This window comes from Crotalus tigris, unplaced genomic scaffold (assembly GCF_016545835.1).
Source record: "Crotalus tigris isolate CLP2741 ecotype Arizona unplaced genomic scaffold, ASM1654583v1 scf7180000018137.345827, whole genome shotgun sequence".
In the NCBI taxonomy this organism is placed as follows: Eukaryota; Metazoa; Chordata; class Lepidosauria; order Squamata; family Viperidae; genus Crotalus; species Crotalus tigris.
Window position 1 is genome coordinate 9,332 of NW_024096843.1, and position 144,179 is coordinate 153,510.

Consider the following 144,179-nt stretch of genomic DNA (forward strand, 5'->3'; position numbering starts at 1 on the left):
TTTATAAAAAAAAACCTAGAGAGAGGTTTCATTGAGCCAGCCAAGCCTAAAGTGGCTGCCCCGGTCCTTTTTAGAGAGAAGAAGGATGGCTCCGTACGTTTATGCGTGGATTATAGGGCCCTGAATACAATCAGTGAAAGCAACCTATACCCCCTGCCCCTCATGAAAGACATGCTGTCACACCTATCGAAAGGGAAAATTTTTTCCAAACTAGACCTAAGGGAAGCTTACTATCGCGTGAGAATTAAGGAAGGGGACGAATGGAAGACTGCATTTAACTGCCCCATGGGGTGCTATCAATTCAAAGTCTTGCCATTTGGCTTACAAGGGGGCCCTGCAGTCTTTATGCAATTAATCAATGACGTTCTAAGGGAGCACCTGTTTAAGGGGGTCCTTGTTTACTTGGACGACATTCTTATCTTTACCGAAACAAAAGAAGAACACGTCAAACTTGTCAGAGCGGTTTTAAAGAAGCTGCGAGCCGCCCACCTATATGCCACACTCTCAAAATGCGAATTCCACCAGGAAAGGATAGACTACCTAGGCTATCGCATATCCCCACAGGGCATTGAAATGGACCCAGAGAAGGTCAAAGCAGTACTAAATTGGGCACCACCCCGCACAAGAAAGCAACTACACAGTTTCCTGGGCTTTGCAAACTTTTACCGCCAATTCATCCCCTCATTTGCCCAGATAGCCTTGCCCCTCACTAACTTACTAAAAATGAAGGGAGCATCCTCAGTAAAACCTAGCCAGCCACTAACATGGACAATGGAGTGCCAAGCAGCATTTGAGAGACTAAAGAGACTTTTTTCTGCCGAACCAATACTAAGGCACCCAGACATGGACAAGCCCTTCGTAATACAGGCAGATGCAAGTGATGTGGCAGTGGGGGCTGTGCTATTACAAGAAACTGATGATGCAGTATTGCAACCCTGTGCATATACATCTAAGAAACTCACGGAAACAGAACCGCGCTGGCCCGTATGGGAGAAGGAGGCTTATGGGATACGTTGGGCATTACTCACGTGGCGACAGTTCCTGTAAGGCAACAAAATCCCCTTCCAGGTATGGACTGATCACAAAAATTTAGAAGCCCTGAAAACTCCCAGGAAACTCAATCCCAAACAAGCCCGCTGGTCCCAGCATTTTCACCAATTCCAATGTAAGCTCAAACATTTACCAGGAAGAAAGAACTTCCTGGCAGATGCACTATCTCGCATGCCCCAATATAACAGCGCACGCACCACAGACTCTAGACCAATAATGGCAGAGTCACAACTGGCAGCGCCAGTAACCACAAGAACCCAAGCCAAAATAAAACCACAACTGGACAGCCAAACTGGGATTGAATTCAGAAAAAGTTTGGAAACAGATGAATGGTTCCAGAAAAACAAACATGTGTGCACAATGAGAAACGGGTTGCCTTGGGTAGGGGAAAAGTTATATATACCAACAACTCAAAGACTAACTTTCATGCACCTTTGCCATGACACAAAATCAGCAGGGCATTTTGGATTTGTAAAAACTTTACATTTAATTAAACGGCAATTTTGGTGGCCATCCCTGAAAAAGGACATTGAAAGTTATATAGCCAGTTGTCCAAAATGTGCCACGGCAAAGAGGTTGCAAGGGAAATTGCCAGGACTATTGCAAACAGTGGCAAGTCCCTCAGACCCCTGGAGAGAAATAGCCATGGATTTTATAGTGGAATTGCCAGAAAGCAATGGGAATACTGTGGTCTGGACGGTCACGGACTTGTTTTCAAAACAGGTGCACTTTATCCCTTGCCAAAAGATTCCCACTGCAAAAGCCTTAGCAAAACTTTTCATCCAACACATTTACAGATTGCATGGGGCACCCCAACGCATCATCTCTGACAGGGGTGTGCAATTTACGTCTGCATTTTGGAAGGAATTTTTATCCCTCTTAGGAACCACTCAGGGACTGACATCTAGCCACCACCCTCAAGGAAATGGGGGGACTGAAAAAATGAACTCCGTACTTAAGCAATATTTAAGATGTTTTCTTAGTTTCCAGCAGACCGAGTGGGCGGACTTACTCCCTTTTGCAGAAGTTGCCTAGAATAATGCAGTCCACTCCAGCACAGGTTACACTCCTTTTCAAATAGCCACCGGTCAAAGTTTCAACCCCATGCCAGAATTAACCCCACACGAACCAACGATCCCCCCTGAAAGAATGGATGGAGAAACTACAAAACACCTGGCCAATAGTCAGAAAAGCACTAGATGAAGCTAGGCAGGCATACAAAACACAAGCCGATAAAAAAAGGGTTGAGCCTACACCATTCATGATAGGAGAAATGGTGTACTTATCTACAAAATACCTAAAGTCCCTACAACTGTGAAAAAACTTGGACCAAAATATATAGGGCCTTTTCCAATTAAAAAAATCATAAACCCAGTAACAGTAGAATTAGAATTACCCCAAAATCTCAGGCAAATACACCCAATTTTTCATTGCAGCTTGCTGAAAAGAGAGTATCAGTCACCTCTACGGCCAAAAATCCCCCCCCCCACCACCTCCACTCATGGTGGAGGGTGAACAACACTTCGAAATAAAGGAAATCCGTGATTCTAGGAGATATCATGGAGCAACTCAGTACCTAGTTGCCTGGAAACACCTCCCTCCCTCACAAAACGAGTGGGTCCATAAACGTCATGTCAGAGCCCCGAAGCTATTGAAGAAGTTTCACACAGAGTATCCTAACAAGCCTGACTAAATTTTATACTTGTTTTGTTTTCTTTCAGGTAGATCTCTCTTATTTTTAAGAGGGGCCCGATGTCAGAATCCAATTATATTTCATCTTTAATTATCAAATATAGAAACTCCCAATTCTGCCTTCACTGGATTCTGCCATAAGAGGGAGAGAAGGGGGAGAACAAAGGGGCTTTACGGCCCTCACTTCCTTCAGTATACTTCTAAGGAGCTGAATGCTGAATGTGTGTTTATTGTAACCTCAAAGCGTTAGCACCAAAGAACCTTACCATAACAAAGAAGGGTATTTGCCTTTCATGTAGTTATCTGAAGTCTCCATCCAGACGGAAGAAAGAAAAAAGGGGGTGGAATTGTGATACCTGAACCTATCACTGGAAGGGGGGTTGATTGGGTGGGACTACTGGGGAACCCCTTAAAACCTTGAATGGGAGGGCTTGGACCCCAAGTCCTGTCTAGCACGCCTGCAACCACTTCTTCTTAATAAAGGATTCCTGTTGGAAGAATTATTCCAAGAGTTCTGTCTTCTTAAGATGCAAAGTGGGGTGGGTCCTTACAGCTATCTTTCTGCCACTGATACAACTATTTCTATACAGTATTTTTATTAAATTTATATGCCGCCTTTCTCACTATCAAGCGACTATAAAGACTATATATCTGCAGAGTTCTTACGTATCATATATTTACTTATGTTGCTTCCTTGTTACATTATATATGCATAAATTTAAATTTCTCTTTTCAGGATAAGATACTTGAAGAACTTGATAAGGAACATACCACTCATGACTCAATGTCAGATTCCGAAGAAGATGGAATTCGCATTGATACAGAAAAAGCTCTTGCTGAGAAAGAAAAGGTTATTTTTAATTTTTTAATAGACCCATATTTTTTCTTCTAATGCTCCCTAGGGAACAGGATATATTAACCTATATAAAAATGTGTATTCTAAATCTCTAATTGAGAAGATTTTTTTCTTTATATTATGCCTTTACCTGTGAGGTGGTTTGGGCTGAGAGAGAGTGACTAGCCCAAAATCACCTACCTGCCTTTCATGGTTAAGTTAGGACTTGAAGTCATAACCTCTCACTTTCTAGTCTGGTGCCTTAACCACTACACCAAACTAGTTCTCAAGTTTCAAGTTCTTATACTGTTCAGTTATATGAATTTTGAAACCAAGTCTGGATTTTAGTAAAACCAAAAATATGTCTTGCTGTTCCTTAGTTTTTCATAAATTTTTTATTCATATTATAATGTGATTGCCTGTGTCTACGGTTACATTAAGCGTCTTATTATTTTTTTCATAAGATTTCAAAATTGTCTATAATAAGTAGTGTTCTAAATCAAATTAAAGAGCTGTTTGGAAAAAAAATTAGAATATTTTACAATGCAGTAGTGACCATGATTTAATATCCCTATATATCTATGTCTTCTTTTTGTTTTTCTTCTACCATGGGTTTTGTAGATCCTGAAATTTATACACTTGAAATTCTAAAAAATATTCCTTCTTGAATCTATCTAAGTGATGATCAAAACTGGTTGATATGTTTTCATTGCCATCTGATCTATCTGTTAGAATAAAGCATGAAAACTAATATGCATTATTATGCATCTTAATGTTTAAAAAAGTAAGAATTGGAAGATGATAGATTGTGAAATATATTGGCCTTCTGTCTTTTTCCAATTTTGTATCTAGTCCTCTTTATTTTATCTTTAAAACAGTCTCATGAGTTAGGTTACAGTGAGAAAGTAATAGACCAAGCATCCTTAATGAGTGGTATTCTTCCTTTCATTTGTCTAGCTCTAGCACTTGAAAATAATTCTGTTGGTTAAAAAAATAGGCAAGCATTGTTTCAAAGACACCAGAAAAAGAGAGTAAGTGTTTGTAATATATTCATCTTACTGTTTATCACATTTGTTTTAATAGGGCAATACTTATTTTAAACAAGGAAAGTATGATGCTGCAATAGAATGCTATACAAAAGGAATGAATGCAGATCCTTACAATCCAGCTTTACCTACTAATAGGGCATCTGCCTTTTTTCGGCTGAAAAAGTAAGAGTTTGTTGACTTTCATCATATTTTACTTCAAATATAATTAATTGCAGAGGGTACTGAATTTTCACATATGTTTTATTGGGATACGTTTACCACAGAAATTTTGTCTTGCTAGTTTTAACCTTATAATTTTTTAAATTCTTTGAACATTTTAACTCTTTATAACAAAAAGCAAGATTGTTTTTCCTGTTGGAGGGCAGTGCAAAATAGAGTGCTATGTGAAGAATGCAGAATGTACTACAAGCAAAGAAAAAAAGCTTTTTAAAAAATATATGTGCTTTATGAAGAATTACCTCATTCCTGATGCATTTTTATTGCACATCAAATTTCACCTCAGTGATGCTCAGGGAAATGCATTTTAAAACTCCCATTTTAGTATTAAAACAATTCCATGAAGTGAGGTAGAGGTAGACCAAGTGATAATGATAGACCCCGTGAATTTAATGCCTGAATAGAGTTTGAACAATTTGTGCTTGCATTCTGTTTTCCTTTAATTTGGGCTCTGGACAAGAAAACCTCTCTATCAAACAGACAAAATCTGGAAAGTTCGCTCTAGGAAATCATTCTTCACTCTTGTTACTTTTGTGACACTGTTACTTGGAACAGTGCTAGATAAAAGAAGGGAATCAAATTTCTTTGTTTTCTGCTATTTATCAGGTTTCTTTCCATGCTATTTTTAGGTTTTGGAAAACAAGGATCTTTTGCTAATGTTGTGTTAATTTTGCTTGTTAACAGATCTTTTTAAATCCTTCACAATCTTTAGTGTATAACAGGTAGTCTTTGATTTATGATGATCATTGAATGGCAAAAAGATGCCCATTTGGGAGAATGGATTCGGATTTAAGACCACAAGGTTTGCTTAACAACTGCATAAAATGGTTGAAAAAGTTGGGTCTGGTCATGTGGTGTCTTGACTTACAACTACAATGACTTACAACCAGGATTCTGGTCCCAATTGTGGTCGCAAGTTAATGACTACCTATATACTGAAATATTGTCCATAAGTGTCACTTCTGCAACTAACACTGCTGTTTGATAAAGTAACTTCTGATTTTTCAAACTGACTTTGACATCTAGGATTCCACAAATTATGTAATGATCAGCATCTGATTGAAATGAAAAGTAATAAATTAAAAATTGGGAACCATGGGGGCCGCAGTTTACCCACGGGCCACAGAGAGCACTCCACGCCAGTTGATCTTGCTGCTGGTCATCTTTCTTTACTTTTACTTGTCACAGCATTACAGCCTGCCTAAAATATCACTAATTCCAATTTGTGTATTAATCAGGTTTAAAATGGTTAACCATAAACACAGATCATGTGAAATTCACCAAATTTCCTTAGATTTGCATAGTAGGTGAGGAATATGGCCAGAGCTAGCCTTTATTTCCCCACACATTCTCGGATTCTAAATTAATATTTTTGGAACCTGAAAAAAGGGTTAATATTTATTTTTTCTTTCCTAGTAGGAAAGAAAAATTCTTTCCTAGTAGACCCTAGACATACTTAGATATTATATCTTATGAATTTAGTCTAGAGGTTCATATAAACATCCTGTTTTCTCTTTTATTACCTAGTAACCTCATTTTATTTCAAATAAAGGAATTGATTACAAACTAAATTGAAGCACCAGCATCCTATCTGTGGTTGGCTGGTGCTCTCCTTCCCAAAATTGGACCGCCAATGTGAGAATTTTTTTTTTACACAGTCCTTCCAATGTACAGTAGTACACTATGTCTTTCAACAGCCTTGATAGCTTATGAAGTTAAGAATAGAAGTTTGTTTTAAGCTTTTCTCCAATTTTTCATTGATGGCTTTGAGAAATAATATGATGGATCTAGCTAAGGTCTAGCTAAGATAATGGATCTAAAACACCCAGGTCCAAATCCTCCTCTATGGTAACTTGCTAGATAACTTTCGTTCCATTGGGGGACCTTGGAAAGGTCCTTGCTCCCTGTAGGGGCAACGAGGGGACCTCCTGTTTGATCGTGGGAGGGTGGCAGCCCTTTCATTTTGATCCAGGAAAGCCCTCCAAACCAGCGGGGGAAAGACCGGCCATACCAATATGGTCAGTCACTAAGCTGCTGACAGCCAAAGTCAAAAGCATCACCAAGCAGCTTTAAAGCAATGTGGATGAAACTGGGTGAGACCTGATCCTCTCTTTAAGATTTTAAGTATTTTTTCCTGTAAAAACTGCCCAAGGTATTTTTCTCCCTGTGAGGAGAGATGGAAGGGAATTTTTACTCCACCCTCTAAGAAAAGTGGCAACTAAATACCCAGGGGAAACAGAGCAACTATAAGAACAATTTTAATCTAATTGGGTATATATTCTTTTGAAACTTGGGGACTAAAAGTGTTCCTTTTCTCATTGGAGACGTTTGTTTTTTATTTATTTTTTTAAAAAAAGACATGAAAAACCACCATATAAATTTTGGACTTAAAAAGCTTAAAATGGCATCGGTGACATCTTGTGGCAAAGTATGGTATTACAATTTGTTATTGCCTAAAAGAGACTTGGCTTGAAGCCCAGACTTCAGATAAAATTTCTTTGACCTTGACAGTTATCACCTGTGAAAAACTCAGCTGTAAAGAACGGACTTCTGGGCAGCATATCTGGCCTGCTTGAACTATGAATGTAAACTTTTACTGACTCTCAGAGCTATACTTGGGGAATTGCTTTCCTATTTCTTTATATGAGAAGCATATGTATTATACGAGATTATGGAACATCTTGGACTATAAACTCTTACTTGATAAACAATTTCTACTATAAAGACCACCTATAACATGTGAAATAGATGTCCCATACCCAGCTACAAAAGAAGAAAAACTATTTTTAATGTTTTAACGTTATAAAGTCTTCAACTTAACATACTATTAAGAGGATATGGATGAAGTTCAGGAAAAATTCTTTCCACGTTGAAATCAATACACAAAACCATCCTTTCAGCTTGTGACGAAATAAGAAGCAACATGAAGGAACAAGATGCCAGCTTAAATATACAAACCCAAATCTTGACTACAACCAAAGAACTAATAATGCAGAAAATAACAGGAAAATTGGAACAACTAAACACCAAGACAGAGGATCCAATTGACCAACAGACCCAGCCAATAGAAAAATCAGAAAAGGGAGTGACAACATTGAAACTGGAGAAGACTTTTTACAAAAATCAGAAGAGATTTGAGGAAAAGAAGAACAGACTGAATGGAAGATAAACATATCAGGACAATTGTGGGAAATTGGAGTAATAGGGAGGCGATCTAATGAATAAAAATGGGCTCATTCTTCCAAAAAAACTTCAACTAAATGGTCTTTCTTATTCCAAATAATATATATAATAATAGAGGGAGAACTATTTGATGAATCAAAGGCACTGACTTGGAAGGTTAGCTGGCAAAGGAAGAAAGACAGAGTAAGGCTGAAGAAAATAATGGCTTTGATTTATTATTATTATTTTTAATTTTTATTAAGTACAAAGAAAAAAAAGGATTAAAAACATTGAACATGGTAAATCGTCTTTGACTGACATCTCAGTCCATATTGTACATTAATTACATATAATATACCTATATACAACTATACATTTCTAGTCTCTATCTCAGTTTATCTCTTTACTGTGACCTCCAGTTTTTCCCTCCATCTATAAAATTTATTCCATATTCGATAAAATTCCATTTCTTCCTGATTTTTTAATCTTTTAGTTATCCTACAGTATCTAGTTCTGCGCAATACATAATTTTCTTTATTAGTGCTTCCCCACTCGGTACTTCCATTGCTTTCCACTTTTGAGCAAATAGTATCCTTGCTGCTGTGACCACATGGATAATTAAATATGTGTCCTCTTTATTTACATTTTTCTCTAGTATTCCTAATAGTAATGTCTCCGGTTTGTATTGAATGTTTTGCCCAGTCCCAGACCATACACCAGTACACCTGTGCTTCTCTACATGTCCACCATACATGAAAACAGGTGCCCTTTTCTTTTTTACATTTCCAACACATAGATGAATATCCGTTATACTTTTTGGCTAATCTGGCCGGAGGGAGATGCCATCTGTAAACCGTCTTATACAGATTTTCTTTATATGATGTCGCCACTGTGATTTTGTTATTTTGTTATTTTGTTATTCGCTCCCATCCTTGCTGCCATTGATCCATATTTATATTATATCCTACCTAGAGCTATTGCCCATGTCACCATTGTTTCTTTAACCTGCTCCTCATATAGCTTATGTTCAACAGGTGTTTATAAATATTCTTTATTTGTTTTTTTCTCCGGGCCTAGCAGTATTTTATCTAACCCCGTATCTTGTCTGTTAATTCCCCATTCTTGCTTATCCTTCATGTATCTTGCTTGTATCTGGAGATAAGACCACCACTCCATGTCTATTCCTTGTTGTTTTAGCTCTTGTTTTTGTTTTAAATAACCTTTTTCTGTCAAGATGTCTTTATATATAATAGCTTTGTCTATCCTGTACAAATTGGGGTATGTGACTGCCTCCAATGGCGATAGCCAGGCTGGGATCTTTGTGTAATATTGATGTTTAACTATATTCCAGCTTTTTATTAATTCTTGCCGAACCTTATGTCTTAAAAAAATATTGGTGGTTTCTGCTTTGCCCCATCCATATGTGAGCATGCCATCCCTGCTGGAGGTCATAACCCTCTGAATGTAAACATCTTTTATTTTCTAAGGTTATCCAGTCTCTAATCCATGTTAGGGCCGCTGCTTGGTAATATAGCTCCCAATCTGGGAAACCTAAACCTCCCCTCTCTTTGGCATCCTGTAGTGCCTTTAATTTTATTCTTGCCTTCTTACCAGACCACACAAATTCTAAGGTTAATTTATTCAGCTCCTTAAAAAATTTCTTGTCTAATTGAATTGGAATATTCTGAAACAGGAATATCATTTTAGCTAAGATGTTCATTTTCACTGCAGCAATTCTCCCGAGTAATGAGAGATGTAAATTTTTCCAGCGGTCTAAATCTACTTTTATATTCTTGACCAATTTGCCATAATTGTCTTCTTTAATTGATGAGCAGCGAGCTGAAATAACTATCCCTAACTATTTTAATTTGGAAACTACTTGTATATCTAATTTTGCCTCAAGGTTTCCTTTTTGTATGTTAGTCATGTTTTTTGTGATAATCTTTGTTTTGTTTCTATTTATTTTCAAACCTGCCAGATCCCCATACTCTTCCAATATTTCAAATAATTTCTGGCCTGATTGTTCTGGGTCTTCTAATATAAATGCTAAGTCGTCTGCATAAGCTTGAAGCTTGTATGTTTCTTTCTTGATCTTAAGTCCTTTAATCTGCTCTTCTTGTCTTACTACTCTAGCAAGAATTTCTAATGTATATATAAATAACAATGGCGAGAGAGGACATCCTTGTCTTGTGCCTTTCTGTATGTTGAATTTATCAGTGGCCTCTCCATTTATTATGATCTGGGCCTTTTGTTCAGAATATATTGCGGTTATCATGTTTAAAAAATTTTCCCCAACATCCATTGATTTTAGTTGTTGGATCATAAATTGCCAATTAACATTGTCAAAAGCCTTCTGTGCATCAAGGAACAGAAGTGCCACTTGACGATTGCTATGCGATTCATAAAATTCAAGGATGTCTAAAATTGTTCTTATATTCCGCTTAGTCTACCTGTTTGGTAAAAAGCCATTTCGATCCGAATGTATGAAATCAACTAGGTATTTTTTGAATCTCTCTGCCATTATTGAGGCAAAAATTTTATAATCAGAATTCAATAATGATATAGGTCTATAATTTTGTATCTGTGTTTTTTCCGCTTCTTCTTTTGGAATCAATATTATATTTGCCTCCGACCAGGACTTAGGTATTTTAGCATAGGTTAATACAGCGTTGAAAACTTCTAGTAGGTATTGATTGAGTGCACTTTGTTGTTCTTTATATAGTTCCGCAGGTATTCCATCTGGACCAGTCGCCTTATTGATCTTTTGTTTATTTATAGCCCTGATTATTTCAGCCATTCTTATTTCCTCATTTAACATAGATTTTATTTCCTCCGGAATCTTCGGTATGTCTACCTTCCCTAAGTATTCTATTATCCTTCTTACATTTCCCCCCTCATTTCTCTTATATAATTTTTCATAGTATCTTTGAGCTTTGATTTATTAGAGGGGATACTATATTACTAATTAGAGGGTTGAATATGGTGGAAATTAGATAACTTTTAGAAAATAAAGTAACATAATTGAATAGCTAAGATGTGTAACAAGACTATTAGACTTTGGTATGAAAAGGGAAAAAGGAAGAAGTTGAGATAAGGGAAACTTTGGTCACCTAACATAAAATATTTGGAAATCATAAATAACTTATGTTTTTTTCCCTCTCTTTTTTGAATATTGATGAGAAATTAAAGTTTATGTATAGGCTAAAAAGTATTGATAAATGTAACAAGAATGTTTTAGTTGAAAATAAGAATTCTGTTTGCTCAATATGAGATAACAGATATTACTAGAAAAAGAGAGGGAGTATTTTAGCTTCCAATATTAGACCTAAACTAAAAAAAAATACGTATATTACTGAATTATTAGTTAACCCAGACAACACATATAAATAGTTTTGACTTATTAGAAAGGATACTGTATTATTAATTAGATGGTTTAACATGGTGGAAAACAGATAACTTTTAGAGAACAGAATAAAACTATAATCAAATAGATAAGATGTGTATTTAGAATATTAGACTTTGTTATGAAAAGGGAAAAAAGGAAGTTGAGATAAGGGAAACTTTGGTCACCTAAATATAAAATACTTGGAAATCATAAATAACAAATGTTAATTTGAATATTGATGGGAAATTAAAGTTTGGGGAAAAAAAAAAATAACAGAACATTGATTGTGTATCAGGATTGAATGCAAGCACAATTAAGATATGCATAAGCTAAAAATTATTGATAATTGTAACAAAGATGTTTTTATTTAGTTGATAATAATAAGAACTGTATTAGCCTAATATGAGATAGTAGATATTAAGAGGAAAAGTGAGGAAATATCTGGTGCTGTTACATGAGATTTATAATAAATATTATGCTATTGAATTATTGATTAACCCAGTCATCATGTTACTTTTTAAATGCTCAATTGTAAAATGAGACAATTAATAAAATATTATAAAAAAAGAATTCGTATCTGGGCTTGTGCTTTTATTAATGTGTTTTTAATGAATAAGTATTTTAATAACTATACAATATCATTTCAGGTTTTCTGTGGCTGAATCTGATTGCAGTTTAGCCCTTGCCTTAAACAAAAATTACACAAAGGCTTATAGCAGAAGAGGGGCAGCTCGCTTTGTCTTGCAAAATTTTAAAGGTGCCAAAAAAGGTACATGTTGTGTATAATGCATTCCTTTTTTTGTTGTGTTATGCAAAGCTTTTGATTTATAGAGTATATATTGGAGATGATCAGTACTACTTTCCACACACTGTTGTTTCTCTAATCTCAGCATAGAAGAATTTGGCCAATAGGCAATGTTCTTACAGATTGCCTAAGAGTTTTTCTTGTGTTATTGTGGGAAATATCTGTGGTTTAAAAATTTAAATACTAATATAATATGCTTTGTCTGATTTTTGTAGAAGAGACAATAGGCCAGTGATGGCGAATCTTTTAGAGACCGAGTGCCCAAAAACCGGCCTGCCCCCGCTCTGCCCTCCCACAGGGCCATTCACCACAGATCGCCCAGGCAGCCTTGCAGTGCCATGGCGGCCACGCCCTCTGCCTGCACCCCGCAGCATCATCTGCATGTGATAGGGTGCTAGGGAGGAGTCTTGCCCCTGCTGCCCGGCTGCCATGTGCTTGGCTGCGCTGCTCCGCGTGGGCCGCGCCTTGGTAGAGCCTCTCCTCCAGGAAGGCTGCTGGTGAGGAAGGGGTTGCAGGGGGAGGCAGGGCAACAGTACGTGTGCCCACAGAGAGGGCTCCAAGTGCCACCTCTGGCATGCGTGTCATAGGTTCGCCACCATTGCAATAGGCTATGTTAATAAATGGATAACATAAAATGAATTGTGGCCATTTTCAATCAAAATTAAAACAAGTACATACAAGAGTTAGTTTCTAATACTGTAGAATATAACTATAATACTCTAGACCAGTGGTTCTTAACCTGGGCGATATTGCCCCCCAGGGGGCGATTTCATTTTTCAGGGGGGCGATGGAACGAAAAGGGGCGATGCGGGGGCAAAGGAACGAAAAGGGGGCAATATGAGGGCGATGGAGTGAGAAGTTTTGGGGACACTTTTGAGACTTTTTCGTACAGTGAATCATTGTATATCTGTCGTACAAAAACATCAGATTGCTCGCTATTAGTGGATTGAATTGTGTTTTCAAATGTTCCTCCAGCTAGCTTCAGTACAGAATGCTGTACATATGTGAATATGCATTGGCTTCGTTTTCAAATTTTTGTTGTGCTTTGTAAAACATTTTGTGTGTCTCTTTGTATTGTACTTTTTTAGCGTGCACTCCAGTTTGATATTGTATTTTCTTTGTGTCTTTTTAATTCTTTTTACAGTGTGCATGACTATATATACTTTCCTCGAATCTTAATTTAGTTTCAGAGTTTTCGTCTTGAAATTCTTAGTTCCTGCATTGCGGTTTGTTCTTGTGCCCTTTTTATATTTCTTTTTGAGTCTTAAATTTCACTTGTAATTCAATCATTAAATGTTACTATTTTTCTTTTCAGGCATTTCACTTTCTTGCAATTGAATTTTGTTTTCAGTGGTCGTTACATTTAAGTGTCTTGAACAAATAAGATAATAATGAAATACATGTATCACGAAGTTTGGGAATAAAGTGATGGGTAGCACCAAAATTTTTCACAGTTGAGATAAAGACTGGAAATAAATTATTTGCATCGATATGTCCTGCTGACAATTTTAAAGAAAACAAAAAAAAAATGTTTGCATAAATTGAAGAATTATTTCTTATGAGAGGTTATGTTGGAGGAGGGGGGCGATGACAACTTCCTCATTGGCTCAAGGGGGCGATTCGTTCAAAAAGGTTAAGAACCACTGCTCTAGACAAATAGAATGTATTTCGGGAGTGATTTAATTTATCTAGTTTATCCAGTTTATCTATGAACCATGTCATATTTTATATAAAGAGGCACTACTGGTATCATAACGGAAACCTTATCATTTTCTTTTTTCAAACAATTGCCAATACAATCATAGTTTTTGAAAATTCTACCTTTATATCTTCATGCAGATTATGAAAAGGTTTTAGAATTGGATCCAAACAACTTTGCAGCGAAGAATGAACTTAGGAAAATTGAACAGGTAAAGAACGTCAACCTAATCAATTTGCCAATGGACCTTGATTTTTTTGTAGCTAAATATTTGAAACATAGTTTATATTTTTATATTAGGCTCTCTTGTCAAAAGAAAATTGTCAGGCTGAAGAAACAGATACTTTTAGGAAAGTGGAAATTGCAGAAGAGGAACTGAAACAATTGGAGGAGGAGCAGTTGAAGCAAAAGGCTATGGCAGAAAAAGATTTGGTAAGCAGCAATGCAAGAATATTTTTCAAGTATTTAAACTGGAATGTTTTTGATCTAAGGAGTCATTTCTTGGCCAGTGGAAGAGCTACTATGCTATTCATGGATTCATTATCATAATTGATGACTACATTTGCCCAGTATTGTTAAACTGATTTTTTCTGTGCTTGTTTCACATGTCAGTAATTTCAGGTGACACATTGCTTACAATTAATTGGCTTATGACATCTCAACTTAGTTTATAATTCCAGCAGTTATGCTAATTGTGGTATAAGGCAATGTAGTCCAAAACAGCTGGAGATATCGTGTTGCTTACTGCCTGATACCAAGCATACAGAATTCTATATAGCTGTCTGAAATTTTTCTCTGTGGTTAATTCTTCCTGCTCTACTCTTGCATATAAAATTATTGAGAAAAATGTTATTTTCATTAGTACATGAATGCATATATTTAGATTACCGCATTATTTATTTCTTTTTCCAAATATGATAGGGTAATAGGTATTTCAAAGCAGATAAATATGAAACAGCAATAGAATGCTACACACGTGGAATAGCAGCAGATGGCACCAATGCACTTCTTCCAGCAAATAGAGCCATGGCCTATTTAAAAGTTCAAAAGTGAGTTGTTTAGATATGCATTTTTATGTAATTCATTTTAAAATGATTTTTTTAATTTTTTTTTATTATTTTAGACCAACAAAACACAACAAACATTACACACATACACACGTAATATATCCTTTTTTGTTAACAGCAGTTCGTAACAATACTCTTGTATTCTTTACATTTCCCCCCTCTTTCTTCTTTGAAATATTTGTCCTTATTGTTTCTTATTTACATTTTCCTTCTTTCATATTCTACTACTTACTAGGAATTCAACATTATTCATTGTAGTAACTCTCATATTTTTTATAAGACTCGACTGGAATTCCATCTAAGCATGGTGATCATACAAATATTCTCATATTATTTAGTGCATATACTGTTTTTACTCTTAATACTATTTCCAACATTAAAATTCACTCCTTTTCATCCAAGTATATTGATTTAATTTTATTTTTCTTTGACACATATAATAATTCCTCCTTTCTTGTTTTATGCTAATATTGTATATAATGTTTCTAAATTTTACTTTCTCTAGTAATTTTCTTTTCTTTTTTTTCAAAATTTTATTTAAATTTTCAATACATATAATACTTTCCATACATTATATATAAAACTAAAAAAAAGAGAAAAATATCTTTAAAACAGTGGTTCTCAACCTTTTTATACCGGCGACCCCGGTCGTAAGCACGCGCCGTGCATGCACGGTGTGTCGTGCATGCGCAGTGCGCCGCGCATGCGCAGTGCCGCCCCCAGCGCCGGCTGAGGCATAGTCGGCAAGGGGCGGTGGCAGGCAGGCCCGGATGCTCCCGGGTGGCCGTGGCAGGCAGGACGACTACCGGCTGGGCCACCAGGTGGCCCAGCCCAAGGTAGGTAAGACCCGCTGGGCCCCATGCGTGCCAGCAACCCTCCCTGCACCCACTGCTGCCCCACTAGGCTTACCTTGGCCGCCGGCCGTTTGGGGCGTTGGCAGGCAGGCCCAGGTGCTCCCGGGCGGCCGCGGCAGCGGCGGCACAGGGCGACCACAGGCTGGGCCACCAGCTGGCCCAGGCCAAGGCAGGTAAGGCACCTGCCGGGCCCCACACATGCCAGCAACCCTCCCTGCACCCACCAGCCTCCCACCTCCCACCCCCGGCCCTCTTTTACTTACTTTTTAGTTGCTCAGCAGGGAGGGAAGCTCTGCAGACTATTACCCTTGCAGCACCGTTTGCAGACTGGGGCTTTTGGCAGGCTCAGCAGGGCAGAGACAGCCCTGGACAATTCCTATTGGCTTTTGAAAGCCAATAGAATTAGACTCTGTTCAAGAGAGTCTATTCTATTGGCTTTCGAAAGCCAATAGAATAAGACGGAGTAGCAGAGCTAAGGAAAAGGGGAAAAAATGGTGGAAAAAATGGCGTTGTTTGGCGACCCCCGTGAAAATGGTTGTTCGACCCCAAATGGGGTTGCGACCCACAGGTTGAGAACTGCTGCTTTAAAATAAGACCTTAGGTGTCGCTCGTCTATCTCCCCCCGACTGCGTCCGCCCTCTCAGCCTTCCTTCCTTCCCTACTCCCTCTCTCCTCTCCTCTCCTCTCTCCCCTCATCCCTTCCTCCCTTCCAACTTCCTTCCTTCCCTCCTCCTCCCCTCTTATCCCTCTTCGGATACAGTTCAGGGGAAACACCCGAGCGGCACCTCCCTCTAAATTACTCCATCTATTTCATACTTTAATATTTCTATATATACTTAATCCCACCCCTTCCCTCCCCCTACCCCCCCCCACTTCCCAGAACAAAATACAGGGTTATTATAAACAAAACTAACACAATATATAACTTTTAAAACAAAAAAAATTCTATACAATTAACAAATTCATATATTACCCTTAACTCACTCTAAACTTAACAAAAAAAATAATATAAACAAATCTACTATAAATCAAATATTATAAGAATCTATAAATAATAATTATAACCTTTAATCATAAAATAAATGGAACTTTAAAGTTCCATATTTATTCTGAATATAATCTATCCACTTTCTCCACACTATAACAAATTTTTCTTGTGTATGGTCTTTTAAATAAGCAGAAATTTTTGCCATTTCCGCTAAAGTAGAAACCTTAAGTATCCATTCTTCTAAAGTAGACAGCGAATCCTTCCAGTATAAACCTACAAGTAATCTTGCTGCAGTTATTAAATTCAACATTAAAATAGTTTCATTAACATCTAAATCCATAAAAATACCCAATAAAAATAGTTGAGGAATAAACTTTATCTTCTTTTTAAAAATCTTTTGAATGTTCCACCAAATCATTATCCAGAAAGCTTTAACCTTCTTACAGGTCCACCAAACATGAAAGTAAGTTGCATCAGTACTACCACACCTCCAACATTTGGGCTGTAAGTTAGGATACATACAAGCCAATTTTTTGGGATCCAAATGCCACCTATAAAACATTTTATAAAAATTTTCCCTCAAATTTTGGGCCTGTGTAAATTTAACATTTCTAATCCAAATATTCTCCCATTGATCCAATAAGATCGGTTCCTGGATATTCTGAGCCCATTTAATCATACAGTCTTTTACTAACTCTGTTTCCGAATCCAATTTTATTAATTCATCATAGATTCTTTTAATATGGGCATGATTCTGATCTTTAATCTGAACGATCAGATTTTCATCTCCTAATGTTATTCCAACTTTCTTGTCTACTGTCCACCTATCCACAATTTGTGCGTAATGAAACCATGAATATAAAATGTTTTCTTGTCTTAATATGTCTAAAGATTTTAACTGCCAATCTTTACCTGACCAAATTAATAACTCCTTATACGAAATTTTATCAAAATTCATCCCTTTAGAAATACCCTCAATTACATGTCCAGGAATCCCCCAAATAGGTATTTTATAATTTAACCTATAATAATACTTCTTCCAAACTCGAAGAAAAGCATTCCTTAAAATACGTGATTTAAAAGTCCGATCAACTTTCTTATTAAAAATCAAATATGCATGCCAACCATACAGTAAATCCCACCCTTCAATAGAAAGAACATGTTTATTTGTTAAATTAAGCCAATCACTTATCAAAGTTAAGGTGGCTGCATCATAATATAATTTCAAATTGGGTGCTTTAAGCTCACCTGTTTCTCGGGCTTCCTGCAAAATCTTAAACTTTACCCTTGGTTTTTTCCCAGCCCAGATAAATTTGTTAATACCCTTTTGCCACTCATCCAAATTTGCATCTTTTTTTAGAATAGGTAATATTTGAAACAAAAAAAGAAACTTTGGTAGAACATTCATTTTTACTGCTGATATTCTCCCCAACAACAACAATTGCAACTTTTTCCAATCATTTAGATCCTTTTGTACTTTTGCCCATAATAATTCAAAATTATTCTTATATAATTTACCGTTAGAAGCTGTTATATATACTCCCAAATATTTAACCTTTTTCAGCATCTAAAAACCTGTAAGTTTAACTAAAATTTCATTTTCCTTATTAGACATATTTTTAGATAACATTTTAGTTTTATTATTATTTATTTTAAAACCAGAAACATTTCCATACTGAGATATAATTTCCAACAAATGACCAACTACTTGAGTTGGTTGTGCTAAAGTTAAAACCAAATCATCTGCAAAAGCTCTCAATTTATACCCATTCCTGTTTACTTTTATTCCCTTAATTACCGTTGACTCTCTAATCTTTTTTTTATTGAAAATTTTTGCAGTTTTACAATAAAATAATCCCCCTCTCCCACCCACCCCTTCCCTCCCTTCACCCTGCCCCCTCCTTCCCAGAGCTGAATACAGGGTTAATAAAAACTAGAAAAAACCTTACAACTTAAATAAACATCAAACAATTATAAATACATTCAAAAAACAAAATTTTTAAATACTTTAACTCCAATATATAAAAACAAAACAAAACAACAATTCTAATCGTTACCTTAAACATAAATTATTCAAAAGCTAAGTAATACTTTTTAATCTCATATTTATGCTGTATAAAATTCACCCATTTTTTCCACACACAAAAATATTTCTCTTGCGATTGATCTTTCAAATAAGCCGAAATTTTTGCCATTTCAGATAAATAAGAAACTTTAAGAAACCATTCCTCTAAAGTAGGCAAAAACTCCTTCTTCCAGTATTGCCCTATCAGCAGCCTTGCCGCTATAATTAAATTCAACATTAAAATAATTTCTTTATCATCACAATCAACAATAATGCCTAACAAAAACAATTGTGGTGTGAATTTTATCCTTCTGTTAAAATTTTTTTGAATGTTCCACCAAATCTTAATCCAAAAAGCCTTTATATTTTTACATGACCACCAAATATGATAGTACGTTGCATCCAAACAACCACATCTCCAACATTTAGGCTGCAGATTTGGATACATACGAGACATCTTTTGTGGATCAAGATGCCACCTATAAAACATTTTATAAAAATTTTCTCGTAAATTTTGAGCTTGGATAAATTTAACATTCCTCACCCAAATTATCTCCCATGTATATAATTTTGAGCCCATTTAATCATACAATCTTTAACTAATTCTGTTTCTGAATCCAATTCCACTAAAACACCATAAATTCTTTTTATATGAGTTCGACTTTGATCTTTAATTTGTTTCAACAGATTCACATCCTCCCTGACCAAACCCACTTTTTGATCTATCCTCCACCTTTCTAATAATTGTCTATACTGAAACCAAGAATAATTAATATTGTCTTGTAATAATTCATCCATAGATTTTAATTGCCAATTTTTCCCATCCCAATTAAGTAATTGTTTATAAGAAATGCTATCCATCTTCACTCCTTTGCTTATTCCTTCTATTGCATGCCCTGGAATTGCCCACAATGGGATTCTAGAATCTATTCTGTAATATTTCTTCCAAACTTACAATAAAGAAATTCTTAAAATATGAGACTTGAAAACCCTAGCCACCTTTTTATTATATATTAAGTAGGCATGCCATCCATATAATAAATCCCATCCCTCCAAAAGGAGTATATTTACATTTGTTAGATTAATCCAATCACTAATCAGTGTTAAAACCACCGCATCATAATACAGTTTCAAATTCGGTACCTTGAGTCCACCTCTCTCTCGAACATCTTGTATGATTTTAAGTTTTACTCTTGGTTTTTTCCCTGCCCAGATAAATTTATTAATACCTTTCTGCCATTCTTCTAAATTTACCTCTTTCTTTAAAATAGGTATCATTTGAAACAAAAAAAGAAACTTTGGCAAAACATTTCATTTTAACCGCAGCAATTCTCCCCAACAAAGATAATTGCAATTTTTTCCAATCATTCAAATATTTCTGTATTTTAAACCGCAACTTTTCATAATTATTTTTATACAATTTTACATTAGAAGCAGATAAATATTTAACCTTTTTTACAACTTCAAAACCTGTCAATCTGACCAAGGTATCCTTATCCAAATTAGTCATATTTTTTGGTAATATTTTAGTTTTATTATTGTTAACTTTAAAACCAGAAACTTGTCCAAATTGATTTATCATTTGTAGCAACTCCACTACAGAGTGAGTTGGTTGAGACAAAGTAACAACCAAGTCATCTGCAAAAGCCCTTAATTTATAATCATTTTTATTAATCTCTATTCCCTTTATTTTGGGTGATTCACAAATTTTTATCAACAAAATTTCCAATGTTAAACAACAAAGGAGACAATAGGCAACCCTGTCTAGTCCCCTTTTCAATTTGAAATACCTCAGATAAACCTCCATTAACTATAAGTTGTGCTGATTGTCTTTGATAAATACCTCGAAAAGCCTGTAAAATTTTATCTCCAAAATTCATTTCTTCGACCAATCTTAACTTAAATTGCCAATTTAACTGATCAAAGGCTTTCTCAGCGTCTAAAAAAATCAATCCTGCAGAAATCTGATTATTTTTGTCCAAATATTCTATTAAGTTAATAATTTGTCTAACATTATTCTTCATATATCTTCCAGTTATAAAACCTGTTTGATCCATATGTATCACTTGATTCAATACAATCATAAGTCTATTAGCTAAAATTTTTGAAAAATTTTTATAATCTACATTCAGAAGAGATATAGGTCTGTAATTTTTTGGTAAAGTAAGATCTTGATCCTCTTTTGGAATCAAGGCTATAAAAGCCCTACCCCAAGACGGGGGAGCCTCTAACCCCTGTAATATATTATTGAAAAGTTCCTTTAAAGGTTCTATCATCTCATCAATCAAAACTTTATAATAAATTGATGTCAATCCATCAGTGCCAGGTGCTTTGCCTGCCCTTAATTGTTTAATTGCTATAATAATTTCCTCTGAAGTAATAAATCCATTAATCTCTTGCCTCTGATCATCTGTTAGCTTAGGAAAATGAGCATCTTGTAAGTATTTATCTATATCTAAACTCTGTACCTTCTTACCCATATATAATTTTGTGTAATAATCTAAAAAAGATTTTTTAATCAATTCTTTCTGAAAAACCACTTTACCACTGTAATTTATTTTATCTATAATTCTCGACTTCTGTTTCTTCCTTAATTGATAAGCCAGCCATCTCCCTGGCTTATTAGCATTACAAAATGCATTATGTTTCATATAGAGTAAATTAGTTGCAGCCTGATCAGCCATTAACATATTAAACTGTGTTTTAAGCAAATTTATAGATGTCTTTACATTCCTATCTAAAGGATTCAAAATTAAAACTTTTTCTTTTAATTTAATCTCCTCTTCCAATTCCTTACGCTTTTGCATCTGTTTTTGCCTATAAGCCTTATTCATTTGAATCAAAATCCCACTCTTTAAGTTTCTGAACATTCAACTCTTGTCTAAATAAATTTTCATTCAGCCTCCAAGATCTTCTCTTTTTCCACGGCCAACTCCATCCATACCGGACTATGATCTGTCAATGTCCTTGGGAAAATCTTTACATTTTTTACCCTAAAATATAAATCCGTTGTAATAAAAAAAAAGTCAATTCTTGAAAATGATTGGTGTCTATCAGAGAAAAAGGTAAAGTCTCTCTCTTCCATATTACGTTCCCGCCAAAAATCTCTCAATTCCCAATCCTCTTTCAAGTCAAAAAAAGCTTTAGGTTATTTAGCTTGTTTAAAAGAAGTAGAAAATCCTTTCTTATCTCGTTGTGTGTTTAACACTCCGTTCCAATCCCCCATCAATATAACAGATCTATAGTCCAATGAAATCAATTTTTGATGTAAAAACCTATAAAATTGTTCTTGTTGTTGATTAGGAGCATACAAACCCACTATAAGTATTTTCTTACCATACATTCCCACTTCAATCATGACATATCTCCCTTGAGGATCAGAATCTATTAATAAAGCTGATAAATTTTGTTTAACATAAATGACCACACCCCCTTTTTTCCCAGAAGCAAAGGATACAAAATGAGAACCCAATCGAGCATTAAACAAATATTTTTGATCCTTAGAGATAATATGGGTTTCCTGCAAACAAACAATATCATTATTATGTTGCTTCAAATAATGAAATATTTTCTTCCTTTTCTGTGGAGAATTAAGGCCGTTAACATTCCAGGTCAGGAGCTTTGCCATCTCCTTCATCCATTAGCCTAGAGAAGACTACTTGGAGATCAGCCATCGAAGATTGCACCAGCGAGGATCTCTTAGGTCTTGGTTCTCCCACAGGCTGTGAGAGAAATTCTTGTGAAATTTCTTTGATTTCCTTCTTCTGTTGCTCCTTTTCTTTGCGTTTATGTGCTGCTCGAGTCATTCTCTGTTCCTTCATCTCAGATTGCTGTAACCATTCAGCCTGTATTTTCCCTGCTTTCATTGATACAACTTCTTCAGCCATCTGCTCTCCCTCCTTCCCTTCCAAAGCTTTAAACATTATAGGTGGTGATGAGCGCGCCCCCAGGACCGAAATATAAAACTCTCTTGCTTTAGAAACAGTATTGAGTCTGTAACGTGTCCCCGCGTGACTCACCACAATTCCAATCGGAATATCCCATCTAAATGGCATCTGCCTCTTTTTAAGTTCATCTGATAGGAAAGCAAATTCCTTTCTTCTTCTTAAAATTTTAGATGGAATCTCCTTTAAAATTATCACATCCTGTGCAGCAATCTGAAATTTCTTATTGTAAAAAGCTTGTATAATTTCATTACGCAGAGATCTTTTCCCAAAATAAATAACCACATCTCTTGGTAAATTTCTCTGCTTTGCAACCCAAGAATTGACTCTGAATATTTTTTCAATTTCTCCTAATATTTCCTATTTTTCTCTCTGCAAAATCACAGCAATGTCATTTGCCACCATCTCTCTCAAATTTTCTTGCATGTTTTCCCTCAGACCCCTGATTCTTAAGGCAAACTCCATCTCTCTATACTGAGACATAACAATTTCATCTTGTGAAATTTCCACCGTTTTTTCCACCCCTTCAAATCTTTCCTCCAATAAATCCATTTTGTCTGCTACTTCTTCAACATGCGAATCCAACTTTTCAACAATAGAAGCAAGTCCTTTTAAAGCCAATACTATATCTTGCCTCAAGATGTTATTTCTCTCTACTAAAAGCTCCTTCACTTCTCCTCTAATTTGGCATACCACATTTCCCATAACATCTTGGAGATCTTTTACTGTAAGTGGTGGTACAGGTGGAGAAGGTGGTGGTGATCTAGATTTAGCTTGTTGCGCTGGTAATATTGCCGGAGAGGAAGCCACCTTAGGCACTGTAGAAATCACTTGACGCTTTGAAGCCATTTTAAAAAGTTTTCCTTCTTCCTCTTGAGAAAAAATCGAAAAGAACCCAAAAGAAATAAAAAAATGAACAAAAAGAAAAGGGGAAATACCTCCCCTACAGAAACCCAAAGTCCTCTTTAAAAGAAAAAAAAGAAATCCAAAACCATTGTAACAAGAAAAAAGAATAAAAAAGTAATAAAGTATCAAAAGCCCGTTCAATTTCCTCCCATACGCTCAGAAAGAAAAAAAATCTCTCATCGCCATTTTACTTTCCCTTTCAGCAAATAGAAAAGAAAAAGAAATAAAAAAGAAATAGTTCTTTAGAGTTAAAGTCCAAGTAAAACCCCAAAAATAAAATCCACTGATCAGCTCTGTCCGCTTTTTAAACAACTCACCAGTTTACTTTAAGTGCAGATGTGGGAACGGCATCTTGCTTTGTCCCGAACAACAAGGGACAAAGGCATCTGAGAAGCGGAGACACCCTGAACTCCGTGGGAGCACTCCTTACACCCCAAAAAAACACTTTGGGGATTTCAGAGGCTCTACCACTATTCAGGGTGAAAAACTCCCCTCTTTCCTTTAGCCCAGGAAAGAGGTTTTGAACCGCGGAACAGCTGTTGTCTGCTGTCCTCAGCGGTTTTAACGCTGTCTCAGACGGACGGCTAAAAAATAGCCGCCATCGGCAACGCAGCGCCACCGGAAGCCCCTCGTTGACTCTCTAATCTGAATTAACAAAATCTCCATTGTTAAAACAAATAACAATGGAGATAATGGACATTCTTGTCTTGCTTCCTTTTCAGTTTTAAAAGTGTCAGTTAGACCCCCATTGATAATAATTTGAGCAGACTGTTGCTGATATATAGCCTTAATAACATGTAAAAACTTATCTCCAAAATTCATTTTCTCTGTCAATAAAAATAAAAATTTCCAATCTAGTTGATCAAAAGCTTTCTCAGCAACTAGAAATATAAAGGCCGCAGGGATCTGAATATTCTTATCCAAATACTCTATTAAGTTAAGAATCTGCCTTACATTATATTTCATATATCTTCCTGTTATAAATCCTGATTGATCACAATGAATCAAGTCCTTCATTACCTCCATTAATCTATTTGCCAAAATTTTTGAAAAAATCTTACAATCCACATTTAAAAGAGATATAGGTCTATAATTCCTAGGTTCAGTAAGATCTTGATCCTCCTTCGGGATCAATGATATAAACACGCTTTTCCATGAAGGGGGAACTTCAGCTCCCAACAAAATACTATTAAAAAGCTCTTTTAATGGCTCCATCATTTCCTCAGATAAAATTTTATAATACATTGTCATCAATCCATCTGTACCTGGAGACTTTCCTACTTTTAACTGCTTAATAGCTAAACCAATTTCCTCTGAAGTGATTGGAGAATTCATCATTATTTGTTGATCATTAGAAAGTTTAGGAAAATGCACTGATTGTAAATACTTTTCTACTTCTGCAACATATATATTATCACTAGCATATAATTTTATATAAAAATCTAAAAAACTCTTTTTAATCAAATTATGTTGAAAAACCTCAGTGCCTTTATATTTTACTTTCTCTATAATTTCTGTTTCTTACGTAATTGATAAGCTAACTATCTCCCAGGCTTATTTGCATTACAAAAAGTATTATATTTCATATAACGCAAATTTGTCTCCACCTGATCTGACATCAACATGTTGAATTGTGCCCTAAGCGTATTTATAGCAACCTTTAACCTATTATCCATCGGATTCAGAACAAAAGCTTCTTCTTTTAATTTAATCTCTTCTTCTAATTCTTTACGTTTTCGTGTCAAGTTACCCCTAAAAACATTATTCATATGAATCAAAATACCCCTTATATAAGCTTTACTAGCATCCCACACCATAGGCATTGATGTTCCCTTATTCATGTTTAAAACAAAAAATTCCTTCAAATGTTCTTTACATTTTTGAACAAACTCCTCCCGAGTAAACAAATTCTCATTCAGTCTCCAGGATCTTCTATTCCTATCTTCAACAAATAATTCCAACCACACAGGACTATGATCCGACAATGTCCTAGGAAAAATCTTAACCTTCTTGACCCTGGAAAAAAGATCATTGGAAATTAAAATAAAGTCAATCCTTGAAAATGATTGATGCCTGTCCGAATAAAAAGTATAATCTCTATCATTTATATTCCTTTCACGCCAAACATCAATAAGTTCCAACTCATCTTTCATAACAAAAAAGGCTTTAGATAATTTAGATTGGGTAAAAGTTTTAAAAGTACCCTTTTTATCCTTTCTTGAATCCAGAACTCCATTCCAGTCTCCCATCATAATTACAGATTTATAATCCAACTGAGTTATTTTTCCATGCAAAAACTTGTAAAATTGCTTCTGTTGTTGATTAGGGGCATATAATCCAACAATAAAAAATCTCTTGCCTCGTAGTAGTAAATCTATAAGAACATATCTTCCTTGAGGATCAGATTCTATTAATTCAGCCGATAAATTTTTCTTCACATAAATTACAACACCCCCTTTTTTCCCTGGAGCTGGAGCCATAAAATGTGATCCCAAACAAGAATTAGTCAAATATTTAGAGTCTTTCAAAGTTATATGAGTTTCTTGCAAACATATTATATCATTATTATATTGCTTCAGGTAATGAAAAACTTTTTTTCCTTTTCTGCGGTGAGTTCAAACCGTTAACATTCCATGTCAGGAGCTTTGCCATCCTTACCGACCTGAAGCCTCTGGAGCATAACTTGAAGATCGATTGTTGAGGATCTTTTTGGCCTTGCTCCTCCCACAGGCTCTGTAGTAGTAGTAACTACTGTTTTTTCACTATTCTTCTGCTTCTCTCTACGTTTGTGCGCAGCTCTTGTCATCCTTTGTTCTTTTATCTCCAAATTCTGTACATCATATTGACCTTGTACTTCTCTAACAATCACATAAGTTGCTCCTCCAATTATCTGCTCTTCTTCAATTTTACTAGCTTGTAAAGATAAGGAGGAACTTGCCTTCAAAACAGAGTTGTAAAATTCTTCTGCCTTTGAAACTGTAGTTAATCTGTAACGCTTTCCTTCATAAATCACTGCAATTCCAGTTGGAATCTCCCATCTAAACTGGATTTGATGACATTTGAACTCATCAAATAGAAAAGCAAAATCTTTTCTTCTTCTTAAAATTTTGGGAGGTATCTCTTTTTAAATCATAACCTCTTGAGCTGCAATTTGAAACTTCTGTTTATAAAAAGCCTGTAAAATTTCATTACGTATAGATCTTCTTGAAAAGTAGATAACCACATCTCTAGGTAAGTTTCTTTATCTGGCAACCCATGAGTTAACTCTGAAAATTTTTTCTATCTCATTCCGAATTTCTTCCGGTTTCCATCCCAAATCAAAAGCAATATCTTTAGAAATTACCTCCTTCAGGTCTTCTTACTGATTTTCTTTCATCCCTCTAATACGCAGTGCAAATTCCATGTCTCTATACTGTGAAATAATTAATTCATCTTGTGTCATATCTATTTTGTCCTCAACTTCTCAACTCTGCTTTCCAGTCTTGCTGCGTTTTCAGTCACCTCTTCCAATTTGTCATCAATTCTCTCAATATGCATAGCTAAACCTTGAAATGCTAAAATTATATCTTCCCTCATTTCTTTATTTTTTGCCTCCAATAATTCTGCCATAACAGCCCTCTCTGATGCCATTTTACAATCCAAAAGATCAGCCACCTCCTCTTTAATATCCAAAGCATTCTTTTTTAAAGCTTCTTGTAAGTCTTTGAGTGTAATTGCAGGTGGGGGAGAAGGAGGAGGTGTCTTTGGCTAGGGCTGAGAGACAGTCTGAGTCTGAGTTAATGGAGAGGAAATAGAAGCTTTAGGAACTGCAGCAGCCAAACGTTTTGAAGCCATCCTTATCACTTTACAATCTTAGGATTTCTGCCTCTATATACAAACTGTAACAGTTTCAATAGGCTAGATCCATTACTCTGAGAAAACTTTGTTGCAAAAGTCAGAGAAAGTGAAAGTCCTCACACATAGACAGAGAATTCCTCCGCCATTTTTTCCCCTTTTTTCCCCTTTTTTCCCCTTTCTTCCCCTTCCACGCCCTTCTTGTTAAAATACTAATTAGGGAAGATATTAATTCTTGAGTTAAGGCTGAGATTCAAAATCAAATACTCTTTCTCCTATATTGTTCCGTCTGCTTCTGAGTTTACTCACAATTCTTCTTGATTTAGCAGCAGTGTAGGCAGCTTCTTGCTCCATTCTCTCATTCCGGAGAACAAAGGCGTCCCAGGATGCGGAGAAGTCCCAGACTCCAAAGGAGCTCTCACTCTTCGTCTCCTAGAAAGGAATCTAGGAGACCAGAGGAGCTCAACGTCTATCTGGGGAAAGCTCCCTTTCCTCCCTTCTCCCAGGAGGAAAGTTCCGAGCCGCAGAACAGCTGATTGTCACTTTTCTGCGAGCTCTTACGCAAACTAAGACGGGCGGCTCAGAAAAAAGCCGCCATCGCAGCGGCGCTAAACACCGGAAGTCCTCTAGTAATTTTCTATAATCCTATTTTATGTAAACTTCCTAAAGATACATCACATCTACATCCAATTTCCTTAAATTGTTAAATGTCTAAACTCTTTTTCTTGATATATTTAATCCATTAATATTAATAAAAAAGAGCTTAATTACGTCTTCCACTTTTAACTTGATTTATTTTTTTTGTTTTTATTTTGTTTTATACTTCTTGTCTCTATAAGTCTTCCTTTTGCTTCTCTTTCTAACCTTTCTCTTTCTTGTAACTTTTGTATTTCTCGCTCTCGATCAACTTCCTCTATTAGATCTTCATCATAACTTTTACTCTCCGGCTCTTCCCTACTTTCTTGTTCTTCTCCTTGTGAAAAGTAACTCTCATAAAAGTCCTGTGCTTTCTCAAGTGTATCTATCTTGTATTTTTTCTCCTGCCAAGTTAAAAGTATGTCTTCAGGTATTAACCAATGAAACTTGACTTTATATTTAATTAATCGAGTCGTTAAAAATTGATATTCTCGTCTCTGATTTCGTATACTACGTGGTATTTGTTTTTTTTTTGTTTTGTTTTTTTAAGTTTTTATTTTCCATTTATCATACAAAATACAATTTACAAAATGAAATAAATTCATGACCATTGGTACTGCCTGCCCATTCCCCCCAGGCTGCGTCCAGTCTCTCTAAACTTTCCCTACTTCTCTCCTCTTGCTCTCCTCCCCTCCTACTCTCTCCCCTCCCCTTCTCCTCTTACCATCCTACTTCCTCCCTACACCTTCCTCCCCTCTCATCCCTCTCAGACACATTGACGCAGCATAGGGGAAATGCCCAAGCAGCACCTCTCCCATAAACTACCATATCTATATTATCCTTACCCATCCACTCACCCACCCACCCACCCTCAGCTCCCCCTCCTCACTTCCCAGAGCAGAGTACAGGGTTATTAATAACAAAGTTAACAATAAAAAAAAGAAAAGAAAAAAGAAAAAGAAAGAGAATATATATATATATATATATATATATATATATATATATATATATATATATATATATATATATCATACTTAACCTTTAACTCCTAAATTACATCATAAGCAAATCTCTACAACATTTACTAAAAAATTTACTCATAAAATAAATGAAACTTTGTAGTCCCATACTTTTTCTGAATATAATCTATCCATCTTCTCCATATAATAATATATCTTTCTTGTATATGATCCTTCAAATAAGCAGAAATTTTTGCCATTTCTGCAAAACTAGAAACTTTAAATATCCATTCTTCTAAAGTAGGCAACGAATCTTTCTTCCAGTATGAGCCTACTAGTAACCTTGCTGCAGTTAATAAATTCAACATTAAAATAGTTTCTTTGTCATTTAAGTCCACAAAAATACCCAATAAAAATAATTGAGGAGTAAACTTTATCTTCCTTCTAAAAATCTTTTGATTGTCCCACCAAATCATAATCCAAAAAGCCTTTACCTTTTTACAATTCCACCAAATGTGAAAATATGTTGCATCCATATTACCACATCTCCAACATTTGGGTTGTAAATTAGAATACATACAAGATAATTTTTTAGGATCTAAATGCCATCTATAAAACATTTTATAAAAATTTTCCCTCAAATTTTGAGCTTGTGTAAATTTATCCTCCAAATTTACATCTTTTTTTTAAAATAGGTATCATCTGAAACAAGAAAAGAAACTTTGGTAGAACATTCATTTTTACAGCTGAAATTCTCCCCAACAGTGACAATTGCAATTTTTTTCCAATCATTTAAATCCTTTTGTACTTTTGCCCATAATAATTCATAATTATTCTTATACAATTTTCCATTTGAAGCAGTTAAATATACTCCCAAATATTTAACTTTTTTCACCATCTGAAAACCTGTGGCTTTAACCAAACTTTCCTTATCATTAACTGACATATTCTTGGGTAATATCTTAGTCTTGTGATTATTAACTTTAAAACCAGAAACCTTCCCATACTGTGTTATAAGTTCTAATAGACAATCAACCGCTTGAGTCGGTTGTTCCAAAATTAAAACCAAATCATCCGCAAAAGCCCGCAATTTATACTCATTCTTTCTTATCTTTATACCCTTGATTACTGTTAATTCTCAAATCTGGATCAACAAAATCTCCAATATTAAAACAAATAACAATGGAGATAATGGACATCCAATATTGTCCTTTCAATATTGAAAGTCTCAGTCAGTCCCCCATTAACAACAATTTGAGCAGATTGTTGCTGATATATAGCTTTAAGTGCTTGTAAAAACTTATCCCCAAAATTCATTTTCTCTACCAATGAAAATAAAAATTGCCAATCTAATTGGTCAAAAGCTTTTTCAGCATCCAAAAATATAAAAGCCACAGGAATCTGGTTGTTCTTATCCAAATACTTAATTAAGTTAATAATTTGTCTTACATTATATTTCATATATTGCCCTGTTATAAATCCTGATTGATCACTATGAATCAAATCCTTCATAACCTGCATTAATCTATTTGCCAAAATTTTAGTGAAAATCTTATAATCAACATTTAACAATGATATTGGCCTATAATTCTTGGGCTCTGTAAGATCTTGATCCTCCTTCAGAATCAATGATATAAACGCTCTTTTCCAAGAAGGAAGAACTTGTGCTCCCAACAAAATACTGTTAAAGAGCTCCTTTAATGGCTCCATCATTTCTTCAGATAAATTCTTATAATACGTCGACGTCAATCCATCTGTTCCTGGAGACTTTCCCACCTTTAACTGCTTAATAGTTAAACCAATTTCCTCCACAGTAATTAAACAATTCATCCCATTTTGCTGTTCCTCAGAAAGTTTAGGAAAATGTGCTGATTGTAAATATTTATCTATATCCATTCCCTTTATATTATCACTTGAGTATAGTTTTGTATAGAAATCCAAAAAACTCTTTTTAATCAAATTTTGCTGAAAAACCTCAGTACCTTTATATTTTACTTTCTCTATAATCCTAGCCTTCTGTTTCTTTCATAACTGATAGGCCAACCACCTCCCAGGCTTATTTGCATTACAAAAAGTATTATATCTCATATAACGCAGATTGGTAGCCACCTGATCTGCCATCAACATATTAAATTGTTCCCTAAGCAACTTTATAGAAACCTTTAAGTTTAAGAATAAAAAGTATAGTCTCTATCACTCATATTCCTTTCTCGCCAAATGTCAATAAGCTCCAATTCTTCTTTCAAATCAAAAAAAGTTTTGGGTAATTTAGTTGGAGTAAAAGTTTTAGAAGAGCTCTTTTTATCTATAGTTAAGTCCAAAACTCCATTCCAGTCACCCATCAAAATTACAGATTTATAATCCAACTGGGATATCTTCCCATGCAAAAACTTATAGAATTGCTTCTGTTGTTGATTAGGGGCATATAATCTGACAATAAGAACTTTCTTGCCTTGTAGTAATAATTCCACAAAAACATATCTTCCTTCAGAATCAGTCTCAATTAATTTAGCCGATAAATTTTTCTTCACATAAATTACAACACCCCCTTTTTTCCCTGGAGCTGGAGCCATAAAATGTGATCCCAAACGAAAGTTTATCAAGAATTTTGAATCCTTTGAAGTTATATGAGTCTTTTGCAGACATATCAAGTCATTATTATGTTGTTTCAGATAATGAAAGACCTTTCTCCATTTCTGTGGTGAATTTAAGCCGTTAACATTCCAGGTCAAGAACTTGGCCATCTCCACCGGCCTGAAGCCTCTGAAGCATGGCCTGTATATCAACTGTCGAAGATCTTTTAGGTCTTGCCCCTCCGACAGGCTCTGTAGTAACCATTCCTTCTACTTTATCACCACTCTTCTGCTGCTGCTCTTTTTCTTTATGTTTGTGGGCAGCTCGTGTCATCCTTTGATCTTTTATCTCAAGATTCTGTACAGGCAACACCGCTTGTTCCACGACCATCAGTGAGGAGGCTCCTGCCATAACAGGCTCTTCAATTATCCTTGTTTGTGGGGGTGAAGACGGTCTTGCCTTTAAAATAGAGTGATAAAAATCTCTTGCCTTTGAAACTGTGGTTAATCTATAACATATCCCATCATAATTCACTACTATTCCTCTTGGAATCTCCCATCTAAACTGAATTTGATGACGTTTTAACTCATCAGACAGAAAGGTGAAATCTTTTCTGCCTCTTAAAATTTTTGGAGGTATTTCTTTTAAGATTATCACATCTTGAGCTGCAATTTGAAACCTCTGTTTATAAAAAGCCTGTATAATTTCATTGCGAATAGATCTTCTGGAAAAATAAATAATCACATCTCTTGGTAAGTTTCTCTGTCTAGCAACCTGTGAGTTAACTCTAAAAAAATTTTCTATCTCATTCCCAACTACTTCTGGTCTCCATCCAAGGTTAAAAGCAATATCTTTCACAATAAGCATCTTTAAATCTTCCTGCGAATTTTCTTTCAGTCCCCTGATACGCAATGCAAACTCCATTTCTCTGTATTGTGAGATGGTTTGTTCATCCTGTGTAATTTCTATCTTATTCTCCACTTCCTCCATTCTAGCTTCCAGTCTTGTTGCATTTTCAGTAATCTCCTCCATTTTATCATCAATCCTTTCAATATGCAGAGCAAGACCTTGAAACGCAAATAGAATATCATCCCTGACTTGCTTATTTTTTTTCTCCAGTAATTCTTCTGTAATAGCCCTCTCTGCAATTATAAGATCTTTTACCTCCTCTTTAATATCCAAAGCATTCATTTTTAAAGCCTCTTGTAAGTCTTTAAGAGAAATTGCAGGAGGAGGGGAGGGGGGTGATTTTGGTTTAGACTGAAAAGCAGGTTGAGTCATTGGGGAGGAGATGGAAGCTTTAGGGACAGAGACCAAACATTTTGAAGTCATTCTCTTACATTCAAAGGAGCAATCTTGCCTCTATAATATCACAGTTCTTTAAATAGTAATAGAAAAAAAGGAAAGAAAAAAAGAACAAGATTCTTGCCTCTATATTTAAAACATAAACTATATCCAGCTTTTAACTTTGTTGCAACATCAAACAAGAAAGACAGTCGCCATTTTGCCTTTCACTTTCCCTTTCTTCAAAAGTGAAAGTAAACAATAAAAAGAGGAGAAGATACTTGCAGGAGTTAAAGTCACAATGAATCTTAAATCCACTTTCTCTTGGTCTGCTCCGTCTGCGTTTAAGTACTCACAAGCAACTGAAAAAAGCAGATGTGGGAGCGGCGCCTTGCTTCATCCCAGACTTTGGGACAAAGACGTCCTGGAGCGCGGAGTTGGCTCAGGCTCCGAGGGAGCTCTATCCTCCGATCCCCAAAATTATAGGGATCCAGGGGAGCTCTTACCTCTACCTGAGCAGCTCTTCTCTTCTCTTTCTCCCAGGGAAGAGATTCAAGCCGCGGGACAGTTGATTGTCAAAGTCCCGCCGGCTTTTACACCGATCCGGGAACGGGCGGCTTTATAAAAAGCTGCCATCGTCGCTGCTTGATCCACTGGAAGTCTCACGTGGTATTTGTTTTAATACAATTATTTCTTTACCCTTATACATTATTGATTCGTCTCTTGTTTTTATATATATTTCATCCCTTATTGATCTTCTAGTAAACCTTATATGAACCTCTCTCGCCAATCTATGCCTTCGTGCATAATTTGTGTATACTCTATATGTTTCATCCTTGTCTCTTTTTACTTCCAATTTTTCTTTGCCTAAAATCACCGCCAAAATTTCTGCCATCTTTTCTCCCAAATCTTCCTCCTTTTCCTCAACAATATTTTGAAATCTTAAACAAAACGAAGCCTTGAATGGGAGAGCTTGGACCCCAAGTCCTGTCTAATGTAAGGACCCACCCCACTTTGCATCTTAAGAAGACAGAACTCTTGGAATAGTTCTTCCAACAGACATCCTTTATTAAGAGAAAATGGTTGCAGGCATTCTAGACAGGACTTGGGGTCCAAGCTCTCCCATTCAAGGTTTTAAGGGGTTCCCCAGTAGCCCCACCCAATCACCCCCTTCTTCCAGCGACAGTCTCAGGCATTACACTCCCACCCCCTTTTCCTTACTGCCGGCTGGAGGGAGACTTCAGAGAGGAGTACATGAAAGGTAATAGCCCCATTGTTATGGTTAGTCCTTTTGGTGATATCCACATCCGGTCCCTTTGAAGTGTACTGAAGGAAATGAGGGCCATAAAGCCCCTTTGTTCACCCCCTTCCCTTCATCATATGACAGAATCCAGAGAAGGCAGAAATGGGGTTTTCTATAGTTGATAACTAGAGATAAAATATAATTGGATTCTTACACTTTGTTCATTTCCAGAAAAGCAATAGATTCAGTCAACTCCCTATTTGCTTGCTCAGATTTCTGTATCATCCCTTCTATTTTACTATCAACAAGCTCCATTTTTGTTTCAACTTTTTGAATTCTTTGTTCGTTTTCCTTCATTGTTCGTTGTATATTATCTATCTTATCATTCATATTTCATTTAAAAATGATTTTTATTAAGCCAACTATTCATTTTATTGCATCATTGAGAATGGCTTACATTAGTAGTTCTAGACTAATATTTCTCACATGTATTTCAGCTGTATATAACTCATCAAATTTGCATATTTTCTTAGTGGAGTTAATTCAATCACAATTATATATTTATTTGCCTTTAGTCTTTTATTTTTTATTAACATTCACAAAATACAACTGATAAAAATTGAAATTTCTTGGGATCCAAGCAAGATCCTACAAGGAATTATACTCTATCTGCTTCAGATAGAGTATCTTACCATTCTAGTTACTACAAGTTTTTTGTATCTAAATAATAAACATATATTAGTCCTGCCCTAATTAATTTATTGAGATGATTTTACATGCATTCTAATCTATATTTCTCTTTCATATCTTATATAAAATATGAAAACCGTCATTGGAATAGGTGAGAATTACTATATGCTTTAAGAGCCCAAAACTGTATTAAATTATGTTGTAATAAGTATTTTTTTAAACAACTCTTTATCAATAAGATATGAAGCAGCAGAAGAAGATTGCACTCGAGCTGTATTACTTGATTCTTCATATTCTAAAGCTTTTGCCAGAAGAGGCACAGCTAGAGCTGCCCTGGGAAAACTAAAAGAAGCTATGCAAGGTAGGATTGTGTGGGCCTGTTTAATGTTGTCCCTTTCTCTGTCCAACTCCTTGAAGGAAGCAGCTCCAATCCAACAACAGCATTCAGATATTCAAATTTCTGTGATATACAGTAACATAACATTTTAGCATTTAATGAACCATTTTTTTCTTGCTGCTTTTTAGTAACTTAAGAATTAAAGAACAGATAATGCTATTATTACAAAAATCCTATAGGTTTTAATCAGAGAAATGCTTTGGAAGTCTTGTTGAAGTCAGTGAAACTGCTAAGTGCTTACCCTTTATAGATGTAACTCTAGCATTGTAAATAAATGTGTATATTGGAAGAAACGCACTTAATTTGTATCTTTCATAAAAATATATTTAAAGCCTAAGTTCCTTTTTTCTGCCTTTGCTAGACTTTGAAAGTGTCCTGAAGCTGAAACCTGGAAATAAGCAAGCAATGAATGAAATAGCAAAGCTTAAAAATGTATGTGTGTTTATTCTTATGTATTTTAATACCATCTTGCAACAGCAATTAATTGCTTTTAATCTGGACATTTTGTGAGTATTAACCTCTTTAGATTTCCATGGATATTTATTTGACTAATCTTTCTTTTAAGGAATTAATCGCAAAAGGTTTTTTGTCAGACACTGAATATTCTGGACTACCACAGAATGAGTCAGAAATACAAAATCTGGTAAAACCCATTGATAAATCCTTGCATCTGAGATCAGTTGTAAGTAGTATTTGTTTATTTGTTTAAATATAAATATTTTAAATGGGACAAAATAGTTAATAATGTGATATTAAAAGGCGAGAGGAAGACTTAAGTATTAATGATGAAAGGATTCAAGTTTTAATTTTTTACAATTTTAGTGAGGACATTTTTTCATGTAGAATTTCTGCAAGTATAAGCAATTTGGCATAATAGTTGAAGTTACTTGTTTCTGACTCCAATCCTGTCTCTCTTACACGTTTACCAGTAATCAAATACTTCTATATAATAATGAGGGAATAGTGGGTTTAGTAGATAACAACAGAATGCTTCTTCATAATAAAACTGAATAAATAACCCAGGATTCAATTTCACTTATCCAATTCAAAGCATCTATTGAATCTAACCCATAATTTATTAAAGTAAATTAATTGCAAATCCAGGGCCACTAATAAATCAGTCAATCTTGGATTTGAGATGAGATGGGATCATTAAAATCCATAAATGGGCAAAACATTTATTAGAACTGAACAAAGTTAGTCAAAAGAGCATGAACATTTTTTAATTACCTAAGCTCTTCATCAGTTAAGACATTGCACAATTGGGTAGAAAGAGAAAAGGAAAATTAAAAATGCATCATAGTATTAAATCATAAAGTCCACAGTAAAAATGCCAATATCATTCTTGGAGTCAGTGCAGTCAGTCTACACTGGGTATTGCTGGTAACAGATTACACTCAGTTGTCAGGAACAAAGCAAATGGTTGATAGTTGATTTTAAAACCATAGTTAGTAATAGTAATAGTAGTAAAGTTGGAAGGGACCTTGGAGGTCATCTAGTCCAACCCCCTGCTCGGGCAGGAAACCCTACACCATTTCGGACAAATGGCTGTCCAGTCTCTTCTTAAAAAATTCCAGTGTTGGAGCATTTACTGCTTCTGGAGGCAAGCTGTTCCACTGATTAATTGTTCTCACTGTCAGGAAGTTTTTCCTTAGTTCTAGGTTGCTTCTCTCCTTGATTAGTTTCCACCCGTTGGTTCTTGTCCTGCCTTCAGGTGCTTTGGAAAATAGCTTAATTCCCTCTTCTTTATGGCAGCCCCTGAGATATTGGAATACTGCTATCATGTCCCCCCTTGTCCTTCTCTTCGTTAAACTAGACATACCCAATTCTCGCAACCGTTCCTTATATGTTTAGCCTCCAGTCCCCTAATCATCTTTGTTGCTCTTCTCTGTACTCTTTCTAGAGTCTCAACATCTTTTTTTACATCGTGGTGACCAAAACTGGATGCAGTATTCCAAGTGTGGCCTTACCAAGGCATTGAAGAGTGGTATTAATACTTCACGGGATCTTGATTCTATCCCTCTGTTAATGCAGCCTAGCACTGTGTTGGCCTTTTTGGCAGCTGCAGCACACTGCTGGCTCATATTAAAGTGATTGTCTACTAGGACTCCGAGGTCCCTCTCACAGTTACTACTATTGAGCATGGTGCCACCTATGCTGTACTTGTGCATTTGGTTTTTCTTGCCTAAATGTAGAACCTTGCTTTTTTCACAATTGAATTTCATTTTGTTAGTTAGTGCCCAGTGTTCAAGTCTGTCCAGATCCTTCTGTATCTGAAGCCTGTCTTCTGGAGTGTTGGCTATTCCTGCCAGCTTGGTGTCGTCTGCAAATTTGATGAGTTCCCCATCTATCCCTTCATCCATGCTAGTCTTCACATGTTGACAACTCAGGAATTAATAAAGGAGAATATTTGTCAGGGTTGAAATGAGGGGTCCTTGGTGCTCTCTGAGTGTTGTTGTTTTCTTGCAGATGTTTCATTGCCCAAAATGAAAATCTTCAAGAACACAACTAAGCTCAGAGTGAACCAAGGACCCCTCAAGTCAGGAATTGGGCAACACAAAAAAGTAGAATTCTAATTCATTCTCTATACTGCTGTTCTTTATCTCATTGTACTTTTGCACATTCAAATAATGATAAACTACCATTTTAATGTTATATTCAAGTCACTGAAAAATCAGACATAAAAGTATAATTATTTAAAGGAGTGAAATTGCAGTTATTTGTATTCAGCTTTCTAACTTTCTTTTTTTAAATTTTTATTAAGTACAAAGAAAAGAAAGGATTAAAAACATTGAACATGGTAAATCGTCTTTGACTGACATTTCAGTCCATATTGTACATTAATTACAATAAAGAAAATTATGTATTGCGCAGAACTAGATAGGATAACTAAAAGATTAAAAAATCAGGAAGAAACAGAATTTTATCAAATATGGAATAAATTTTATAAATGGAGGAAAAAAATGGAGGTCACAGTAAAGAGATAAACTGAGATAGAGACTAGAAATGCATAGTTGTATATAGGTATATTATATGTAGCTTTCTAACTTTCTGATGAGATTGATGGTGTCAGCATTATCCAGCACCGCCTTCACCTTTCCTGGATCCATCTCTATCCCCTCATGGGATATGCGATACCCCAGGTAATCAATATGCTCTTTGTGGAATTCACACTTAGATAACTTGGCGAACAGTTTTGCAGAGCGTAATTTTTTCAAAACAGTTCTGACCAATTTAATGTATTCATCTTTCATTTCAGTGTAGATGAGGATATCATCCAGGTAGACCAGACCCCCTTTATACAGGTGCTCCTTCAACACATCATTTATCAATTGCATAAAGATGGCAGGCACCCCCTGCAGTCCAAATGGGAGTACTTTGAATTGGAAACATCCTAACGGGCAGTTAAAAGCCCATTAATTTTCCTTTCTAATCCTTATGCGGTAGTAAACTTCCCTCAGGTCCAGTTTTGAGAAGATTTCCCCTTTTGACAGGTGTGCTAACATGTCCTTCATTAAAGGTAGGGGGTACATGTTTTCTACACACACAGTGTTGAGACTTCTATAATCTATGCAAAGACGAAGAGATCCATCTTTCTTTTCCCTAAACAGGACTGGGGCAGCTACTCGAGGTTTAGCTGGTTCAATAAAACCCTTTTGTAAATTTTTCCTTATAAACATTTCCAGTTCATTCAGTTCTCTAGGAGCCATTGAGTACATTTTTGGTTTTGGTAGTTTCTCTCCTGAGATGATTTCAGTAGCACAGTCTGTGGAGCAGTGATGGGGGAGTTCATCTGCCTTCTGCTCACTGAACGCCTCAGCTAAATCTCGATATTCCATTGGAAGGCTTTGCAACTCTGATTCATTGAGGGCGAAGGCAAATTCATGATGTAATCCACATCTCCCACCAGTTTCTTTAGCTATGAGAAGGGCTTCTTTATCTGCAAATTTGAATTGCCCCTCCCTACAATTAACCACAGGATTCCATTTCTTTAGCCACGCCAGTCCCAGGACTAACGGCCACTCCATTCCAGGAGCCACAATGAAAGCCAAAGTCTCTATGTGATTCCCCAGGTCTATGCGTAAGAGTCTGGTGGCAAAACTAGCAGGCACCCCTCCTGCAACGAATCCATCCAGCTGGCAAAACGTAATGGGAGTCTTTAATTTCCTGAGGGGTATTCCCATCTTCCCCACCAGTTCTGGGCTCACCATGCATCGGGTACACCCTGAGTCCAAAAGGGCAGCTAGTTTTACTGTCTTTCTAGTGCCAGGAATGGACAGTTCTAGGGGCACTGTTATGAGGTCAATTGGCCCACTCACCAGTGGGTCCTCATCATCGTGGGACCAGAGCTCGACCTACCAGACTGCTGTTCCAAGAGAGCTCCACGGCCTCCACAGTACAGCTCACCAGGATCTCCTCTTGCCACCAAAGGCGACTGGCCAGTTCTCTGAATTCTTCAGTATATTCAGCGGCGGATCTTCTTCCTTGCTTCACAGTCTTTATGCACTCCCAGGCTTTCTTGTCTGTCAGCCAATCCTGAAAATGCCTATGGAGCGCAGCCATAAAATGGTTGAAGTTTCTCAGCTCGGGGGCATTGCAGTTGTAAAGAGTCACCATCCAATCGGCCGCTGCCCCTTCCAGCACCAAAGTAACTACACATACCTGCTCCACATCCGTGGGCAGGGTTCTCCCATAGATTTGCATGTAGGTGAACACCTGTGCCAGGAAATACCCCAGCCTTTTGGGGTCTCCATTGAACTTTGCCCAGTTGAGATCGGCTTCACTTCTGGCTGGGGGGTCTGGCCCTGGCGGCTTGTAGTAGGTGCCCTCGGACTTGTGCTGCGCCTTGGGCTCCGACAGCCACTGCCTCTTGAATCTCTGACTCTCCCTCTTCAGATTCTTCCTCCTCCGACTCTTCTTTGGATTCATGGCCCCCTTTCATTTGCATTTTAAAGTCATTGAGGGTTTTCTTCACATACTCCATTATAGCTTCCATAGATCCCGGTTTGGGTTTTTCTTTCTCTGCATCTTTGTCTGGGGAGGGGGGTAGGCTCTGGCTTCTTCTTGGGTTTTTTCTAACTCCCCCCCCCCCCCGATTAAGGTGACTTTCGGGGCTTTCTCCTCCCAGCCTTCCTTTTTTCCAACTCCGAATGACCATCTGACTCCATCTTCTTCACCAGATGGTCCAGCCACTTCCAGGTCCCTGGAGAGGCTTTCGCTGGCTTCAAGGCTGAGGAAGTCTTCAGCTCATTGCGCTGCCTGGAACTCCTCCATCAAAAATTTGGTCGCAACTCCCCCGGTAGAGCAGTTTACTTCTCCAGGTTGAGTACTATGCAGATCTCACCTTCTATCAGGACCCACTTCAACTAATCACCCAAAGAAGCAGAACTCTTGAAACAGGCATTGTCTCAAAAGGAACTTTTATTAGGGACTAGTGATAGTAGGGAGTGTAAGGCGAGATCTGAAGAAAAGCCCATGTGAATGATATAATTAAAGCCAGCAATATGCCCCCTCCCACCGAAGTCATAATGTCCGTTTGAACTCCAGCCAATCCACAGGTGCGCGCATCTTCTCCAGCTTTCATTTCCTTGCAGCAGTCTCCTAGATAAGGAGACGCATTCCATACTCAAAAGGAGGAGGCCAGACAAAGAGGAAAGTGAAAGTTACCAACATAATCCCTCATGCACCCCCTCCCTCCAACAGAATGGCAAGCCCCAAAAGAACAGAGGAAAAAAGAGGGGTTTGGGGGTCTGACAGATAGATAGGATGCAACCCTGGATTATTTCACTGGAAGAGATAGACAAAATATTCTTTGTTTTCATTAAAACAGATATAGTTATTCTTTAGAAATGTTCATTATATGTAAAAGTATGTCTCTATGTTAATTCATTGCTTGGTTGTTTTTGTTTATTTAGAAACCTCTAAGAAGAATAAACATTGAGGAAATTAGTAATGATGTGCTAAGTCCAAATCTGATATCCACCAGAGAATCTGAACCTATTCAGTCTGTTTTTGATAACCCAAATGAAACACAGGAATTAATATCTATAAAGAATCAAAATGAAGATTTCTCTTCTCCATCTGGTACTCTCAAAGCAAAGCTGCTGAAAATAGAAGAAATTGGTGATGCTTTGTTGACCGAGTAAGCTTATATTTTTTAGAATAGAATATTATCAATTTTGTTGTGTTCAAAGGCTTTTTAAAATAAATATCCTATGCATGAATTTGTGCCAAAAGCATATTTGATTTTCTTACTACTTTTTGTAACCCTTTAGAATTATACATGAGTTTAAGGATCTAATTCAATGTTTCAACTACTTATTTACATACCTAACAGTTTTAGCATTTATTAAGCTTAATTGCATAAAGAAATTTGCATAATTTGCTACACAAGTGATAATTTAACATTTTCATTCTTTCAGAGATTCTAATGTACTTTTGATTATGCATGTATATCTGTGTGTGTGTGTGTCTCTGTGTGTGTGTGTGTGTATGTGAGTTTGACAAATGTGCTGATGAGGGGGAGGCACTGGAGAGCGGGGGTCAAGGCGAGACACAGAACAAAGCTCCACGGCAAGGAGGATGACAACAGGAATGTGAATGACGGACATGGAGGGGGGGAAGGTGGGAGAAAGTTCACTGAGATGGAGTACCCCAGGGAGGGGGGCCAGAAGAGAAAACAGTTTAGGGATGTGGAACATACGTTTGATCAAAGGAAGGTGAAGAATCCCCCTAGTCTACAGACATACGAGGAGGGGGGAATGGGTAGTAACACACACACAAGTAAGAAAAGTAAGGAAAAAGCAATTAGTGACACGGAGGCTACGACCAAAATGCGGATTGGTCGGCTAGGACCCGTGACGAGATCTAAGAGTTGGGCGCAAACAGCGTCTCACCTATAAATGAACTCCCCCATTGACTAGAATGTACCCTGACGATGTTGGCAGTCGCCAACGAAAGCTTGGTGTTTTATCAAATTAAAACTTTTATAGTTTTGTAATTTTCCTGGTGCTCGTGCTTTTTTAGCTATTTGATATATATATATATATTTAAATGGACTCCAGAAGATGGTAGAGGACAGGAAGACCTGGAGGAACGTTGTCCATGGGGTCGCGATGGATCGGACACGAATTCGCAGTTAACAACAACAACAACAATATATATATATATATATATATATATATATATATATATATATATATATATATATGTATATGTATATGTATATGTATATGTATATGTATATGTATATGTATATGTATATGTATATATATATCCATATATGTATAATCCTAGTAAGTGTACAGTGTTTGATAATAGGCTCCAGATTCAATGGGTAGAGAAATTATATTTCTATTCACAGAAAATGTCTCCAGAGGTGCAGTTGCATCAGGACATGGTACCCTGTACTCTGAAACAGGTAATTGTATATATTTCCTAATGCAAAATATTTATCCAAACAGAAATTCTCTGTCTTAATATTTTTAGATCTGTTACCACAAACACTGTGAAAGAAAAAGCATCACTTCAGCCTTGTGCTATAAAAAAACAAGCTAAGACAGAAAATTGCATTATTTCTTCTGTGTCTAAATTTTCCGTACCTCCAGTCCCTGTGAATTCTTTCCAACTTGAATCAGATTTCCGAAAATTAAAAGATTACCCCGATCAATTGTATACATATTTAAAGGTAAGATAACTCATTCTTTCTATGGTCTATGGTCACTAGTTTCTCCCAAATTTTGGGCATTTAACAAATTTGATTTTGAGAACTAGTTTGGTCTGGTGGTTAAGGCATAAACTGGAAACTGGGAGACTGAGTCCTGCCTTGAGCACAAAACCAGCTGGATGACCTTGAGCCAGTCACTCTCCCTCAGCCATAGAAAGTAAGGAATTGCAAATCACTTTTGAAAACTTGCCAAGAAAGCTGCAGGGGCTTGTCAGAGCAGTTTCCAGGAGTCAAGACTGATTTGAAGGGATTCAGAAAACAGTATTATTAAGTATAGTTTAATAGTGTAAGTATACTGGCATTTTTCTTTGAGATAAAATTACATATTCTATTTTATTTATCTTATATTTTTGTATTCTTGAATTACAGAATTATACGGATTCTACTTTTAAAAAGTAGAATGTTTCATATTAAATTCTTTATAACAGAGCAAGTTTATTGTATCAGTAAGTAAATGCCATATTTTAGCTCAGAGACAGCAGAGATAGTTACAGTCTATAAAAGCACTTTCATGAACTTCATTTTTGGAGAGCCCTATGTTCTCTTGTAGCTGGAAGAAATGGGCTGTCCAGTTCCTCAGTAGTTGAGGTACTTGTTTCTTTTGTTGTTGTTGTTAATTGCGAAGTCGTGTCCGACCCATCTCGACCCCATGGACAACGTTCCTCCAGGTCTTCCTGTCCTCTACCATCTTCTGGAGTCCATTTAAGTTCACACCTACTGCTTCAGTGACTCCATCCAGCCATCTCATTCTCTGTCGTCCCCTTCTTCTATTGCCCTCAATCTTTCCCAGCATTAGGCCCTTCTCCAGTGAGTCATTCCTTCTCATTAGGTGGCCAAAGTATTTGAGTTTCAACTTCAGGATCTGGCCTTCTAAAGAGCAGTCGGGGTTGATCTCTTCTAGGACTGACCGGTTTGAATGCCTTGCAGTCCAAGGGACTCACAGGAGTCTTCTCCAGCACCATAGTTCAAAGGCCTCAAGTCTTTGGCGCTCAGCCTTTCTTATGGTCCAACTTTCACAGCCATACATTGCAACTGGGAAAACCATGGCCTGGACTATACACACTTTTGTTGGCAGGGTGATGTCTCTGCTTTTTAGTATGCGGTCTAGATTTGCCATAGCTTTCCTCCCCAGGAGCAAGCGTCTTTTAATTTCTTGGCTACAGTCCCCATCTGAGGTGATCTTGGAGCCCAGGAAGATAAAATCTGTCACTACCTCCATTTCTTCCCCATCTATTGGCCAGGAATTGAGAGGGCCGGATGCCATGATTTTGGTTTTCTTAATGTTGAGTTTCAAGCCAATTTTTGCACTCTCCTTCTTCACCCGCATCAAGAGGCTCTTTAGTTCTTCTTCACTTTCTGCCATTAGAGTGGTATCATCTGCATATCTTAGGTTGTTGATATTTCTTCCGGCAATCTTAATTCCAACTTTTGATTCATCTAGCTCTGCCTTTCTCATGATGTGCTCTGCATATAAATTAAATAGGCAGGGCGACAGTATACAGCCTTGCTGGACTCCTTTTCCAATTTTGAACCAATCAGTGGTTCCGTGTCCAGTTCTCACTGTTGCTTCTTGACCCGCATATAGGTTTCTCAAGAGACAAATGAGATGGTCTGGTACTCCCATCTCTTTAAGAACTTTCCACAATGTGTTGTGATCCACACAATCAAAGGCTTTTGCATAGTCAATGAAGCAGAAGTAGATGTTTTTCTGGAACTCCCTAGCTTTCTCCATGATCCAGCGTATGTTGGCAATTTGATCTCTAGTTCCTCTGCCTCTTTGAAATCCTGCCTGTAGTTCTGGAAGTTCTCGATCCACATACTGCTGGAGTCTAGCTTGTAGGATTTTAAGCATAACTTTACTAGCATGTGAAATGAGTGCAATGGTGCGATAGTTTGAACATTGTTTGGTATTGCCTTTCTTTGCAATTGGAATGTAAACTGACCTTTTCCAATCCTGTGGCCACCACTGAGTTTTCCAAATTTGCTGGCAAATTGAGTGTAGCACTTTTACTGCATTGTCTTTTAAGATTTTGAATAGCTCAGCTGGAATATTGTCACCTCCACTAGCCTTGTTGTTGCTCAGCTTTCCTAAGGCCCATTTAACTTCACATTCTAGGACAGTGTTGGCAAACCTTTTGTAGATCAAGTGCGCAAACTGCAACCCAAACCCCACTTATTTATTGTCAAGTGCCGGATGGGCGTGGCCCACTGGGTGGGCGTGGCCTACTGGGTGGGCATGGCCAGCTTGATATCACTTACGTCAGGGGCACTTATGTGGGCCTGGGCAAGACTGGGGCAGATCTGAGGGTCTCCGGCAGAGGGGGGGTGGGACCGGGGTGAGCACCAGGGCATGGTCCACTGGAGGAGCCTCACTGAGCCTCAGGCAATGCAGGGGGCCCTGCACTGTGGCATGGACTGCCTGGAGCCCTGGGCAGTGGAGGTGAAGCGCCCAGCCTGGCCCTTGAGTTCCCACGGCACCAGGACCCCACAGCCCTGCCTACTCTAGCTGCACTTCCCTGAGGGGGTGCCCAGCTGCGTTTACCTCCTCCTCAAGGATACTGCTTCTGTGCTCACTTTCCTTGGCCAGGCTGCTCATGGTGGGTGCAGGAGGGCAAAGTGCGTGGGTCAGAGGGAGGCCCACTCCCTCTCCATGCAAGGAGACCTGGCTTTGTAACCAAAGCATCCTCAGCAATAGGATGGGAGACCACCAGGGGATAGCAAAAGGCCCACAGGGCTGCTGGTGGCCAAATGCTAAGGCAGGACTTCCCTCAGGCCCTCCTTCTCAGGTCCTCCCTCTCATTCCAATCTCCCTCCTTCCTTCCTTTCTCCCTCCCTCCCTTCCCTGCCTCCCTCCTTTTCATTCCCATCTCCTTCCTCCCTCCCTCCCTCTGTCACCTTTTTCCTCTCTCTCTCTCTCTCTCTCTCCTCTCTCTCTCTTTCTCCCCCTTTCTCTAAAGTCCAAACACATCTGTGCTACTTCTCTCCTCGCCCTGTTCACGCCACGCGTACCCACAGAAAAGGCTCTGTGATAGAGGATTAAACAGCTGGGTGATTTTGGGCCAGTCATTCTCTCTCAGCCCAATCCACCTCCCAGGTGTGTTGTGAGGAAAGTAGGAGGATAAAGGTATGTTGGATATGTTCATTGCTTTGAGCTATTTGTAAAAATAGTATAGGCGAGATATAAATAAAAATAAAAATAATTCATTCATTAAATAAATACTGGATTTCAGGACCTGTACTGATTTTCTAGACACGTAGGGAAACCAATCCAAAGTAAGCAGCAGGTTGCCTAGAAGAAGGCTCCACTTTGCAAAAGATGAGAGAGAGAACGAGAACAAAAGATGAGTGAGAGAGAGAGAGAGAGAGAAGTTGGATTAATTGAATGAATAGGAAATTAGAATGTAGATTCATCATAAGAAGCTACTGTGCTTTATTTATTGATAATTCATTTGTATTGAATTTAATTTGGCCTGTACCGTAGGACCAATGGAGATGGATATTAATTTTAAATTTTAAAAATATTCATCTCCATTGGTCCTTCAGTACAGGCCCAATCATTCTTTCCTGTTCTGCAATAAAGTAAATAATAATATGCATAAACTTGTACATATAAGGCCAGCTTAAGTGGCATCTGGCTTTTTAAACAGTGTGTGCAAGGTAATGGGACACTGATCCCTTTGCTGGTCTTGGGAATCTTGGCAAGCACCTACTCTTGAATTTACTGTTCCTATTTGGTTCTTGGGCTGCCCATGTCCCATCACTATGTGGTAGTACTGATCTTCCAGCAGAAAAGATTAATGTATTTCTTAAGGATGCAGCCAAAATCTGAGCTCAGGAAGTGCTACTCTTGATTTTGTATGAACAGGTTGGATCTGCTTGAATAGAACACAATTAGTTCCTGCTCCTTTATCACTTCTTGAAAATAGAAGGCAATAAGAAATTGCACAAGCAACAGTCCATGGGCCAATAAACAGATTCTTTTTGAAGACTACTGGTACTAAAAAAAGTCATGTCTTTAGTTAATTATAGACTCTGGATTTAAACAGTCTTCCAAAGAGGTTAGCTATCTTAGACATCTTGAAGGCACCATTGCATAATGCCAATCAAATGATTGTACAATTTATTGCACACTTGCTTTTGGTGACTTATATCCCCTCACTTCTCTACAGCAGCCATAGATCTGTCCTCCTTTTGAGGGTTATTCTGTGGGAATAGTGATTATATTCCCAAAATGCAAAAAACGAATTGTGGAAACCTTCCTGGTTTGTCTTAGACTACAGCTCCCACGACTCCCAGACCAGGTTGGGAATTGCAGACCAAACCTTCCCAGTTTGGAGTTTGGGAAGGCGAGCAGGGCCTTAACATAAAAGGCTGGTTCTCCTTTCCTCCAAGCTCTTTCTGCTCTGCTCATTCACACTCCCCCCCCCTGTTTCCGCCAAATTCTTTCTGCTCCATTCATTCACACTTCCCCCCCGTTTCCTCCAAGCTCTTTCTGCTTCACACATTCACACTTATCTCGCCATTTCTCCAAAGTCCAAACTCCTTGCTCGCCTTCCCAAATATGTGCGTACTACTTTCCTCGCTCGCCCTGCTCGCCATTTCTCCAAAGTCCAAACTCACATTGTTTTGCTAGCTTGCTTGTGCTGCTCTCTCACTGTCCCAGACTGCCAGCGCAGAAAGAGAAAGAGAGAACACTGCTGGATTTGGTTTCCCTGTCCTCTCCAGCTCCCACTAGTCAGGCGCACATGGAGAGGGGGAGGGGAACAGCCTGGTCCTGCATCCCTCTGGGGCAATAGCGCACATGCCCACAGAAAGGGCTTTGCATGCCACCGTTGGCAAATGTGCCATAGGTTTACCACCACGGTTCTAGGATGTCTGGCTCGAGGTCGGTGACCACCCCATCATGGTTATCAGGGACGCTAAGCTCGTTCTTGTATAGTTCTTCTGTGTAATTTTGCCACCTCTTCTTAATCTCTTCTGCCTCTGTTAGGTCCTGCCATTTTGATCCTTTATCATGCCCATCTTTGCATGACACGTTCCCTTCATATCTCCAATTTTTTTGAAGAGATCTCTGGTTCTCCTTATTCTATTGTTTTCTTCTATTTCTTTGCACTGTCATTTAAGAGGGCATTCTTATCTCTTCTAGCTATTCTCTGGAATTCTGCATTCAGTTAGGTGTATCTTTCCCTTTTTCCCTTGACTTTCGCTTCCCTTCTTTCCTCAGCTATTTGCAAAGCTTCCTCAGACATCCATTTTGCTTTCTTGCATTTCTTTTTCTTTGGGATGGTTTTAATTGCTACCTCTTGTACAATGTTGTGAACCTCCGTTCATAGTTCTTCAGGTACTCTGTCTATCAGATCTAATTCCTTAAATCTATTTGTCACCTCTAATGTATATTCATCAGGGATATGATTTAGTTCAGGGGTGTCAAACACAATTTCATTGAGGGCCGCATCAGCATCGTGGTTGCCATTGGGGGGGCGGATGGGTGTGGCTGGCATGGGCGTGGCCTACTGGGCGGGGCTGGCATGGGCATGGCTACTGGGTGGGTGTGGCCAGCTCCATGTCACTCACGTCAGGGGCACCTGTGCGGGCCTGGGTAGGACTGGGGCGCAACCTAGGGTGGGGAAGGGTGGGTGGGACAGGGGGGGAGCACCAGGGCATGGTACACTGGAGGAGCCTCACTGAGCCTCAGGCTGTGCACGGGACGCCTGGACAGGACCCCACAGCGCTGCCTAGCCTAACCGCACTTCCCCAAGGGTGGCCCAGCTGCAATTACCTCCTCCTCAATGCTGCTGCTGCTGTGCTCACTCTTCCTTGGCCAGGTTACTTGTGGTGGGTGCAGGAGGACAAAGTGCATGGGTCAGAGGGAGGCCCACTCCCTCTCCATGCGAGGAAACCTAGCTTTGTAACCAAAGCATCCTCAGCAATAGGATGGGAGACCACCAGGGGAAGGCAAACGGGCAACAGGGTTGCTGGTGGCCAAGTGCTAAAGCAGGACTTCCCTCTTATTCCAATCTCCTTCCTCCCTCCCTTCTTTCCTTTCTTTCTTCTTTCCTTTCCTTCCTTCCTTCTTTTTCTTTCCTTCTTTCTTTCCTTCCTCCCCTTCTTCCCTGCCTCCCTCTTTTTCATTCCCATCTCCTTCCTTCCTTCCCTTACTTTCTTGTTTCCCTCCCTTCCTTCCTTCCCTCCTTCTCTCTGTGCCGAGGAAGAGATGAGGGGACGGGGAGAGGTTGGCAGCACTTCTCTCAAAGAATAACAGTTGGAAGAGACCTTTAAGGTCTTTAGTCCAAGCTCCTGCTGAAGCGGGACGTATACCATTCCAGACAATGGAATATCCAATCTCTACTTAAAAGCCTCCAGTGATGGAGCATCCACAACTTCTGAAGGCAAGCCTTTTCACTGGTTAGTTGTTTTCACAAGTCCTTAGTTCTAGGCTGGTTTTCTTCTTGATTAGTTTCCATGTAGTAGTCAGTCCTTAGTCATTCAAGGGTGCAAAGAAATGGCCGCTCTCTATGCAGCATTTATTGTTTATATAGAGTTTTACAAATAGGAAAAGTTGCTGCATGGCAATAGCATTTCATTGGCTAAAATCCTTTACCAATCCTCAAGAGTAAAAGCTAGAGGCCATAAACAGGGAAACTTGTTGTTCACCAGCCAGCCTTATCAAACTGGCAAGGTCACACAGACCTGCGCACTTTCACGTCACTATGGTGATGTGAGCAGGGGGGAGGAAGATAGATACAGAGAAAAGACACAAGCGTTGGGAGGGCAGTTTTCTGCACACGACTTTTGCCTGTCTCTCATCTCTACATCTCACTCCTTTTTGTTTTGTTAGACGAAATATCGCCGTAAGCGGGGTTAATAAAAGGATTATAATCAGGAGAGGAGCATCCTTGCAGTTGTTAATATAGGGCCAAAACTTGACCCTGAGGCAATGTGAGAGAGGATTTGCTGGGATTTAAAGCTCTAATACATATATTGCAAAATGAAAGAATACATTACATAAACAGCACCCATAAAGATCCTAAGGTACCAATTTTAAAATCAGAGGCCAAATTGTGTAAAATATAAATCTGGTGCTGGATGGTTCATGAATTATCAGAAATATTGAAACAATACATTTCCTCAAAACGTTTACAACCCAAATGCTGGTGCAGAAGCAAATAATCAATTGCAGCGTGATTTTGCAAAATAGCTTTTCTCAAATTTTGCAGTTCATGGTTGATCGCTGAAATAGTTGAAGAAGTAGTATTAATTGTTTTTGCCAAGTTTCATGTAATAGCATTAATGTTGAGGTGAGCACGAACAGCAAGTCCTGCCATGCCCACTGAAGATATAGCCAATGCTACAAAGTAAGGTTGTCTCAGAGTCACAAGTGTTGACTAGCGTAACACCACATGGAGAATGGTTCATGTGAACTTGTTTGGAAAGCAAAACAGGAATCAGCTGGCTGAGGCAACATTGCGCTTCACTAATATTAGCAGGAATATAATTTAAAGTTTCTTGAACACACGTAAAAAACCCTCCTTGCAGTAGCCAAGCATGTCCAAAATGAAAGGAAGTCTCTATTGAAGCTGTGCAGTTTAAAGCAGGTGAGCCAATGCAATGACAGTGAGGTTTTTTAAGCAGTAACTTCCCAGAGTCAGTGAAGTTTTGAATTACTGCAGAAGGGGTGCAAACAAAAACTAAACATGTAGGAAGTAAATTTTCATGTCATACATTACAGATAAACAAAAGAAGTCATTTTGCGTGATGTTAGATTTTGCTTCATTTGTTGCTCGAATGATTGTTTGAATGGGATGACAGTTGCAATTGTCAAAGGGCAGATGTTAACGATCAGACATAAACAAATGATGGATAAGAAATTTGCAGTTAAAATCGCAAAAATGGTAGCGCACAGGTTCTTGGGAATCAAGTTCTTTACATCTCCCCACATCACTGGCTGCCTGGCATGTCAGGATTGGATTACTTGCTGTGCCATCTGTAGAGTCACCCTTGCCATTTCTGGGACTGGGTCCAGGGACTGGTGCCACAACATCCCTGGCTGGGTGATCACAACGCGCTGGAATCCGCAAAGGTCCTGTTGGAGCAAGCACAGCAACGTAGCCCCGCCCCAAGTGATCAGAGGGACTGGTCCCAACCATGCTTTGTCTGGTAATGCCCGATAATATGCCAGAGGTGGAGGCAAGCTTGTTTTCTGTTGAAAGTGTCTCTGAAAAGCAGTCAAATTTGGAATGGAAATATTCAATTGGTCTAATGTAAATAATACTTTTTGAACCTGTTGTATTACACACGACAAATTGGGTACCCTAGATAATCCGTCTTTTTTTATTTGTTTGTGAAGGCAGTCCTTGAAAGACCAATTAGCACATTCCACGATAGCTTGACCCGTGGAATTATAGAGAAGACCATGAGTAAAAACAATATTTCAGGTTGTATAAAATTGTAAAAAGGCCACTGAAAATTAGGCTGGCCCATTGTCAGTTTTTAGGGAAGAGGGTTTACCCAGGGCTGTAACAGCCAAAAAAAGATGAAAAATAACATGTGAAGCTGTTTCCCCTTGTAAAGGTGGGGGAAATTGTTCCTAAATACCTATTTATGAATATACATTTCTAGGAAGCCAAAAAGAGAGAACATGGATAACATCCATTTGTCATAGTTGATTAGAGGCAAAACCACATAAAGCACATAAAAAAGACATACAAAAAAAAATTAGACCCAGGAAGGGAGGAGTGATTGTGTATATGAGAAACAAAATTATAAATGCTTTCAGTTCTGGAGTAGCTGCTGCAAAGTTAAAAACAAAGTCATAAGATTGGGGTCAGTCCTGGGCGTGATGTAAGCACCTGAAGAAGTAAAAGTAAGTTGGCACACATAATGAGAGTCAGAGATTAAGTTAAAAGACTGTTGAGAAAAGGTTTTAAAAGCTAAAATAATTCTGAGCATTGTGATAAGAGTTGCATTGTAGTGTAGGACACTTTCCAGGTATCATCCTTGTAAGCGATTGCTCCTCTCATTCACCCTCCATCAGAAAAAGCAATAACTTGTGGCAAGGGAGAAAGGAAGAAAGTAGTGGCTAGACTGGAAAGGAAAAAGTCATTAAACAAGCAAGTCAAAGATCATTAGGCAAATGATATGAAATACAGCCTATATAGTCAGTTAAAGCACATTAAAGAGATAAGTTATTTTTGAAAACAATATTAATTAATCAGTTGCTTTTCGGACGGCAAGCTCTTGTGCATCCTAAGGTTAGCATTTTAGCAACCACCTGGATAAAAAATAAAATCTTATTACAGTTAATACTCCATCAGGTAATTTACTAGTAGGAAAAAATCAAAAGTGTGGAATTCTGTCCACAAATTGAGTATTCATGATGTCATCAATTTGTGCAACTATATTTTTTCTGGGACTTATTGCAATCCTAAATCATTTTATATTTTCTGAAAGCCAATTAAATTGTATCTTTGGTGCTTCAATTTAAGCAAAGTCCATTCAGATGGAAACAAATTTTATATAAATAGGTTAAACATTTATAAATCTATAACAAAGTAATTCAGTTAGTTCTTTTGGTTGTTGGATATTAAAAAATATTGTCCAACATTTACTGTTTCTCTTTTGAGTAAAAAATGTATTTGCCGAAACTGCATAGGTGAATGTCAAGTTTCAGATTCACTCCACTCTTCTCAGATTACTAATAATTTTTTATTTTTCCAAACTCTCCCCCATACATATACCGTAATACTTATCAGATATTAAGATACATTCCCTCCACACTCACATACAGATACTTTTAACAAAATGAAATAAATACATACACATGACTTTTGGTGTTGCTCACCCATTTCCCCTTTCACCGTATCCACACTCCTTCTTCTCTACATTCTTTCTCCCTTTCTTCTCTTCCCTACTTCCCTCTTCTTCCTCTCCTCTCCTTCACCACTCCCCTCCCCTTTCCTCTTCCTCCAACCTTCCTACTTCCTTCTCCCCTCCTTTACTCTTTTCTCTCTCCTCTCCTTTCTTCCCTCTCATTCCTCTTCAGATACAATTCCAAGCAGAGGAAAAAAATTTTTTTTAAACGAACAGTTCCCCCCCCCTCCTTCCTGTCTCTGGCTCTTTAAGCAACGCAGCCAGCCAAAAGAGACGGGGGGGGGGGGATCTCACCACCAAAAAATAGTTTCATCTCCTTCATATGCATTTTTCAATAATTTCTCTCATACGTTCTCCATGAAATTCTTCTCACACAAATATTTACTATTATTTTCACAGTTAGGGAGAAAATGGGTGAGTTTTGAAGGCTAACACACACTTCAACAAATTAACTCATTCAGTTCCATACTGACTGTTTGCATAAAACCATTCCACATACAATTATTTCATTTCATACTTTCTCCAGGCAAACCATATATTAGCAAGGCCTTTTTGTATTGTTGTTATCAGAGAGGGCTTTGAGCCTCTTCCAAGTCTTGGAATAACACAGAACAACACAGACAAACGTATATACACAGATACTGTTACAACAACATTTATTTGGACATATAACTTGTCTTGCAAGAAGCGAGAAAAATGACAAGGTGATTTCAACCAAAAAGTGGTTTTGAGGGCCCTTAATCATCTCCCATTTTTCTCACCATTCCAAGCCCAAGCATAATGTTCTGAGTGGCCACACACACACACAAATAACACAAAACACAACCAGACTTTTGTCTGACAAACTTAACAGATTGCAGAGTTTCAAAACATTCCGATTGCTCAAAACACTTTGTTCTGAGGGAGTACATTTTGATTTATGTTTCTAACTAATCAGCAAACGAATTAGCCTCCTCAGAAGAAGCTGAAAATCCAATTAAAGATGTTTTTAGGAGGAATAAATTTTACTTAGTTGCGAGCAGAAGGGGGCTGGTAGTTAATTGCCACCCTTCTGAAGTATTTGGGTCCATTTTTTTCTTCCTTGCCTGACGGGACTGAACACTATTAGATGTTTATACTGAAGCCCAAGGTTCAAGATGTAATTTATGCTCTATCTTTTAGCCTAAGCGTCCAATGCTCAGGATTCAAAGAACACTGTTTTCCTATCTCCGCCTGCCAGCTCCCTTGTGTCTGCCCCAGGTTAGAGGAGGAATCTGAGTTCCTCCATGCCTGTCCTTGCTTTTGCGGGGGCCGAGATAACTTGCAGCCCATACTTACTGAGGGGTCTCGTAAGACGAAAGTGCACTTAGGGGTCTGTTCCAGACGATGGTAAGTATGTTGGCAGCTGCTTCTTCCCGTAGGAGTCCCAAAACGAAATGTTCCTGTTCAGGCGCCAGCTGTAGTAATCAGTCCTTAGTCATTCAAGGGTGCAAAGAAATGGCCGCTCTCTACGCAGCATTTATTGTTTATATAGAGTTTTACAAATAGGAAAAGTTACTGCATGGCAATAGCATTTCATTGGCTAAAATCCTTTACCAATCCTCAAGAGTAAAAGCTAGAGGCTATAAACAGGGAAACTTGTTGTTCACCAGCCAGCCTTATCAAACTAGCAAGGTCACACAGACCTGCGCACTTTCACATCACTATGGTGATGGGAGGGGGGGAGGAAGATAGATACAGAGAAAAGACACAAGCGTTGGGGGGGCAGTTTTCTGCGCACGACTTTTGCCTGTCTCTCACCTCTACATTTCCATCTATTATTTGCCTTCTGATGCTTTGGAAAATAGGTTGACCCCTTCTCTGTGGTAGCCCATCAAATATTGGAACTCTGCTATCATGTTACCACCCCTAGTCCTTTTCACTAAGTTAGACACATCCAATTCCCACAAACATTTGTCATATGTTTTAGCCTCCAGTCCCCTAATCATCTATGTTTATCATCCATTTAGACCAGATGGTCCCCCTGGTTTGGTTTATAGAACAGTGACCATAAGCAGAGCCTTCTCAGAGACAGCACCCCCATTATAGAACTTTCTCCCAAGGAAAATATGAACAGTGCATCCCTCACCCATTTAAATACAACTCCAAACACACTGTTCAGCCAGGCATATGTAAAACAACAATACATTTTATGGTCAAACAGCACTAAGTAAATTACTACTACTATTTTTCTTTCTTAAAATACACACTTTTAATATTGTTTTAAGCAGTGCTAGTGATGCTTTACAATAGCTGTCTTTGAGAGTTTTCTTGTAAACCACCCTGGATTTCTTAGAAACTTTTAATTTCAAATTAGATGTTGATTTAATAAATTAGGCAGAAGAAACAAATGTTTAAATACATATAAATCCCACAGACCTACTGCCTCCTAGGCTCATACTGCAGAGAAAATAAGGCATTGCATTTCTAGCCAGCATAGGTGATGGGAACTGTGGTTCATGACACCCAAAATATATTAGTTTGGGTAAGGCTGGATTAAATTATAAAAGAGCAGATGAAGGGAAGTATTTTTGTCTCCGACAAAATAATTGGGGGGGGGGGGTGGAGTTGACTCGGCCTTTTAATTTCAACTCACACCAATTCCTAACTTCCCATTCAATCCAAAGAGTTTTATTATTGCCTGGATTTTAGGGAGGGGAGGAGGCAAGAATAGACCACAAAGCTAATCTGCAAGTTTGCTCTCTCGCATGCCTGCACACCACCTTCCCATGTATGTGTGTATGTCTATGAGATACAGAGAAAGAGATACCCTTTTTGTAAGTTTACTTACTCTGCAACTCCCTGCTGACACACTCTCTCTCTCTCTCTCTCACACACACACACATACACACACACACACGTTAATAAAGAAGGAGGGGGGAGAAAGGTGGAAGCTCTCCTTTTTTATAAAACCTCAGCTTCCTCCTCCTCTTCCCCTCCTGGCTCTCTCAAACACACACACACATACACCCTTCCTGTTTTCCTCATCCTTTTCCTCAGCTGCACCTGAACGGAGTGGGAGGAAGTTTTAAAAAAAAAAGAGAAGGGGTGGAAGAATGGGGGAAGCTCTCCTTTTTTGTAACACCTTGGCTTCCTCCTCCTCCTCTTCCACTCCTGGCTCTCTCTCTGTCCCTGTCTCTCTCCCTCACATACACACACACACACACATACACAGAAACCCTTCCTGTATTCTCTTCCTTCTCACCCTTTCTGGCCTGGCAAAGAAAGCAGAGCCACACGAGGAGAAGCCCAGCAAAGTGGGGCATGGCCGGGCATGACAGGGTAAAGCTGGGAGGGGAAGGGTGGGCTAAGACAAATGAGCTGCTGCTGCACACACCAGCCCCTGAGCGTTTGCTGTTTCCTGCATGTGCTCCAAGGTGCCCAGCTGGGTTGCGATGGACCAGGGCTGGGGCAGCAGGGGCCAGTCCCTTGCCATTTCTGGGACAGCCCCAGGGGGCCAAATCTGGGCCCTCCCCGGGCCGCATCCAGCCCGCGGGCCTTGTGTTTGATATGTCTGATTTAGTTCATACCTAAGTGGCCTAGTGTTTTCCCCTACTTTCTTCAATTTAAGCCTAAATTTTGCAACGAGAAGCTCATGATCTGAGTCACAGTCAGCTCCTGGTCTTATTTTTACTGACTGTATAGAGCATTGCTGGCGAACCTATGGCACACGTGCCAGAGGTGGCACTCGGAGCCCTATCTGTGGGCACACGCACCGTCGCCCCAGCCCCGCCTCCTCCCATGGCCCCCTCCTCACCAGCAGCCCCCCCAGAAGAGAGTCGCCCCCGAGCACAGCCTATGTGAAACGGCACAGCCAAGGACATGATAGCCAGGCAGTGGAGACAAGACTCCACCCTTGTGCTTAGTCGTGCTCAGATGATGCTGTGGGGCAAGGGTGGAGGGCGTGGCTGCCATGGTGCTGCTGGGCTGCCTGGGTGATCTGTGGTGGGCCGTGGAGGTAGTGGGCGGTTTTGGGGCACTTGGTTTCTAAAAGGTTCGCCATCATTGGTATAGAGTAGGGCTTTTCAACCAGTGTTACGGGTACCACCTGTGGTACATTGGCAACTGGCAGTTGGTACGCGACCATCGTAGAAAGTGGTAGCGGGGGAGGGGAATGAGCTGAACCGGTGGTAGCACCGCACAAGCCTGAGTGAGAGATGGCTGGAGCTGCAGGGCTGTCAGGGCTCAGCGGAAGCGCCAGGATCAATCCCGCTTTCCAGTTGATCGGCGCTTCTTTGGGACTATCAGGGCTCAGTGGAAGCACCAGGATCAGCGCCAGGCTCCAGCTGGAGCTCGGTGCTGATCCTGGCACTTCTGCTGAGCCCTGAAGAAGCACCAATCAGCTGGAATGTTGCCTTATCTCCAGGGTCTTGTGATTTACATTCACATGCGTGGCAACTGATTCATATTTATGACGGTCACAGTGTCTCGGTCATGTGAAGTGACCAAAACGTGCTGCAACCACCATCAGACGAAGGGAATAAAAATCACACACACCCCACCCCACCCCCACTGCCAATCCTCAACAGAAATGCTCACAACAATGGAAACCTCGAACAGGAGGAAGAGCACTGCCAGGTGGGCAGGCAGGTATCTTGCTCAGCTGTGGCATGGGGGACACTTTTTTCAGGGCCATTGTAACTTCGAACAGTCACTAAGCAAACTGTTGCAAGTCGAAGACTACCTGTACTTCCTCACTTTTTTCCTTTTTGGGGGGGAGGGGTCATCAAGTTTTTGACACCTTGCTAGGTGACTGGTGGTACTCGGATATTGCCGTATCCTAAAATTGGTACAATGGATGAAAAGGTTGAAAAGCCCTGGTATAGAGCTTCTCCATCTTTGGCTGCAGAGCACATGGTCAATCTGATTTCTGTGTTGACCGTCTGGTGATGTCTATGTGTAGAGACATCTCTTGGGTTGTTGGAAAAGAATGTTTGCTATGACCATCGTATTCTCTTGGCAAAATTCTGTCAGCCTGTACCCTGCTTCATTTTGTAGTCCAAGGGCAAGTTTGCCTGTTAATTCTGGTTATTTTTTGGCTTCCTACTTTAGCATTCCAATCCCCCATGATGATAAGGACATCATTTTTGGTGTTGATTCTATAAGGTGCTGTAGGGCTTCATAGAACCAGTCAATTTCATCCTCTTCAGCACCGGTGGTTGGGGCATAGACTTGGACTACTGTGATATTGAATGGTTTGCCTTGGATTCGCACTGAGATCATTCTATCATTTTGGGGATTGTATCCCAGTATTGCTTTTCCTACTCTGTTATTGACTATGAAGGCTACTCCATTTCTCTTGAGGGATTCTTGCCCGCAGTAGTATACCTGATGATCCTCTGAATTAAATTCACCCATTCCTGTCCATTTTAGTTCGCTGATTCCTAAGATGTCGATGTTCAGTCTTGTCATCTCTTGTTTGACCACGTCCAGCTTGCCTTGATTCATGGATCTTACATTCCAAGTTCCTATGGAGAAAAGATCTTTACAGCATCGGACTTTCCTTTCACCACTAGATGCATCCACAGCTGAGCATCCTTTCGGCTTTGGCCCAGTCGCTTCACTCTTTCTGGTGCTACTAGTACTAGCCCTCTGCTCTTCCCCAGTAGCATATTGGACATCTTCTGACCTGAGGGGCTCATCTTCCAGCATCATATCTTTTTGCCTTTTGGTACTGTCCATGGGGTTTTCATGGCAAAGATACTGGAGTGGTTTGCCATTTCCTTCTCCAGTGGATCACATTTTGTCAGAACTCTTTGCTATGATCTGTCCGTCTTGGGTGGCCCTGCATGGCATAGCTCATAGCTTCATTGTGTAACTCAAGCCCTTCACCATGACAAGGCAGTAATCCATGAAGGAGCAGAATAGAATAGAATAACAGAATTCAATAGAATTCAGTTCAGTCCATGTGTGGACCATGTGTGTTTGAACATACAAGGAATTTGTCTCCTGTGTATAAGTTCTCAATGTACATACAAATAACAAAATGATAAGTGATAACAAAATAAACAATCTATATGTAATTTTGTGTTTTTACCTTGTTTTGCTGATATGTATTGTCCATCTGCATGTCTAACCTGAAGTCCCTTTAATTAAGAAGCAGACATAAAGTCTGTGTGAATGTTGAAAGAGGTCTTCCAATGTACAGAGATTTATATTTACACTCTCTTGTGATTTTGTTTATCCTACATGCAACACGTTTTCCTGTCTGTCAGAATTAGTGAACTGCAGTCAGTACAACAATTTTACACTTTTTCAAATGTTATATACCGTATAAGCCGGCGTATAAGGCGACTTCCACGAGCACTAAAATTGGCGCCAAAGACGGGGTCGTCTTATACGCCGAGTCATCTTATACGCCAGGAATACTGGTAGTTTCCGGCGTATAAGACGATGTTCTAGGAATACGGCTCGGCCATAAAGACGGGGGTCATCTTAAACGCCGGGTCACCTTATACGCCGGCATATACGGTATTTTAGAAATCCTTTATGTATTTATGTATTTCTCCCAAATAATCCATTATAATGTGCAGACTTGAACCTTCTTTTTTTTGCAATTTTTTTTTTATTAAAAAGTTTTTATTTTCCATTTATTCATTCAAAATACAATTCAATTAAAATAAATTCCTAACCATTGGTACCGCCTGCCCATTCCCCCCAGGCTGCGTCCACCCTCTCTAAACCTTCCTTCCTCTTTCTCTCCTCCCCTCCTACTCTCTTCCCCTCCCCTTCTCCTCTAACCATCCTACTTCCTCCCTACTCCTTCCTCCCCTCTCATCCCTCTCACACACATGAACTCAGCATAGGGGAAATGCTCAAACATTTACCATGACTATATTATCATTACCCACCCACTCACCCACCCACCCACCCTCAACCCTCCCCCCCTTGCTTCCCAGAGCAGAGTACAGGGTTATTAATAAGAAAGTTAAAAAAAAGGAAAAAAAGAAAGAAAAAAGAAAAAAAAGAAAAAAATCATACTTAACCTTTAACTCCCCTTAAATTAAGTCATATAAACAAATCTCTACAACACTTACTATAAAATTTACTCATAAAATAAATGAAACTTTATAGTCCCATATTTTTTCTGAATATAATCTATCCATCTTCTCCATACAATAATATATCTTTCTTGTGTATGATGCTTCAAATAAGCAGAAATTTTTGCCATTTCTGCAAAGTTAGAAACTTTAAATATCCATTCTTCTAAAGTAGGCAACGAGTCCTTCTTCCAATACGAGCCTACTAATAACCTTGCTGCAGTTAATAAATTCAACATTAAAGTAGTTTCTTTGTCATTTAAATCCACAAAGATACCCAATAAGAATAATTGAGGGGTGAACTTTATCTTCCTTTTAAAAATCTTTTGAATGTTCCACCAAATCATAATCCAAAAAGCCTTTACCTTTTTACAATTCCACCAAACATGAAAATATGTCGCATCCATATTACCACATCTCCAACATTTGGGTTGTAAATTTGGATACATACAAGATAATTTTTTAGGATCTAAATGCCATCTGTAAAACATTTTATAAAAATTTTCCCTCAAATTTTGAGCTTGTGTAAATCTAACATTTCTAATCCAAATTGTCTCCCATAAGTCCAATGGGATCGGATCCTGGATATTCTGAGCCCATTTAATCATACAGTCTTTAACCAGTTCTGTTTCAGAGTCTAATTCTATTAAAGCATTATAAATTCTTTTTATATGGGCCTGACTCTGATCTTTAATCTGAATAACCAGATTTCTATCTTCTAGTGTTATTCCTTCTTTTTTATCTACAGTCCACCTGTCCACTATTTGTAAATATTGAAACCATGACTGTAGAATATTTTCTTGCCTTAATACATCTAGAGATTTTAAATGCCAATCCGAACCTGAACAAATTAATAATTCTTCATACGAAATTTTATCAAAATTCATCCCCTTAGAAATCCCCTCAATTGCATGTCTAGGAATCCCCCAGATAGGTATTTTATAGTTTAACCTATAATAATACTTTTTCCAAACTCGTAGTAAGGCACTCCTGAAAATATGTGATTCGAAAGCCCGGTCCACTTTCTTATTAAAAATTAAATATGCATGCCAACCATACATTAAATCCCACCCTTCAAGAACAAGAATATCCTTATTTGTTAAATTAAGCCAATCACTTATCCAAGTTAAGGTGGCTGCATCATAATATAATTTCAAGTTAGATGCTTTATGTCCTCCTCTTTCTTGGGCATCTTGCAAAATCTTAAACTTAACCCTTGGTTTTTTCCCAGCCCAAATGAATTTATTGATACCCTTCTGCCATTCCTCCAAATTTACATCTTTTTTTAAAATAGGTATCATCTGAAACAAGAAAAGAAACTTTGGTAGAACATTCATTTTTACAGCTGAAATTCTCCCCAACAATGACAATTGCAGTTTTTTCTAGTCATTTAAATCCTTTTGCACTTTTGCCCATAGTAATTCATAATTATTTTTATACAATTTTCCATTTGAGGCAGTTAAATATATGCCCAGATATTTAACCTTTTTCACCATCTGAAAACCTGTGGCTTTAACCAAACTTTCCTTGTCATTGGCTAACATATTCTTAGATAATATCTTAGTCTTATGGTTATTGACTTTAAAACCAGAAACTTTTCCATACTGTATTATAAGTTCTAATAGACAATCAACCACTCTAATCAGTTGTTCCAAAATCAAAACCAAATCATCCGCAAAAGCCCGTAATTTATACTCATTTTTTCTTATCTTTATGCCCTTGATTACCGTTGATTCTCGAATCTGGATCAACAAAATCTCCAATTTCAAAACAAATAACAATGGAGATAATGGACATCCTTGTCTTGTCCCTTTTTCAATATTAAAAGTCTCAGTCAATGCCCCATTAACAACAGTTTGAGCAGATTGTTGCTGATATATAGCTTTAAGTGCATGTAAAAAATTATCCCCAAAATTCATTTTCTCTACCAGTGAGAATTAAGAATTGCCAATCTAATTGATCAAAGGCTTTTTCAGCATCCAAAAATATAAAAGCCACAGGAATCTGGTTGTTCTTATCCAAATACTCAATTAAGTTAATAATTTGTCTAACATTATATTTCATGTATCGCCCTGTTATGAATCCTGATTGATCACTGTGAATCAAATCCTTCATAACCTGCATTAATCTATTTGCCAAAATTTTTGTAAAAATCTTGTAATCTACATTTAATAATGATATCGGCCTATAATTCTTAGGCTCTGTAAGATCTTGATCCTCCTTCGGAATCAATGATATAAACACTCTTTTCCAAGAAGGAGGAACTTGTGCTCCCAGCAAGATACTATTAAAAAGCTCCTTTAATGGCTCCAACATTTCTTCATATAAATTTTTATAATACGTCGACGTCAATCCATCTGTTCCTGGAGACTTTCCCACCTTTAACTGCTTGATAGCTAAGCCAATTTCCTCCACAGTAATTAAACAATTCATCCCATTTTGCTGTTCCTCAGAAAGTTTAGGAAAATGTACTGATTGTAAATATTTATCTATATCTATTCCCTTTATATTATCACTTGCGTATAGTTTTGTGTAAAAATCTAAAAAACTCTTTTTAATCAAATTTTGCTGAAAAACCTCAGTACCTTTATACTTTCTCTATAATCCTAGCCTTCTGTTTCTTTCGTAACTGATAAGCCAACCACCTCCCAGGCTTATTCGCATTACAAAAAGTATTATGTCTCATATAACGCAAATTGGTAGCCACCTGATCTGCCATCAACATATTAAATTGTTCCCTAAGCATCTTTATAGAAACCTTTAAGTTATTATCAGTTGGGTTAAGAGCAAGCACTTCTTCTTTTATTTTAATCTCATCTTCTATTTCTCTACATCTTTGTATCCTTTTATCCCTAGAAACTTTATTTAAATGAATTAAAATTCCCTTCATATATGCCTTACTGGCGTCCCAGACCATGGGCATTGATGTACCCTTATTCATATTTAAAGCAAAAAACTCCTTTAAATACTCTTTACATTTTTGTACAAACTCTCCCCGGGTAAACAAATTCTCATTCAGTCTCCATGGCCTTCTGTTCCCATCTTCCAAGTATAGCTCCATCCACACAGGACTATGGTCTGAAAGGGTCCTGGGAAAGATTTTTACCTTTCTCACCCTAGAAAGAAAATCACTAGTAATCAAAAAGAAGTCAATCCTTGAAAATGATTGGTGTCTATCCGAATAGAAGGTAAAATCTCTATCACTTGTGTTCCTTTCTCGCCAAATGTCAATAAGTTCCAATTCTTCTTTCAAATCAAAAAAAGTTTTGGGTAATTTAGTTTGAATGAATTTTTTTGAAGAGCTCTTTTTATCTATAGTTATATCCAAAACTCCATTCCAGTTACCCATCAAAATTACAGATTTATAATCCAACTGGGATATCTTCCCATGCAAAAGCTTATAAAATTGCTTCTGTTGTTGATTAGGGGCATATAATCCATGAATAAGAACTTTCTTGCCTCGTAACAGTAGTTCCACAAAGACATATCTTCCTTCAAGATCAACCTCAATTAATTTAGCCGATAAATTTTTCTTCACATAAATTACAACACCCCCTTTTTTCCCTGGAGCTGGAGCTATAAAATGTGATCCCAAACGAGAATTTGTCAGATATTTTGAGTCCTTTGAAGTTATATGAGTCTCTTGCAAACATATCAAATCATTATTATGTTGTTTCAAATAGTAGAAGACCTTTCTCCATTTCTGAGGTGAATTTAAGCCATTAACATTCCAGGTCAGGAACTTGGCCATCTACACCAGCCTGAAGCCTTTGAAGCATAGCCTGAAGATCAACTGTCAAAGATCTTTTAGGTCTTGCCCGTCCCACAGGCTCTGTAGTAACCATTCCTTCTACTTTATCGCCACTCTTCTGCTGCTGCTCTTTTTCTTTGTGTTTATGGGCAGCTCGTGTCATCCTTTGATCTTTTATCTCAAGATTCTGTACAGGCAACACTGCTTGTTCCATGACCATCAATGAGGAAGCTCCTGCCATAACGGGCTCTTCAATTATCCTTGTTTGTGGAGGTGAAGACGGTCTTGCCTTTAGAATAGAATGATAAAAATCTCTTGCCTTTAAAACTGTAGTTAATCTGTAATGTATTCCATCATAATTCACTACTATTCCTCTTGGAATCTCCCATCTGAACTGGATTTGACGACGTTTTAACTCATCAGACAGAAAAGTAAAATCTTTTCTGCCTCTTAAAATTTTCAGTAATCTCTTCCATTTTATCGTCAATCCTTTTAATATGCAGGGCAAGACCTGAAAACGCAAATAGTATGTCTTCTCTGACTTGCTTATTTTTTTTCTCCAATAATTCTTCTGTAATAGCCCTCTCTGCAATTATAAGATCTTTTACCTACTCTTTAATATCCATAGCAGTCATTTTTAAAGCCTCTTGTAAGTCTTTGAGAGAGATTGCAGGAGGAGGAGAGGGTGGGGGTGATTTTGGTTTAGACTGAGAAGCAGGCTGAGTCATTGGGGAGGAGATGGAAGCTTTAGGGACAGAGACCAAACATTTTGAAGCCATTCTGTTAAGTTCAAAGGAGGAAAATTCTTGCCTCTATAATATCACAGTTCTTTAAATAATAATAAAAAGAAAGAAAGAAGGGGAAAAAAAGAAAGAGGAACAAAATTTTTGCCTCTATATTTAAAACATGAACTTTTAACTTTGTTACAAAGTTGAACAAGAAAGACAGTCACCATTTTGCCTTTCACTTTCCCTTTCTTCAAAAGGGAAAATAAACAAAAAAAGGGGGGGAAGATGCTTGCAGGAGTTAAAGTCACAATCAATCTTAAATTCACTTTCTCCTGGTCTGCTCCATCTGCATTTGAATACTCACAAGCCTCCAAAAAAAGCAGATGTGGGAGCGGCGCCTTGCTTCATCTCAGAACTTCGGGACAAAGACGTCCTGGAGTGCAGAGTTGGCTCAGGCTCCGAGGGAGCTCTACCCTCCGATCCCCGAAATTATGGGGATCCAGGGGAGCTCTTACCTCTACCTGAGCAGCTCTTCTCTTCCCTTTCTCCCAGGGAAGAGATTCAAGCCGCGGGACAGCTGATTGTCAAAGTCCCGCGGCTTTTACACAACCCAGGAACGGGCTGCTTTGTGAAAAGCAGCCATCGTAGCTGCTTGATCCACCGGAAGCCGACTTGAACCTTCTTTTGATATTACTGGTTATCATGCAATGTTCATTATCTTGAGAGAGGGTAATTCACCCATGTTCACCTAAGGTGAACTTTGGAACTAAGTATCAGCCCTTCACAGTAGGCCAGGTTAAAAAAAAAAAGACATTGCAGAAATTCTACAAATTCTATTTTATTATTCTAAATTATAATAGAATCTTGAAAGCCTGCCCAGTTTGTTTTCTGTTCTATCTTACACTAAAAAAAATCAAAGTAAGGTTATTTTGAATTTATTTCTAACTTTTTTTTTTCAAATTATGGGCTGTGTAATCTTTTCTTCAAGTCCATCTTCAATGACTTTTGATATTTTCTTCAAAATTGAAGTTAATTCCTTTACACCAAGTATGAATTTGAATCCAAGTATCATATATCCAGTTCACGGTCAGATCTTCAGAGCTTTATTTCACTACGATGTGAACTATGAAATATGCTTCAGAAAATGGTCAGCATTTTTGTCTGCTAATTGTAGGAATTGGATGGGGATAGTACTCGTGACTCAAAGGCATTCATTGTCTTTTACTGTGAAAGGTGATTGCTATTATTAACTTTACTGAGAAAATGAGAAGCTCCCAAGATAATTAATAGTAACCTGCTATAATTTGAATACTAATTGTCACAATAAATCCTGTTTGATTTTAGTAAGCATTGTGTAAGAATATGAAATCTATTAATAGTAAATATGTGGTCTGATTTATATATATATTCCAATTTTTAGTCTGTTTTGTTTTGTTTTTTTGTTCTTCCTAAGCAAATTGATCCTTCCCTTTATCCTAACCTCTTCCAAAAATCATTGGATCCAGAAGTTTTTTGCCAAATCTTGAAAATTCTGCAGGATTTTCATACTAAGTAAGTTTAAAGCTATTTTGTCAGACTAATTTACATTGTATTTTTTGATTGAATTGTGCCTTTAGCTAATAACCAGTTTTAATATTTTTGCTGCATATTTCTTGAGACAAATTTGTTCTATCTGATACTAATAATATGCTAATATTTATTCATACTATTTGGATAAGAAATAGATACAGTAAATTATTATGTAAAAGTAGTTCCCATTGTTGAAATACTTCTATGTGACTTTTACCATTTTTGAATTGAAATCCAGAGATGACCCATAAGTCCAGTTGCCATGGCAATTTTTTCTTCATTTATATCTGACAAGATTGCATCCCAGAGACATTTGGAGCGTCTAAATAACATCTTAAAGTAAAAAATGAAAGCATTATTTTTTTTTCAGATTTATATCTAGGAGAGAGGACGCATCTCATCTCAACATCTTTTGTGCTATGTTTCAGAGCATTCTGAATTTCTAGAAAGCACAAAATTCTACCCAAATACTGTTTTGGAAGGTATCAGTGACTACCTCTTGAAAGATGTTGTAAAGGTCTTCCATCACATTATCTGTGCATACTGGAAAATTCAGCAGATGCAGCCTATGACTGATTAATAATAGTTTACCAAGGCCAGCCAAACTAGTAAATACCCTTTTTAATTCAAGATGCCAAAAATTTAAACCAAGAAAATAATTCTTCTTGAATTTTTACCAGGATCTTAGGAGAGGGGTGGTTACTTTTAAGAGGAAGTTTAATTTCTTTAATTTGTTTAGTGACCACTTGAAATTAAGTTATATATTTGTATACAGAAAAAGAAAAAGTTTACTGTAACCACGGAAATAAAGATTAGACAACTATGTAATATAAATGGAATGTTTCCATGATTGTGTATCTATAATAGGGAACAGATTTTATTTATTTATTTATTTGTTCATTAAATTTCTACACCTAAGTGACTCTGGACTGTTTAGAACAAGATAGTAGTTGCAAATACAACGGAATGCCATATTTACAGTTTGAAGACAATATCAGGACATTCTCTTATTTAAACAATTGCAATTTGGGGAATCCAAAAAAGTACAGAGGAGTCATTTTCAGGCCTTGTTTTTATTTTCCTTTTAGCAACAATTATATATTTGATATATAGCTGCTTTTAGAGTATGTGGCTGTATGTATTATTTTCAAATATGCATATTTCATTTTAGTCAATATAGTTGTGCTTTATTTATGCCACAAGTAAAAATAATGATAGATATGAACTAATATCTTATCTTACAAGGAAAGAAGAGCCTTTACTTATCCTTGAAATTCTGCACAAATTATCAGAATCCAAAAGATTTGATATGGCAGTTATGTTTATGTCAGAGCCAGAGAAAAAAAGTAAGTAAAACACATTACTTACTGGGTCATTATTAAAATCAACTGGCTTGATAGTTTAGAGATTAATATAAATGTGGCCAGCATGTCACTGTTCCAGATATATTTAAAAAAAATATAACATTTTTTCCACAGAAACCCTGAAATATAATTTTTCAGAACAAACTATAAAAAGATGTGTTGGGTCTGTGAATTTTTACTTTAGCTCCTATATCTCTTTGAATATCTTTTCTTTCTGCTTAAATCTGAAAATAGAAAAGAAACAAAGGACCAAAAACTAAGAATGGCCAAGCCATCATCTGCCTCATTTCTGTACAGTTATATCTGTATAACATTGGATTGTACAATGTTTATGGAAATGGTTTTGTTATAGTTCACTACAAGTTTATGACTCTTAGTTCAATAGAGCCTTTGCATCTTATTTACTGTCTTTTTGAATATATAAATTGAATGATGATATAATTTACTAAATGCTAAATGTATTTTTAATTTAAACATAATGTAATACCAGATCTCTCTCTTTCATTATAGCTGTACGTTCTTTATTTGATCATTTGGAACAATCTCATTTGGAAGATTCTCCTATTAAACAACTCAAGATAAAATATATTGTTTGATTTAAAGACTTTTTGTGTTTCTGTATATAAATACAGCATATTATATACTTCTTTGGAAGGACAGTTCCATATAGATGATTATGACAGAGAATTTCAAGTTCATTCTGCTTTTTTGTCATTTGATCCACCATGTTCTGCCTGAATCTTTTCATTTTGAACATTCTGTAGAAACAAGATTGAGAGCTGTTAACAATATTTTTCAAATTCCATTAAGTTGTGTGTTAAAAATTATATATTTTATTCATATAAATAAATTCACAGATGTTAAATTCTTTTAATCTTTTTTGTTATTTGCAATACTTCCAATATTTCTTGGCAGAATTTCAGGCTTAGACAAATGAAAAATCACTTTAAAAAAGCCCTGTCATCTAAGCCTTCTCTTATTTTTATTATTTAGTCTTGGCATCTTTTAAGAACATTTACTCACTCTTAAAATTTCACTAATTATGATTTTGATTATGTTTTCTTTTGAGACAGAACCACTATCTATACTTGATTGAAATGCTTTAGATGTATATTCCTTAAACAAGGAATAAGATTTTACTTCTGAGTACCATGAAAGTTGAAGAACATGCATTATATAGGAAATGCCTCACAAACTTTCTCTACATTTCATAAAAATATTTCCTGCTTATGTGTAATACTAAAGGATGAGCTACAGTAGAGGGAATTACTTTTTAAATTATATAGCTAAATGTGATGTTTACATAGTGAACCAACCTATGACCATTGGGTAATCCTTTGAAATATATTTCCTCATCTTATTATTTATTTATCCCACCTTTGTATACCTCAAGTTATCGAACATACCTTCCTCCTCCTTCATAACAACAACCCTATTCCTACACAACAGTAACCCTTTGTCCACAATAACAATCCTGGGAAGTAAGTTGGCCTGAAAGATAGTGACTGACCCAAAGTCATCCAGCCGTTTTTCATGCCTAAAGCAGGATTAAAACTCTCAGTTTCCCTGTCGGATCTGCCCCAATCTCATCCCTTAGGAAAGAAAGACCCTCAACTCCATTTGTTTGAAACGAAAGGGTTTTTTACTAAAAGATGTTGGCTGCAGTAAACTCAGGCTAAATCTGGGTTTCCCGCGCTCAAAAGATACAGAAAGGTTTCCCCTCATCCCAGCCCTCCCCCAATGGCAAATCCGTCTTCAGCCAATCGGAAGTATTTTAAGAATGCTGAGATGTTTTAGGGTAATCCACATTCCTTCTTTAAAAATATATATATTGGTTTTTAACAATAACAATCTCCAGTGTCTGGTGTACAGCATGTTGTCTTGGTTTATATATTTGAGAAAGAAAGAAAAATAAAAAGGCAATAATAATTAATAGTCAACAATGTATTCTCCTTCTTCAAATTTAAACAAATATAATTACATATTTATACAAAATAATAATATCTATATATATTTTTTTCAGCTTATATTATTCTTATGGACCATCATCTCATTAGTTTACCATGCATCCTATTTTTTGTGATTTTTGTTTAAGCTTAATTTCCCCTTTTATTCAATTATTCTTATCATGATTTTCTCAATGTTAATCATCTAGATATCCAAATTTTTCCATTTAGGTACACCATTACAATATTTTCATATTTCATGTATTATAAAAATACTGTGCTTCTTGTCTGTCTTATAACATCCTTTCTGATCAGCTTACATTTCACTTATATTTATAAAAGTTACGTCATCCCAATATTTTTACATTTCATATATTACAAAACATACTATATTATTTAAATCTCTTATCACTCTTGTTATAGGACCCTCTTATGTTCAAAGTTCTCTATTCTTTTAACCATATTCAAACCAGTGTTTACTCATGTAATACTGGGCAAGTCAAATCTCTTGAATCTGTCTCTAGCCTTCTTCTTTTGCTGAATAGCTTTCCAAATTGATATATTCTGCTTACCTGGCATTTCCTGTGGTTTTGCAAGTATTGTTGGCAATAGAAAAGATAGAATAGATAGGATATATAGTTTCTGTTTCCCAAACCCTAATAATTCTCCAGGGAATTCTGTAGTCCACTCCATTTTTATTCTTATATCAAAATCTTGTAGATTTTTTCCTGTTTGTGTTGGATTATAATTCTTTTCATTTGTAGCTTCGTTGATATGATCATTGTCATGGTTCTGATAGATGAAACCCATCAAAAGAAGTTCAAGACAAGGATTCTTCCTTAAAGAATATTTTATTCAGGAAACAAAGTATTGGCACTGCATAGCTGAACCCAAAACTAGTTTCCCTTCCCCCAGATACAAAGTAACAAATTGCAACTCCCATCCCCAACAAGCAATCATAAATCACGCTCTCCAATTAGCCTGAAGCACAGGCTTTCTCCCCAGCTCCTCAGACAAGCCAAAATATTATCAATTCATCCTTGGGTTCCCACAAAGCAGCGTTTATTATTATGGCTAGCTGAACTCAGCATTCATCCCAACCCCCCCTTCTGCACCTAATCTCTAAATAGAAGAAAAAGCATGTTAAAATCAAAAAGAGAAAATGGCTGCGATTTTCATTAGTTGTCAGAGCAGGAACATCCAATGTTAGTAGCATTGACATCCGCCCCCCTCCTTTACAAAAAGGACAAATCCTGCAATTCAAACAAAATCATAGGTTAGGGGTTGCCTCTTGGTTTATTAGGATGTTTATCATAGAATTTATTAATGAGCCTGTCAGCTTTTACAACACTAGATTTTACCCAAGTGGTTTCAGATAATGGATATCCTTTCCACTGCACTAAGTGCTGTAACTTTCCCTTGAAAAGTCTACAATGAAGAATACGCTTCACTTCATAATGGGTCTGTCCAGCTACCACCAGAGGGCCAGATGCCTTCTTAGGGGGAGGTTGTAAGGTAGAGCCCCGAAAGGGTTTCAGTAGGCTACAATGGAACACAGGGTGGACTTTCCCTAAGAGTCTGGGAAGCTTTAACTCCAATGTAACTGGTTTTATGATTCTTAACGATGGAGAAGGGACCTATGTACTTCGGGCCCAACTTCTTACTAGGTAACTTGAGTCGTAGATATTTTGTGGATAAGTAAACTTTTTCCCCAACCTGGAATGACCTTTGGGGAGCCCTCCTTTTATCCGCTTATTTTTTATATGTCTCGGAAGCCTTTTTCAGAGCGATTTTCATTTTGTTCCAAACCTCCTTCCACCCTTTCACTCATTAGTCAAGGATTTGGGAAGCAGAGGGTTCCTGAGAATATTCAAGTACTGGGTTGAATTCTTTTCCTATGGCAATTCTAAAAGGGGTAAAACTGCTGCTGCTGTGAACAGAGTTATTGTAAGCCACCTCTGCAAAAGGGAAGTCAGTCCAGTTTGTTGATAATCCACATAGTGTCTGAGGTATTGCTCCACCATTGAGTTCGCTTTTTCAGCCGCCCCATTCGTAGATGGGTGAAAAGCTTATGACAGTCTTTGCGATGAGCCAATTAACTTGAGGAAATCTCTCCAAAACTTGGCCTTAAATTGCAGCCCTCTGTCCGAGATTATTCGTTTTGGCGTGGCGTGCAATCTGTAAATGTGCTAAAGAAACATTTTAGTCAGTCTCTGGGCTGACGGGAGTCCTTTGCAGGCAATGAAATGAGCATGCTTCAAAAAAAGATCTATTACAGTCCAAATCACCGTATTTACTCTACTTTCAGGTAACTCAACTATAAAATCCATAGCAATTTTTTCCCATGGCTGGGAAGGGTCTGCAACCAGTTGCAATAGTCCAGGGGCTTTCCCAGAATTCTCTTTATGGTGGTATACATAGCACAGCTTTTGACGTAGTTCTCTACGTCCTGTTTCAAACCTGGCCACCAAAATTGTCACCGAACTAAATGCAGCATTTTCAAATAGCCAAAGTGCCCAGCTTGTGACCATGCTTGAGAGAGTTGAGGCGGAGGGTTTCAGACAAATACTTCTCCCCTTTGTAAGCCAATCCATCCCTGCATATCAAGGAAGTTTGATTGTCTTTGAACCATCGATCGTTGAGTTCCTGTTTTAATTTTCTCGTCCCAGGATTATCGGGGTGTGGGGTTTTCATGGCGTTATCAGAGATGTATCTTCAGGTGTAGATATGATTGCTTCATTGACCTCTTCACACTGGCTTTTGTACTGAGGCAATCTTTTTAGCATCAGCTAAAAACTTTTTTTCCCCCGGTATGTATTTCAGGGTGAAGTTAAATCGATTAAAATACTGCGCCCACTGTACTTGCTTTGGAGACAGCTTGCAAGGAGTTTTCAGTGCCTCTAAGTTTTTATGATCAGTCCATACTTCGAAAGGTATCTTGCTCCCCTCTAGGTAGTGCTGCCAGTTTAATAGAGCCCATCAAATTGCAAAGGCTTCCTTCTCCCACACTGCCCACCTTCTCTTGCAATCAGAGAACTTTTTTGAGGTGTAGGCACACGACTGCAGGACCCCCTCAGTTCTTTTGTAATAGTACAGCTCCGACGGCCAGGTCGCTGGCATCGACTTGAATCACAAGGGCTTCCCCAGGCAGGGGTCCTTTAAGAACAGCTCGACCACAAATAGTCTTTTCAGATTCTTGAAAGCAGATTGACAGTTCATAGTCCAAGTCAGTGGCTGGCCTGCTCACAGCTTCCCCTGTCTTTGCCATTTTTCTGTAACGATCTTTTTTTTATTAATTTTTTTTCCATCAACATATGTTAATTTTTCCAATCAAACAAGTTGTCTGGTATTTGCTAAGCTAATACATGTTCACTTCCTAATCCTTCATTCTTTTCTCTAACCAAGAATAGAATAAATTCCAAATTTTATAATAGTCCATATCTTCTTTGTCTTTCAGCCTCATAGTTAGTCTGTTCATCTCTGCACATTCCAATATTTTCATGATTATTTCTTCTTCTGATGGCAATCCTTCATTCTTCCAGTACTCTGCAAAATTTATTCTTGCTGCTGTGGTAATATGTAGAATTAAATATAATTTCTGCTCATTAATCTTTTCAGACATAATGCCTAGTAAAAAAAGTTCAGGTTTAAAATCCATTTGTTCACCCAATATTTTTTCTAACCACATATGTATGCTTTTCCAATAGGCCTTTGCCTTCCCACATGTCCACCAAATATGGTAATACATGCCTATATTATGTTTACATTTCCAACATCTATCTGACATATTTTTAAACATTTTTGCTAATCTTGCTGATGGAAGGTGCCATCTATAAAACATTTTATACAAATTTTCTTTGTATGAAGTTGACATTGTTAATTTATAGTTTCTCTCCCATAACATTTGCCATTTTTCTAATTCTATATCATAACCAAAAAAATTTGCCCATCTTATCATTGTTTCTTTCACTTCTTCACTTTCCATATCTAAAATTAACAAAAAATTATACATTTTCTTAATTAATTTCTCATCCGAGGTTAACAAAATCTTATCAAACACATTTTGACCCTTGTAAAATCCATACATTTTTACATCTTTTTCATATCTACTTTGTATCTGCAAATGTGCCCACCAGGACAAATTTATTCCTAAATTTTCCAATTCTTGTTTAGATTTTAATTTCTCATCAATATCTAAAATATCTTTATATGTCCATACTTTTTTAAAGTCTACCAGATTCGGATGTATAAATGCCTCCATCGTTGATAACTACCCTGGAATTTTTGAATATATTTTAGTTTTAATTTTTTCCCATACTGTTAATAAGGCATTTCTTATAAAATGATTTTGAAAGTACTTATGAACTCTGTTTTTCCCATACCATAAAAAAGCATGCCACCGCAATTGTAAATCATGTCCCTTTAAATACAATAACCTTTTATTTCTGAATGTTATCCACTCTTTCACCCATGTTAACACAGATGCTTGATAATACAATGTCCATTCCGGCAACCCAAAACCTCCATTTTCCTTAGCATCTTGTAATGTTTTCATCTTAATTCTAGCTTTTTTCCCCTGCCAAATAAAGTTCAAAACCAATGAATTTAAGTTTTGAAAGAATTTTCTCTCAAGTTTTATCGGGATCGTTTGAAATAAAAATAAAATCTTCGGCAACACATTCATTTTTACTGTAGCAATTCTTCCTAATATTGACAATTTGAGATTTTTCCATCTTTCCAAATCTAGCTTTATTTGCTTCAATAATTTTATATAATTGTCTTCTTTTATTGACGAACATTTAGCCGAAAGATGAATACCTAATATTTAACTTTTTTCACTATTTGTACCTCTGTTTTCTCTAATATTTGCCTTTTTTGTTTATCTGTGAGGTTCTTTACTATTACTTTAGTTTTATCTTTATTTATTTTTAGTCCTGCCTCTTTTCCATATTCTTCTATCTTTTCCCATAGTTTAGGAATCATCTCTAAAGGTTCTTCCAAAATAAACACTAAATCATCAGCAAATGCTTGAAGCTTATTGTCATGGGTTCCGACTAATGAAGCACTTCAAAGAACTTTCAATCATGTTTCCTAAAGTCTTTATTACAGAGCTACAAATTGCCGGTCACCATCATGGACGTTTTGATGCCAGAATCTGACTTCCTCTCACTGGCATCAAACTTTTCTTGCTAAACCCCTCCCTTATCTTGCAGTCCCAAGTCACATTATCCAATTAGTGTGAAGGTCAAAAGTTTACTTCCTCTTTCTTTCCCGGGCTTTTTACCCCCCCCCCACTCTAAGCTATGTATTAACCCAGTAAATACGAGACAGTTTTGCATATTGTCAAAGCAAGAACATACAATATTTGCAGCATTGACATCTGGCCCCCCTTACAAAAAGGACAGATCCTGTAAAGTAAACAAAAGCATATGTTAAGGGTTATCTTTTGGTTTGCTGGGGTGTTTCACATGAAACCTTTTGATCAATCTGTCAGCTTTCACTTCACTAGATTTCACCCAGATAGCTTCAGACGGGTATCCCTTCCATTGTACTAAGTACTGTAATTTCCCTCTAAAGATTCTGGAGTCAAGAATACGTTTTACTTCACAGTGGGTCTGCCCTGCCACTACGAGGGGCCCAGGTGCCTTTTTTGGAGGAGGTCTTAAAGTGGAGCCCCGATAAGGCTTCAACAAACTACAATGGAAAACTGGGTGAATTTTCCCTAACAGTTTAGGGAGTTTCAGTTTTACTGTGACTGGGTTGATGATCTTTACTATGGGGAAAGGCCCCAAGAATTTTGGTCCCAATTTCTTGCTGGGCAATTTAAGGTGTAGATATTTAGTTGACAGATAGACCTTTTCCCCAACTTGGAATGTTCTTTGGGGAGCCCTCTTTTTATCAGCCTGTTTTTTATAGGTCTCAAAAGTCTTTTTTGAAGCAGTTTTTGTGTTTTTCCAAACTTCTTCCCACCCTCTCACCCACTGATCAAGTGTCTGTGAAGCGGAGGGCAACTGAGGATATTCAGATATTGGGTTAAATTCTTTCCCTGTGGCTACTTTGAAAGGCGTGTAGCCAGTGCTGCTGTGCACAGAATTATTGTACGCCACCTCCGCAAAAGGGAGGAGATCAGTCCAGTTCGTCTGTTGGTAAGAAACGTAGCATCTAAGATATTGCTCCACCATTTTGTTAGCGGCTTCAGCGGCCCCATTTGTGGCCAGATGAAAATCAGATGATAACCCTTGAGATGATCCAATCAATATAAGGAAATTTCTCCAAAACTTTGCTGTGAATTGCACCCCCCCTGTCTGAAATTATTCGCTTAGGGGTGCCATGCAGCCAGTAGATATGTTTCAGGAACAATTTGGCCAGTCGTTGGGCAGATGGGAGTCCTTTGCAGGCGATGAAATGAGCCTGTTTCAAGAACAGGTCTATTACAGTCCAGATGACAGTATTTCCCCTACTTTCAGGTAAGTCCACTATAAAGTCCATAGCTATTTCTTCCCAGGGTTGAGAAGGGTCTGCCACGGGTTGCAGTAACCCAGGAGTTTTCCCCGGGATTCTTTTCATTGTGGCACATACAGTACAACTTTTTACATAGTTTTCCACATCCTTTTTCAGCCCCAGCCACCAGAATTGCCGGCGGGTGAAGTGTAGGGTTTTCAAATATCCCAAGTGTCCAGCCTGCTTTACATCGTGGCTGTGTTTGAGAGCATTAAGACGGAGTGCTTCTGGCAAATATAACTTCCCCCCTTTGTAAGCCAAGCCATCCCTGCATGTTAGGGATGCTTGGTTATCTTTGAACCATTAGTCAGTGAGGAGGTCTCGTTTTATTTTCTTCACTCCAGGGTCATCAGGATTGGGGACCCTGCGAGGTGTAAGTTGAGCAACAGTTTGTGAATCGGGAATAATTGCCTCGTTAACCTGCTCTCGTTCGCTTTTGTACTGGGGTAACCAGGATAGCGCATCACCTAGAATGTTCTTTCCTCCTGGTATGTACTTTAGAGTGAAGTTGAAGCGGTTAAAGTACTGTGCCTACCGTACTTGCTTTGGTGACAATTTGCGGGGAGTTTTCAGTGCCTCTAGGTTTTTATGATCTGTTCATACCTCAAATGGCACTTTGCTCCCTTCTAGATAGTGTCGCCAGTTCAATAGCGCCCACCTAATCACGAAGGCCTCTTTCTCCCAGATTGCCCATCTTCGCTCGCTCTCAGTGAATTTCTTAGAAGTGTAGGCACAAGGTTGCAGGATCCCATTTTTGTTCTTTTGTAGTAACACCGCTCCAACCGCCACATCGCTGGCATCAGCTTGAATCACAAAGGGTTCCCCTGGGCAGGGGTGCTTTAGAACCGGTTCGGCGGCAAATAGTCTTTTTAAATTCTCAAAAGCTGTTTGACAGCTCATTATCCATGCTAGTCGTTGGCCCAGTCATGGCTTCCCTCCTCCTCTGCCTGTTTTGAGTAGTTCTGTAAGAGGTAGGGCAATCTCGGCAAAATAAGGGACGAATTGACGATAAAAGTTGGCAAAACCCAGAAAGCTCTGGAGCTGTTTGCGAGTCCTTGGGGGCTGCCATTCAATTATAGTTTTCACCTTGGCTGGATCCATTTCAATACCCTCATTGGAAACTCGGTAGCCAAGATAGTCTAATCGGGTTTGGTGAAATTCACATTTTGACAATTTGACATAAAGCTTGGCATTCAATAGTTTCTTTAACACTTCTCTCACTAGCTTTATGTGATCAGTCATATTTGTGCTGTATATCAGGATATCATCAAGGTACACCAAAACCCCTTTGTACAAGTGATCATGTAGAACCTCATTAATCAACTGCATAAATACAGCTGGGGCCCCCTGTAGTCCAAATGGCATGACTTTGAACTGATAGCTCCCCATAGGACAGTTAAAGGCAGTTTTCCACTCATCTCCCTCTTTTATTCTCACCCGGTAGTATGCCTCTCTTAGGTCTAACTTAGTGAAGACTCTCCCCTTAGCCAGATGGGTCAATAAATCCTTTAGGAGGGGGAGGGGGTATTTATTTTCCACACTTACAGCGTTGTCCCTTGTAGTCTACACAGAGACAAAGAGACCTATCTTTTTTCTCTTTGAACAACACAGGGGCTCCCACAGAAGATTTGGCCCGTTCAATAAACCCCCTCGCTAGGTTTTTGTTCACATATCGCTGCATCTCCTCCATTTCGAGGGGGGACATAGCGTACATCCTCGGACGTGGGAGTTTGGCTCCGGGCACCAGTTCGATGGAGCAGTCATTGGGTCTGTGACGGGGTAGGGCATCACTTTCTTTTTCACTGAACACCTCCGCTGGATCCAAGTATTCCTTGGGGATGACTGGTTCGCCTGGAGGCAGTGAGGCGGCCATGTGCGCTCGCTCATTGGGTGGCCTAAGATGCCCCGTAACATCTGTTGAATCAATGGGGGGATCAGGCCCTATAGGTAGTCTCACAATTCTCATTCCTTTCTCCCACCAGATAAACGGCTTCCATTTGTCTAACCAGGCTAGTCCTAGGATCACCGCCTCAGTCATTTTTGGAGCCACCAGGAAACGAATAAACTCCCAGTGTGCACCTATTTCTAGGCGTAAAGATTCAGTTAATTGTGTAATAAGAGTCCCTCCCATCACGAAGCCATCAGCTTTCTCAAATCTCATCGGTTTGGAAAGCTGTTTTGCCCTTATGCCCATTTTCATGGCAAACGCCAGACTAATAATGCAGCGGGTGCATCCCGAATCAATTAGTACATTCAAGTCTATTTGTGCCCCAGACTTAGGGATTATAAGTTTGGCGGCCAGTGAAAAAGGCAGGATTTGTCGATTCACCATTGGGTCGTTTTCTCCTTCATTGTCGCTGTCAAAGGAGGGTAAAGCAGGGGCGGGTCCACTCGGAGTCCTGGCATCATCCTGTGTGTGGGGTTTAACCTGGGCAACTGGTTCCTGCGTGAGTCGGTTGGATTTTTTTCTCGTTGGCCGCTGAGCAGGTTTCTTTTGCATTGCTGGTTCTGGCTTGCTCTGCAGTCGAGGGTAGGGGACTGGACAGGTGGCTGCTCGGTGTCCTCCTTGTCCACACCGGAAACACTCAAAGGAAGGGCGTGTAGGTGGCCTGGGTCTCTCAGTCCTTGCAGTAGTTGAAGGCTTTCGTGGGGGTGATTGCTGTCCAGGTAGCTCTGGTTGCTGCTCGGGTTCATGTGGGGGAGGCTTCTTATAGCGAGAGAGCTTAACATCTAGCTTCACGCCTGTCTGGTACTACTCCTGCAGCCGATCAGGTATTTCTCAATAGATGCAGGCCTGAGAGAGTGATCGTCTAATCCCTCAATGAAGTGATGGATGAGGGACTGCTCAGGCCACCTCTCTATTCCACCTGCTATCTTGCGGAATTCTCGCACGTACTCCAGGGCAGGCCTCCCGGCTTGTTTTATTTGGTGAATTTGTCCTGCTGCTTTGAGGCCAATGGTTGGGTCCTCAAATCGTTCTCTCAGAATTAAAAGAAAGCGGTGGGGATCTTCCAATCCGGGGGCTTGCTCGCTATATAAATTGTTCAGCCATTCAGACGCTTCTCCCTCTAGGTTGGATGCAATGACATCGACCATGGCCCCTGGTTCTGGGTACAGATAGGCCCAGCGTTTCAAGTGAGAATGCACTTGGTTGAGGAAAAAAATGAGCTTCTCTGGGTTGCATTGAAAGGTGGTGCGAACACAGGCTGCTGTGGCCCCCACTGGGGCTGTTTCCATGGCTGCTGGGCCCTCTGCTGCTGGCCAGAGGGGTTGGATGGTGCACCCTGCTGCTGTAGGCCTCCCAATGGTGGCTGCACAAGTGGGGGTTGTAGTGGTCTTCTCTGTTGTTGAACTGCAGGGGGTGGTGACGCCCTCTGCTGCTGCTGATCATTGGCTAGGGAACCCCATCTACCCATTGCTGCAGATGTCTCAGACTGGAACTCACCCTCTCTTCAGGGTTGGGGTCTCTGGCCGGTGAAGGCAGGGTCTGACAGGCTTCCTGCTGGGCTCCCCACTGCTCTTGTGGCCCCCCCAGTTGCTGTAGGCCCCAACCTGGCTTCAGATTTATGCCCAGGGGATGCACGTTTGGGGGCTGTGGCCATCCTCCTGGCTGTGGCTGTTCTCCCAACAGCTGCTGATCTCCTGGCTTCTGTATCACCCCAAGGCATTGCAAGGTCTCTATTAGCTGTGGTAAGTTCAGAGGACATGGATCAGCCACCTGCTGGGAAACCCAATTTCCCCCTTGCTGCAGAGGATTCAGACTGGGATTCTCTCTCTCAGGGCTGGAGTCCATGGCAGGAACATTAGCAATAGAAGGGCTATAGGTTTCACTTTGTAGGAACTGATTTCTGGTTTTCATTTCTAAGTTTTGAAATCTTTCCAACAACTAACCCATAACTTTGTTATCTGTCCATTCTGCTTTTGAAGTCTTCGCTCTCAGCTGGGAAATCTGCCAAATTCCTCTCTCCCCCGGCTTGCTGGCTATCGTTCCCCCCCCCTCCGGGGAAACTGTTACAGCTACGGGGCTGGGCTCAGGCAATCTTTCTTTCTTCATAATGAGATCTTCCCCGAATCTTTGCCAGCTCCTCTCAAGCATAGAGGCAGCTGATGGAGTTTGGGACCGCAGGTCATTTCAGGTAACTTTCAGGTAACTCAACTATAAAATCCATAGCAATTTTTTCCCATGGCTGGGAAGGGTCTGCAACCAGTTGCAATAGTCCAGGGGCTTTCCCAGAATTCTCTTTATGGTGGTACACACAGCACAGCTTTTGACGTAGTTCTCTACGTCCTGTTTCAAACCTGGCCACCAAAATTGTCAACGAACTAAATGCAGCATTTTCAAATAGCCAAAGTGCCCAGTTTGTGACCATGCTTGAGAGAGTTGAGGCGGAGGGTTTCAGACAAATACTTCTCCCCTTTGTAAGCCAATCCATCCCTGCATATCAAGGAAGTTTGATTGTCTTTGAACCATCGATCGTTGAGTTCCTGTTTTAATTTTCATATGTTTCATCTTTTATTTTCAATCCTTTAATTTCTATATCTTGTCTTATCCTTCTATTTAATACTTCCAGAGTAAAGATAAATAATAATGGGGATAGTGGACACCCTTTTCTCGTGCCTTTCCTTATCTCAAAGTTCTCAGTATAATCTCCATTCACTATCACTTTTGCTGTCTGGTTACTATATATTGTTTTTATCATATTTATAAAATTCTTTCCAAAATCCATTATTTGTAATTGTTGAACCATAAATTGCCAAGAAACATTGTCAAATGCTTTTTGAGCATCTAAAAACACTAATGCTAATTGTTTCCCTGGGTGTAATTCATAATATTCTAATACGTCCATTATCACCCTTAAATTATTTTTGATTTGTCTCTTCGGTAAAAAGCCGTTTTGATCTGGATGTATAAACTCAACTAAGTATCTTTTCAGTCTCTCTGCCATTATTGAAGTAAAAATTTTGTAATCCACATTGAGTAATGAAATCGGTCTATAGTTCTTAATATACATAAAGTCTGAATCTTTTTTGGTATCAAAGTAATATTTGCTTCTATCCATGTATTTGGGAGTTTGGCCTCTAACAATAGTCCATTGCAAACCTCTTTCAGCAGTTCACTTAATATATCTTGTAGCTTTTTATAAAGTTCTGCTGGTAGCCGGTCTGGGCCTGGTGTTTTCCCATTTTTTTGTCGTTTTATAGCTTCTAATATCTCCATAATTGTTATTCTGTCTTCTAACATAGTTTTGAATGTCTCTGGAATCTTTGGCAATTTGCTTCCTTCTAAATATTGAACAATTCTCTCTTTTGCAGCCTCCTCTTTCCCATACAATTCCATATAATAACTCTTGATTATCTTTTTTATTTCTTCCTTTTTAAATTGTAAACAACCTTTCCCATCTACTAAATTATGTATTATTTTCTTCTCTTTCTGTGTTTTAAGCTTATAAGCTAGCCATGTTCCTGGCTTGTTAGCATTTTCAAAGAAATTTTGTTTTGCTCTCTTTATTTGTTCCGCCAATTTTTCTGAGTCCAACAAATTCAGCTTATGTTTTATTATTTCCATTTCTCTTTTCAAAGTCTTTTCCTGTGGATTTTGTTGTAGTTCTGTCTCTAATTTTCTAAATTATTCTTTTAATAATAAATATTGCTGTCTTCTCTGTTTATTTTTCTTTGCCATAAACGTTATAGCTATACCTCTAAAATATGCTTTAGCTGTATCCCATACATTTTGTAATGATGTATCTTCTTTATTTTCTTTAAAGAAGAATTCCATTTCTTTTTTGGCCAAGTCTATAAATTCTTTACCTGGGTTTGAATTCTATGGCACAGTCCGTGGGTCAGTGTGTGGGGGGAGCTCATCCGCCTGTCCTCACTGAAAACTTCAGCAAGATCTCTTTATTCCTCTGGTATTTTGGGCAACCCCTTTTCTTCTCCCACGGATGCTTTTTCCGTTCTTAATTTTGATAGATCCCCTTGGGGTTTTAAGTCCATAGGGTCCCCCTTCAGGAAATTGAGTTCTGCCATCCTCCAGTTTACTCAGGGGTTCCATTTTTTTAACCATTCCAGCCCTAGGATCATCGGGCATGCCTGGGGTCACTACGAATGTTATGTCTTCCTCAAGGTTTCCTAGGGATAGGTGGACTGGGAAAGTGGCTAGGGTAGTTGGCACCCCTCTGCTATATACTCATCTAACTGGCCAAATGAGATTGGTTGTTCTAGCCTCCTCACCAGAATGTTCTAGTGTCAGGCTAATGAGGCAGCAGGTGCAGTCAGAGTCTATTAAGGCTTTCACCTTGACAGCTTCGGGCATGGAGGGAATTAATATAGTCACTGTCTTGAGGATGGGTGCAGTAGGTCCACTGACCCGGGGTTCGCCCTCCAAGCTGTCGTCTGAGGCGTCCACTGGCCCTGCAGTGTAGGCCGGAGTTCCTTCCCCACGTTGGCCAGAGGTTGGGGACTCCACAGCCTCTATCACCCTCATGGTGGGTTCTTTTGGCTTAGCTGGGGACTTCCTGGATTTACTGGCTGGTGATCTGTCTGGGTTGTGCTGGGGGACTTTCGAGTGGTATTCTACAGCCTGATGCCCCTCTCTTCTGCATTTGAAATAGCCCATTGGCTTCTTAGCCATAGCCAGTGGCTTTGCTGGTCACGTGTGGGCTCAGGAACCAAGCGGCCCCATGGTTTTCCTCGGTGATGCCTCTTCAGTAGATCAATCTCTGCTTCCTATGCCAGGACATACCATTTGTTGAGTTGGTGTGAGTCCCCCCGGGGCAGGCAAGCGTCATACAGGTCATAATTTAAGCTGTCTTTGAAATGGCTAAGGAGGATGTCTTCCGGCCAGTTCAGCTTGCTAGCAGTGGCCCGGAATTCTTGTGTATATTTGGCTACCAGGCATCTGCCTTGCCTCACCATTTTGATTCTTTCGCAGGCTTTGCGATCAGCCAGGGGGTCCGCAAATCGCCTTCTCAGAGAGGACATGAAACGGTTGAAGTCGTTGAGCTCTAGGGCATTGGAATCGTGCAAATTCATCACCCAATCTGCAGCTGGTCCGTCCAGGACAGATTGTATGATACAGATACGGGCTTTGTCGCTAGGGATGTGCCGCCCGTATTCCTCCATAAGTTGGGTTAGGAAAAACTCCAAGCGTGTTGGCTCCTCCTTGAATTTTGCGTCCAGTGGGAAGTCTTTGAATGGATCGGTGCCTTCGCTGTTGGTGGTATTGTCTTCCATCCGGATCACCGGGGAGTGGGGGCTGCTGAAGAGGTCAATACTGGATCAGTGGACGTCCCCAGGACTGCAGGTTCCAATTCCCCCTCAGTGTCCCTCCAGCTGCAGCTCCAGATATGGGTGCAGCCGTGGGGCTCAGAATTCTCCTCCCGTAGGGAGTCAAGGGTTTGTTTCATCAGGTCAATAGCTTTCTCTAGGATCCAGTTCAAGTGCTGTGCCCAACTTCCTTCCTCTTCGCTCACGTGCAGAGATTTCTCCATCTCCTGCTTCCATTCTGGTTGGTTGGCCTCCCGTCTCAGGGTCACCTTTCTTGATCTCTTTTCCCACTCGTCTTTCTTTCCAATGCCCATTGACCACCGAGGTTTGTGATTACGTGTCTCCACCACCTCTTCTCCTGAGGAGTATGACATTTCAGATCCTGACAGCTGGCAGGTTTTTGGTCGGGGGAAAGGCTTCCTCTCCATGGGGGTTTCTCCCTTCCCTGCCTCGTTGTCTGGCATTGTATTTTTTGCAAAGTCCCCCAGCAAGTTTCTCCCTTCCAGGTTGAAGGGGTGTTTCAAATGCGGAAGAGAAGGGCATCAAGCTGTAGAATGCCGCTCAAAAGCCCCCCAGCACACCCAGACAGATCCCCGATCAGCAAATCCGGAAAGTCTCCAGCTAAGCCAAAAGAAACTGCCAGGAGAATGATGGAGGGGGTGGAACCCCCCACCTTCACTCCTCAGGGGGAAAGAACTCCAGCCTACAGCGCAGGGCCGGTGGACGCCTCAGATGACAGCTCGGAGAGCGAACCGCTGGAAGTGGACACATCGCACCCATCCTCAAGACAGTAACTATATTAATTCCCCCATGCCCGAAGCCATGAAGGTGAAAGCCTTAATAGACTCTGGCTGCACCCGCTGCCTCATTAGCTCAACATTAGTGGGGAATCTGGGCATTCCGTTGAGGAGACTGGAACAACCAATCTCATTTGGCCAGTTAGATGGATCCATAGCAGGAGAGGTGCCAGCTACCCTAGCCATTTTACCAATACACCTCTCCCTGGGCAAACATGAGGAGGTCGTAACGTTTGTGGTGACCCCAGGCATGGAATGTCCAATGATCCTAGGGATGGAATGGTTAAAAAAATGGAACCCCTGGGTGAATTGGAGGACGGCAGAAATCAAATTCCCGAAGGGGGACCCTATGGACTTAAAACCCCAAGGGGGACTACAAGAACCAAGAACTGAAAAAGCATCCATGGGGGAGGAAAAGGGACCACCAAAAATACCAGAGGAATACAGAGACCTCGCTGAAGTTTTCAGTGAGGAGAGGGCAGATGAGCTTTCCCCCCCCACTGACCCACAGACTGTACCATTGAATTCAAGCCTGGGGCAAAACTCCCGAAGCCCAGATTATAGTCCATGAGCCCAAAGGAGAAGGAGGAAATGGAAAGATTCATAAAAAAAACCCTAGAAAGGGGGTTCATTGAGCCAGCTAAGCATAAAGTGGCTGCCCCAGTCCTCTTTAGAGAGAAGGACGGCTCTTTACGCTTATGCGTGGATTATAGGGCCCTGAATACAATCAGTGAAAGCAACCTATACCCTCTGCCCCTCATGAAAGACATGCTGTCACACCTCTCGAAAGGGAATTTTTTTTCTAAACTAGACCTAAGGGAAGCTTACTATCGCGTCAGAATTAAGGAAGGGGATGAATGGAAGACTGCATTTAATTGCCCCATGGGGTGCTACCAATTCAAAGTCTCATCATTTGGATTACAAGGGGGCCCCGCAGTATTTATGCAATTAATCAATGACGTTCTAAGGGAGCACCTGTTTAAGGGGGTCCTTGTTTACTTAGACGACATTCTTATCTTCACCGAAACAAAAGAGGAACATGTCAACCTAGTCAGAGCGGTTTTAAAGAAACTGCGAGCTGCCTACCTATATGCCAAACTCTTGAAATGCGAATTCCACCAGGAAAGGATAGACTACCTAGGTTATCGCATATCCCCACAGGGCATAGAAATGGACCCTGAGAAGGTCAGAGCAGTATTAGATTGGGCACCACCCCGCACAAGAAAGCAACTACAAAGTTTCCTGGGCTTTGCAAACTTTTACCCCCAATTCATCCCCTCATTTGCCCAGATAGTCCTGCCCCTCACTAACTTACTAAAAACAAAGGGAGCATCCTCAGTAAAACCTAGCTTGCCACTAACATGGACAATGGAGTGCCAAGCACCGTTCGAGAGATTAAAGAGACTTTTTTCTGCCGAACCAGTACTGAGGCACCCAGACATGGATAAGCCCTTCGTAATACAGGTGGATGCAAGTGATGTGGCAGTTGGGGCTGTTCTACTACAAGAAAATGATGATGGGGTATTGCAACCCTGTGCATATACATCCAAGAAACTCACGGAAACAGAACAGCGCTGGCCCATATGAGAGAGAGAGGCATATGAGATACGTTGGTCATTACTCTCGTGGCGACAGTTCCTGGAAGGCAACAAAATCCCCTTCCAGGTGTGGACTGATCACCAAAATTTGGAAGCCCTGAAAGCGCCCAGGAAACTCAATCCCAAACAAGCCCGCTGGTCCCAGCATTTTCACCAGTTCCAATTTAAGCTCAAACATTTGTCGGGGAAAAAGAACTTCCTGGCAGATGCATTGTCTTGCATGCCCCAATATAACAGCATGCGAGCCACAGACGCTAAACCAATGATGGCAGAGTTACAACTGGCAGTACCAGTAACCACCAGAACCCATGCTAAATTAAAACCACAACTGGACAGCCAAACTAAAATTGAATTCTGGAAAAATTTGGAAACAGATGAATGGTTCCAGAAAAACAAAAATGTGTGCACAATGAGAGACGGGTTGCCTTGGGTAGGGGAAAAGTTATATATACCAACAACCCAACGAGTCACATTCATGCAGCTTTGCCATGACACAAAATCAGCAGGGCATTTTGGATTTGTGAAAACTTTATGTAAGGACCCACCCCACTTTGCATCTTAAGAAGACAGAACTCTTGGAATAGCTCTTCCAACAGGAATCCTTTATTAAGAGAAAATGGTTGCAGGCATGCTAGACAGGACTTGGGGTTCAAGCTCTCCCATTCAAGGTTTTAAGGGGTTCCCCAGTAGTCCCACCCAATCAACCCCCCTTCCAGTGATAGTTTCAAGTATCACAATTCCATCCCCTTTCTTCTTCCGTCTGGATGGAGACTTCAGATAACTACATGAAAGGCAATTACTCTTCTTTGATATGTTAACGCTTAGAGGCCACAATAAACACACATTCAGTCCTTTGAAGTGTGCTGAAGGAAGTGAGGGCCATAAAGCCCCTTTGCTCTCCCCCTTTTCTCCCTCTTATGGCAGAATCCAGAGAAGGCAGAATTGGGAGTTTCTATGTTTGATAATTAAAGATGAAATATAATTGGATTCTGACATCCGGCCCCTCTTAACAATAAGAGAGATCCACCTGAAAGAAAACACAAGTAAAAAATTTAGTTAGGCTTGTTAGGATACTCTGTGTGAAACTTCTTCAATAGCTTCGGGGCTCTGACGTGACGTTTATGGACCCACTCATTTTGTGAGGCAGGGAGGTGTTTCCAGGCAACTAGGTACTGAGTTGTTCCATGATATCTCCTAGAGTCAAGGATCTCTTTTATTTCGAAGTGTTGTTCCCCCTCCACCATGATTGGAGGTGGTGGGGGGGGGATTTTTGGCCGTAGAGGTGACTGATGCTCTCTTTTCAGCAAGCTGCAATGAAAAACTGGGTGTATTTGCCTGAGGTTTTTGGGTAATTGTAATTCTACTGTTACTGGATTTATGATCCTTTTAATTGGAAAAGGTCCTATATATTTTGGTCCAAGTTTTTTACAGGGCTGTAGGGACTTTAGGTATTTTGTAGATAAGTACACCATTTCTCCTATAATGAATGGTGTAGGCTCAACCCTTTTTTTATCGGCTTGTGCTTTGTATGCCCGCCTAGCTTCATCTAGTGATTTTCTGACTATTGGCCAGGTGTTTTGTAGGTTTTCCATCCATTCTTTCAGTGAAGGGATCGTTGGTTCTTTTGGGGTTAACTCTGGCATAGGGTTGAAACTTTGGCCGTTGGCTATTTGAAAAGGAGTGTAGCCTGTGCTGGAGTGGACTGCATTATTGTAGGCAACTTCTGCAAAAGGAAGTAAGTCCGTCCAATCACTCTGTTGGAAATTTAAAAAACATCTCAAATATTGCTCAAGTACCGACTGGCACCGTTCCGCTTGTCCATCTCCTTGAGGGTGGTGGCTAGATGTCAATCCCTGAGTGGTCCCTAAGAGGGATAAAAATTCCTTCCAAAATGCAGACGTAAATTGCACTCCCCTATCAGAGATGATGCGTTGGGGTGCCCCGTGCAATCTGTAAATGTGCTGGATGAAAAGTTTTGCTAAGGCCTTTGCAGTGGGAATTTTTTGGCAAGGGATAAAGTGCACCTGTTTGGAAAATAGGTCCGTGACTGTCCAGATAACAGTATTCCCATTGCTTTCAGGCAATTCCACTATAAAATCCATGGCTATTTCCCTCCAGGGGGCTGAGGGACTTGCCACTGGTTGTAACAGCCCTGGCGATTTCCCTTGCAACCTCTTTGCTGATGCACAGGTTGGGCAGCTGGCAACATAACTTTCTATGTCCTTTTTTATTGATGGCCACCAAAATTGCCGTTTAATTAAGTGTAAAGTTTTTACAAATCCAAAATGCCCTGCTGATTTTGTGTCATGGCAAAGTTGCATGAAAGTTAGTCTTTGAGTTGTTGGTATATATAACTTTTCCCCTACCCAAGGCAATCCGTCTCTCATTGTGCACACATGTTTGTTTTTCTGGAACCAATCATCTGTTTCCAAACTTTTTCTGAATTCAATCCCAGTTTGGCTGTCCAGTTGTGGTTTTATTTTGGCTTGGGTTCTTGTGGTTACTGGCGCTGCCAGTTGTGATTCTGCCATTATTGGTCTAGAGTCTGTGGTTCGTGCGCTGTTATATTGGGGCATGCGAGATAGTGCATCTGCCAGGAAGTTCTTTCTTCCTGGTAAATGTTTGAGCTTAAATTGGAATTGGTGAAAATGCTGGGACCAGCGGGCTTGTTTGGGATTGAGTTTCCTGGAAGTTTTCAGGGCTTCTAAATTTTTGTGATCAGTCCATACCTGGAAGGGGATTTTGTTGCCTTCCAGGAACTGTCGCCACGTGAGTAATGCCCAACGTATCCCATAAGCCTCCTTCTCCCATACGGGCCAGCGCTGTTCTGTTTCCGTGAGTTTCTTAGATGTATATGCACAGGGTTGCAATACTGCATCATCATTTTCTTGTAATAGCACAGCCCCCACTGCCACATCACTTGCATCTGCCTGTATTATGAAGGGCTTGTCCATATCTGGGTGCCTTAGTACTGGTTCGGCAGAAAAAAGTCTCTTTAGTCTCTCAAACGCTGCTTGGCACTCCATTGTCCATGTTAGTGGCTGGCTAGGTTTTACTGAGGATGTTCCCTTCGTTTTTAGTAAGTTGGTGAGGGGCAAGGCTATCTGTGCAAATGAGGGGATGAATTGGCGGTAAAAATTTGCAAAGCCCAGGAAACTTTGTAGTTGCTTTCTTGTGCGGGGTGGTGCCCATTCTAATACTGCTCTGACCTTCTCTGGGTCCATTTCAATGCCCTGTGGGGATATGCGATAGCCTAGGTAGTCTATCCTTTCCTGGTGGAATTCGCATTTTGAGAGTTTGGCATATAGGTGAGCGGCTCGCAGCTTCTTTAAAACCGCTCTGACAAGTTTGACGTGTTCTTCTTTTGTTTCGGTAAAGATAAGAATGTCGTCCAAGTAAACAAGGACCCCCTTAAACAGGTGCTCCCTTAGAACGTCATTGATTAATTGCATAAAGACTGCAGGGCCCCCTTGTAATCCAAATGGCAAGACTTTGAATTGATAGCACCCCATGGGGCAGTTAAATGCAGTCTTCCATTCGTCCCCTTCCTTGATTCTCACGCGATAGTAAGCTTCCCTTAAGTCTAGTTTAGAAAAAATTTTCCCTTTCGATAGGTGTGACAGCATGTCTTTCATGAGGGGCAGCGGGTATAGGTTGCTTTCACTGATTGTGTTCAGGGCCCTATAATCCACGCATAAACGTAAAGAGCCATCCTTCTTCTCTCTAAAAAGGACCGGGGCAGCCACTTTAGGCTTAGCTGGTTCAATGAAACCTCTCTCCAGGTTTTTTTTTATAAATCTTTCCATTTCCTCCTTCTCCTTTGGGCTCATGGAGTATAATCTGGGCTTCGGGAGTTTTGCCCCAGGCTTGAATTCAATGGTACAGTCTGTGGGTCGGTGGGGGGGAAGCTCATTCGCCCTCTCCTCACTGAAGACTTCAGCAAGGTCCCTATATTCCTCTGGTATTTCTGTTAATCTTTTTTCCTCTCCTATGGATGCTTTTTCTATTCTTGATTCTGGTAGCCTCTCTTGGGGTTTTAAGTCCATAGGGTCCCCCTTCGGGAATTTGATTTCTGTCGTCCTCCAATTTACCCAGGGGTTCCATTTTTTCAACCATTCCATCCCTAGAATCATTGGGCATTCCATACCTGGGGTCACCACAAACGTTAAGTCCTCTTCATGGTTGCCCAGGGAGAGGTGTATTGGCAGAGTGGCTAGGGTAGCTGGCACCCCCCCTGCTATGGATCCATCTAGCTGGCCAAATGAGATTGGTTGTTCCAGTCTCCTGGATGGGATGCCCAGATTCCCCACTAGTGTTGGGCTAATGAGGCAGCGGGTGCAGCCAGAGTCTATTAAGGCTTTCACCTTCACAGCTTCGGGCATGGGGGGGATTAATATAGTCACTGTTTTGAAGATGGGTGTGATGCGTCCACTTACCAGGGGTTCGCCTTCCGAGCTGTCATCTGAGGCATCCACCGTCCCTGTGGTGTAGGCTGGAGTTCTTTCCCCTTGGTGAGCAGAGGTGGGGTTTTCTGCAATTTCCATCATTTTCATGGCTGTTTCTTTTGGCTTAGCTGAATACCCTCTGGGTTTGTTGATTGGGGATCTGTCTGGGTTGTGCTGGGGGGCCTTTGAGCGGCATTCTACAGCTCGATGCCCTTCTCTTCCGCACTTGAAACACCCCATCTGCTTCTTGGCTGTATCCGATGATTTCACCGGTTGGTGTGTCAGCTCAGGCGGGGGGCGGCTCCATTGTTTTCCTCGGCGATGCCTCTTCAATATGTCGATCTCTGCTTCCTCTGCCAAGACGTACCATTCCTCAAGTCGATGTGGGTCTCCTCGGGGCAGGCAAGCATCATATAGATCATAGTTTAGTCCGTCTTTGAAACGGCCAAGGAGGATGTCTTCTGGCCAATTCAGTTTGCTGGCAATGGCTCGGAATTCTTGTGTATACTCAGCCACTGGGCGTTTGCCCTGCCTCATCGTTGTTATTCTTTCACGGGCTTTGCGATCAGCCAGGGGGTCTTCAAATCGTCTTCTCAACGAGGACATGAAACGGTTGAAGTTACTGAGTTCTGGGGCATTGGAGTCATGCAGGTTCACCACCCAATCTGCAGCTGGTCCATCCAGGGCAGATTGCACGATCCGGATGCGGGCTTTGTCGCTGGGGATGTCCTGCCCATATTCCTCCATGTAGCTGAGGACTTGGGTTAGGAAAAACCCCAAGCGTGTTGGCTCCCCTTTGAATTTCACCTCCAACGGTGGACGTCTTGGAATGGATCGGTGCCTCCATTGTGGGTGGTAGTGTCTTCCGTCCAGATTTCCATCTGTGGTCCGGTAGGGGGTGGGAGCTCCTGGATCAGTAAATGTCCCTGGGGTTGCAGGTTCCACGTCCCCCTCGGTGTCTCTCCCTTTGTGGCTCCAGGAACTGGGGCGGGCGTAGGGCTCAGGAATCTCCTCTCCTAGGGAGCTGAGAGTTCTCTTCATCAGGTCAATAGCTCTCTCTAGGATCCAGTCTGAGTACGGCATACAGCTTCCTCCCTCTTCACTTGCGTGCAGGGATTTCTCCATCTCCTGCTTCCATTCTGGTTGCTTGGTCCCCCGTCTCAGGGTCACTTTTCTTGATTCCTTTCCCCACTCGCTTTTCTTTCCAACGCCCATCGACCAGCGAGGCTTGTGGTCCTGTGTCTCCACCACTTCTTCTTCTGAGAAATCTGGCCTCTCGGATCCCAACATCTGGCAAGGTTCCAACTGGGTCAGCGGCTCTCTTTCCAGGGAGTTTTCTCCCTCTCTTGCTTCGTTGTCTGACATGGTAAATTTTTGCAAAATCCCCCGGCAAGGGTCTACCTTCCAGGTGGATTAATTTTGCAAGTCCTGTCTAATGTAAGGACCCACCCCACTTTGCATCTTAAGAAGACAGAACTCTTGGAATAGCTTCTTCCAACAGGAATCCTTTATTAAGAGAAAATGGTTGCAGGCATGCTAGACAGGACTTGGGGTTCAAGCTCTCCCATTCAAGGTTTTAAGGGGTTCCCCAGTAGTCCCACCCAATCAACCCCCCTTCCAGTGATAGTTTCAAGTATCACAATTCCATCCCCTTTCTTCTTCCGTCTGGATGGAGACTTCAGATAACTACATGAAAGGCAATTACTCTTCTTTGATATGTTAACGCTTAGAGGCCACAATAAACACACATTCAGTCCTTTGAAGTGTGCTGAAGGAAGTGAGGGCCATAAAGCCCCTTTGCTCTCCCCCTTTTCTCCCTCTTATGGCAGAATCCAGAGAAGGCAGAATTGGGAGTTTCTATGTTTGATAATTAAAGATGAAATATAATTGGATTCTGACACTTTACACTTAATTAAACAGCAATTTTGGTGGCCATCCATAGAAAAGTCCATAGAAAGCTACGTGGCCAGCTTCCCAAAATATGCAACTGCAAAGATGTTGCAAGGGAAATCGCCAGGACTATTACAAACAGTGGCAAGTCCCTCAGCCCCTTGGAGGGAAATAGCCATGGATTTTATAGAGGAATTACCAGAAAGCAATGGGAATACTGTGGTCTGGATGGTCACGGACTTGTTTTCCAAACAGGTGCACTTTATCCCTTGCCAAAAGATTCCCACCGCAAAAGCCTTAGCAAAACTCTTCATCCAGAACATTTACAGATTGCATGGGGCACTCCAACGCATCATCTCTGATAGGGGAGTGCAATTTACGTTTGCATTTTGGAAGGAATTTTTATCCCTCTTAGGGACCACTCAGGGACTGACATCTAACCATCCACATGGGAATGGGGGGGGGGGCTGAAAAAATGAACTCAGTACTTTAGCAATATTTAAGTTGTTTTCTTAATTTCCAACAGTACGATTGGGCGGACTTACTCCCTTTTGCAGAAGTTGTCTACAATAATGCAGTCCACTCCAGCACAGGTTACACTCCTTTTCAAATAGCCAACGGTCAAAGTTTCAACCCTATGCCAGAATTAACCCCAAACGAACCAACAATCCCATCACTGAAAGAATGGATGGGAAAACTACAAAACACCTGGCCAATAGTTAGAAAAGCACTAGATGAAGCTAGGCAGGCATACAAAGCACAAGCCAATAAAAAAAGAGGTTGAGCCTACACCGTTCATTATAGGAGAAATGGTGTACTTATCTACAAAATACCTAAAGTCCCTACAACCCTGTAAAAAACTTGGATCAAAATATATAGGGCCTTTTCCAATTAAAAGAATCATAAACCCAGTAACAGTAGAATTAGAATTACCCCAAAATCTCAGGCAAATATACCCAAGTTTTCATTGCAGTTTGCTGAAAAGAGAGCATCAATTATCTTTACGGCCAAAAATCCCCCCACCACCACCTCCAATTATGCTGGAGGGCGAACAACACTTCGAAATAAAGGAAATCCTTGACTCTAGGAGATATCATAGAGCGACTCTGTACCTAGTTGCATGGCAATATTTCCCTGCCTCACAAAACAAATGGGTCTATTAACGTCATGTCAGAGCCCCAAAGCTATTACAGAAGTTTCACACAGAGTATCCTAACAAACCTGACTAACTTTTATACCTGTTTTGTTTTCTTTTAGGTGGATCTAATTTTTAAGAGGGCAGGATGTCAGAATCCAATTATATTTCATCTCTAGTTATCAACTATGGAAAACCCCATTCCTGCCTTCCCTGGATTCTGTCATATGATGAAGTGAAGGAGGTGAACAATGGGGCTTTGTGGCTTTCACTTCCTTCAGTACACTTCAAAGAGACTGGATGTGGATACCACCAAAAGGACTAACCGTAACAATGGGGCTATTAGCTTTCATGTACTCCTCTCTGAAGTCTACCTCCTGTCGGCAGTGAGAGAAAGGGGATGGGAATGTAATGCCTAGGACTGTCGCTGGAAGAAGGGGGTGATGGGGGGCTACTGGGGAAATCCTTAAAACCTTGAATGGGAGAACCTGGACCCCAAGTCCTGTCTAGAATGCCTGCAACCAGTTTCTCTTAATAAAGATGCCTGTTGGAAGAAAGATTCCAAGAGTTCTTTCTTCTTAAGATGCAAAGTGGGGTGGGTCCTTACAGTTTTAAAGTGTCACTAAGCAAACTCCTCCCCACCTTCCTTCCAGCTGACTCAGGTTGGCAATTCTCTAGGTCAGTGATGGCGAACCTTTTAGAGACCGAGTGCCCAAACCGCAACACCAAACCCACTTATGCATTGTTGGGTGCTGGGTGGGTGTGGCCCATTGGCTGGGTGTGGCCACTTGGGTGGGCATGGCTGCAGTGGTAACGGCAGACTGGATGGCACTAAAAAGTTCAATCAATCAATTCCAACTTTGCAAGATCTTTTTTTCCCGCGAGAAGTTGAAATTGACTCATTGATTGAACCTCTTTTTTTGCACATGGCGGTGGAAGCCTAAAGCGAAAAGGTTTTTTAAAACCCAGCTGAAGGCCTATGACTGGGGCTACGGTGCGCGTACCCATAGAGAGGGCTCTGAATGCCACCTCTGGCACTCATGCCATAGGTTCACCACCACTGCTCTAGGTGTTAAACCTATAAAAGATAACATCAAACCAGCTCCATGATCATCCACCAGCTCTTCAAAATTTATCTTGACAATGGAGAAATAAACCAGATTCCGGAGGTTTGTGTCTTTTCATCCCCCTTTTTTAGTTGCCTGATAAGGAAGAGAAGTTCAGAGGGACATAGGATAAGAGTCAAATGGTTCCATTGTAATGGTTATAGAAGCGAATAAACAAAAGGTTACTTTGTAGTGAATGGAGGAAGTGAAAGTAATAAAACCCTTCTGCATGTTCCCCTCCCCCTTGGGAGTATGGCAGGACCCAGGAAATAGTAATAATTGGTTTTAGATTAGAGAAGATAGATAGAAAGGAAATATAACTGAATCCTGACAGCTGGGGAGGATTTAAGTGGTATTTATATGTATACTGATACTTCTCCAATATGGTTAACAGTATGTCTCTCAGAAATGCAGATTTTTTAAAATATATATTTATTTATTACCTATGAATAGAACAGAATAGAATAAGGGACCTTGTAGGTCATCTAGTCCAACCCCGCACCCAAGCAGGAGACCTACACCATTTCTCACAGATGGCAGTCCAGTCTTTTCTTGAAAGCTTCCAGTGATGAAGCTCCAACAACTTCTGAAGGCAATCTGTTCCATTGATTGATTGTTCTCACTGTCAGAAAATTTCTCCTTATTTCTAGGTTGAATCTCTCCTTGATCAGTTTCCATCCAATATTCCTTACCTGGCCTTCAGGTGCTTAGGAAAATAAGTTGACCCCCTCCTCTCTGTGGCAGCCTGTCAAATATTGGAACACTGCTATCATGTCTCCCCTGGTTCTTCTCTTCACCAGACTAGCCATGCTCAGTTCCTGTAACCATTCATATGTTTTAGTCTCTAGTCCCCTAATCTTTTTTGTTGCTCTTTTTTGTATTTTTCTAGAGTCTCAACGTCTTTTTTTATAGTGTGGAGACCAAAATTGGTTGCAATATTCTAGGTATGGTCTTACTAAGGTTTTATTAGTCACGTGATCTTGATTGAATCCCTCTGTTAATACAATTTAGGATTGCATTGGCTTTTTTGGCTGCTGCTGCACACTGTTGGCTCATATTTAATTGACTGTTCACTAAGATTCCAAGATTCCTACCTCAGTTAAGCCCAAGGCATTGAAAAAGGCATTGTGGATGTATGACAAAAAACACACAGGATGTCACCACCACACATACATGCAAAAAGCAAACCCAAACCCACACCGATTATGAGGCACGACCACAAACCAGAAGCCAGACCACAGCTGCATCATTAGCCACTTTAAACCTCTCCAATCCATACATGAAGCAAACTGACACCCATCATGAAGATGAGGCACAACCACGAATGCGAAGCCAAACAACAGCAATGCAGCTCACCATCTCAAAGCTCCTGCAACTCAGACTAACCCGAGCACAACAAAGCCCCCACCCAAACAGAACGCTCCCCCATCCAATCAAGCACAGCCAACCCCCCATCCAATCAGAGCACAGCCAACCCCCCATCCAATCAGAGCACAGCCAAGCCCCTAACCAATCAGAACACACCTCCACCCAATCAGAATACAGCCAAGCTCCCACCCAATCAGTTCATACCTCCACTGGCAATTAAAAGGAAGAAACAGCTAAGACCACACATTGCTGCTCAAAGCACGAAGCTGAAAACACCAGCCTGAAGATGACGAATGGGACTTCGTCGAAACGTCGCCAAGACACTTCCAATTTTATGCGGGAGAAAACCCGAATAACCAAAGACCTACATACAAACACCCGCGAAAACCTCAGAAAATATGTATGTGTGTGTGTGTGTGTGTGTGTGTGTGTGTGTGTAATTTTTGGATTGCTAACAAACAAGGGAGAATGGAATAGCTATTTCGAGCTAATTAGCTCTCATCAGCCAGACATACCCTTCTGAGATTCGAACCTGGGCTGCTTGCACATTAGGCAGCTGTGTTAACCTCTAGGCCACAGGCTCTTTCTCACTTTGTCAGCTGTGTCAGGGAGGGACATATATATAAACTCCAGGATGTAAAATAGCCTTACATCCCGGAGTTCATTATTTTATCTTATATTTATCGTGTGTATGTGTGTGTTTGTGTCTTTGATAAGTTTGAATATTGGAATCTCAGGTATGGATATTTAAAGTCAATAAGATAAAATAATGAACTCCGGGATGTAAGGCAAAAGGCTTTTTTTTATTGCTAAGCTTTCATTAACAAACTGTTAACATCATCAGAGCAAAGGGCTAAATGACAAGGGAGCATGTGCATAAATTTACATAACAGTTAAAATGGTTACAGTGTGGCATATGCACATAGAGTGCTTAAGAAACTCGTTCACAAAAATCACATTGAGAACAGCAGGCATACAGCAGTCAGTCTCCAGACAAGATTCAAAAGTCGCGCCTTTCAGCTGTTTGGCATATAAGCTCTGTCACGCCTATCAGCTGTTCAGCGTGAGGTTCTCAGGGCACCGCGTGCAGTCGTGTGCCAGCTGGATTACGTCCATGAAGTGCAGCTTGGAGGTTTGTCTCGTCCCATCGTGTGCAGGTGCTGTGGGATCAGATCTGCAGGGAGAGAAAGCAGGTGCCCTTGTGGGCCATGTAAGTGGTTTACCCACCCTCACTCCCCCTTTTTTTGGACGCTGTGAAATCGTCTCTGTTATAGGAGCCAGTGTTATGGATTGTATAGTTTCTTTAGTGCAGGTTTGCTGTATGTGTATGTCTTGTTGGGTATAATTGTTTGGAATGTTTGTGTGTGGTCGTTTCTTATGTTTGTCAGTTGTGGGATTTGGGAATTGGTCTGTAACAGCTTGTTCCATTGAATGTGATAAGTCATGTTTTATTGCAGGGGTCAGTTTTGGTCTTAATATTCTGTTGTTACTCAGGTGTTGTGTGTGTATGTTTTGTTGTGTGTGAGTGTCTTATGAGGTTGTAGGATTTGTGTTTTGGATGTTTGTGTCATGGATGTTGTGGTCAGAGGTGTTGTTTCTGTGTGTGAGGATATCATAAGGTGGTGTGTTGGTTGTGTGAGTTGTCATGGTTGTATTAGAATTATGTTCTTTATTTAGGTTTGATGAAAGGGGTTGTGTTGAAGACAGGATGTCTGTTGTGTTGGTTTGGGGTTTGGTATGTGGGTGGGGTGGTGCTTTTATGTATTGGTTGAATTAAAGTGTTTAGGTATTTGTGCTGTTGTAAATGTCTTTTTAGGGTTTGGTAAGGTGGTAATAGGTTGATGTGTCTGTTAATAGAATGACAGTCAGAAAACCAAGCTTCATTTAAAAGACGGCCTGCTTTGGTGGAATCTTGAGCGATGACTTTCGCTCCTTTAAAGTTGAAAGTGTGGCCATGCTCAGCTATATGGGTTCAGACTTGGGAGCATTGTTCTTGTCTTTTTACTGCTAGAATATGCTCATGTATTCTAGTTTTAAATCTTTTTGATGTTTCTTCAATGTAGTTACATTGGCATGTGTTGCAATTGATTTTGTATACGATGGAGGACAAATCACTGGTTGGTAATGGTTCTTTGGGTCGCATCAGCTTGAAACATAATGTTTGGTTGGGTTTGTGTGCGATGTTGATGTTGTATGGGGCAAGAATCCTGGCAGTTGCTTCTGAAACTCCATTGATATATGGGATTGTTGCCCAAGTTGTAGTAGTTGGAGAATTGTGGTTTGAGTGTGGTGTGTTATCTTTGCAGCAACATCTGATGAAACTTGATGGATATTCATTTTGTTTGCATATGCGGAGGAGATACTGTCAGAATCCAATTATATTTCATCTTTAATCATCAAATATAGAAAACCCCAATTCTGCCTTCTCTGGATTCTGCCATAAGAGGGAGAGAAGGGGGAGAACAAAGGGGCTTTTTGGCCCTCACTTCCTTCAGTACACTTCAAAGAGCTGAATGTTGTTTATTGTAACCAAAGCTTAGCATACCAAAGAAGGGTATTTGCCTTTCATGTAGTTATCTGAAGTCTCCATCCAGACGGAAGAAAGAAGAAAGGGGGTGAAATTGTGATACTTGAAACTATCACTGGAAGGGGGGTTGATTGGGTGGGACTACTGGGGAACCCTTTAAAACCTTGAGTGGGAGAGCTTGAACCCCAAGTCCTGTCTAGCACGCCTGCAACCATTTTCTCTTAATAAAGGATTCCTGTTGGAAGAATTATTCCAAGAGTTCTGTCTTCTTAAGATGCAAAGTGGGGTGGGTCCTTACAGATACACTTTCTCTTTAGATTTTGCTGTTTCTGTGCTGCAATGGGTCTTGATTCTTTTGAATTATGTTATTATACAACTGATTTTATGTGATAAGGGATGATTGCTTTGGTAGTGAAGAATTCTATTGGTGTGAGTGGTTTTACGATAGACGGCGGTTGACAGGTTGCCATCTGGGAGGCGATGGACAAAAACATCCAGGAAGGGTAAGGTGTTGTTATTCTCTTCTTGTGCTGTAAATTGAATGGATGGACTGAATTTAGTTTTTGTAAAACTTTGGTGGTGTCACATCACTTAATGACCACAAAGGTGTCATCAACATACCTAACTCATTCTTCACTTTTGAATCTTGTCTGGAGACTGACTGCTGTATGCTTGCTATTGTCAATAAGATTTTTGTGAATGAGCTTCTTAAGCACGCTATGTGCACATGCCACACTGTAACCATTTTAACTGTTATATAAATTTATGCACATGCTCCCTTGTCATTTAGCCCTTTGCTCTGATGATGTTAACAGTTTATTAATGAAAGCTTAGTAATAAAAAAAGCCTTTTGCCTTACATCCTGGAGTTCATTATTTTATCTTATATCTATCATGTGTGTGTGTGTGTGTGTGTGTATAATTTTTGGATTGCTAACAAACAATTAAGAGAGAATGGAATAGCTATTTCGAGCTAATTAGCTCTCATCAGCCAGACATACCCTTCTGAGATTCGAACCTGGGCTGCTTGCACGTTAGGCAGCTGTGTTAACCTCTAGGCCACAGGCTCTTTCTCACTTTGTCAGCTGTGTCAGGGAGGGACATATATATAAACTCCAGGATGTAAAATAGCCTTTTTATAACTGAGCTTTCATCAACTAACTGTTGACATCATCAGAGTAAAGGCTGAGAATAAAAGAGAACCTGTATGTGTACTTGTGTGACCGTTTTAATGGTCAAGACATAGAATGTATATACAGCATGCTCACATTTAGTCCTAATAGTTCCGGCTTTGATGCAAAAGCTGGTCTTGGTCTGAAATTCAAAAATCCCTCCTCTCAGCTGTTCAGCATGTAGATCTTGCTGCGCTACACGCAATCGCACATCGGCTGTTAGTGTACTTGTGAGAGGGGTGTAATCGGCATGGTCACTCCGCTCTCTCGTGCTCAGCTGTGATGAGTCTGGCTCTGACATATGAGCCAGCAGATGTCCTCGTGGGATGTGTAACTAGCTTGTCAGCCCCCACTCTCTCGTCCAGTTGCCCCTATTTCTAAGCATAGGGCTCAGTTAATTGAGTGACTAAAGTCCCTCCCACCAAGGAGCCATCGGCTTGCTCAAACGTCACAGGTTTGGAGAGCAGCTTTGCTCATATGCCCATTTTCATGGCAAATGGCAAGCTAATGACACACCGAGAGCATCTGGAATCAACTAGCACTTTTAAGTCTGCCTGTGCTCCTGACTTAGGGATTATGAGTTTGGCTGGCAGCAAGAAACATGGGACATGTCAACTCACCATCGGGTCATCCTCTTCTTCATCATCACTGTCGAAAGAGGGTAGAGCAGGGATGGATCCAGCCTTGGTCCCAGCATCCTCCTGCGTGGGGGATATGACTTGGGCAACCGGTTGCTGTGTGATCCAGTTGGATTTCTCTCTCGTTGGCTGCTGGGCAGGTTTCTTTCTCACTGCTGGTCCTGGTCTACTCTGCTGTTGACCCTGCTGTCCACATCAGAAGCAGTTGATTGGTGGGCCTGCAGGTGGCCTGGGTCCTTCAACAATCTCAGCAATTGGAAGTTTTCAGGGGGGGTTGCCGTTTGGGTTGCTCTGGCTTCGGCTCGGCTTCAGGTGGGGGAGACTTCTTATAGCGGGTGAGCTGAACGTCTAGTCTTACCGCTGCCTGGTACCATTCTTGATCAGGTACTGCTCGATAGATGCATGCTTGAGGGAGGCGATCATCCAACCCTTCCCTGAAGTGATGGGCTCAGGCCACCTCTCTATTTGACCAGCTAACTTGCAAAACTCTGGTATGTACTTGACAGCAGGCCTGCCGGCTTGTTTTATTTTATGGATTTGTTCTTCTGCTTTGAGGGCAATGGATGAGTCCTCAAATTTTTCTCTCAGTCCTAGGAGGAAGAGGTGGGGGTCCTCTAATTTGGGGGCTTGCTCATTATACAAGTTGTTCAGCCATTTGGATGCCTCTCCCTCTAAGACACAATCACATTGACCATAGCGGCTGGGTCCATGTAGAGATAGACACAGCAGATCAAATGAATGCACACTTGGTTGAGAAAAAAAATCAGTTTCTCTGCAACTCCATCAAAGGTTGCTCTGAAAGGTGGAGCAATCATTGGTTGCTGGGCTCTCCACTGTGGTTGTTGCACCCTCGGTTGCTGTTGGCCCCAATCTGGTTGCTGATTCAATGGCTGCTGGGGTCTCCACCATGGCCGTTGCACCCCCAGTTGCTGCTGGGGCCCACACCATGGCTGCTGCTGCATTCTCAGGGGTGGCATGTTGGGGTCTGTTGCCATTCCCCCTGCTGTTGGTCTGCTGGGAGCTGCGGCATCCTCAACCGCTGTAAGACCCCCTGCAGCCTTGGAGGGAGTTGTTGTTGGAACTCCCATCATCTGCAGGCCCCTCAGTGGTTGCTGTGTATTAGGGGGCAGTGACCAGCCTCCTTGCTGTGGTCGTCCTCCCACCAGCTGCTGATCTCCTGGCTTCTGCACCACCCCAAGCTGTTGCAAGGCTTCTATTAGCTGCTGAAAGCTCAGAAGTTGCTGACCATCCACCTGCGGGGGCTGCCAAACTCCCCACTGCTGCAAGGGCCTCAGACAGGGATTCTCTCTGTGGGGTTGGAGGCCCTGGCAGGGGATTCCAGGGGCTGGAAGACTGTCTGATCTGCAGACAGGCATTTCCACTCACCCGAGCCCTCAGTGGCAGAGGTCCTGGTAGCTCTCCACCAGTCTGCTTTTGAAGTCTTTGTGGGTGGCAAGGCAGTCTCGAGGCAGCTGGAGTCTCCGCTGGGCTGGTTCCCATCTGATGACCAGATCAGCTCTCCTAGCTGCTTGGGTTTTGCCTCCAGCTGGGAGTCCTGCAAAAGTTCTTCCTCCCTCTGCTTGTTCCCTGTTGCTACCCCCCCCCCCAGGTAGCAGCTGCTGCTGGATTGACGGCTTCAAGCAATTTTTTTTTCTCCATGATGAAATCTTCTCCTGAATCTTTGTCAGCTACTCTCAAGTCTGGGGACAGCGATTGGGGCTCAGGACCCCTAGAATGTTTGGAAAGTTTGTAGATTTTGGCTTAATATCATGGTTCCGAAAGATGAAACTCTTCAAAGAACTTTGAGGCATTATTTATCTTAAAAAATCTTTAATCGAGCAGCATAGCTTCAGTACGTACATAGTTGAAGCCAAAATCTGATTTCCCCTCCCTTCAGCACATAGATCAAAGCACAATTCCCTCCTACAACTAACAGTCATAAATCACATTATAGATAAGATAAGATGATAGCCTTTATTGTCATTTTTTACTGTGGGCACAACGGAATACATAAAAAATGAAATTTAGTTGCCCGCTCTCAAAGTGAAACATACATGACATACACCTAAACATACTATGAACAACTTATGTATAGACCCACATCCCTACATATACGTAGCAAATAAATATTAAATACTGTCCATCTTGAATATATAACGGAAGGAGGAAGCTTGAGAGTTCACAAGGTTAATGCTTTATGGAATTAAACTATGGCTGAATCTGGATGTTCTGCTACAGATATCACGAAGCCTCCTCCCAGAAGGTGTAGAAATAGAGACCATGTAAAGTTTGTGAGCAGCAAACTGCCTGATCAAATGCATGACCTCATCTACAATGACCTCACCTGGTTCACATGGTATCAGCTAGCTTACACCCACAGGATGCTGCAGAAAACTGCCCCCTGGCTGGTGCCTCCTGGCTGGTATATTCTTAAGGATTGGTAAGGACTTTCACCAATAAAAATGCTGTTGATATGCTGTTGCCATGTTAACTTTTGCTGCTTGGAAAATGGTATAAAAAGCAATAAACACTGGGAGGAAAGAGTTCCTCTTTGCACCCTGCAATGACTGGTCACTGATTCTGTCAGCTGGTGACCCAGATGGGACAGATGGGACCCCCCTTGTGGGTAGCAACAGCCAACATACTTACCAGCATCTGGAACAGACCCCTAGGCGCACCTTTGTCCTCTGAGACCCCTCAGTGGTAAGTATGGGTTGCAATCTATCTCAGCACCAGCAGAAACATGTACAGGAACTCAGATTCCTGCTACATAAATCAGGTGTGACATCACCTGAGGCAGACATAAGGAAGCTGGTGGAAGAGGTAGGGGAACACTGCTCCTGGTATCCAGAGTGCAGGACGCTACATTTATGAGATTGGGAAAAGATAGGGCATACTTTACATCTTGAACCTCGGGCTCCAGTACAGATATTACATCGATGGTATCAGTGCCATCAAGCAGTGAAAAAATTTGGCTCAGATGCTTCAGCAGGGCAACAATTAACTACAAGTCCCCCACCTGAGTATGATCAAGTAAAAATTGTGCCTCCAAAAGCATCTTCAATTGGATCTTCAGCTCCATTAGGGCGTCGGCTGATCAGTACATCCAGAAAGGCAAGACTGCCTTGGGTCTCTTCTTCTGTGGTGAAGCAGATGTCTGGATATACCGAGTTCAGTTCCTCCAAGAATTTGGTGCTATCCTGTCTTTTGACAATCACAAAAGTATCATCTACATAGCGTGCCCCAAATTTTGGGCGGTACCTAGACATTACTATTGACTCTAGCTGCTGAAGAACTGCCTCAGCAATAATGCCTGAGATGGGGGATCCCATTGGCGTCCCTTTTATTTGTTCGTATACCACACCCCGAAAGGTGAAGTATGTCTTCAGGCATAAGGTTAGCAACTGTATTAAATCATTGGTATGGAGAGAATCCTTATGTTGTTCAGGCCTCTTTTATAGGAGGTCCCTTATTGCCATGACTGCCAGATCTTGGGGGATAGAAGTAAAGAGTGAGGTAACGTCAAATGATATCATTACCTCATCTTTCTCTATCCTTAGGGGCTTTACTCTCTCCAGAAACTCCTCAGTTGATTTCACAGTGGTCTCACTGTGGCTGATGTGACCGCTAAGCCATTTATCTAGTCCCGAAGTGGGTGTGCCCCTGAAGGACACAATAGGTCATAGGGGGACCCCCTCTTTGTGTACCTTTGGGAGATCATAGAACCTAGCCATGGCCGCGTTGCTGGGACGTATCCTCCTCAATGTGTCGTTGTTGATTTTACCCCAACGTTTGAGGTTGCTAAGTACCTTATTGATGCGGTTTGTGTGTGTTATCATCGGATATTTAGTGATGACTGTAGACCGTAGTGTCATTAAGTAATGCCTGGGCTTTGTCAAAATACGCTGATCTGTCCATAACCACAGTTGCCCTGCCCTTGTCAGCTGGGAGTATGACAATAGTGTTGTCCTTTTTTAATTGTTCCAAGGCCTCTTCCTCCTCTCTAGAGAGCACCTGACGCCATTTATGGTTAATCAGCAGGCCAGTAACCCGCTGTCTCATTGTGTTTCTCACCTCGTCATTGGCCTCCATGCATTGAATGGTAGGCTCTAAAGATGCCACAAAGTCAATTGCCCATGCATCCATCAGGTTGTGGCCTGCATCCCGTTCTAGGAGGGAAATCTGTTCCTGGGTCAGGGGTTTGGAGGACAGATTGTGGACTAGCTTAACAGTATGCCCACTATTATCTGGCACCCATAAGATGTCCATTTTACATTGGAGTGTCATTGCTTTTTGCTGACTTGCACTTACCGTGGCCTGGTGGACCTAGTGGTGGAATGCCTGATAGTGTTGATATGTCAGTGTGGCATGGCAGCATTCACGATGTTCTTGGATTCCTATCTTCCACATTCCTATGCGCGTATGATGTTCGTTGATTAAAGCGCGCATGGTGAGAAGCTGGAATTGATGGGTAATTCTCTGGCACTCTGCCGAGTCTATGAGGGGTTTTCTTCGTAATGACTTGGGGGGTAGATCTCCTCGGAGGCAATCATGAAGAAAAGCCAGTTTATGGTAGCCAGTGGATATGTGCCGTGCGAGCTTCTCCCATCTCCTGGTGTGGAGCAACACAGCTCACTCATAATTGTCTTTTAAAATACTAAAAATATGAATCCTGGGCATTATGCTAAAAAATAAAAGAAAAAACGAACACCAGGATATAATAAACCAGCCTGTTTAATATAAACAAGCCTGTGGTTAAGAAGAGTCACTAAGCTTTTGTCCGGCCAAAAAACTGACCGTGTCACTGGGACGTATCCTCCTCAATGTGTCATCATTGATTTTACCCCGACGTTTGAGGTTGCTAAGTACTTATTGATGTGGTTTGTGTGTGTTGTCATTGGATCTTTAAACAGATTAATTCCCATTGTAGCACGGGCAGAGCTAAAGCTGAGGAGAAAAAACATCTTCATCACATCTTCATGCGCAATGGCTATCCCATGGGGTTTGTGAGACAGTATAGTAGACCACATTGACATCATAGAGACTCATGCTCCAATGTGACAGCAATGCCGGCCACACGAACAACCCTCCCTTACATTCATGGTGTCTCTGAGGCCACGACACAGCTGTTGGCCCCCTACAATGTGAGCATTGCCCACAGGCCCGAGCACACCCTTAGGTCCAAGGTCATGCATCCAAAAGAACTGCTCCCCAATGGTCAAAGATCATCTGTGGTTTACAGAATTAATTGCCAGGACTGTGCAAGCAATTACGTTGGGGAAACTACTAAAAGACTGAGGACCAGGGTTCATGAACATGAACTGGCTATTAGAAAGTAGGAGCAACACTCACAAGTGTGGGCCCATATGTCCAGCTCTAGCCACACTTTCGATCTAGCTAACGCAGAGGTTATAGCTCGTGAGACTACCAAGGTGGCCGCCTACTCAAGAAAGTCTGGCTCTTTAATGAAAATTTCATCAACCGACATATAGATCTTTTGCCAGCCTACCACACGCTTAGGAAATGGGAACAACAGCACTACGGCCTGCTGAGAAGACATTTAACTCTTCCTTGGCAGGATTGGGGTGGTAGAATGATGGATGAGACAGGCACGATCTCTAAGGAAGAAGATGACAGTGTTTTACATAATTGGGATGATGGCTCTATAGATGGGACGACCACGAATCCCATGGACCGAGATGATGGACCAAATGGACCTAAGCCAGGGACGGAAGCGCTGAGGTGATCTGGAAGGAGGGGGAGGGAGGGGGAAGACAGAGAGCAGGAATGCCAGAACAGCTGCTTGTTGCAGGACTGGGGCAGAGGAATTATGACAATGGCCTTGGGGGTGGGGGAGGATAATGGCCCTGGGAGGGAGGGGGACTGGGCGCAGGGATGGATTGACAGCCGCCCTCCAAGTGCTTGCACATGCTCTAAAAAAGCACTTGAGGATCGTAAAACAATCAGTGAAGTCAAAGACAGTTTGCCTGATGCGGAACAACTCTGTGCGATATGGATTAACATGATCAACGGGCCGATGAAGCACTCAAGGAGCTGGGCACAGAGGCAGGAATGGGCTTGGAATGGTGAGAAAAATAGGAGATGGTTAAAGGGCCCTATAAAAACCACATTTGGTTGGAATCACCTCATGAGTTTTCTCTCTTCTTGCAGGACAAACCATATGTCTAAATAAATGTTGTTTTAATAGTATCTGTGTATATATGTTTGTCTGTGTTGTTCTGTGTTATTTCCAAGATTTAAAGAGGGTCAAAACTCTCTCTGGTAACAGCACACAAAAAGGCCTTATTTAAAAATAAATGGTTTGCCTGGAGAAAGTATGAAATGAAATATTTGTATGTGGAATTGTTTATGCAAGCAGTTAGAATGGAAGTGAATGAGTTAATTTGCTGATAGCTAAGTATGTGTGTTAGTCCTCAACCCCCCCCCCACTCCCTCCCAGGCTGTGAAAGAAATAGTAAACTGCAGATTGTATTGTTGTAAAAGTAAATTGAAAATCAATAGTAAGTGTTTGTATGAGAAGAGTCTCATGGGGGATATATGAGAGAATTTATGGAAAATGCATGTGAAGGAGAGAAAACTAATTTTTAGTGGTGAGATTTTTCTAAAATTTCTTTTTCTTTTTTTTTCTCCTGTCTCTTTTCTTTTTCCGCTGGCTGTGTTGCTTTAAGAACAAGAGAGACAGAAAGAAGGGGGGGGGGGCTGCTCATTTTAACTTTTTTTTCTCTGCTTAGAATTCCAGTTTGAGAATGGTGATGTGGATGTGAAATTTAATGCCCATGCTTGCAGTTTCAGCTTGCAATTTTCTACTTGAAAGAGGAGACAGTAATTGTTGCACAATTTTTGGGGGGGGGGAATTGTTGAGTTTAAATTGTTTAGTTAAACCTATATATCCATCAATCAAAAGAAATGACTCTGAATTGTTTTGCTTAGATTTCTAAATGTTTAACCTACTTAATGGAAATTTGTTTCCATCTGAATGGAATTTGATTAAATTGGAATTTGACTTATTGACCAAAGGAAAACAACATGGAAATCTCATTGTAGTTCCACCAGTAGCACTTGCCACAGTTGAGCAAATTAATGACATCTTGAGTACTCAATTTGTGGACAGAATTCCACATAAAAATTGTCAGTTAACATTTTTGATATTTCCTACTAGTAAGCTACCCACAGGAGTATTAGCTGTGTTAGAAGCGCAAAAAGTATATTGTATTGAATGGCTTTACTTATCCCACACCCCATCCCAAAATGTTTTACTTTTTATCCAGGCTGTTGTTGAAATAATAACCTTAGGACACACTCGAGCTTGTCATTGAAATGGGACTGATTTAATTAATATTGTTCTTCCTATCCCAAAATCTGATTTTCAATTTTATTTTCAGAATAACTTATCTCTTCAGTGCTCTTCAACTGACTATATAGGCTGTATTTCATATCATCTGCCTAAAGATCCTCGACTTGCTTGTTTAATGACTTCTTCCTTTCCTGTCCACCCACTGCTTTCTCCCTCTCCCTTGCCACAAGCTCCTAGTGTTTTTTCTGATGGAGGGCAAACAAGAGGAGCAATTGCTTACAAGGATCCTCATGATGATACCTGGAAAGTGGCCTACTCTGCAGTGCAATCCTCACCACAAAGCTCAGAATTATCTGCTGATATTTTAGCTTTCCACATCTTTTCTCAACAGCCTTTTAACTTAATCTCTGACTTTCATTATGTGTGCCAACTTATTTTTAATCTTCCAGGTGCTTATATCATGCCCAAGATCAATCCCAATCTTATGGCTTTGTTTTTAACTTTACAGCAGCTGCTACAAGACTGAAAGCATTTATACTTTGTTTCTCACATATGCAGTCACTCATCCCTTCCTGGTCCTCTTTCTGAAGGCAACAGTCATGCTGATGCTGCAGTTCATGTATTCCCCACTCTATTTTTAGATCCTTTTTTCAGTCACTCTTTTTTTCATCAAAATGCTAGGGGGCTGGCACAAGCTTGTCATATTCCACCCGACCAAGCCAAGCAAATTGTTTCATCCTGTCCCCAATGTTCTGGGGCATCTCCTTCGGGGGACACGGGAGTTAATCCCTGTGGTTTTACCTCTAATCAGCTATGGCAAATGGATGTTACCCATGTTCCCTCTTTGGCTCCCTGGAAATATATTCATTTATCTACTGATACCAATTCAGGAGCAATTTGGGCCACGCCTCAATGAGGAGAAACAGCTGCATATGTTATTTCTCATCTTTTTTCGGCCATTACAGCCTTGGGTAAGCCCTCTTCCTTAAAAACTAATAATGGGCCAGCCTATTCTTCAGTGGCCTTTTTGCAATTTTGTACAACCTGGAATATTGTTCTTACTCATGGCCTTCCCTATAATTCCACAGGTCAAGCCATCGTGGAATGTGCTAATCGGTCCTTTAAGGACTGCCTTCACAAACAAATAAAAAAGGGTGGTTTTCAGGTACCCCAAAAAAGTATTGTTTACATTAAACCAATTGAATGTTTCCATTCAAAATTTGACCGCTTATCAGAGACACTTTCAACAGAAAACAAGCTTGCCTCCCGCTCTGGTATATTATTGGGCTTTACCAGATAAAGCATGTTTGGGGCCGGTCCCTCTGATCACTTGGGGCGAGTCTATGCTGCTGTGCTTGCTCCTACAGGACCTTTGTGAATTTCAGTGCATTGCATCCACCCAGCCAAGGATGTCGTGGCACCAGTCCCTGGATCCAGTCCCAGAAATGGCAAGGGTGACTCTACAGACGGCACAGCGACCAATCTGATCCCGGTGTGCCAGTTGGCCAGTGATGTGGGGAGATGTGAAGAACTTGACTGCCAAGCGCAGGCAGTGCTGCATCAGCAGCAAGCAGAGCAAACCCCCGAGAACCTGTGCGCTGCCATTTTTGCAATTTTAACTGCAAATTCCTTAGCCATCATTTGTTTGTGTCTGATTGTTAACATCTGCCCTTTGGCAACAGCAGCTGTCATCCCACCCAAACAATCATTCGAGCAAAGAATGAAGCAAAATCTATGGGTGCAGCTGGCTAACATCACACAAAATGATGTCTTTTGCTTATCTGAAGCGTATGACATGAAAAATTTGCTTTCTACATGTTTAATCCCTGTTTGCACCCCTTCTGCAGTAATTCAAAACTTCACTGGCTCGAGGAGAATTTTATTAAATGGGAACTTTAACTATAAGGCTATATCTAGATGGAGGGGGGTCACTGCCTATTATCTACCCCCTGACGCTATTGCTTTGCACACCCCAGTGGTAGCAATCCTTGCAAATATAACATGTGCAAAAATAGTTAATTGTACTTCTTCAAGTAAAAAACCTCACTGTCATTGCATTAGCTCACCTGTTTTAAACTGCACAGCTTTTGAAGAGACTTCCTTTCATTTTGGACATGTTTGGCTACCGCAAGGATGGTTTTTTTACATGTGGTCAAGAAACTTTTAATTATATTCCTGCTAATATTAGTGAAACACAGTGTTGCCTCAGCCAGCTGATTCCTGTTTTGCTTTCCAAACAACAAATTCACTTGAACCGTTCTCGACGTGGGGTCACACTAGATAGCACTTGTGACTTTGAGACAGCCTTACTTAATAAAGCAGAATATGTAGCACTAGCTGTGTCTCTAGTGTGTGTGCCAGGACTTGCTGTTTGTGCTCACCTCAAAATCAACGCTATTGCGTGTAATTTAGCAAAAATAATTAATGCTACTTCTTCAGCTATCTCAGCAATCAACCATGAGCTGCAAGACTTGAGAAAGGCTATTTTTCAAAATCAAGCTGCTATAGATTATTTGCTTCTGCATCAGCATTTGGGTTGTGAAAGTTTTGAGGGAATGTGTTGTTTCAATATTTCATATAATTCACGAACCATCCAGCACCAGATCAATATTTTACACAATTTGGCCTCTGATTTGAAAATTGATACTTTAGGATCTTGGTGGGAAAGCCTTTGGGCTTGGCTGCCCACAGGATTACTGGGAAATATCCTGCATTATTCAGTCATTACCTGTGCTATTTTGATTGGTGGGTGCTGTTTTGTTCAGTGTATCCCTTCCTTTTGCAATATATGTATCAGAGCTTTTTGCCCCAAATACTCTCCCACATTGCCTCAGGGTCAAGTTTATGCCCTGTATAAACAACTGCAAGGATGTTCCTCTCCTGATTATAATCCTTTTACTAACCACTCTTATGACGATGCCTTGTCTAAAAAAATAAAAAAGAGTGAGATGTAGAAATAGAGGTCATGTAAAGATTGTGAGCAGCAAACTGCCTGATCAAATGCATGATCTCATTTGTCGTTGTTTCATGATCAACGGAGTGCCCCTCCTTGATGGTCACCTCTTCACGGCAACTTCAGACCCATTTAGGGTCCCCCTGGCAGGACAAAATTGGCTGCAGGGAGCGGAGCTTCGCTATCTCGTGGCGGTGTGCTATGGTGCAAAACCGGAAGTCCTGGGTAATCCACATTCTTTCTTAGGGTGCCTTGCCTTGGATGTTGGTACAAACTGGTTAAGAGCTTTTCTGGTCTTTATCACCTGTCATTTCCCCCTCCCTATTTCCTATCACATACACACACAGCTTTATTGCCCATTATGATGATTCCCCCAGATGATTCCCTGATATCTCTGTACATGTCAGCTTGGTGGAGGGTGAACTGGTTCCTGGCACATCAGAAGCTGGGTTGATTGATGGCTCCAAACAGCCCATGGTACCTTATTTGAAAAAAACCTTTGTCCAATTAAAGGTTACAGACATGATTTTAATAGTATATGGGTGTGTGTGTCTTTGAATCTTATGATTTGTGGCAATTTACATAGAACACAATAGATAATAAGCCAAAATAAATAAAAATATAGCTATTTGTAAGATAAATTATGAATAAAACCAACATGTTTACCATACCAACTGTAGGTACTCTGAAGACAGGTCACAAAAGCTCTATGAAATAGCACAATTTTATTATTTGGTAAAATGATATCATAGTCTTTGCCAACATTGCTTTCATGAGATAAAGGCCATGACTGATGAACAATGACACCCAATCTCCCAGTTTTCTAATCTTTCTTTTTTTTTTTATTAAAATTTTTATGAAATGGGGGGGGGAAATGATCAGGGATCTATGGAATGATCAGGGATCTATGGAAGCAATGTTACTGTAATGTATTGAGGTGAATTACTTGGTAATGTTGAAAAAATGGTCATTGAAGAGGATAGTAAATAGTAACTGGCAACACAGACTGGCAGATTTCCTTCTCTGCCAACGCACAACCCCATGCACTTCCATAGGCAGAAGCCCAGCAGAATTAAGATGGGGCCGGCGTTTGATCACAAAGCTGGATCGCTTACATCCAGATAGAGTTACCTCACAAGCAACACAGCCAAAGGCACCATGGCACTTGCAAGTTGGCGACCTGGTCTGAGCAAGGAACTATGGGCAAGGGGCATTATGGGTGGTAGCTGTGGTTTGTAAGGTGACTGGGCCACTTTCCTATGAAGTGGTCCTGGAAGATGGTCATGTGCTACGCAGGCACATCGACCAACTGCGGTGGAGGGTAGCAACCCAGCCAATAACTCATGACTCTAGTGACAGTCAAACTCAAGAACAGTACGTTTGCAGTAGTGCATCAGATGCTGCCAGTGACAGTGGAGCTCTCTGACTAAGGGATGAGACTCAAGCATCTGGTGAGTCAGTTCCATCCACTGATACTGCAACCAATGGGAATGCCAGCAGACGGCTCCATTTTCAGGACTGGGGGACTCTGTTCCACCTCTGGACACTGGCTTGGGTCTACCTGGACAGACCAGCCACAGAGACTCGATTCCAACCATGATGGATGGGTCCCATAGCCCCGTTCTTCCAAGCCTGGCAGGCGAGCTGACAGACCGGGGGCCTCCAGCAGTTCCAAGGCATTCAGAACGGGTGAAAAGGCCACCAACGTATTTAAGGAAATATGCTCAACAAATGTCCTTATGAATTATCTAGGGAGAAGGGGTGTAATGTATTGTGGTGAATTACTTAGTAATGCTGAAAAAATGGTCATAAGACTCTGTCAGTTAAGAGCCAGACTTTCTGTCTACATGCTAATTACTTGTGTTAAAAGTGAGAACTAATACTTGAATCATATTGGCTGCCTCCTAGTTGCTGAGTGTATAAATAGGGGTGGAGTGGCAGTTATCCTGGCTTCTGTTAAACCTTTAATAAAGAGTTGTTTGTTTCACCTGCTGCCTCGTCGATGCCTCACCGAGCACCAAACTTAACAGTTACAATTAGAGAAGGCAAACAATTTCCAAAAAGAGATGCATGCAACTGTACAACTATTGCAAGAAATGATGAAGAAGAATCATCAAGAAACAAAAAGCAATCTTGATAAGCTAAATGAACAAATGCTTGATTTAAAGACACAATTTGAGGCTCATCGGCAAATGATTCTTAAAAATGAACAAAGAATTGAAGCACTAATGACAGAGAATGAAAGATTAGAACAAGCAAATCAAAACTTAGAAGGTAAGATTGCTGCCTTGGAAATGGAGAAAGCTGTACACTACTTTAGATTCCAGAACATGCCCCAAGATAAAGAGGAAGATATTGCAGAATTGATTATTAATCTATTAGCAGAAACCCTAAAAATTAAAAGATTGGAGATGCAGCAAGACATAGATGAAATATTTAGAATGAATTCAAGTTATGCGAGGAAACACAAATTGCACAGAGAAGTCCATGTAAGATTTATGGAGAAAACATAAAGGGATGAGATATTAAGAAGAGTCAGAGATGACCCATTACAATATAAAGATAAAGAAATAGTAGTGCTGAAGCAGATTCCCAAGAGAATAAGGAGCACTTGAAGACAATATCATTTCTTGACTACAAAATTTACTACAGGAGTAAATTTTAGATGGCTGATGCCAGAAGGGATTCTAATCAAATGGAATAATACAAGATATTGATTGGATTCAGTGTGGAAGGCACAGGATTTTGATGAAAGATATAGAGCATTTCTGGGAGAAAGAACACAATATCAACAAGAGAACGGAAAAAGCCAGTAATAGACAGAACAAACAATAGAGGAAACAACTACACAAGTGGAAGAAGAAAAAGAGAAGATGAATCAAGAGGATGAGGGAACAGTAAGAGAGCAGAGGATTACGAGATCAACAAGACCTAAATATAAGTAAATCAAAATGGAGAAGGAAAATGGAATCTTTTCAGTGAATATACAGTAAATGGATTGAATTCCCCATCAGAAAGAAAAAGAATTTTCAAACAACTACAGAAATTGAACATTGATATAACTTGCCTGCAAGAGACACACACAAAAAACAACAACATAATTTTTTGGAAAATCCAAAACTTGGAAAACTTTATTACACATCACTCAACAAAAAAGAGAGGAGTAGCTACTGTATATATGTTAAAGATAAAATAGATTCTAAAATGATTTATGCAGATGAGTAAGGAAGAATACTAATGGTAGAAATATTTTTAAATCAAAAACAGATACTTATGATCATAATATATGCACCAAATAACAAACAAGAAGAATTTTATCCAAACCTTCACAGAAAAATAGTAGAAATGGAATATCAAAATATATGCTTAATTGGGGATTTCAGTGCAATAGTAGATGGTACATTAGATTATAAAGTAATAAATCAGGGAAACAAGGAAGAAAAAGGTTACCTAAGACTTTTTTTTAACATGATAGAGGAAATTGGTGTACAAGATATTTGGAGAGAAACAAACCCAGGAAAATCACAATATAAATTTTATTCTAATAGTCATAAATCTTGGTCTAGAACTGATATGATTTGGATGACGTCTGAATTAAGAGTTAATATGCAGGAAATTGAAATAGAATTTGGTACATGGGCAGATCACAATCCTTTAAAATGGTGTGGAAAGAAATGCAGAAAAAATTAAATGGATTTTGAACCAATCTATATTAAAAGAGAAAGAATTTACAGAATTAGCAACAAAAGAAATGGAATTTTTCTTCAAAGAAAGTAAAAACAAAGATACAACATTACAAAATGTATGGGATATACCAAAGCATATTTTCGAGGCATAGCAATAACATACATGGTGAAAAAAAAAATAAAGAAAAGAGACAACAATGTCAGTTGTTAAGAGAAGAATTTAAAAAATTAGAATTTGAACTACAAATAAACCCACAAAAGAAAATATTGAAAAGACAACTGGAAATAATAAAACATAAATTAAATTTAATAGAATCAGAAAAAGTGGTATAGCAAATTAAAAGGGCAAAGCAAAACTTTTTTGAAAATGCAAATAAACCAGGAAGATGGTTAGCTTATAAACTTAAAAAATAGGAGAAAAAATTGATAAACAATTTAGTAGATGAAAAGGGCTGTTTACAATTTAAAAATGAAGCAATAAAAAAGATAATTAAAGAATACTATGAGAAACTGTATGTTAAGGAAGAAACTCCATGGGAGAAAATGACTCAATATATGGAAGAAAATAATTTACCAAAAATTCCATAAAATTTCAAGATTATGTTAAATGAAAAAATAACAATGATGGAACTGACAGAGCCAATAAAAAGACAAAAAAATGAAAAAATACTGGGACCAGATGGACTCCCGGCAGAGTTTTATAAATGCTTACAAAATACATTAAGTTTACCATTGAAAGATGTATATAACGAACTTTTATTGTCCATGTCCCAAATACATGGACAGAAGCAAATGTTACTTTGATACCAAAAGAGGACTCAGACTTGATGGAAATAAAAAAAAACTATAGACCAATATCACTATTAAATGTGGACTACAAAATCTTCACTTCAATAATAGCTGAGAGACTGACTTCCGGTTCCGGTACGCGGTGATGCCGGTCGTATATAGGGACTCGTCTCCAGCCCGGCCGGGTTTTCTGCGTCGGTAGACCCACCCAGTGGGTCGAAAGTTGTCCTGGAGGGGCAACCACTGAGAAGGAGGCTTGCTGGTGGCTGCGGGAGAGCGGCAGCTTCTTCCGCGGCTCCAGCTATTTCCTTAGGGCCAACGGAGCAAAGATCGTCCTGCAAGATGGCCGATTATCTTGCTGCACCAGCCGAAGTCACAATTACAATTAAGCGATATTAGACCCACCGCGGAGAATCCGGGTGAGACCCTTTTAGCCCCTCTCTTTCCCTTACTTGGTTTTTTTTGGGGGGGGGGCTGAAAAAACTTGGGTTGGAATTATTTCCCCATTTGGAAAGGGAGGCTTCTGTATATGTGGGAAGAGAGGCATTGAGAATAAAAACTTTTTAAAGACTACACTCTATTTTTACTCACTTTGGGATACAGAAAAAAAACACGCTTTTTTGAATTTTATTAAGAGTTAATATTGGAAGAAAACTTCTTTCTCCACTCTTTAAAAGAGAGAAAAAAAAGGGGGGGGGAATGATGTCTGGAAAAGTTTTTTTATTTACTGAGGACATCTAGTGGTGAAAAGTCAATGTTGCAACTATTCTTTGGATAGAAACCTGACCTTCAAAATATTCCTGGAAGAGATAAGCCAGTGCAGCTGTGGAAGCTGAGGGGGTGGACACTGTTTAAGTACAGCCTTTATTTAATAATAATAATAATAATAATAATAATAATAATAATAATAATGAAAAGACTTTCTTTGATTACTTTTAAAATGAAGAAACTCCACTCTCATTTAAATTGCAAGCTTATACTGGAAAAGATTTATGAGGTTTCTGAAGAAATATGTGCTATAAAGAAAAGGATTACTAAAGAACAAAGAGTCAATGCTACCCCAAACTTTCAAACTGACTTTCAGATCACATCTGTTTATACTATAAACCAAAACATACCAGAAGAGGAATTAAAGGAAATTAAAGAGGAATTTGTTACAATGAAAGAGATCACCACAGAACTAAGAACCAGAGATTATTCTTCAAACTTTAAAATTGACTTTCAGATTACACCTGACTACTCTACAAACCAAAATACACTAAAAGATTACTTTATTGAGGATACAGAGGAACTTATTTCATCCTACAAGCATCTTATCTATATTTGTGAGGACCAGAAAAAACAAAGATTGAGATTTGAACCTTTATTGCAGCGAGGTTTCAAGAATAAGAGAAATGGAGGTCCAATCCAGATGACAGGAAGCTTATTACTGCCTCAAATATCATCACAAGCAACAAAGAGAGATTTACCAGTTGAAAGGGAAGCATTGTGGAAACCTGCTTGGCAGAAAAAAAAGCCTAGAATAAGACTGAAAAGAGAAATATAAAATTATATATATTGGATATAAGGCATTTTAGAACTATGGACTGAGTTAAGGATTAAGTTTTTGAATAGAAATAAGAAAAAATGGATGGTTACTGTATGAAAATTACTATATAATGGAATGAAGAAAAATGAAGAGATGTTTTAGATTGGGATTGAATTAATAATTAATTGAATGTGATTTTAATAAGATGATATGTCTTGTCTGATAATGTGGATGATATTAAGTTTGATAATTAATTTGATGAAAACAGAACCTTGTCTAAAGGACTTAAATGATTTAAGGTTGTTATTATTTTGTTAACAAAAATATTTGATGGATTGATGGATTAGATATGTATAGGATAGATTAATATTTTATTTTAATTGGGAGGTATTTGTGGAAGAAGAAATAAATAAGATTTATGATGAAATTAAAGAATTAGGACATATTTGGAAGGGATACCTGAACGGATAAAGTGTGTATTTGAAGTTAAATTAGATTATGGTCTTGTAATTGCATAAAGCTTTAAAACAGGTTTAGGATTAATAGAAATTTAAGGTAGAAATACACTAGTTTAAATATATAAGCTATTTGAGGGAAATAGAGAGGGAATATTTGATGTACTGATTGAATTACTTATATATGTTTTGGTTTTGGATTTTTGATTACCCCAGCCCCACGGTGTGTCTCGAGCACTTTGTATTAATTAAAAAACCAATAAAATTTGTTTAAAAAATAATAATAGCTGAGAGACTGAAAAGATTTTTGACTGAATTTATACATCCAGGCCAAAACAGATTTTTGCCAAAGAGGCAAATAAAAAATAATTTGAGAGTAATACTAAACATATTGGAATATTATGAACTGCATCCAGGGAAACAACTGGCATTAATTTTTTTAGATGCCCAAAAGGCATTTGATAATGTTTCTTGGCAATTTATGATTCAACAATTAAAAACAATGGACTTTGGACAAAACTTTATAAATACGATTCAGACAATATATGAGAGATGAACAGCAAAAGTGATTGTAAATGGGGATCATACAGAGAATTTTGATATACGAAAAGGCACAAGACAAGAATGTCCACTGCTATTTATCTTAACTTTGGAAGTTTTAAATAGAAACATTAGGCAAGATCCAGAAATTAAAGGATTGAAAATAAAAGGTGAAACCTATAAATTGCAAGCATTTGCAGATGATTTGGTATTCATTCTAGAGGAATCTTTAGAGATGATTCCTAAACTGTTGGAAAAGATAGAACAATTTGGAGAGATAGCAGGATTAACGATAAATAGAGAAAAAACTAAAGTGATAATTAAAAATCTTACAAATAAATAAAAAACCAACTATCAGAAAAAATAGAATTGAAAATAGTCAAAAACATTAAATACTTGGGAATATATTTGACAGCAAGATGTTCAACAATAAAATAAGATAACTATATTAAATTATTAAATTAAATAAAGCTTGATTTGGAAAAATAGAAGAATCTGCAAATGTAGATGTTAGGAAGAGTTGCTACGGTGAAAATGAATATATTACCAAAAATTCTATTTTTGTTTCAAACGATACCTATAAAACTGGAGAAAAAATTCTTTGAGGATTTAAACTCTCTAATTCAAAAATTTATCTGGCAAGGAAAGAAAGCAAGAATTAAATTGAAAATGTTACAAGAAGCTAAAGGAAATGGAGATTTTGGCTTGCCAAAATGGGTTTTATATTACCAAGCATCAGTGCTAACATGGGTAAAAGAATGGATAACTCTTAGAAATAAAAGATTGCTGTACTTCGAGGGAAATGACCTACAACTTGGTTGGCATGCTTTTCTATGGTATGGAAAAAATAAAATACATAAATAGTTCCAAAACCACTATATTAGAAATGCACTATTATTAACATGTAAAAAAAAATAAAATGTAAAATCTATTTGAAAATTCCAGGATGGCTCTCAACAATGGAAGTATTTGTACATCCAAATCTAGTCAGTCTTGATAAAATATGGACATATAAAGATATTCTAAATTCTGAAGGGAACTTAAAATCTAGACAAGAGATGGAAAATCAGGGCATCGATTTAACATGGTGGTCACATTTACAAACACAAGTGAGATATGACAAAGATATTAAACAGTATGGAGTATGTATGTTTGACCAGACATTACTAGCTTCCAATGAAAAGTTAATTTAAAAAATGTACAATTTCTTATTAAATCTGAAAATGGAAAATGAACAAGTAAAAGAGAAAATGATAGTATGGGCAAAGACTTTTGGATATAATATAGACTTAGAGAAGTGGCAAAGTTTGTGGGAAAGAAATTGTAAATTGACAATGTCAGCTTCATATAAAGAAAACTTATACAAAATGTTCTATAGATGGCCCTTGCCATCAACAAGATTAGCAAAAATGTTTAAAAATATGTCAGAGAAATGTTGGAAATGTAAACATAATGTAAGGACCCACCCCACTTTGCATCTTAAGAAGACAGAACTCTTGGAATAATTCTTCCAACAGGAATCCTTTATTAAGAGAAAATGGTTGCAGGCATGCTAGACAGGACTTGGGGTTCAAGCTCTCCCATTCAAGGTTTTAAGGGGTTCCCCAGTAGTCCCACCCAATCAACCCCCCTTCCAGTGATAGTTTCAAGTATCACAATTCCACCCCCTTTCTTCTTTCTTCCGTCTGGATGGAGACTTCAGGTAACTACATGAAAGGCAAATACCCTGCTTTGTTATGATAAGGTCCTCTAGTGCTAACGCTTTGATGTTACAATAAACACACATTCAGCATTCAGCTCTTTGAAGTGTACTGAAGGAAGTGAGGGCCATAAAGCCCCTTTGTTCTCCCCCTTCTCTCCCTCTGATGGCAGAATCCAGAGAAGGCAGAATTGGGAGTTTCTATATTTGATAATTAAAGATGAAATATAATTAGATTCTGACATCCGGCCCCTCTTAAAAATAAGAGAGATCCACCTGCAAGAAAACAAAACAGGTATAAAAGTTAGTTAGGCTTGTTGGGATACTCTGTGTGAAACTTCTTCAATAGTTTCGGGGCTCTGACATGACGTTTATGGACCCACTCATTTTGTGAGGCAGGGAGGTGTTTCCAGGCAACTAGGTACTGAGTTGCTCCATGATATCTCCTAGAGTCAAGGACTTCCTTTATTTCAAAGTGTTGTTCGCCCTCCACCATGATTGGAGGTGGTGGTGGGGGGATTTTTGGCCGTAGAGGTGACTGATGCTCTCTTTTCAGCAAGCTGCAATGAAAAATTGGGTGTATTTGCCTGAGGTTTTTGGGTAATTCTAATTCTACTGTTACTGGATTTATGATTCTTTTAATTGGAAAAGGTCCTATATATTTTGGTCCAAGTTTTTTACAGGGCTGTAGGGACTTTAGGTATTTTGTAGATAAGTACACCATTTCTCCTATAATGAATGGTGTAGGCTCAACCCTTTTTTTATCGGCTTGTGCTTTGTATGCCCGCCTAGCTTCATCTAGTGATTTTCTGACTATTGGCCAGGTGTTTTGTAGGTTTTCCATCCATTCTTTCAGTGAAGGGATCGTTGGTTCTTTTGGGGTTAACTCTGGCATAGGGTTGAAACTTTGACCGTTGGCTATTTGAAAAGGAGTGTAGCCTGTGCTGGAGTGGACTGCATTATTGTAGGCAACTTCTGCAAAAGGAAGTAAGTCCGTCCAATCACTCTGTTGGAAATTTAAAAAACATCTCAAATATTGCTCAAGTACCGACTGGCACCGTTCCGCTTGTCCATCCCCTTGAGGGTGGTGGCTAGATGTCAATCCCTGAGTGGTCCCTAAGAGGGATAAAAATTCCTTCCAAAATGCAGACGTAAATTGCACTCCCCTATCAGAGATGATGCGTTGGGGTGCCCCGTGCAATCTGTAAATGTGCTGGATGAAAAGTTTTGCTAAGGCCTTTGCAGTGGGAATTTTTTGGCAAGGGATAAAGTGCACCTGTTTGGAAAATAGGTCCGTGACTGTCCAGATAACAGTATTCCCATTGCTTTCTGGCAATTCCACTATAAAATCCATGGCTATTTCCCTCCAGGGGGCTGAGGGACTTGCCACTGGTTGTAATAGCCCTGGCGATTTCCCTTGCAACCTCTTTGCTGATGCACAGGTTGGGCAGCTGGCAACATAACTTTCTATGTCCTTTTTTATTGATGGCCACCAAAATTGCCGTTTAATTAAGTGTAAAGTTTTTACAAATCCAAAATGCCCTGCTGATTTTGTGTCATGGCAAAGGTGCATGAAAGTTAGTCTTTGAGTTGTTGGTATATATAACTTTTCCCCTACCCAAGGCAATCCGTCTCTCATTGTGCACACATGTTTGTTTTTCTGGAACCATTCATCTGTTTCCAAACTTTTTCTGAATTCAATCCCAGTTTGGCTGTCCAGTTGTGGTTTTATTTTGGCTTGGGTTCTTGTGGTTACTGGTGCTGCCAGTTGTGACTCTGCCATTATTGGTCTAGAGTCTGTGGTTCGTGTGCTGTTATATTGGGGCATGCGAGATAGTGCATCTGCCAGGAAGTTCTTTCTTCCTGGTAAATGTTTGAGCTTAAATTGGAATTGGTGAAAATGCTGGGACCAGCGGGCTTGTTTGGGATTGAGTTTCCTGGAAGTTTTCAGGGCTTCTAAATTTTTGTGATCAGTCCACACCTGGAAGGGGATTTTGTTGCCTTCCAGGAACTGTCGCCACGTGAGTAATGCCCAACGTATCCCATAAGCCTCCTTCTCCCATACGGGCCAGCGCTGTTCTGTTTCCGTGAGTTTCTTGGATGTATATGCACAGGGTTGCAATACTGCATCATCATTTTCTTGTAATAGCACAGCCCCCACTGCCACATCACTTGCATCTGCCTGTATTATGAAGGGCTTGTCCATGTCTGGGTGCCTTAGTACTGGTTCGGCAGAAAAAAGTCTCTTTAGTCTCTCAAACGCTGCTTGGCACTCCATTGTCCATGTTAGTGGCTGGCTAGGTTTTACTGAGGATGTTCCTTCGTTTTTAGTAAGTTAGTGAGGGGCAAGGCTATCTGTGCAAATGAGGGGATGAATTGGCGGTAAAAATTTGCAAAGCCCAGGAAACTTTGTAGTTGCTTTCTTGTGCGGGGTGGTGCCCAATTTAGTACTGCTTTGACCTTCTCCGGGTCCATTTCAATGCCCTGTGGGGATATGCGATAGCCTAGGTAGTCTATCCTTTCCTGGTGGAATTCGCATTTTGAGAGTTTGGCATATAGGTGAGCGGCTCGCAGCTTCTTTAAAACCGCTCTGACAAGTTTGACGTGTTCTTCTTTTGTTTCAGTAAAGATAAGAATGTCGTCCAAGTAAACAAGGACCCCCTTAAACAGGTGCTCCCTTAGAACGTCATTGATTAATTGCATAAAGACTGCAGGGCCCCCTTGTAATCCAAATGGCAAGACTTTGAATTGATAGCACCCCATGGGGCAGTTAAATGCAGTCTTCCATTCGTCCCCTTCCTTGATTCTCACGCGATAGTAAGCTTCCCTTAGGTCTAGTTTAGAAAAAATTTTCCCTTTCGATAGGTGTGACAGCATGTCTTTCATGAGGGGCAGCGGGTATAGGTTGCTTTCACTGATTGTATTCAGGGCCCTATAATCCACGCATAAACGTAAAGAGCCATCCTTCTTCTCTCTAAAAAGGACCGGGGCAGCCACTTTAGGCTTGGCTGGCTCAATGAAACCTCTCTCCAGGTTTTTTTTATAAATCTTTCCATTTCCTCCTTCTCCTTTGGGCTCATGGAGTATAATCTGGGCTTCGGGAGTTTTGCCCCAGGCTTGAATTCAATGGTACAGTCTATGGGTCGGTGGGGGGGAAGCTCATTCGCCCTCTCCTCACTGAAGACTTCAGCAAGGTCCCTATATTCCTCTGGTATTTCTGTTAATCTTTTTTCCTCTCCTATGGATGCTTTTTCTATTCTTGATTCTGGTAGCCTCCCTTGGGGTTTTAAGTCCATAGGGTCCCCCTTCGGGAATTTGATTTCTGTCGTCCTCCAATTTACCCAGGGGTTCCATTTTTTCAACCATTCCATCCCTAGAATCATTGGGCATTCCATACCTGGGGTCACCACAAACGTTAAGTCCTCTTCATGGTTGCCCAGGGAGAGGTGTATTGGCAGAGTGGCTAGGGTAGCTGGCACCCCCCCTGCTATGGATCCATCTAGCTGGCCAAATGAGATTGGTTGTTCCAGTCTCCTGGATGGGATGCCCAGATTCCCCACTAGTGTTGGGCTAATGAGGCAGCGGGTGCAGCCAGAGTCTATTAAGGCTTTCACCTTCACAGCTTCGGGCATGGGGGGGATTAATATAGTCACTGTTTTGAAGATGGGTGTGATGCATCCACTTACCAGGGGTTCGCCCTCCGAGCTGTCATCTGAGGCATCCACCGGCCCTGTGGTGTAGGCTGGAGTTCTTTCCCCTTGGTGAGCAGAGGTGGGGGTTTCTGCAATTTCCATCATTCTCATGGCTGTTTCTTTTGGCTTAGCTAAATACTCTCTGGGTTTGTTGATTGGGGATCTGTCTGGGTTGTGCTGGGGGGCCTTTGAGCGGCATTCTACAGCTCGATGCCCTTCTCTTCCGCACTTGAAACACCCCATTTGCTTCTTGGCTGTATCCGATGATTTCACCGGTTGGTGTGTCAGCTCAGGCGGGGGGCGGCTCCATTGTTTTCCTCGGCGGTGCCTCTTCAATATGTCGATCTCTGCTTCCTCTGCCAAGACGTACCATTCCTCAAGTCGATGTGGGTCCCCTCGGGGCAGGCAAGCATCATATAGATCATAGTTTAGTCCGTCTTTGAAATGGCCAAGGAGGATGTCTTCTGGCCAATTCAGTTTGCTGGCAATGGCCCGGAATTCTTGTGTATACTCGGCCACTGGGCGTTTGCCTTGCCTCATCGTTGTTATTCTTTCACGGGCTTTGCGATCAGCCAGGGGGTCTTCAAATCGTCTTCTCAAAGAGGACATGAAACGGTTGAAGTTACTGAGTTCTGGGGCATTGGAGTCATGCAAGTTCACTACCCAATCCGCAGCTGGTCCATCCAGGGCAGATTGCACGATCCGGATGCGGGCTTTGTCGCTGGGAATGTCCTGCCCATATTCCTCCATGTAGCTGAGGACTTGGGTTAGGAAAAACCCCAAGCGTGTTGGCTCCCCTTTGAATTTCACCTCCAACGGTGGACGTCTTGGAATGGATCGGTGCCTCCGTTGTGGGTGGTAGTGTCTTCCGTCCAGATTGCCATCTGTGGTCCGGTAGGGGGTGGGGCTCCTGGATCAGTAGATGCCCCTGGGGTTGCAGGTTCCACGTCCCCCTCGGTGTCTCTCCCTTTGTGGCTCCAGGAACTGGGGCGGCCGTAGGGCTCAGTATTCTCCTCTCCTAGGGAGCTGAGAGTTCTCTTCATCAGGTCAATAGCTTTCTCTAGGAACCAGTCTGAGTACGGTACCCAGCTTCCTCCCTCTTCACTTGCGTGCAGGGATTTCTCCATCTCCTGCTTCCATTCTGGTTGTTTGGTCCCCCGTCTCAGGGTCACCTTTCTTGATTCCTTTCTCCACTCACTTTTCTTTCCAACGTTCATCGACCAGCGAGGCTTGTGGTCCTGTGTCTCCACCACTTCTTCTCCCGAGGAATCTGACCTCTCAGATCCCAACATCTGGCAAGGTTCCAACTGGGTCAGCGGCTCTCTTTCCAGGGAGTTTTCCCCCTCTCTTTCTCCATTGTCTGACATGGTAAATTTTTTGCAAAATCCCCCGGCAAGGGTCTCCCTTCCAGGTGGATTAATTTTGCAAGTCCTGTCTAATGTAAGGACCCACCCCACTTTGCATCTTAAGAAGACAGAACTCTTGGAATAATTCTTCCAACAGGAATCCTTTATTAAGAGAAAATGGTTGCAGGCATGCTAGACAGGACTTGGGGTTCAAGCTCTCCCATTCAAGGTTTTAAGGGGTTCCCCAGTAGTCCCACCCAATCAACCCCCCTTCCAGTGATAGTTTCAAGTATCACAATTCCACCCCCTTTCTTCTTTCTTCCGTCTGGATGGAGACTTCAGGTAACTACATGAAAGGCAAATACCCTGCTTTGTTATGATAAGGTCCTCTAGTGCTAACGCTTTGATGTTACAATAAACACACATTCAGCATTCAGCTCTTTGAAGTGTACTGAAGGAAGTGAGGGCCATAAAGCCCCTTTGTTCTCCCCCTTCTCTCCCTCTGATGGCAGAATCCAGAGAAGGCAGAATTGGGAGTTTCTATATTTGATAATTAAAGATGAAATATAATTGGATTCTGACACATAAACCAGGTACTTATTATCATATGTGGTGGACATGTGTTAAAGCAAGGAGATATTGGGCAAAAATTCACACTTGGTTAGAAAAAATGTTAGAGAAACACATAGACTATAAACCTGAATTTTTTTTACTAGGTATAATGCCAGAAAAACTTGACAAGCAAAGTACATATTTGATTTTACAGTGACAACAGTGGCAAGAATTATATTTGCACAATACTGGAAGAATGAAGAAACACCATCAGAAGGAGAAACAATTAAAAAAATACTAGACTGTAAGGTAATGGACAGACTTACTTTAAGATTGAAAGAAAAAGAAGAAACAGAATATTTTTTTATTATTAATTTTTATGAAGTTTTTATAATAAAATCCCTCCCCCCACCCCCTCTCCACCCCCCCTTAACCCTCCCCCCCTTCCCAGAGCTGAATACAGAGCTAAAAACAGCAGAAGAAAAAACATAAAAAATAAATAAACATCAATCAACTATATATAAATCCTAAAGAAATTTAAAAAAAACCCTTAAATCCATTACATTAAAATCAAAATTAAAATCAACAAATCTAACCATAACAACTTTACTCTATAAATTATTCGAAAGCTAGATAATACTTTCTAATCCCATATTTATTCTGATCAAAGTTTACCCATCTTTTCCATACAGAATTATATCTCTCTTGTGAATGGTTTTTCAGATAAGCCGAAATTTTAGCCATTTCTGATAAATAAGAAACTTTGAAAAACCATTCCTCTAAGATGGGCAAGGAATCTTTTTTCCAATATTGCCCAATCAATAACCTTGCCGCTATAATAAAATTCAACATTAAAATAATCTCTTTACTATTATCTTCAATAATACCTAACAAAAATAATTGTGGTGTAAATTTTATCCTTCTGTTAAAAAAATTTTGAATATTCCACCAAATCTTAATCCCAAACACCTTTATATTTCTACATGACCACCAAATATGAAAATACGTTGCATCCATGCAACCACATCTCCAACATTTGGGCTGTAGGATACATACGAGACATCTTTTGTGGATCAAGGTGCCATCTATAAAACATTTTATAAAAAATTTCTCATAAGTTTTGAGCTTGGGTAAACTTAACATTCCTCACCCAAATTATCTCCCATGTATCTAATGAAATCGGCTCTTCAAAATTTTGAGCTCACTTAACCATACAATCCTTAACTAATTCCGTTTCTGAATCCAATTCCAACAAAACGTTATAAACTCTTTTTATATGGGCTTGATTTTGATCTCTGATTTGTTTCACCAAATTCACATCTTCCACTATAAAACCCACTTTTTGATCTATACTCCATCTTTCCAATAATTGCCTGTACTGAAACCAAGAATAAATGATATTTTCTTGCTTTAAGTCCTCCATCGATTTTAGTTGCCACTTATTCCCTTCCCACTTAATCAATTGCTTGTAAGAAATCCTATCCATTTTCACTCCTTTCCTTATCCCTTCTATAGCATGCCCAGGAATTCCCCACAATGGTATTCTAGAATTTAATCTATAATACTTTTTCCAGACACGCAATAAAACAATTCTTAAAACATGGGATTTAAAAACACTATCCACCTTTTTATTATAAATTAAATACGCGTGCCATCCAAATAATAAATCCCATCCTTCCAAATAAAGTATATCTAAGTTTGTTAAGTTAACCCAATCACTAATCAAAGTCAGAACCACCGCATCATAGTACAATTTTAAATTTGGCACCTTGAGTCCACCTCTCTCTCGAACATCTTGAATAATTTTAAGCTTAACTCTTGGTTTTTTCCCAGCCCAGATGAATCTATTAATACCCCTCTGCCATTCTTCTAAATTTGCCTCTTTCTTTAAAATGGGTATCATTTGAAACAAAAAAAGAAATTTTGGTAGAAGATTCATTTTCACCGCAGCAATTCTCCCTAACAAAGGTAGTTGCAGTTTCTTCCAATCATTCAAATCCTTCTGCATTTTGAGCCATAACATTTCATAATTATTTTATAAAGTTTTGCATTAGAAACAGTTATATAAACCCCTAGATATTTCACCTTTTTTACAATTTCGAAACCTGTCAAATTAACTAACATTTCCTTATCCAAATTAGACATATTTTTTGTTAAAATTTTAGTCTTATTATTATTAACTTTAAAACCAGAAACTTGCCCATACTGATTTATAATCTGCAACAACTCTACTACTGAGTCAGTTGGTTGAGACAAAATGACAACCAAATCATCTGCAAAAGCCCTTAATTTATATTTTCCCTTATTAACCATTATCCCCTTTATTTTAGATGATTCACGAATTTTAATCAACAAAATTTCTAATGTTAAAACAAACAACAACGGAGACAGAGGACACCCCTGTCTTGTACCCTTTTCAATTTGAAAAACCTCAGATAAACCTCCATTAATTATAAGTTGCTCTGATTTTTTTTGATAAATACTTCTAAAAGCTTGCAATTTTTTTTCCCCAAAATTCATTTCTTCAACCAACCTCAACATAAATTGCCAATTTAACTGATCAAAAGCTTTTTCCGCATCTAAAAAGATCAGACCCGCAGGGATCTGATTATTTTTATCCAAATATTCTATTAAATTAATAATTTGTCTAATATTATTCTTCATATACCTCCCAATTATAAAACCAGTCTGATCAGTATGTATAATTTGATTCAATACAATCATAAGTCTATTAGCCAAAATTTTTGCAAAAATTTTATAATCTATATTCAAAAGAGATATAGGTTTATAATTTTTAGGTAAAGTAAGATCCTGATCCTCTTTTGGAATTAAAGATATAAAGGCCCTTCTCCAAGATGGAGGTGTCTCCGAACCCAATAAAATTCTATTAAAAAGTTCCTTTAAGGGCTCAATCATTTCCTCACTTAAAGTTTTATAATAAATTGATGTCAATCCATCCATACCAGGTGCTTTACCAACTTTTAATTGTTTAATTGCCTTAATAATTTCCTGTGAAGTAATTAACCCATTAATCTCATCTCTTTGATCATTAGTTAATCTAGGAAAATGGGCGTCTTGTAAATATTTATCTATATCCAAACTCTGAACCTTCTGGCCCATATATAATTTTGTATAAAAATCTAAAAAAGATTTTTTTATCAATTCTTTCTGAAAAACCACCTTGCCATTATAATTTATTTTATCTATAATTCTCAACCTCTGTTTCTTCCTTAATTGATAGGCTAACTACCTGCCAGGTTTATTTGCATTACAAAATGTATTATGTCTAATAAAACGTAAATTAGTTGCAACCTGGTCAGCCATTAACACATTAAATTGTGATTTAAGCAAATTTATAGAAGCCTTTACATTCTTATTCAAAGGATTCATAATTAATGTTTTTTCTTTTATTTTAATCTCTTCCTCCAAATCTTTACGTTTTTGATTTTGTTTTCGCCTATAAGAATTATTCATTTGAATCAAAACCCCCCGCATATAAGCCTTACTTGCATCCCACACCATTGACATTGAAGTTCCCTTAAACATATTTAAAGTAAAAAAATCCTTTAAATGTTCTCTAAGTTTCAAGACATTCGCTTCATATCTAAATAAATTTTCATTCAACCTCCACGATCTTCTTTCCTCCTTTTCAGGAATTAATTCTAACTATACAGGACTATGATCAGTAAGTGTCCTTGGAAAATTTTTTACAGTTTTAACACTAAAATATAAATCCATAGTAATAAAAAAATCAATTCTTGAAAACGATTGGTGTCTATCAGAAAAAAAGTGAAGTCCCTCTCATCCATATTGCGCTCCCGCCATATATCTCTCAATTCCAAATCTTCCTTCAGTTCAAAAAAAGCCTTTGGTAGTTTAGCTTGCTTAAGAAAAGTAGAGGATCCTTTCTTGTCCTTATATGTATCCAAAACACCATTCCAATCTCCCATCAAGATCACTGATTTATAATCCAATGAAATCAATTTTTGATGTAAAAACTTATAAAACTGTTTTTGTTGTTGATTAGGAGCATACAAGCTCACTATAAGCAATTTCTTTCCATATAACACCACTTCAATCATAACATATCTTCCTTGAAAATCTGAATCTATTAATTTAGCTGTCAAATTTTTCTTAACGTAAATAACAACACCCCCTTTTTTTCTCTGGAGCAGAAGATACAAAATGAGAGCCCAATCGGGCATTTATCAAATATTTTTGATCCTTTGAAATAATATGAGTTTCCTGCAAACAAACAATATCATTATTATATTGTTTCAAATAATGAAATATTTTCTTTCGTTTCTGAGGAGAATTTAAGCCATTAACATTCCAGGTCTGGAGCTTTGCCATCTCCTCCAGTGCAAGCCTGGAGAAGACTGCTTGAAGATCTGACATCGAGGATCGAATCGAAGATCTCTTAGGTCTTGCTCCTCCCACAGGCTCAGAAACAGATTCTTGAGTGGATTCTTTTATGCCCATGTCATATTGCTCTTTTTCTCTTCGTTTATGAGCGGCTCGAGTCATTCTCTGCTCTTTCACCTCAACAGACTGCTGCACAGCCTGTAATTTTCCTGCTTTCATTGATGCAGCATCTCCAATCAGTTGTTCTCCCTCTTTCACATCAAGAGCTTTAGAACATAAAGGTGGTGGTGAGCGAGCTCCCAGGACAGACATATAAAACTCTTTTGCCTTTACAACTGTATTAAGTCTGTAACGTGTCCCCGCATGGCTCACCACAATTCCAATTGGAATATCCCATCTGAATGGCATCTGCCGTTTTTTAAGTTCCTCTGATAAAAAAGTGAAATCTTTCCTTCTTCTTAAAATTTTTGATGGAATCTCCTTTAAAATTATCACATCCTGAGAGGCAATCTGAAATCTCTGGTTGTAAAATGCTTGTATTACTTCATTACGTAAAGATCTTTTTCCAAAATAAACCACCACATCTCTTGGTAAATTTCTCTGCTTTGCAATCCACGAGTTGACTCTAAATATTTTCTCTATTTCCCTCAATATCTCTTCTGGTTCCCTCTCAAGTATTACAGCAATATCATTTGCCACCACCTCCCCCAAATTTTCTTGCATATTCTCCCTCAAGCCTCTGATTCTCAAAGCGAACTCCATTTCTCTATACTGAGACATGAGAATTTCATCCTGTGAAGTCTCCACCGTTTTTTCCACATTTTCAACATGCTCTTCTAATAAATCCACTTTATCAACAACATCCTCAATGCGATTATCCAGCTTTTCAACAACAGAGGCAAGTCCTTGCAAAGCCATTACAATGTCCTCCCTCATAACTCTATTTCTCTCTTCCAAAAGTTCCTTCATTTCTTGTCTAATTTGACATACAACATTACCCATAACATCTTGAATATATTTTACTGTGAGTGATGGTACCGGTGGTGAGGGTGGTGGTGATCTAGCTTTAGGTTGTTGAACTGTAAGTATTGCTGGAGAAGAAGCCACCTTAGGCACAGCAGAAGTTGCTTGACGCTTCGAAGCCATCTTAAGAGAAACTTTCCTCCCCCCCCCAAAAAAATCCAAAAGACCAGAAAAAAAGACAAAAAGAAGAGGGAACAAAAACCCTCTTATAATTATATATATATAAAGGGAAATAATAATGTATTTACCCTTCTCATGCAGCCACTAAAGGTCCCAAAAATTAACAATAAAAAAAATTGCACGAGAGGAAAAAACACCTCATCGCCATTTTATTTTTCCCTTTTAACAAGAACAAAGGAAACTCTTCTTCCAGGAGTTAAAGTTCAAATTAAGCTTGTAAATCAATTCCCCTGATCAGCTCTTTCCGCATTCCAAATTTGCTCACCAGTTCTCATAAGTTGCGGAGGTGGGAGCTGCGTCTTGCTTCGTCCCCCCCCAAAAAAGGGAACAAAGACGTCTGAGTCGCGGAGTTTGCCTAGGACTCCGTGGGAGCTCACCCTTCGATCCCGAGAAAAGATCTCAAGATCGTAGTGGCTCTACCACTATCCTCAAGGCAAGAAAACTCACCTCTCTCCCTTTGCCCGGGAGAGAAGCATAAGCCACGGGACAGCTGATCTTCGCTTTCACCACGGCTTTCACACGAACTCAGGCGGACGGCTACAAAGTAGCCGCCATCGGCACAGAACAACGCCACCGGAAGTCAAGAAACAAAATATTTTCAACTTGGGATCTATTTTATCAATGGTTAGGGATTAGGAATTTAATTTGTATTAGTGAATAAGATACTCAGACAACATGTTTTTGTTGAATGATTGCTATTGAATTCTGTTAAAAAATAATCAATAAAACTTTATTAAAAAAGAGAATACCAATGTTAACTTGGATTGCCAACAAAGTCTTGTCTGTGACAAAACAGAACACAAAATTGCTTTCTCCTTTGAGCTCAAGTCTCAGTGGATCCATGATTGAAGCAGAACTGCGTGAACTGGGGCATCTCCAACCAAATTGCCCTCCTTCCTTCCTTCCTTCCTTCCTTCCTTCCTTCCTTCCTTCCTTCCTTCCTTCCTTCCTTCCTTCCTTCCTTCCTTCCTTCCTTCCTTCCTTCCTCTTTCCCTCTCTTCTTCCTTCTCATTTCCGTCTCCTTCCTTCCTTCCTTCCTTCCTTCCTTCCTTCCTTCCTTCCTTCCTTCCTTCCTCTTTCTCTCCTTCACTGCTCCTCCTTCTCATTTTCATCTCCCTCCTTGCTTCCTTCCTTACTTCCTTCCCTGCTTCTTATTCCCATCTCCTTCCTTCATTCCTCTTTACCTTTCTCCCTCCCCTCCTTTCTCCCCTGCTTCTGATTCCCATCTCTTTCTTTTCTCCGTGCTCAAGAAGGAAGGATGGGAGGGGGAGAGATTGCCAGCACTGCAGGTGGCCATGCTGCCTCTGGCCATTGCTATCCCACAAGGGTGGGGCCGGTCCCGGTGAAAGGGAAGTCTCATGGCTGTGAGGCTAGGTCAGCAAGTGAGCCATGGAGGTGCTGGTGGGAGGGGGTTGGTGCTGATCTACAACCTGGTTGCATCCATCAAAACCAGAATATGCTCAGCCTTAGATCCATGGGGCAGCCCTGGAATCAGCGAGGGGCCACCCTGCCACCTCTGCCCTGCCCCCTGAGCATGCGCACAAGAGGTGGCGAGCCCCAGAGTCCTGGGTGAAATCAGCCTCTGGGGCAAAACAGCCAGCAGGGATGCCGGACTCTGCCTACTCATCACCTCCTGCACACGTGCCCAGGAGGCAAGGCGTGGATGCCCATCGCTGAGCGTGTTCTGGCTTTGGTGGTTGGTACCAGGTTGTAGATCAGTGCCCGTTCAGCCTGAGCTGGGCCGAGGTGCCACAGGCTGGTCCTTTGCTGTTTCCAGAGCAGCTCTGAGGGTGAGACCCAACCACATGGCGGGCAGGATTGGGCCCGTGAGCCTTGTGTTTGACATGTTTGTTCTTGGCTATAGCTATTATTTGCTGCTTTATTATTTCCAGTGCTTCCTTGATCTTCCTTGTTTTTAGGTGGTATTTTTTGATTAGATATTCTTTGGTCTTCTTGTTCATTAGCTTCTTTTCTTTCATCTGTTCTAGCTTGCTTGTATCTCATGTGAGCTTGCTGATCTTATTTTCCAGTCTAATCTTCCATTTTTGTGGTGCACTGTTTTGTTTTTTTTCTGTTTCTTTGGAACAAGCTTCAATGCAGGCAGCTTTATTCTGATGTTTTTGTGCTGTTCTGGATGCTCAGTTAGTCTTTTTTCAATTCTTTTTCTTTGTTCTTCCTAAGGCAAAGGAGAGGATGCCTGGTTTCTAAATGAAAACAATTGTATATCTCTGCTGGATTCCTTTACTACCAACTCCCCTTGGTTTGCCTCTACATTCTGCATTACCTCTAGCAAGGCTTTGATTTCTTTGCCCAGGGTAAACTTTTGAAGTTCTTCCAATTCTGTTTCTGTGAATACCTTATTTTGAATTAAAAATTAACATTGACCTGCTAGCCCCTCTTCTGTTATTTCTTATTCTTTCCAGAACTGGTGAATTTGTTTCAAATATCCTCTTCTTCTTGGACTTGATCTGTAATAACAGATCCTTATTTCTTTGTTTTCAATCATTATATATTTGCAATGGGTAAACACCTTTTCTTCCAGTAGTTCTGCATCTGCTGGCCCTGGATGCTCAGCCAACAGTCCTGAGTCCTGTAGCCCATTTTTCACCAGGAACTCCAACATCTAGTGCAGACCTTGTTAACCTGGGATGACATCCGAGCTGGTATGGTTTTTGAAATTTACTTCTCACCATATTTTTTTATGGAAGAGACACTCTTTGTCTGACTCCTCTGATGATATATGTCCATTATGGTTGAATCTCCGGCACAACTCTCATCTTTCTCAGAGCACACAAGCCCCACAACCACATCAAGGTAGTGCCTCGCTGGGGGATTATTTTATTGTTGTTGTTCTGTTGTTGTTATTGTTGTGATGATGATGATGGTGATGATGATGATGATGATGCACTGTGTCTGACAGCCTGTTAAATCCCCAACTACAATTTGTAACATTTTTAACAGCTTTACTCACAACTGAAATTCCTATGTGGGAGCCTTTAAGGATTATTTTACAGCTTTCTCCTGCTTTGTAAATGTGATTTTATTTTCAAATTCTCAGGCAGCTGTTTTGTGGAGCTCATCTTTGTTGGAACTAGGCAGAAGTAGAAAGAGCAATAACATTTGGAGATGTTACAAGGATCAGAATATTTGTTCACTTGTGGAGCTTTCTTCATCTAATTGGCTAGCTGGAGGGCTAATAAGTCATTCGTCTTTGGAGCTGGGGTAATTAACACCAGCTTTTTAAAAATGTTTTATTGGTTTTTAAGAATTACAATATTTAGTACTTAGTAAACAATGTGTTGTTTGGGTTCACATATTTAACATTAACTTATTCAATATAAATCTGTTCAGTAATACACAATCCAGTATTTTTTCCCTGATCCTCCTTTCTTCCCCATATTTTTTCCATTTTCCCCTCATTACACAGTTACAATTCTTGCTACTATGGATGTATACAAATTTGGATATAAACATCCCCATCATATTTTACTAATATTGTGCAAATAATTATATATATAAAGAGGGAAATAATAATATATTTACCCGTCTCATGCAGCCACTACAGGTCCCAAAAATTAATAATCAAAAAAAAATTGCATGAGAGGAAAAAACACCTCATCGCCATTTTATTTTTCCCTTTTAACAAGAACAAAGGAAACTCTTCTTCCAGGAGTTCTTATTAAGCTCTGTCCGCATTCCAAATTTGCTCACCAGTTCTCATAAGTTGCGGAGTGGGAGCTGTGTCTTGCTTCGTCCCCCGAAAAAAAAGGGAACAAAGGCGTCTGCATCCGGCAGCACCGTCTGCTTCAAGTACAGTAAAGAGGGACATCAAGCCATGGAATGCCGCAGCAAGACACCTTCCATCTAATGGCTGGAAGACTTCCAAGAGCCTCACTGCACCTCAGGGAAACTGCGATGAGGTCCAAAGAAGTCATAGAGCTCCTCCGTGACCACAACTGGGAGAGTTGAGCTCCAACTCCACATACAATGACCCAGAGGGACAGAGAGCAGCTACGAAAATGACCCATTGGTGAGTGGGCCAATTGACCCCATAACAATGCCCCTAGAACTTTCCATACCTGGCACTGGGTGGACAGTAAAATTAGCCAGCTTGATGGACTTGGGGTGTACCCAATACATGATTAGCCCAAAACTAGTGGGGAAATTGGGGATACCCCTCAGGAGGCTAAAAACTCCAATTACCTTTTGCCAACTTGACATCTTGGTTGCAGGGGGAGTGCCTGTCAGTTTTGCCACCAGAACTTTACAGATCGACCTGGGGGAACCACACAGAGACTCTAGCATTTATTGTGGCACCAGGGATGGAGTGGCCATTAGTTTTGGGATTGGCTTGGCTAAAGAAGTGGATCCCCATAATCAACTGGAGGGAAGGACAGTTAAAATTCCTACATGGGGAAGCCCTGCCCATCTCTAAAGAAAATGGTGGGAGATGTGGATTACACCATGATTTTGCCTCCACCCTCAGTGAGTCAGACCTGCAAAACCTCCCAATAGAATACTGAGATTTGATTGAGGTGTTCAATGAGCAGAGAGCAGACGAACTCCCCCTTCACTGGCCCACAGACTGTGCTATTGAAATCATTCCAGGGGCAAAACTGCCAAAACTAAACATCTACTCTATGACTCCCAGGGAATTAGATGAATTGAGAAAATTTATCAAAAAGAATTTAGAACGGGGTTTTATAGAGCCAGCTAGACCATGGGTAGCAGCCCCTGTATTATTCAAAGAAAAGAAAGATTGCTCTCTTCATCTGTGCATGGATTATAAGAGTCTGAATGCTATGTGTGTGGAAAACATATATCCGTTACCTTTAATGAAAGATATGTTAGCACACTTGTCCAAAGGGAAAATTTTCTCCAAGCTAGACTTGAGAGAAGCTTATTTCTGCATTTGAATAAAGAAAGGGGACGAATGGAAAACCACCTTCAACTGCCCATTGGATTGCTTCCAATTTAAATTCTACCTTTTGGGCTTCAAAGGACTCCTATACTATTCATGCAATCAATCAACGAAGTTCTACACCTATGAGCACCTATGTAAAGGGGTTTTGGTTTACCTGAATGACATCCTTATCTATACCGAAACCAAGGATGAACACATAAAATTAGTCAGAGTGGTATTAAAAAAGCTGCGCTCTGCCAAACTGTATGCCAAATTGTCAAAGTGTGAATTCCAGAAAGATTGTATTGATTACTTGGACTATTATATATCCAACAAAAGGATAGAAATGGACCCAGAGAAAGTGAGAGCAGTCTTGGACTGGGCTCCTCCAAAAACCAGGAAACAACTCTAAAGTTTCCTAGGATTTGCGAATTTCTACAGACAATTCATCCCGTCTTTTGTACAGATTTCCCTCCCAATCACAAACTTGTTGAAGACCCAAGGGGGAGATAAGCCAAAGCCCAGTTAATCATTAAAATGGACAGGAGAGTGTCAAGCAGATTTTGAGAAACTTAAGAGACTTTTCTCTGTGGAGCTAGTTCTGAAATATCCAGACCCAGAACAGCCATTTAGAATCCAAGCTGATGCCAGCAATGTGGCCGTGGAAGCAGTTTTACTACAAAGAAATAAAGGACAGTTGCAACCTTGCACTTACACCTCTAGGAAATTATCAGAGACTGAATTGAGGTGGGCAGCTTGTTAGAAGGAGGCCTATGTTGTACGATGAGCTCTCCTCACTTGGAGGCATTTCCTGGAAGGGAGTAAAATACCATTTCAAGTATGGACTGATCATAAAAATCTTGAAGTGAGGAAAACTCTTAGGAAACTCTTGCCCAAACAGGCAAGGTGGTCCCAACACTTTCATCATTTTAACTTCACTATCCATTACCTCCCTGGGGGAAATAATTTTTTGGCTGACACATTGTCCAGACTACCACAATATAACAGCAAAAAAGCAGAAGTGACCTAAACCACTTTTATATCCACATCACTTAGCAGCCCCTGTAACCACTAGGGTCCAATTGAGATCTGTCACTCCTATGGGTAAAGCTTTGTTGCAGGACTTTAAAATTGCGTTAGAATCCGATGAGTGGTTTCAAAACGATAATAACCTGTGTGTATTAAAGGATGGATTAGTATGGATTGGGAAAAAAAAACTCTATGTTCCAGCATTCTTAAGTCTTAAAGTAATAAAAGCAGGACATGACTCCAAAACTGCTGGGCATTTTGGATTTGTGAAAACCTTACACCTCATGAAGAGGCAATTCTGGTGGCCTACATTGAAAAAGGACATAGAAAGCTATGTTGCCAGCTGCCCCACATGTGCAGCAGCTAAACGGTGGCAAGGAAAATCTCCAGGGCTACTTCAATCCGTAGCAAGTCCATCAGCACCCTGGAGAGAGATCTCTATGGATTTTATTGTGGAACTGCCTGAAAGTGTTGAAAACACTGTAATTTGGTTCATAACAGATTTGTTTTCTAGACAAGTTCATTTCATTCTATGCCCCAAGATCCCAACTGCAAAAATTTTAGCTAAACTGTTTGTGCAAAATGTATACCGATTTCATGGGGCTTCACAATGTATAATCTCAGACAGAGGGCTTCAATTCACCTCTAAGTTCTGGAGACCCTTTCTGGACTTGATGGGTTCTAGTCAAGGATTGTCATCTTCCCATCATCCTCAAATGAATGGGGAGACAGAGAGACTGAACTTAGTTTTAGAACAATACCTCGAACACATAATGGGGTAACACAATATCTAGTAGTTTGGAAGAATCTCCCTTCTGCCCAGAATGAGTAGGTGTCCCAAAAACATGTTAGAGCCCCTTGACTTCTCAAATGTTTCCATGCTAAATACCCTGATAAACCTGATTGATATATCTGTATTGTTTTGTCTTTTTCCCCTTCCTTTCTGTTTTCTAGGTGGATTTCCCATTTTTCTAGGGGGGGCATATGTTATATCCCCAAACCCTTATTGCTTTCCTTGCATATCTGCTCTTGTTTGGGGCCTACCCATCTGCTGGGAGAGGAGGACTTGCTTGGGATAACTTTGGCTTTCTATCCTTCCTCTACTGCCTCTATCCATTTGAGAGAAGAAAGTGCCTCCCTTATCAGTAGACAGTTACGGAGAAACAAAACTGGAGAAGACCTTGAGATGTGTGCCAACTTGTGCCAGTTACCCAAACATCCTGCCACCTGTGGATTGGCTAGATTTCAAATGGGCATTATGACTTTGGTGGGAGGAGGAAGATTGCTAGTTTAACTATACTGTTTGAGCGGGATTTTCCCCAAATCTGGCCTTGGCTTTCCTACTGTCACTAGCCCCTAATAAAAGTTCCTTTTGAGACAATGCCTGTTTCAAGAGTTCTGCTTTCTTGGGTGGGTCCTTACAGATAGTGTGAGATGCTATGATGCCACAGTGAAATGGCAGTTTTCCAGGAAGCACATTCTAAGAAGTGTTTGTGGGTGGAGGGAAGATGAGTTGGATAGGAGATAAGAGAGTTTAGGGTAACTACTCCCTAGAATCTCTCAGGATATATCTCTTGGGGTGAGAGTAGTAAAGATTTAATCTGGCACATTCTGTCTATTGGTATAAGCCACAGGTTGGCAACCTGCAACTCTGGAACCACATGCAGCTCTTTGAGCCTTCCCCTGTGGCTCCCAGCCTCCTCTGCCATTTGCAGAGAGAAACAGAGACAGAGAGAGGCACTTGCGCTTCCCTTCTCTCTCTCTCTCTCTCTCTCTCTCTCTCTCTCTCTCTCTCTCTCTCTCTCTCTCTCTCTCTCTCTCTCTCTCTCTCTGTGTGTGTGTGTGTAAAAAAGAGAGTGGTCTCACCCTGTTCAATGAGCCGACAAGCTTTTTGGGTTGGGCTCCTCCATAATTTGTACGTGAAATATCCTCTTCTGTAGTGATTAGTTGACTTGTGGAATGATCAATTAGAGTCTCAGTTTGAGATTTTAAGTCAAGCGTTTTTCTAGAGCTCAATTGATCAGTAGCTTCTTCCTCCATCTCTTTAAATTGTGTGCACTGTTGCATATAGGCCTCTTTAAAACTAGTTTGTTCCTCCTTTATTGTTCCTTGGCCTAAAGATTGGTCCATTAAAATTTGAAATTCAGTTTGTGGTTCTGCAAAATGATCTTTAATTTTTCTCCAAGATTTCATGTACTCTATAGCTACCAGGATTTTTTCCAATATAAGCTCATAATCAAGCTGTGGGTAAGATTCCTCCATTTCCATGATAAAATAGTCTTTTAGTCTTTTAGCAGAAGCTATATTTATTAGAAGTCAACAAATATCCACTTCCACAATTTCTAGTAAGCAAATTTAGCCCACTGCTGCTTCAAGGCCTTTATCTTTTCCCTTTTATTATCATCTGAAGGTCAAATCCATCTTCAAACATCAAGAGAAAGTACAATTGCAGTAACACCTTTCACCACAAGATGTCCTCAGTAGGCTGTAAAATCTTTTTTTCTGATTTAATTTTTTTATTTCATTAGGAAATTAGAGAAAAAGAAACAAATATCTCCAGCATAGTAGATAAAATAATAATAATGTTCTATAATAAGGATTTTTTCCAGGGCCCCAAAATATCCAAAAAATTAAATATCCAATAAAAAATTACTGTTTTATAGTTTTGTTCAAAGCTTTTTTCCCCAAGTAAACAAATACCACTCTCTTAGGGCAGGGAAATCATTCAGAGGCTTCTTACAGGAAAATAGTTGGGGCTAAGAGAGGGAAGGAAAGGTCTCACCTGGATTTCTCCATGGTGGTTCTTCATGCTTAGCTGTTCTTCTGACTTTTGGCTGGTGCAGCTAGGTGATCGGCCATTTTACTGGCCGATCTTTTCTCCGATGGCCCTAAGGAGCTAGCTCAGACCGCGGAAGGAGCTGCCGCCCTTCTGCAGTCAATTAGGGCCTCCTCGACAGTGGTCGCCCCTCCAGGGCGACTTTTTGACCCGATTAAGGGTCTGCCGGTGGAGGGAAAGCAGCCAGCGAAGAGACAGAACCGGAAGTCCAGAACTGTTGTTTTTTGTCTAAGCTTATTCAATTAATCATTTCTGTTTTTACCTCACCTGTTTGTTCATGTTTCCAAACTCCACAACTGTTGCCAAGAATTACTGAGGCAAAGCACCAGGTTGGGGTAGACTGCTATAAACTTTTGAGCTCCATCACAGGAGTATAGGATTGACAGATGAGATTCAGCTCTTCTAACAGATAGTTTTGTATGCTTTCAAGCTCAGTGTTTTCCATTTTCAGTATTTATTTATTTAATTTTATTTATATGCCGCCCAATCCCAAAGGACTCAGGGCGGCGTACAAAATTAAAACAATCATCTAACAATAAAACAATAAAATAATACAATCATATAGCGTGTCCGATCATATCCCGCCCCCCCCCCGGGGACATCAGCCCCAGGCCTGCCGGAACAGGAGAGTTTTAACGGCTTTCTTAAAGGCCGGCAGGGTGGCAGTTGTTCGAACCTTGGGGGGAAGTTGATTCCGCCAGGTCGGAGCCACCACAGAAAAGGCACTTCCCTGAGGGCCCGCCAGCCGACATTGTCTGGCTGACGGGACCTGAAGGAGGCCCAATCTATGGGACCTCACCAGTCTCTGGGAACTGTGCGGCAGTATGCGGTCCTGTAAGTAACCTGGCCCTATGCCATGAAGGGCTTTAAAGGTGATAACCAACACCTTGAATTGCGTCCGGAGACCCACAGGAATCCAGTGCAGCTCACGGAGGATAGGTGACACGTGGGCGTACCTTGGCGTGCCCACAATCGCTCTCGCGGCTGCATTCTGAACCAACTGCAGCCTCCGAACGCTCTTCAAGGGTAGCCCCATGTAGAGCGCATTACAGTAATCCAGTCTTGAGGTGACAAGGGCATGAGTGACTGTGAGTAAAGCCTCTCGGTCCAAATAAGGCCGCAACTGGTGCACCAGGTGAACCTGGGCAAAGGTCCCCCTGGCCACAGCCGATAGATGTTGTTCCAAATTTAGCTGTGAGTCCAGGAGGACACCCAAGTTGCGTGCCTGCACTGAGGGAGGTAAATTTGCCTCCCCCAGGACTAATGATGGACCATCCAGTTGACCTTTGGGAGGCAAGACCCAGAGCCACTCAGTCTTGTCAGGGTTGAGTCTAAGCCTGTTCACCCCCATCCAGACCCTCACATCTTCCAGGCACCGGCACATCACGTCGACTGCTTCACTGAAAGGACACGGGGTGGAGATATACAATTGGGTATCATCCGCGTACTGATGATACCTCACCCCGTGTCGCCGAATGATCTCACCCAGCGGTTTCATGTAGATGTTAAAAAGGAGGGGGGACAGGACCGAGCCCTGAGGCACCCCATGATCGAGGCGCCTAGGGGTCGATCTCTGTCCGCCCGCCAGCACCGACTGCGACCTGTCAGAGAGGTAGGAGGAGAACCACCGCAATACGGTGCCGCCCACCCCGACCTCTCCGAGATGACGCAGAAGGATACCATGGTCGATGGTATCGAAAGCCGCTGAGGTCAAGAAGCACCAAGATAGAGGAATGACCCCTATCCCGGGCTCACCAGAGGTCATCGGTCAGTGCGACCAAAGCAGTCTCAGTGTTGTAGCCGGGCCTGAAACCAGATTGAAAAGGGTCCAGATAATTAGTTTCATCCAAGGATCGCAAGAGTTGGGACACCACCAACTTCTCTACAACCTTCTCCACAAAGGGGAGGTTGGAGACAGGACGAAAGTTCTTCAAAACAGCTGGGTCCAGGGAAGGCTTCTTGAGGAGGGGCCTCACCACCGCTTCATTTAAAGGTTGCGGGAAAGACCCCTCCATCAAGGAGGCATTGATTATTGCCTGGAGCCAGCCTCGTGTCACCTCCCTACTGGCAGAAACCAGCCAGGAGGGGCACGGGTCCAATAAACAGGTGGCAGCATTCATTGCCCTCACGGCCTTGTCCACTTCATCAGGGGTCACAGGCTCAAACTCGCTCCAGATAACATGACTAAGACCAGCCCCCGGCAACTCGGCTGGCACTGCCCAGTCGGAGTCCAGGTCTCTCTGAATCTGAGCGATTTTGTCCGAAAGAAACTGAACAAACTCCTCAGCTCTCCCCTGCAAGGGTTCCTCCGCCTCCTCCACTTTAAGAAGGGAGCGGGTCACCCTAAACAAGGCGGCCGGACGAGATTCTGCAGACGCAATAAGTGCGGAAAAGTGAACACGCTTTGCCGCCCTTATCGCCACTAAATAAGTCCTAAGATAGGCTCTTAATAGTGATCGGTCAGATTCAGAGTTACTGGCCCTCCAACGTCGCTCTAGATGTCTCTTGTGGCGCTTCATCTCCCGGAGCTCCTCAGTAAACCAAGGCGCCCTCCGGGGACCACCACCACAGAGAGGTCGCAAAGGTGCAATTCAATCCAGGGCCCCGGACGCCGCCTCATTCCAGGCCGCAACCAGGGACCCAGACGAGTTGTGGACAAGGGAGTCAGGTATTTCCCCAAGCTCGTCCTGGAACCAATCTGGGTCCATTAGACGCCTGGGGCAGAACCACCTAGTTGGCTCCCTCTCCCTGCGATGGGGAAGTGATGCTCTGAAGTCCAGCCTCAATAGGAAATGATCTGTCCATGACAAGGGCGAGATCTCTATTCCCCTTAATTCCAGATCATGTCTCCATTGCCCCGAGAGAAACACAAGGTCGAGTGTGTGACCACCCCTATGAGTCGGATCCTGAATTACCTGGGTCAGGTCCATGGTTGCCATGGAAGCCATGAACTCCTGCGCCGCCTCTGAGCGATTGCCAAGTGATGGTAGGTTAAAGTCCCCCAGTACCATAAGTCTGGGGAACTCCACCGCCAACCCGGCTACTGACTCCAGCAATGCAGGCAGGGCTGTTGCAACGCAGCTGGGAGGTAGGTACGTCAGCAGCAAGCCCAACTGAACCCGTGAACCCAACTTCAATAGGAGGGACTCACACCGAACAACCTCCAGGGCAGGAATCCCAAGAGGACTCAAGGACTTCCGAGCGATGACTGCCACCCCCCCCCACCCCTGCCCTGATGTCGAGGCTGATGAAGCACCACAAACCCGTCCGGGCACATCTTCGAGAGGGAAACACCCCCCTCAGGGCCCAGCCAGGTTTCGGTTATACATGCCAGGTCCGCCCCGCTGTCCAATATTAAATCATGGACAAGGGGGGCTTTGTTGACAACGGACCTGGCATTAAGCAACAGCAGCCTACAACTAGGGCCCTGTACTCCCCTGTCACCAGTACTACAGGATGAGCGTTTTGAGGGGCCGGAACAAGAAATCGCTCTAATATAGCGAGTCCTTGTTCCCCAAAGATGGCCTGCCCCTCGGCTCCTGCCATATCTGCCCATCCCAGTCATAACTGGGATGCTCCGACCTTCTCCCCTCCCTGGAGTACCCCCACCCTCACCAGCCTTCTCCCTTCCTGACCGGACTAGCTTTCCATACAGACCAAGCCCAAGGGTAAGTAATTTTTCTAAAATTGTTCTAATGGTTTATATTTTAATTCCCCACCAGATTCTGAATCTATAGAATAAATTGAAATGTGTGAGGTTTACTGATGTGAATTAAGCTTGAGAACAATAATATGTTTGCAAATGTGCCTAGGAACCATCTATTTGTCTTAACCAGATTCAATTCTCTCAAAGTTTCGAAAGAACTTGAAGAGCTAGGGAAGTACACTGAGTGACTAAAATATCCTGATTTGATTGTAATTGTAAAATCTTCTTGGTAGGAGTTAGCATAATATATTGTTTAACAGTGTGATCCTATTTTTAAATTATGCCCACTGTATTGGAATAGATTCATCATCCAATTATGCCTGCCAAAGAACATAATGTTAAGCCAGAGAAACATTTCTTTGGCCACAGAATTATATGTATTTCCCCACATTCTGTCAGCTTTGATCTTTAAAAACCTCACTTCCTAAAGATTTCAGAAAGAGAAAAGGAAATTATCATTTATTAACTGAAGACAGGAGAGATAACATAGAATTTTTATGAGCAAATAGAAAAATTAGCTGGACAATTTACATTTGATTTCTGAAAAATTTTAATGATAGGACTGTACATATATTTGAAGGATCATTTTGTTTCAATAAAAGACTTGAGCAAAGTAGGTTTTGGTAGTATCATTTCAAAGAATTGCAGAGCACAGTGGCTGCAATACTCTTTTCTGTTGAAACAAAATAGACAATGTAAACAGTCTTGTTTTGGCTCAAAACTTTGAGGATTCCAAGAGAACATGCTTTTCTGAAATTCTTTTGCCTCGTCACAACCCCACAAAACAAAGTACCTTAGTGAAGCATATCAAACACGACCAACACAGGTCTAACAAAACAATATTAAACTTGTTACAGTTATTTTCCAGTTATTAAATTGTCTATTTCAATGACTCCCTCAGTGAATGGCTGACAATCTTTAAAATCTAAAATACAAAGTTAAGTATAATATGCTTATCAATTTATGTATAATTGTTTACAGATTTGAAATAAGAAAGATGCAGAAGTTTGGAGTTCCTTCTAGTTGGTGAAAAGCTTTTTAAAAAGCTGACTTCTGGTTTTGCGTTATGGAGAAATGGATGCAGGAAGGCAGGGCTCTGCCTTCTGCGCCCGATTTCACCCTGCTGCGGGCCCTAAAAGGGCCTAAAGTTGCCCCGAAGAGGCGATAAAGAAGGATGGCGGTCTTTCCGTTTGATCTGAGGAAAGCCCTCCAGACCAGCAGGAGAAAGACTGGCTACATTCCTATGGCCAGTCATTAGTTGCTGACAACCGAAGAAGAAAAGCTTTAATTAGCAATCGTAAACAGCTTGTTTGGAAATGGGTAAGAATATTGATCCTTTCTTTACTATTTTACAACTGAATTTCCTGGGAAAGGCTCCCAAGAAGCTAAAAACCTCCAAATGTGAATGGAAGAGCATTTTAATTTCTTTTATGGGGGACAGAAAAACATAATACTGTAGTGGAAGTAACATAAAGCTACGGTTTTGATAAATTTGAGACCTGAGATAATTGTTAAGATTTTCTCTTTGGAAGATAAACATTGAGGTGAAATATAAGAAATCAATCCTTTGTCTTAAGAGTGGAAAATGGATTTTGAATGACATCTAGTGGTGTGATGTATTTGAGTATAGCACTACAACTAGCTTCCTGGCTGCTTGGTGACTCCTAGCTTAATGGAGAACAGCTGGCAATATAGAAAAATATTTTGACATACTTATCCACTTGACCTTCTTGGACTATAAACACTTACTGAGCTTGTAGTTTTAATCTCAAGAACTATTGGGAGAGAAGGGAA

At 40.1% G+C, this 144,179-nt stretch overlaps 1 protein-coding gene across 2 annotated transcripts; it reads left to right on the plus strand.

The window, feature by feature from the left end:
• The first annotated feature begins 3,474 nt into the window (after nt 1-3,474).
• RPAP3 (RNA polymerase II associated protein 3) lies at nt 3,475-68,274 on the plus strand. Of its 2 annotated transcripts, XM_039348336.1 has the most exons (14): nt 3,475-3,592; nt 4,661-4,788; nt 12,037-12,158; nt 14,034-14,104; nt 14,194-14,325; nt 14,815-14,942; nt 35,177-35,298; nt 35,696-35,766; nt 35,900-36,016; nt 41,250-41,476; nt 42,823-43,021; nt 65,921-66,018; nt 67,282-67,382; nt 67,911-68,274. In XM_039348336.1, exons 1-14 carry the CDS (start codon nt 3,527-3,529, stop codon nt 67,994-67,996), a joined length of 1,668 nt encoding a protein of 555 aa, XP_039204270.1. In that variant the 5' UTR covers nt 3,475-3,526; the 3' UTR covers nt 67,997-68,274. The 2 variants fall into 2 exon arrangements, with proteins under 2 accessions (XP_039204270.1, XP_039204271.1); XM_039348337.1 differs by lacking the exons at nt 67,282-67,382; nt 67,911-68,274 and adding an exon at nt 66,407-66,810.
• The last annotated feature ends 75,905 nt before the right edge of the window (nt 68,275-144,179 follow it).

Excerpts from the sequence above, each read along its gene's own strand:
- RPAP3 (XM_039348336.1), top strand. The coding sequence starts at position 3,527 with ATGTCAGATTCCGAAGAAGATGGAATTCGCATTGATACAGAAAAAGCT. Across the intron at positions 14,943-35,176 it reads GCCTATTTAAAAGTTCAAAA|ATATGAAGCAGCAGAAGAAG; the intron begins GTGAGTTGTTTA and ends TTTATCAATAAG. Across the intron at positions 67,383-67,910 it reads GTCAGAGCCAGAGAAAAAAA|CTGTACGTTCTTTATTTGAT; the intron begins GTAAGTAAAACA and ends CTTTCATTATAG.